Here is a 144,179-nt window from a genome sequence, read left to right on the forward strand (position 1 = left end):
ATAAAAAATAATTCAAATTCTTACCTTGAATTTGTCCAGTATTCTTGCCAGCGATAGCTTATTAAAGACGTAGTAGTAGAGCACTCAGTCATGATAGTTCAGAACTAGAATTCAGTAATCTCAATTTGTCAATACCAAGATTCATTGGAGGGAAAAAACTCACAAAGTGTAAAATCATTTCAAGATTAGATAAATGGTTAGGAGACATCAGAAAAAGAAACAGAAAAAAAAATGCAATACATATTTCAAATCTCTAGGTATCTCAAACAAAGTCACTACTATATTTACATTTCCAAAATATTTATTAATTTATCAACACAACCCTGTGATTTCTCAGAAACACATGCCTATATTCTGTTACAAAAATGTTAAAAATATATAAACAAAAATACTTTAATGCATGGCTGCAAACAGTTTTTAAATGACCTGGTTTTGCTTCTTTTTAGATTGCTGCTGTGACTGTTCATTGTGGTTCCCAAGCTCAGAGAACATGGGCTTGGTGGTTAAGTGGAGAGGTTTTGTAATTTGGTGTGAAAAACTGCCGTTACATTTTTTTTGTGTTTCTATAGTCAAACCAAAACCTACTTGAATTCCTTTAATGTGAGTGGAAATGTCCTTCAGTCAATCATTTTCCATAATTACGAGAAACCAACTGAACGTGGTTGATAGATAAATTTATGACAAGGATGATTCCTTCAAGTGTTTAGCAAAATCCAAGGGTTTGTGAACAACAGTCTCACTAATGTGTTGTTGAAGCCGTTTGTTTAGTTCTTCATCTATAAATGAATCCGTTGGTGAGAAAGTATCCTGAAAATTACAAAATATTAGGTGCATTACTAAACAAGGCCAGTATGTGTTTTCCATGCAAAGCTTCAATTAGCAGCCTGGTTTCTCTCCCATGTCCCTAGGCATCTAGACCAGACCTATGGATCTGGCAGCTCACATACATCTGGCGTGCCAGGAAGCTTCACTTGGCCAGCAGCAAAGCAATGTGCAGGGCAGCCTTGCATAAGTTCATGGTTTTGGTGAGGATTTTTTTTGTTTTGTTTTAAACTGGGCATTAGAAGAACACCTGCTACACACAGCCCCAGCTTCCAGCTCTGAAGGAGCTTACGCACTGTTTCCTGTTCAACACACCTTATCAACATAAATAAACTATCAGATCAAAAAGCTAGCGAGAGCAATAATGCCAGCAGTGGAGGCTGTCAGTCGGAGAGACATGTCCTGACCCTGTTTGACGAGATCCCTTGTGGCTGCAGCCAGTTCTGGAGGCCTCCGCTCCTTCCTGGTGCTCAGATGAGAAAGCGCATGCATGTGATCTATACCCCCCTGATAAAACTTTAACACTCATATAGTGCAGTACTTTCTGCACTCCAAGACAAACAAGATCCTCTCTTTAGTGGTACACAGGGAAAGAAAACAATTCAGAGCTTCTGTCAAGAGGGGAAGGTACTGACAGACAATGGCAGCATGGCACACAGAGAAAAACATGCACAACAGACAGACTAAAACTTAGATACTGCCAAAATTTGTTAAAGTGAGCCAAACAACCAGGGAGAAGGCAAGACTCCAAGGTAATTTTCCCAGTTACATCCATCACAACCAGATATGGACAGTTCTCTCTGTTCCTTTCCTCTTCCTTTGTTTTTGCTACCTTAAAGAGCTTATGCACTTCTTTATTCAAGCACTACACAATCTCTCTCCTATCTGCTGTTCCTAGCCCTGTTCTGTCAGAGCTGCTTATCTAACACCCTGGTAGGACAGACACATCAAGAAGTCATTGTAAAAGGACAGAGTAAGTAAGTACATTTTCAGAAGCTGCTTCTCTAAAATGAAAAAAATTGTGCTCTCAAAGATTTAACTGACATTACTAAGTTACAAATTAGAGGCACTAACAAGCTTAATAAGATATGATGTTTTCATTAGGAAGAATAAAAATTAATTATCACCTTTTAAAGGACACACCACTCACTGGACATTCAACAGAGGTTAGCATCTGGAACACATCCACTGCTGAAGATCTAAAAAGCTTTTACCCATTCCTTCTCTTTATACATTAGCTCTTCTTTCCCTTCAAATTTATACTTTATAAATTGACACCAACAGGGATCAGTGTCTTCTACATATTGAATCAAAGGCTCTAGAAATCAAGTTGTCCTGCCAACTACCTACACTGAGGAAAGAGACCTGGCTTTTTGTTACTGCTTTTTGAACAGACATTAGTTCATAATTACAGAAAAGGGCCATGAACTCTGCACTGAACCACTGCAAAGTGCAAAAGATAAGTAAAATAATAACTACCACATTCATCTGGCTACATTAACTGGCTATGGGAGATGGAACTATTCATATAGCCTTTTTTCCTTCTTTATAGTCAGTGCTATCTTACGTCAGTTAAAAAAAAATATTTGACATAGAAAGGACAGAAACCAAAAAGCCCGACTAAGTCTGCTAATGCCTGGGCACTGCATAGTGAGCCAGGAGATACAGGTTATGTTGGTATGTCATGTGGTTAAAAAAGGACAGAGAGAGATGGACAGTACCTTTCTTCTGGGTGTTACTGATGCAACAGGAGGATTAAAGGTCATTTCTCTCATACTGTATGCTTCAAAAAGTTCTGTAGCATGCCTATAGCAAAAACCACATTGAAAGAAAGATGGCATTAGCTACAGCTTTTCCCACACGCATGCCATTCACACCCACCACCATGCTTTAAGAGAACTCCTCAGAGTAATGAGTATCACCTGGAAAACACTGTAAGCCAACAGCTGGGGAACAACGCAAGTAAAAGCAAGTAAAATGTGTCTAGATACTCAGGGGACAGAAGAAGAAATGGGAGACATGAAAACTGTTCTATTGGCTTGCCAACGCTCTAAACAGTCACTGTCTGTTTGCCCTGTACATGGTAAAAGTAAAAAAAAAGCGGCTAAAGTGTACCTGGCTTATACAATCTGCCTGAATTTCCAACAGTTCCTTAGCAAACGGTGTTAGGAAAACTAAGCAGCCATGGGAGAGCAGGGAAGACCATTACATGGGAAAAGAACTGGTTAAAGGGCAGGAAACGGGGGATGGAAGTTAGTTTTTGCAAGAAGAAACTATGGACTTTCACATGGTCTGAGCCAGGAGTTGTGCTTTTCAACACACTCAAAGATGAGCTGGAGGGTACCAAGTTATTTGCGGTAGTAAGAATGAGCTGCCTGTGAAGAACTGCTGTATGAGATGGTCAGTAAAACAGCAAATTAAATTTAGTGGGGGAAAAAAAAGCAAAACTAACATAGAGAAAAGCAATCTCAGCATCACATAAAAACAACAGGCTCTGAGCTGACCACTATGACTTATGGAAAAAAATGCTGTTGTTATGACAGATACTTTCATGGGATTGTGACCTTAATGCTGTTCTGACTTGGAAAGAAACAGAGAACAGAATAGAAAAATAGTTACATCAGTGTATAAATCCACGGATCACCTACATCTCAAATACTGCATCTGAGTCTCCAATTATCTCATCTTGAAATACATGAAATGGTTAAAGTTCAGGAACATGCAACAAAGATAATGCAAAGTACAGAGCAGCTCCTGTTTGGACCAGAACCCTTCATTGACAACAGGTGGCAGACAGAGGGACAACATGATAGAGGTTCCCCTAAGTCATGTGAGCCACAGAAAGAATGTATTAGAGCACAGTGTTCATTTCACCTCCCAGAGCAAGAACCAGGACTGTTAAATGATCCATGCTAACACCAGGTTCAAAACAAAAGAAGCTATGTCTTAATGAGCTGTGGACTCATGGAATCCTTACCAAAAAATGCTGTATTTGCAAAATGCATACTTTGGTTCAAGTCACAATGAACAGTTTTGAAAATAATTCTATGAAGAGGTACAAAACAGAAAATGGTACCGGGTTCAGGAAACCAGCTGGCTGAAACCAGCTGGAGGCCAGCACACAGCCTGGAGCTTGCCCTGGTTTCACTTTTGCTGCAGCACCTGCTACCAGCTGCTGACAAAGACAGGATGCTGTATTAGATCTATAGTGTGAACCAGGATGGTCATCCTAACATTTTAACGTGCTACAGACCTTATGTTGCAAGTTGGTTTCCAGTTTGTACACAGTCACGGCCCAGTGGTCCTGATCCATATTAAGATCAGGGCTGCTACTGAGGAAACACAGATATTTTGCTCTCATGGGAAGAAAGCACACTGCACTGTGAGATTTTTACCCTTGTCATAGCCTGGCAACAAGCCTCAAAAGGAAAAAAAAAGGCAGCCAACATTCTGTACTGGCAGAAGAACAAAGAAAGTGAGTTTGAAGACGAGAATCTTTTAATTTTACGGATAATTATTTTTAAGGATTCCTTTAAAGTATGAGTAACTGCTACTTTTCAGAGCAGTATTTTTAAAAACATAACTCCTTGATAACTCACCTTTGGCTCAAATCAAGTGAAAGAGCCCCTGAGCCTTCAGTTGGAGCTCCAACAATAAGGTGAGCTGCAAATTTCTGCACTATTGGATGATAGTGTCTCTAAAAGAAAAAAAAGAAGGCATTTGGCTGAATCTATGGATACTTGCACTTACTTCTATTTCAATAAGATGGAAGGTTCTGCTTTGGTTTTAGATAGAGAAATTGAGCACCCCAAAATCAGTCAGTTTCTGGGGTTAAGTTAATGAGAACACCCAGTCATATGTTTATTCACTAGTATGTCATGCTGTGAACATAACTCTACACAGTTAATCTACCTCCTGTTCCCAGAAGGCAGAAGAAAGGGCAGAGGAAGCCCTCCCCAAGCCCCAGACTCTAAACCCTGGCAGGAATGACAGATCAGCGTGTCAGTTGCTCCCCAAAGAAGGGCTGGACTACACAGGAACTTAACAGATGGAAAAAGCCACCGAAGGGTCTTATTAGGCAACCTGCGGTAAGATCCAGTGTGGCACTATCATAAGGGATATGTAACGTCCCCTTTTGAACTCATTCCTTCCATTTACCACTGTGCTGCTTCTCCTCTTTGTATGGAATAGGTCTATCACATGGGTCAAATTTGATTAATAAACCTGAAGACCTCTGTTCTCTATTCTTCTGAAGCATATAAACATCTAGCAGCTATTTACTGCTGACTTTTACTTCTCTAACCACTCAGCTACTCACTAACCTGCAGTAAATGCAGCTCCCACAGAGCTGTGTTCTGAGCATTGCAATGCTCTGGTTCCTCTAGTTCTGGGAGATAAACTCCACTGCCTTGAGATTCGTTGTCTAGTAGGAGGTCCATCTTTGGGAATATCTACAACACAAAAAAAAAAAAAAAAGAATGAGTTGCTTGTATTACACACTCAATTACAACATGGTTAAGTTCAGGATTCATTCCATGTTCTTCAGTCTCAGCAGCATTTAAGGATAGTCTGTTTTCATCACTCTTGCTTAAGATGCTTCAATGTATTTTGCATAAAGTTAATTTGTCAAAAACTTCAAAAACCTTTAACTAGTAAGCTAAACATTCCAACAAGTAGAACTTACTTGCATTAATACCCTGTTAGTTGCCAAGATCCCAACACTGGAGTTTGGAAGGACATGAAGAGTAAGCGTGGAAAGTCGCTTTAGGAAAGCAAGAGCTCGTTGCTGGGAAACTTGCTTTCTCCGTTTGGCAAACATGACATCCAGGCACTGGAGCACAATCCCCATATCATCATTGGTACGACCTCAAAAACAGAATTTCATACAAAGAGTAAATAACCATTCAGAGGAACATACAGCTAAATACTCTGGTACTGACTGTACACTGGAACCTGAGAAACAGCATGAAAGCTAAGGGGTTCAGACACAGCACTAATGTGACACAGACACAAGCATCCATCCTTTTTTGGTAAAAATAGTCCAGCTTTGAACAGAAAAAAATGTATCATTGTTTCTGTGCTCCTATCTAAGAAAATATTTGTTCCGTCAAAAATGTCTAAACATTAGAAGCAGTTAGTGTTTTAACCCTAAGTGCATTCATTACGTCATCTTTTGTAAATTGTTCGGTGGTGCAAAGATTTAATCTTTTAGCCAATCAGAACTGCAGACCTGTAGACTGTTTTTTTTTCTCAATCTCTTCTCCTTAGTGAACACAAATTTATGAAGTTCATTAAAATTACATTAATTTCAAACTTTATAAGTATATTTATTTTCATAAACTATTCAACTTCTCAGAATTATTAGAAAATTTATATTAGAAAATTAGAACATCAGCATTACAAAAATCAGAAATATAAACCAGAAGAGTCTAGAAAACAGAATTTAAATTGAAATACTTTTAAAAATTATATTAGAAAAAATAGACATTTTTCCCTAGAAGAGGAAGAATTGGAGAAAAAATAGAGAATTTTTGAATTGCCACTGAAAGAAACTATTTTAAGGAAGTAAAAAAACTTCAACTAAGGACAAGATAAATGCTTATCCAAGGTCACATACTCAGCATTCCCTAATGAACTGATCTGATTAGAACCTATTACCATGTATTGCAATAATTCTAGTATTTGTACTAGAGTAGTGCAGCATGTAAATTGAGAAAAAAGTAGATCAAAACAAACAGTACTCTTTTCAGAACTCAGATATCTTAAACCAACAGAGGTTTATTAACATTATATTAAGGCTATGACATCAAATAAACAGAACATTATCTCGGTAAATACTGAAAATAAGAATCTGGAGTTACCTGCATGTAGGCTGAACAGTGTCTTGTAAAGATGTGTGTAGAATTTCATTGGATCAATGTTAAGAACATCACCTATTAACATAATCCCAAATAAATATATTTACTCCATTAATTTATCAGACAATGTTAAACAAAAGTATGTTTCTACAGATCTCTTACCTTGGCCAGAGAGTATATGAAAAGCACTGAGAATGCAATGAAGACTCTCACGATAGCTTAAACCCTGGAAATACAAAACCAACTAAGTAGCCAAAAGAATGCAATTTTAACAAAACTGTAATAAAAGTAACTTCGACTTACCCCAGAAGCTATGAGAGAATGAAGAACAATCAATAGGTCATCAAAAAATTCCACATTTATGAGATGAGCAAACCTTGAATCAAAGAGATTTTAATGTTTAAGCTACAGACATCTGCAAACTCAGTTCAAAGTATTCTGAAATGCCAAAATCAACACCTTAAAAGCAGAGCTAAATAAAATGCTGAACATCTGTTATCTTCACACAGGTGGATGATTCAGCCCCCAGCTGCTATCACAGCTTCGCTATAGTACCAGAGACATGCTCTGTGTTCTTCAGGAAGCAAGCAGACAAAATAATGGACTCATGTCACACCCTGCTGGGTTTGCATCGCATCAATTCTGTCATGGGAAATTTCACATCACATCGAAATGTTTTTAGAAGTAGGTGAAAACTTCAACAGAGAAATAAAAGAATTTCAACAAGCTTTTAAGGAACAGCCTTCTCTCACTGCTTATATATCCCTTTCAGAGTCAAAAATCCCTTTAGGGCTTTATGTCTTTTCTAACACAAACAAAAGCAGGTGGACTCAGTTCTTACTTTGCAAGACCTTCTAGCACAGCTGGCAAAAGTGGAGACTTCTGAGCTTTCTTCAAGATTCTAAAGTATGTTACAAATACAATATTCAAGGTCTCTGTGTGCTGAAGGAAAGAAAACAAAATAAAATACTTAATCATGGAAAACAGACCTTTCTACTTCAATTAAACTCAGTTGAAAATGTTCCTCTCCAAGTCTGCACTCAGGCCTTCCAAACCAGTCCTGGCACCATCACCTCTGCTCTTCTTATGCTGAAAAGTTCAAGTCCTGTTCTCCTGCCCCTTACTCTGTTACCTCACCCTCTCCCAGATAAACAGCTTCTCTTCCCCCAGTCCACGCTAACCACACTGCTCTTCTGCCTAAAGGCCACTCTGAGAGGCTGGTAAGAGCCATTACACAGCATCATTGGGAACCGGGCACCTGCAGGACTTACGCCAATGGATTCAAATACTTTTTTTGTGCAGAGAACAGAAGGAAACGGGAATGCCCATGCTGGCTTTCCTGGGTAAACTGAGAGGGCTTGGTTTACTAAAACCTAGACCTCTGGCACAAGCAAAATACTTGTAAATTGCCAACATTACCTAGAGGTGTGGAAGGCTGAGAGGTTGGGATGGAAGGGAAAACCTTGTTACAAAAGTGTTCAGAGCTGCTACTTTGCAAAAATAGGAAAATAATCTCTAAACTACTCACCAGCTTCAGTTTTTTTTCTTTGCTTTCTGATGCTTCTGCTTCCAAGAGCTCTCGTTCCAGTTTCTCTTCTGCTTTCTTCCACTGAAAATATACAGTTGATTTTAAAACAACAGATAAAATGTTTCCAACCAGACTGGACAACTGGTTGCAAAGACACACAACAAATTTTCCATGCTTGGTGAGCTGCTTAAGTCACCCTGTGATGCTACAAGGTAACCAACCTGGATATATTCCTTCCTATTAGAAACAACCAATCAAAGGCATCATCAACACCAGAAAGACAAAAAAAAAATAGGAAAATGACAGGAAGATAATACGCTGTAGAATCACATAAATGTTCAAGTACAACACAAATACTAATCACCAACGCTCAAGAGTTAACAATGGCAACAGAAGTGCAATCATTGGTACTAACAGAACAAATTGATACATAAATTCACTGATGTAGAGCACGAGAAAGCCCACCTCATACCTTTCTTTGCATTCTTGAAAGATTTTTTCTTTTCTCTTTGTAAGTCATGAACTTTTTCTTTGGTGCAATGTCTTCGGAATCTTTTTGTAATTCTACTTCCTTAATTCTTAAGTGAAGAAATACTTTTAACACCTATAGCAAAATAAAACAAATACAATGAAACGTGACCCACAACAGAGGAATAGAGGCTAAGAAATTCTGAATCCCATTCCAACTAGCAGGCTTTGCTGGACAAAGGTTCTGTTCCTTCATAGCTGTGTCTCCCACCTCTTCTCCCAGCTCCTCCCCCAGCACTGCCCCTTTCTACGGCAGCCCCCATTTGCCCCTCTCACTTCAAGTCTCCCTGCCTGACTTAACCCATGTCTCTGTCAGAGTCTGATCTCCTCCTCCCAGTCTCCTTCCCTCGCCCCATATCCCTCTTTCTAACCATCTGGCTCAGCCCACACATAAGTTGCCCATGTTCTGACAGAGCAAGGAAATTCTGCTTCTCTGTAACCAGCAGCTGCACTAACATTAACCTTCAGATTTTTTTTAAAAACCACTGACAGAAGAAAATTGTGTAGTAGAACAGAAAGACTCTTACCTCTGGTCTGACATCATAATTTCTACCTCTTACAAGGCCAGAAATGACCTTAACTACACCAAGTGAAGCATAGCCCAACTTGTCTTGTTTGAAGAGCTTCTTAACTGCCTCAACGCACAGTTGAGAAATCTGAAAAGTGAATTTAAACAAATTCTTCTGTAAAGCCAGCTCCACGACAACAGATAACTGATAATACTGGTGGTATCTACTAATTAGAAAGTGGACACAGCCTGCACAACAGCAAAAAGATATGGCCACAAGATCTGGATATTGTGGAATAAAGCTCAGAAATAGATTATTTTTCATGCAAAACAAGAACTCTTTCCTCTAATCAGAAAATCACTTACCATTTTTGATGCATCATTCATGAGGGGAACAATGAGAACAATAATGTTGTTGTGGAAGTTGAAGTGGGGTAGGGCCACAAGCAGCTCACACAGGCACTTCACTGCAATCTCCGCTAGACCTTTATACGCTTTTAATGAGATGACATTGCTTTTTTTCAACTTCCTTTGTTTCCAATCTGCACAAAATATAATTTTTGGTGATTACAGATCAGAAGGTATGGGAGCTTCTAAATATTTACATTTTTAGTTATTGCAGGCATTCTCCCACATACTTCATGCAGGTACTATTTCAAAGACGGCAAGTACCATTCAATCTGAGGAAGTAAATTGTGATGCCGTAAACAATTTTGCATTTACTACAAAAAATGGGAAGTGTTAATAGTACCTTTAATTGTTTGTTCCAGATTTTCCAAGTAAAATTTATACTGGCTCACAAGGCCTTCTTCAAATTCTCTCAGTTTCTGAGTTTCTTTTTTAACCTGTAATAACAATAATACAAATGAAATTTTATCTGGAGAGCTAAATCCTGAAACTAGCCAGTGGTGGGAGAAAAAAAAAAAGTTTTAAAACAAATATCAGATATCTAAGTAGATGTTTCTTCTAGACAGACATTCCTAGAAATGTATGAAAAGTAAAATATTTCTACATATTTCTATACATGTTCTCGTGCTCAAAGGGCCATTTCCAACTAGGCCTATTTCATTTACAGGGACTGAAATGTCACTTGTAGCTAGATGTTATTTTAAAGCCATGACTCTAAACTGCATTACCTATATTAAACCATCTAAAGAATTGGTTAAAAACAAGCTTCAGAAAGCAAGTTACTTTGCATTTGTTCAGTAAATTATTGAATGCATTTCAAAGAAATCTGTGCCAGTTAGGTGACAATGACATATAACTGGCTTTCTAGTTGTCTTCAGTGTGACACAAAACATCGTCTTATTGCAAGGTTTATGATGAAAGTCACCCAGGTTTAGTATATTACTTTCATACGCTATATTTTCCCTCCATTACCAACAGCATGTCACCTGCTTATTGAAGGAAGCACATAAGAATTAAAGGTTAAAAACAAAGACCTCTGCCCCTGAAAGTGTCGCAGTGTCAGAACTTCCAGAAGTACTCATGTATTTGTCACCTTTTGCTCACAACTATAAATTCATACCAAACAAATCAGTATTAGTATTTGGCATAACTTAAAAAAAAATCTGAACAACTCACAATACTCTATAAAGAAACTTGTTATTTCACCTTGGTAGCTTTTTCTGCTTCAGTCAGAGGCCGGATTTTGTAAGAAGGTACAATATCTTTGAATATCTCCATCAAAGAAACCATGACCAGCTTCCGAACAATCACAGCCACATTAGGATCCTGTTCCATCAGCATGGCACGCAACTCCTTCAACTTTTTAATCTGATTAAGAGGCAGACAAAGTCAGCTGAAGATCATCCCTAAACTAATTTACAAACACAAGATACATTTTAGCAAAAGTTTGCCACAAGAAACATGTCTCATTTTTAAATATTAGAAAGAGAAAGCAACTAATTCAGTGGTTATTCAGCCTCTGCTTAGCACTGCATAAAGAGCCAAGGAATGCTAAATATCCTAAGAAAATTTTTATCTTGGGAATGTTCAAACTACCCTGCTATTACAAAGTTGCAAAGAATTAAAGAAAATTATTAGCATATCCTGAAACACTGAGAACTATCAGATACAAACCTGAAATCAGAGCTTAAATAAGGGTCATGCTTAAGGAACAAGGTAGCTTGGACACAAAATTTCACAGACATTCATAAATCCACAAGTATTCAGAGGGACAAATCACTCCTGAACAGAGCAAACATAGTTACCTGGATCTTCACCTGATTCCAATCGTTTGTACCAACCCATGTCAGTAGTTTCACTGTTTGCCACCCCCAAAAAGTGATATGACACTGACCTTTTTCCTTGTTCAATTCAGGTACTTTTCTGCTTTTGCTATTGTTTGGTCACTTCAGGCCTTTACTGCCTTACTGCACAACACTGGTGCACATACATGCATGTGAAGTAAATGTTACTTACGTTGTTGTCTGGCTCAGAGAGAATGGCCGACGCCAAGGCCGCTATGTGCATCTTCCTCTCCTGCAGCTTTTGTCTCCGTTGAGCAGCCATCTCCTCAGGAGTGAGCACAGGTAGGGGCTCTGCACTGAAGTCTGGCACAAGGTGTGAGAGTTAGAAAGGGGCATCACGAGAGAAGTCGCTTAACAAATACCATATTGCAAACTACAGTTCTAGACACTGCATTTCCAATGGGCACTGTGGCAACACCACGCAAGAGTAACACATGCCCTTCCACAGCAAAAGAAGCTTTAAGAAGGACCTTGCTAGAGCTTAGTTTAACCCAGAGATCCATTTTTCCTCTGCTCCAAAATCCTACGCTTGCAAACAGAAACGGACCAAATGTTTTTGAATCTGCAAATCACATTGCCTAAGTACAGTGGGAACACATAAACTCAACAAACAATCCCAACTGGACCAAGAAACTGCAGTGCTCTGCAATTTGCAGCGAATTATTCACCATTCACTTTTTCTTTTAAAAGCACAGTTGTATTATTTGTGTTTTCTGAGTATTACTTTCCTACAAGTGTGTCCTTCCTCAGCTTCAGATTTTATTTAGACAATAATGACCCAGAAGTGGCAGAGTTACAACTGCAACTGTTATTTGAATATGACTCTTAACTGGATAGCAAACTGCAAATCAAAATCTGAATTTCCTGGTATCCTGATGTTTTAGGTAAAAAATTTCAAAGTCAAAGACAGTCACTCAAAAGCCTATACAAATCTGTATCCTGAACTGCATTTCAAAATGATCTCAGAGTAATCAAACTAGAACCACAGCATGTATTCTTTAAGTAAGATCAAGATTTCCCTTCTCACTAGCAAAGATGACACAACTGATATAAGGAACTTTGTGCAAAGATCAGCTTCAGGTTAAAATCAAAATAATTTTAAATAAATAGATTTTGAAAACAGCTGTTCCTCAGGTCCTGTGATCCTAACAGGTAAGAAAGCAAGCTCCGAATCACTGTTATGCTTTGGGGGCAACAGGGTAATGAGCATATTAAAAAACACCCTAAAGAAAATATATTTAAATTACAATCTTCCTTAGGGAACCCTAAAGTATCCTTCAGATATGTCAGTGATTTGAAAATAGAAAACCACCCAAAAAAAAAAAAAAAAAAAGGCAAACATGATGTTTTATTACCCTCTGCTTCCTCCATTTCTTCTGTATCCTCTTCTTCATCCTGTGCAACATTGGAAACTGCAAAAATAGAGTGTGTCAAGCATGTCACAAACACAGTGGAATTTAAAAAAAATAAATTATATCCATCTTCGCTACTATAGCAGTTCAGAATCTGTGTCTTACCTGGCTTTTCCATAGTTTGGGGAATAATGCCACCCTTGTCTTTGATGGGCAGGAGATGGATGAGTTCTTTTTCTGGCTCAGACCGCATACGTCTTGGCACCTTCTCATATTTGTCAATCACACTTTCGTGTTTTCGTTTTTTGACATGAACGGGTTCACTGAAAAGTGCAAGGCAAGCTAAATGAATTAGCCATCTAATTAGACATGAACCATGTGTGACAGCATACTACCTGGATTAAGTCTCTGCACTCAGAAAAATAAATAATGACTGGTCTTATTAAGTGGAATGTTTTAGTGTGTTTACCTTTGACAGCATCAGTCACCAATCAATCAAACAATGTTAATGTAGCTCTGTACAGGATGTTTGAATTCAGGACAATACAGTGCTTCCCATGAGCAAAGACAAAATGAAATTTAGTTAATCTAACAGGTCAGCCAACTTCATGGATTTTGAAATGTTGGCATATGAGCATAAACACGCATGCAAAAAACTTGCATTGATTTTCAATTTACAAAAGAAATTAACTAAATGGTATAATTGCTTATAGTACAGGCACACTATGAAATATGTTATCTGTTCATCTTATAAAAAAATAAAAGCCAGGATAAAGAATCACATTGTTGAAGCCACGTTGCTGTTGTTCTTGTAAAGGGCAGAGTTTCAACTGTGGATATCTGAAGGACTCTGAAAGCCCTTGGCTCATAGATTGCCAGGATTCAGAAAGGGAAATCACTTGTATGAGATGTACTTTTATATCCCAAAGTATACCCAGATTCACTGCACACACAACATAGTCACCCTACACAGGTATTGTAAGGACAGTGCACCAGCCTCAGCCCTGCTGAGGATCAAACCTTTCCTATGTACTTAAATCCTACTCAACAAGCACAGAATCCTACATATCTAGGATTGCTCTGTTGAGCCTGAAGAAAATACAGCTGCTGTGAAAACACAGGAAACTCTGGGTCATACCAAACATCTGGAGACCCTAGTATTGGTTGATGGGTTTTGAGGTGGCACTGTTCCCATTCATGTAGCACTAAGGGAACTCAGGGATCCTTCAAAGTAAGGTAACAGTGAACAAATCAGATGAAGCTCGTAAAGGCAAACATCCTTCAGAAACATGACTTCCCCCAAAAAATATTAAAATCTTTTGAAAAACATAAATGAAATTAAAATGTGCAAAATATAAACTATTAAGATCTCAGCACAGCCTGTCTCTCACATAGACCAGAGCACCATTTTACCTACCCCCCTCCCCACTGTGCTCCCCCACTGCATGTGCAGGTGTCCTGGCACGGATGAGGCTCACTAAAAATGTAACCCTGAGCAGCTCTGCCATGAAGGACTCCATGAGCAAGCAAGCAGGACTAGGACCCTCTCACTGGACAGAGTCTAGGGTCTTCCTTAAGGTGTCCCACAGCCTTACTCTCCCCTACCTTGCCTTCACTACTCAGGTGATGCTTAACCAGCATGTAAAAATGAGTGCAGCAGTGCACATTTTTATTTATCCCTACTCCATGTTACCTTTTACCACTACTCCTATCACTTTTCTACTCTGGTTACTGAGAAAGCCTGTGTCACAGCTCACTCTTCAAGGATAACAGAAATAATGCAGTGTGGTGTACTACCCTTCCGCAGGATATGTTCCTAACCTGCACATAAGTATGTAAGAATATAAATATTTATTCTGTGCTAATATGCACATGTAATTTATAAGTGAGGCAGTATTTGACAAGTTCCTAAGAATGATTATGGCTGGTCAGAATAAAGCAGATGAAAAAGACAATTCTCCAGTTTAAGGGGACACTATAAAAGAAGCTAAAATCTAGTAACAGTAAAACAGATAAAAGAGCAACTATCCTTCTGTGTATCTCATTGTGAACTCTAGCCTAACACCTTGCTCCAGAAAACTAGTAACAAATTTTCTGTACGAATATTTTGGTGTTGCATGTGTTTACAGACATGGCTTCCAGAACCTCCTTTTTTTTTGTTACAGCAATTTGCAATGCAATATGAAAGTATAGTGGCCCAAAGTCCAGGGAATGTCCTGAATACTCTATACGGAAAAGGACTGTATAAAGATTAACGCATTTCTTACAGCCAGGGACTACACAGGAAGGAATACTGTGCAGAAACAGTACCCTGAAGATCAGGCAGAGCAGGTGAATGTACCGATACACATCAATACATTAATACTGAATGTACTGACAGACTAAGGAAACTAAACTAGAACTGCAAAGAAACACCAGACTGAAAGTGACCTCCTGATATACATATTACATTACATATTAATTACATATTAACCACACATAACTGAGTACAAAAAGTAGACATCACAACAATACTCACTTGGAAGAAAGATCTCTGGTTAAAAAGGATGCTTTTTGAGCCAAATCTTCCATTAATTTTAAGTCGTCTTCATCCATCATGTCCAGTGGAAGAGCATCTTCTTCCTCTTCTTCCCGTTTTTCAGCTGATTTAGAAGATGATATGTACAGATTAAGATCCTGCACATAAATTAAAACTTGAAAACCTAACCCTGCCTACACTTGCAAGACCATTTTACTCGTTACTTCAACCCTGAGCTCATTAGCCTTCATGCACTTTGTGTCATCCCAGAAAACTGCCCCTTTATTGTGACATCCAATAATGATTAGAGCAAACACATTTCTGCCATCTTACATCACATCTTGCTGCCAGAATGGTTACATTTTATATTTTTCATAACCCTCCCTTTCTTTCCTTTAAACAAGAAAAGCAATTATTTGTACACAGAAAATGAAATGTTGTTTTCTTGAAACATAATTTTGAAACATGAAGCAGCAGGATATTTAGTAACCCTCATACCTTTTCACTTACAAAAATAACTGAGCAAACACTTACCAATTTGCTTTTTCTTGTATACTTCCAATGGAAAAGGTTTGCTAGCGATAGCATCTCTGACAGCCTCCCTTAGCTTCTTTTGTTCTTTTCGATACTTCTTAGCAGCACTCTTCTGCTTGAACTGCTTATTCTTTAATTTGTTGTCAAGTTTTATCTGACTAGTTCTCAGTAACTTTCGAAAGCTTGGAACTCGTTTTGTGTTTTTTCTCTGGGAAACAAACAGAAACCTACAAGTAACTGACATGTCCATAGTCTCTGTGAAATCTATTTCACTGTTTCAGATCTCACTAAGTTAGTATTTCTATGAGGTATCATAAGTTAGTTCCCAATTTACCCAACCATGTTAAGTTTTTAAGAGAGACCTGTGAAGAAAGTTTTACAAAAATATTCGTTGACAATTTTTTTATTAAACCCTACATTCATGACACATGACACACAAACACTCGAAGTATGGTAAACGTGTTATTGGGGCCCACTTCTTTGCCCTGCATGCTCCAATGTTCTCTGTCTCCTCTCTTTACTGTGCCCTTATTCCCCAGCACATGATAAGGTTCAGAGAGTCTGGTCCATGGCCACAGACTCAAGCAAATATCTTCCTGCAAAACCACTACCCATGCTGAGCTTTGTCTCTCTCCTGCCCTAAACTCCCAGTGACTGGCAGCTGCGTGGCAGTAACAAGGCTGCGGGCTGCAGGGCTCGGGACAGCATGAGGCACAGCTGTGTACCTGTCACAGCTGCCAACGCTCAGGGGGTCCCAGTGGCTATGCCAAAGAGGGCTCAGGGAAAGCCCAGAGGCACACATCAACACAAGCACACTGTCCCAAAACGGCAAAAGGCTCCCAGAAGCGTTCAAGACGGAAATAGATGCAGCACAGCGTCTGTACTGGGGGGCTTGGGAAGGCAGGGGCTACAGAGGGAAAATGGGGCTGATGGTGGTAGAGGTGTCCCTCTGGTAAGGGAACAAGTGGTTGGAGTACCGTGGGGCTCTTCGAACCTGCAATTTTTTTGCCAGTTCACGTTTATGGGTTTGTTGTTATTTGTTTTTCAGATTTCCCCACGAGGACAGAAGCAACGCTGCCGCCTGTCCCTACGCCATCCCCACCGCGCTGGAGCAGCCGCGGGCAGCGCTGCCCCCGCCCGGGAGCCGGCTCGGGCTCTGCCCGGGCCCCGCCCCGCGCCTCAGAGCACCGCACAACGGCGGCTCGCTTCTCCGCGCCCCAGTTTTGGCAAAACCACCCTCGAGGGTGAGGGCCGAAGGGCTGCTCTGCCCGGGACCCGCCGCGGAAGGGCAGACCGCTGGCCGCCTCGCCACCACCCGCTCCCCGGCGCTCCGCGTTCTATCGCTTCCTGCAGCCCACTGGGCAGCCCCGAGGGGAGGCGGAGCAGCAGGCCCCAGCCAGGCGCGCCCCGCGGGAGCGCAAGGACCAGCGAGAGCCCCGAGCACCGCTCCCCCATCCCGACCGCCCCGTCCTACCGACTTCATGGCGGCGGCCCGTGCGCGTGCTGTGCCGGGGGAGCGGAAGCGCCGAATCAGGGCGGAGCCCTGCGCGGCCACAGCGCCCCCTGGCGGCGGAGAGCGGCAGCCGCCGGAGGTGGCGGGGGGGGGCAAGCTGCTCCCGTCATGTCCTTTAGTGCTCCGCCCTCTGCCCCGCACCCAAAAAGAAACGAGGTAACGCCGGGGCTGGTGCGCAGTTCAGTCAGTACAATACTGTCCCCACAGCATTCTCCTGCCGCAGGTAGCTGCAGGTTACTGAGGAACGGAGGAGAATCACACCGCACAGCTGCTATAAGTTTTATTTACACAGGAAGTGGTACTAGTGGTTTTAAAGGACAGCTTGATCCTTCTATTTACAGTTATATACAGATTTATAGTTGAAAAGTAAGAAAACTGTACAAGATAACACAAAAATATAAGACAAATTGGATCCAATTAAAGTAGTGAATACATAAGTTAAGAAAAATTTGACATTTAAATTTCAATTTGTAATGTTATGAGTAGTATATATGTAGCTTTTAAACCAGATAGCAATGTAAGTTACACCACACTAAATCTTTACCCCAGTTATGTAGACTCTGCTTTTAAACACCAGACAACTGGAAGCCTCCTGCACTTAAAAATACATAATGGTAAATTTTGACTTGATTTCCACAGAGGGACCAGTTACAAAAACCCACATGTAAGGAATTTATTTACATTAAATATTAGCAAAAATGGACCAAGAAAGTGCAAGTGTTCCTCACCTGCAGTGCTATCCATTTTAAATTTCCATCCCCTACAATCAGAAGTTGTTGTACAGCATCTTTGATAATAGGAAATGTTTGCAAATATCTGCCATGACACATACAATATGACCTCATGTCTCACAGTTAAAAGGTGTTAAAGAATTAAGTTTCACTAAACCAAATGCTTTTTGGATTTCAGTATTGCACACTAAAAGACACTATCAAGAGTGATTCTGTGTCTGCATTATTACGAAGTGTTAAAAGTGGCTGCTCCTTTGACAATGCAAAGTCTGCAGATAACTTTGCCAGTTCCTAGTGTTCACCATTACATAAAAGTATCTCCTAGTTGGAAATGGCTCGGCAAAATGAAACTTCTGGTGGCAAAACCCTTTCACAGAATACCTACTGCATTTCTAACAAGCCTCACAACCAATACACCAAAACTAATGCTTAACACCACTTGCTTTGAAAACTGTACACACTGAAAATACCACTGTTTAAAATTCAGATGATTTTTGCTCTAATAGGTTTGGGCACAATAATTCCACAGTTCCTGAGTTAATTACATTTGCCCAGACTGAAGAATGAAGCTGCAACTTAAAACAAAAACACAAGTGAATAAGACAACACCCATTCCCAAATTTTAACCATCTTGGAACATAAACATATTACACAACCTTATTTGGTCCCCACTACTTTCAAATGATTAATTTTGAAGGTAATATTTGTGCCAAAGCATTTGGTTTGGATAGCAGTTTTGGGGCCGTAAGATTTAGCATTTCCCTCATCCCCCCCAAAAAGTGCCTTTGTGGTATTTGTAAAAAACATTATGCCTCAAAATTTTTTTGAAGTACCAACAGAAGTTATTACAAATGTTTATTGCATTGAGCTGATTTTTTTTAAGTATTAAATACGAACACCCCCACTTCTCAGTTTCATAGGTTTTAGTATTCTATGTGAAAACAAGTCTTCCCACGACAAAAGCTAATACTGGCAAAAGGGTGAAGATTTCATCAGTTCATTACTCCACTGAGAACTGTGCCGGTTTTCCATCTCATTTTCACATTTTCTATAGTGCTTTTCCACATAGAAGTGATGTGAAAACTCTTTTATCATCAAGTGGTTTTCCACATTTTCAATTGACCTCAACATTACGACGATTAGCTTTTCAGTGCTGGGCTATGGTTCTTGTCCCCTTCTTTGTTGTCCTTCATCAGTGAGGCAAACACCTGGAAAAGTAAGTTATTTAATGAATATTTAAAAAGCCAGTCTTACAAAATATATCAATATTAACCACCATAATAATATCACGGAAATCGATTTCTAGAGTAAGATACCAGATAGGAAGTGCCCGTTGCCCAGAAGTCAGACATACAGCACACACAGTCATTAAGAGAAGTGCCCCATAAATTCATGTGCCAACATGTCTGGTTTTATATATATATATATATACACACACTTCCTCCAAGAAACTCACCTGTGCCCATTTTTTGTTACTATTCTGCATCTGAATAGCTGCAATACAACTAAAAAGCTTTTCTGATGTAATGTCTTCCGGAAGTTTTGTTAGAAACTGTGCTATATGAATAAAGTCCATCTGTAGGAGAATATCTTCATATAACCGAAGGATTCCTAACCCCGTCCTAAACAAAAATTCTTCTCCATCTCTACAGAAAACATCCCAGACACGACAGGCCAGATCGAGTGGTAATGACTTGCTGTAGAGTGTAAAAATCCTACAATTGAGAAAAAAAAGGCACAGTTGTAACTTTAACCTATCTCAGAAAGAGCAAAACACAACCTCCTTTAAGTCTCAGTTACATTAGCTGAGAGTTAGCAGATGACAAATTATTTCATACATTCTTATTTTTTTCATTATTTCAAAGATCCACAAGTCTCCAGTTCTTGAAGTCAGAACCCCTACTCTGAAACCCATGTCTTTTCATGCTACAGCGAATCTTGAACTTGAAAGCCATCTCCTTTAGAAAGCTCTGACTAGAGAAATTACAAACACCTTTACACTCAAACAGGGTACAATATATAAATAAGAACTTAACCCTTCCCATTCTTTAAGCCATAGAGTTTAGCAGCTCTGTAATCATTTGTTTTCTAAACTAAATCTAAATCATCTCAATAGGAGGCTACATCCCACTGATGTACTAATGAGAACTCAATAACTACATTTAAAAATTGCCAACATCTAAATACAGTTGCTGTTCTATTCTCACTGGGAAGAGCCCACTTGCACTTCTTATTGCAAAGTTTATTTTTAAAAATTATACTCATTATACATGGGCAGAGAGTTCAGCCTGCTGCATGTACCATATTGGAGAACCCCTCCCATAAATTTGTAGTGGTTGATTTGATACAAAGCATGGCGTTCTCTGTTTCCCCAGCATTCCTGTTGGGAAGTGATTCAGGAACCTCAGAACGCTCCTTACTGCAGACTACCACCACCTCTTCCACTCTGCTTTTACAAGAGGAACTCTTTCTACTTCAAGGCCATCTGTGGAACACGTGCAGGAGTAACAGTGTTCATTTCTCATGGGTAATTGGAAGCAGAATATTCTAGCACTTTGTATAGCGGCACTATTTCTGCAACACATATACCTCTCTCGATCTGCCCAAACTCTCAGGACTGCAGCACACTCCTGACTCAATGCTGCTGTTGTATAACCTGCTCCTGCTGAGACTGATAAGCTGCATCTTACAGTGAAAGTTCTTAATTCTTCAGTACTCAGATGACATGATGGTTTTTATATTATTTAATTCTACTCAATTCAATTTACTCTGTTAGAAACTTCTGACCTCTCTAATAATACTACAATGAAGCACTTTTTATCCACACACAAACACTTATGAATGACATTCTGTACTTCAAGGATGCTGCCTTTTGCTATAGGCACATAACATAGTTTGATACTCTCTGCTTTAGAACATTCATTACTTCAAAATGTTCACTGTATTTCCAACCTTATCCCTCCCCAAACCAGTCCTAAATTTTATCCTCCTTCTGCTTTGCAGTAGCTGATGATGTTCATTTCATCAAGTCACAATCAGTGTAGCAGCCTTCTCTCCCCTACTTATGTTACACATACATGTCTTATCTGCAGCAACAAAAAAATGAGACACAAGACACACAGGACTCTTGTATGCCTCCTTTTCTATCTGAATAGATGTCTTTCCTAATCCCAGTTCATAAAATTTGAATCCTACCAGAGGAACTGCTGTTGCAGAAAACAGTTCACCACAATTTCACAAGACCTAGGATAAGCACCTATTGAATGCTATTTTTTTGTGCTGTACTTCTGTTGCTGAAAAACCTGTATCAAACTGGAAAGTGTTCCAACAGTTATAAGATCAGATTTGCTATGTTCTCTGAACTCACCAGTCTATCAAATATATGTCTGGAGTAAGACTGTATGATTTGAAATGAAGAAACAATTTGGGAAGATTTTCTTCAAAGAATACTTCAAAGGCTGCAAAGTATTTCAGCATCTGTAGAGACAGTAAAGCACCTCATAAGCAATCATCAAAAGAATGTTTAGTTGTAAAATAACAGAAACACTATCAAAAAACTGAGTATGTCAACATAGCACAATGCAACTTCTTAAGATAAGTACGAGTATTAAACAGTAGGATGTGTTCTATGGATTAGTATCTGGTATTCTCAGTTTTGTAACTAGAGGTTAAAGTTCTCCATTATTCAACAGAACAAAAGAAGTCACCAATAAATCAACTATGCTTCAAGTCAAAAGAATGTTATGGTTCAAAACCAGAAAACTCTGCATACCATGCTGTGATCCACACGGAAAAAGGCCAGCTGGCATGGCTTGTTTAGAAGGTTAGCAAAGGCAATGAAAGCATCTGCCTCTTCCAGATTGAGAATGAGCACAGCAGCAATGAAGGACATCCCTTGTACCTTCAAGTGGGAAAAGCATTGGGTAAATCTAGGTGAGTAGGTTCAGTACATCTTATATCTTTGGAAATGCAAATATTTACAGTCTGCAATACATAAAATACCATTGCATAACAGTTCCAGATGAACAGAAATAATACGGATAAATAATGTTTATGCATGCAGACAATTCTATTTCGGCAAGACATAGCGTGTTTCTTCAGATGGCAGTTTTGGGTGACTGATGGAAGTTCTGGGAGGTCTCATGATCACAAGTCATTGGGACTTGGAATGTAAGAAATTAAAAACCACACAGGATGTACACAAAGCTCATAAAAGACAAAATTTTGCCTTAAGTTCATTGTTAAGCTATGGGAAAACCAGACATGGAGAAAAACCTCACATATGGGACAGTTTAGACCCAGACAGATATGTTGGAATTGAGACAAAGCTCTGTTTCAGAACAGTCAATATATAGACTTCCACTTGCCAAACAGTGTTTGTTCACATACACAAAAGCACTTTTAAGTGGTTAGCTACAACGCATGTTTACATTTTTCCACTGTTACTCTCTCAAACACACTTTAGCCTGCAATAAAAGTGAAGAGCATTATTCTTGTAGTTGTTAATTGATGAACTGAATAGTCATTATTACAAGAAATAACAAATACTTATATATTATAAAAATAATTTTGCCCATTTTGACTGCAACGATGTTTCAAATGCAACTTCTGCTGTTTCTAGGCATTTATGCATTAAAAAAAATGCACTTAGTATTTTAACCAACTAGGGATAAAAGTTCCACAGCTTTCCATTTTTACGCAACAGATGGGTGTGGAAATAAGATTAAATTTACTGCCATGTTAACGTTAAAAGAAAAGAAAAAAAATCTATAATCAGCAATATCCAGGCTAGCTGTGTTCCTCATGAAAAAGAGAAGACCTATCCATGAAAAATTACTTCTTTTCCTTTTAAAACTCCACCCTGGGAACTGCAGAGTTTGTAATCTCACTTAAAGAGCGTGGGAGGGTCTCTGAAAATGAGGTCACAGATGACAGTATTCAGGGCTGAAAAACATTTGAACATGAAAAACCAACTAGATGTTGAGGCAGAGTCCCAAGTATGCCTGATTTACAGGAAAACACACCCTGTGTAAAGTAATGTTTTGTTACTTGGATCAGACTTAAAAGTCTTCAAGTTCTTTTTAGCTGAGAATCAATTAGAGCTTGTGAAAGGTATTCCTAGCTACTGCTAGAAAGACAAAAAGAAAAACGCATCTGTTTGTTATTTAACTGCTTCTGTAAGCTGACACCATTCAATGTTAGGTTTAGTTGACTGGTTTGTGGGATTCTTGCCAATTTCTTATGGGTGGGTTTCGTTAGTGGTTTTGTGTTTGTGGTTTGTTTTTTTTTTTTTTTTTTTTTTTACACACAGTAATGTTTGATGTAAACAATCTTATTTTCACTGTACTCAGCTGAAGTGATTAACTTTTGACAACACCAATAAGGATTTTCTGGAGTTTAGGACATGTGGTAGTGAAGCAGAGAATGTGAGTGTGGAAATGGCAGCAGTAGGAGCAACAATAGGACAGAAGAGGCCGAGGTCTCACTGTAAGTCCACTAGCATTTTGGGTTTTTCTGTCTGTACTGTGGGTCTGTCAAAACTACAACGCCTTGTGAACACACCCATTTAAAATTTTCCATGCAAGCCAGATAATATACTCACTCTTGACATTCAGTACATTTTCAGCTATTTCATTGTCTGTAAGAATTACCATCACTGTAACTGCTATGAAATGAAAAAATGCCAAAGTTGACTTTTTTAAGTGCCAGTAGCGTAAAGTTTAGATAACCTACTTATTTAATACATTCTAATACATGACATCCTATGTTTATTTACATGTTATAAACATTTTATAGTAAATACTTACATATCCCACATCTGGTCTGTAACATGTATATGCTCCTAAAACACTATGCAGGAGATCATGATAAGGACCACCCTAATACAAGGAGAGGGAGTAGACAGAAGAGTTTTTTTCAAAATCACCTTATAAATAGAGGAAGGCAACAAGCCACTGCTTTAAAATACAAGTCAGCCAGTAAATTCTTGCTTTGTTCACATCTAGAATAATACTAGGTTTTACTCTATGCATTACCATGTATGGTTTTGAGATGTTAAAGTAACTGACCAATAATCCTATGAAATAATTCATCAGACATCAGTACTTAATGGAAAATGAGGATATCTGGTACACATCCAGGGTTGGTTTTTCTTTTTCAGAAACAGCAGGTGATTTAATTCTTAATAACACAAGTTACTGTATTACAACAGTGAATGCTATTTTATACACACATGTATGCATATAGTCCATCTATATAAAAATCAAAAAGCCTGAAAATGTGTACTAAACCAAGATTTCACTAGAAGCAGTGAGAATATTCTAATTTTGCATGTAATTTCATGAATATTAATAACCACATGCATTTTTTCCAAGAGTTATAATCCATCAAAGTGTCCCTACTTTATTCTCACACAAAAAAAATATTACTATTTGCTGTTGTGTGGTGAAAATAACTAATTCTACTTTTGTTGTTTTATACAAATAGTTTCTAAAAACCATTCCAATATTTAGCCAGCCAGGTTTCTTTTCTTGTTTAACTATTCAGAAGTTTACAGTTGTCATAACTGAAGTTACAGAAATCTCACCTTCTGGAAAATATACAGGGATGGAAATGTGCGTGATATATCCAACTTAATTAGCTCCAGACTGGCCTCACGATCAGCAACAGATGCACCCACATCTGCAAGCAAAAGCCAACACTTATTAAAACTGATAAATTTTACAGACTTCAGAATAAAACTGCCATAGGCACATAAAGACTTTTAGGATCTAAGGAGAAGTTACCTAGTTCAAATTCTTGGAGTGCACTTCTACAGTGCTGCACGTCAAGAGCTGAAGCTGCCCATTGATACCTGGTGTAGGCCATCAGCTCCAGAAAGTGAGGGAAACGATCAGCAACTACTACCTGTCTACTCATTGTTTTGCAAGTCACCTTTACACCATTCAGACTTTAAAATAACAAGTTACCTTTTCCTTCTGTATCACGCTCTGTCCAGGCCCAGACTGGCCCTGCATTCTCTAGCATTTGAACTTTGCCCAGCTCAGTCCTCAAACCCCTGTTTTCTTTCTTATCTTCTACTGTGACTTCAGTTACTGAGTCCATGCAAGGACACAGAGAATACTGCTCTTGATCTAAATGTGAGCCAGTGACATCTCAATTCTCAAATTTTTCATTCCTAATCAGCTCATTTGGTGGCTTATTTCAACCAGCAACATTGAAATATACTCCATATTCTAGAAAAAAATAAAAGGATTAATTACATAATTATCACAAGAAGCTAGCACTTCTTCACCTGCAAAGTCAAGCAGATGACTTGCGAAGTCATGCTTTTCTCACATCTCGCTTTTACTGAAGGTCACTAAAATACACAGAGCAACCTTACTGAAGTTTCCAGAATTGACCACACAGTTATGATCTGCAGGAGTTACATTATTTCTGAGCTCTCATTAGACTCAGACTTTTGTTGCATCCTTAGGGGGAGTGGCATTCCTCAAATGCAAGGAAAAAAGGTGACATTCACTGAAATTCAGCTGGCCCTTGAGTTATCTCTACCCTGCCCTCTACAAAGGGATATGATGCAAATACTAGTGACAGCAAGGAGAAAAATACACATGGCACTTGGCTATTTCAGAGGGCTTAAAGCAGTCAAGGGCCACCTGGGAAGTGAAGACTGCAGAGTCTGATGAACAGGCTAAACAGAACCTGCTTTGCTAAAGCCTGGAAAGCAGTGTTTTTGTCCAGTCCTCCTAAAACTAAGATAGTTACATTCAGGAGTGAGTGGGACTGTTGCAGGTTGCGTTATGGGAATTTCGGAGAAAGAAGGTGATTATTATTACAGAGAAAGAACAATCTAAAATAAAAAGTTCAAGAACTGCTGCTTCCCTCCTTTCTCTCTCAAAAGGAACAGGTATTATACTAGTTAATTTGGGATTATTTCATTTGGGACAGTATCCATTTAGTATATGCTTTAATCTTTATCTGCCAAAAGAGTGTGTTAAAGATATTTGAACAGGAAAAACCTTCAGAATGACTCAATATGTTAAATGAGGCTGAAATAACTGATCTTCCAGATTTTGCTACCAAAGATTAGTAAAAAGCAGAGTGAGCTGGGTTACTTTTCAACCAGAGATGAAAATCCTATTACTCTAAGTTTTCCCTTTATTACTACATTTCCCAGAACATCTGACATAATCAAATTGAACCCTTCCCCTTTTCATTCCCACCCAGAACTACCACCTTTCCAAAATAAACAGATTACCTAAGCCTTCCCCCACACTCAGGCCCCCACAGCCACAACAACAGAAAAAACAATCCGCCACCCCACAAACCAAGGGGGACTGCAAATGTGTTTTCCAAGGATAAGCATATTTACAGTCTCATACACACATGTTTTTTTTAATACAAGTTTCAGATGAGTCACAGAGGTTGCCTAAAGATGACATGAATAATTTACAGTTAAAGTGGCAAATTAATCAGGACAGGCTACAGCAAGTGCAAACAAAAAAGTATGGTTTGCATTACAATGACATTTTCTTTCCCAAAAAATAGACAAGCTCAAAAAAAAATTATATATACATATATATATATATATATAGCAGTTGGTGCTGACAGTATAACATAAGACAGCATTTTAAAAATTAACTGTTAATACCACAAGGAGTTAATGTTTATAACAAGGATATCTCTACCATTAAAAACATAATTGATGTTATTTTGAACAGAGAGAATAGCGACAGGAGACAGCAATATGCCAGTGATAAACCACCATTATACATACAAGCGTGCTAACATCTCCACTTAATTGATCATGGTTGCCCAGATAGCCTTTCCTCCAGGGAAACCCAAGTGGGATCCAAAATGTGTACTATGTTATATATTCTTTACCTTTCAGTTCCACAATCAAAAACCAGAGAATATTATTTTTCTTTTCCAAAATCGTGGAACTGATATCAACATAAGAATTATCTAAGCAGAGTTAAGCAACAACACATACTGTAATTTAATTTTCCATTTCTTCTTTTGTATTTGATCTAAAATTTTCAGAAGAGTTTAGTCCTGGCATTTCAGGAATTCAGAGGAAAACACATTCATGTGAGAGTGAACTAGCACATGCAATATTTAAAGGCATCTTTCATTGATATAGTAAATACTGTTAAGTTTCTCACTCACTGAATTGTTATAAGAAAACAAACATTTAAGTAGGGAATGCCCCAGAGGTCTTTTAACCAGTATTCCTAATGCTGCAATTGCAGCTGAACTTGTGAGACTTTCTGGGTTTGTAACAGTGAATAAGAGGCTGTCAAGCATTCAGGAGATCTCACCTTCTATGTCATTCTCAGAACTTGTCTCACTGAAGCTTTTCCATCGTTCCTTAGCTCTTGACAAAAAGATTTCATAAAGTTCTGCAAGAAAACAAAACCAAAGGAACAGATAAGAAAAGCACCCATCCAAAACAAAAGCACACAAAGTATTCTTGGCTTTGATTTTATTGCTTGGTTTCATCTGAGCCACAGAGGGTAGGGGGAGAATCTATTAGATGGTCACCCCTAACCACTGGAGTGCCACTATGTCCAGTTTTACAGTGTGTACTGTATTTTGCTTTCTTCTATGTCCAGTTTTACAGTGTGTACTGTATTTTGCTTTCTTCTATGGTGAACAGGCAAATTACAAGAGGGAAATCATGTCTTAAATAATTCAGATGTTTATTTTTGTGAATAGGTTTGAACACTTCAAGGTCATCAAAATAATTAGTTATGAAATAAAGCAATTCCCCTTTCCACCTGCTTAAGAAAACAAAGCTACAAATTCTCAATATTAAATATAAAAAATATTTTTGGGGGGGAGCATCACCTTAACTGTTACGAGACTGAAATGTTTTTGTAAGCAGGTTTGGAATAGTTTCCATAACCTACGAGGATATAAGGTCCAATGGTTTAAAAAATAAAAGCCAATACACTCTCATTTATATGTTTTTAACAAAGGTTTAAGTTTTTCTTTTAAAATAGCCAACTTAATTTTGCATTAAGATGTGATCTGTTAATGCATACCAGGAGTGATATTTAATTCGTTTCCCACAGCTAGACTCCAGACCTTGCCACGTACACTTGGGGGTAATCCCTGCCACCACAGCTCTCTAACTCTTCGGGTGGCACGCCTGAAATAGGAAAAACAGCACATTTCATATTGCTCTGTAATGACCTCTCACTATATCACGGCAACAAAAACTGACTTCTTGACAAAAAAAAGAAAGGAAAAGGAAAATAAGGTATGTGGTTCCTTTGTTTCCAAAGGAGAAACACGCCAGCCTTGCCTCATTTACACAACAGAATTTTACTTACATGCCTTCCCAGTTAGGTAGTATTTCATTGACCCAGATCACCATAGCACTAGCGATATTCTCTTCTTGCCTGAAACGCTCTCTCATTATTTTTTTCCTTTTATGTGCTTCTTTAATTTCTGTTAAGCATAACATGTCAATAATTCCGTATTAGTGTATATAAGGTATTGGGTAAATAAGTCAGCTATTATCTAATTATTTAGATGATGCCTGAAAGATATCAAGGGTAAATTACAGTTGTGCAGGAACTAGCTGGTACTATTTTCTGTTGATTGTAGGTGTATTTCACAGGATTTTTTTTTAATTTAAGCCATCTTTAAGTTATTCAAATACACAGCAATTTCAACAAGCAAAAATCTGGCTAGAAAACTCTTGGCACTCTTTTCTGCAGTACACAGAATGACCGAAAAGCAAGCACATCATCAGCACTGTTTTGCCTGCAATTAATTTCACAGCATGTTCTACCAAAACCTTATGTATTAGACTAATCAGGAATTCTTATAGATCAAATTATTATATAGAAGTGCAATTCTATGTCCATTTTAAAAATTATTACAATTTTAATGATTTTTCCACCTAAAAGGATTATATATTTTCTTTTCTGGAAAGAGGACCTGAGTATCTGAGACAAAGCCTCAATGCTGAACAGGAGAAAAGTATTCTGCCTTCTGTTAGAAGAGGATCATTTCTAGATTCCTCTTATTAAAAAGGCTAAAAGAAAGACGGAGCAGTGCTATCTCGACATCACTTAGAACCACTGTGAAATTGCAAGGCATTTTCTATTTATGGATGCATTAAACACGTCAATAGAGTAAACATGCCATCCCTGGTAAACTGATACAGCTGACCAGCTTCATTAAGTTTTTACTGAAGCTTTGTGTGTAGCAATAGTTAATTTAATAAATACCAAGGCACACATACTAAAACACCACACATGGCTGACCCTCCAAAGATGCAGTTAAGAGACCACGGGCCACAAATCACACCTTGTAAGATGCACAACACAAGAGTGAAGTGAGCTGTCAAATGCCTGAAATTCTTATTACATCTTTCAGAGTACGTTACCACAGATCCATAGAGGCTCAATCAATTCAGAAGCTTGTAACTCTGACAACAGCCCAAGTACAACATGCAGCACGGATTCTTAAAATAGCTTATTCCCTGGATACTAGGCACAAGAATACAGAAGTCCCTTCAACAAACTATTCAAAGACCTACACAGTACCAGATGCTATAGGTATGTTTAATTAAAAAAAAAAAAAAAAAATCTATCAGGAGTAGGATGGTTCACACAGGTACAGCTGGTTGGAAACAAAACGAAGTTTTAATCTGTCTTCACACTATAATTTATCTCAAATTCCTGAAAAAAAACCCCAGATCTTTAGGTAGTCAGCTTTATTATACTTGGGCTCTCAGTGGCAACTGCAGCAACATAGCTTGAAAAAGAGTCCAAGTACACAGAAAGTTTCTAGCTGATCGCATTACACAAGTAGTTAAAAAAACATCGTCAAGTTTCTACTTAAAAATTAAAGAAAAGGTTAACCTGACTTCTGAACCTAGTTGTGTTCACTGTGGTGGAATAAGAAAACAATTTGATAACTGAGTTCTGTTGCTGTGTGCACACGTGTACTAGAAAATAACCTAGATATTAAACAAGGTTGTTGTTGATTGTACCTACTAGCCTAGAAGCCAGGAATTACTTTATTTTTGCTGCACATTTAACATACCTCGTTTTTTTGCCTCTGCCACCATCTCATCATATTCTTGTCGGTGACGTAAAGCCTCCTCCACTGATTTGGCAGGAAGATTTCTGAAAACAAGTTGTTCCTGAATTCAATACATACAAATGACATTCTGAACCTTTTCAAAACTGGCTTTAATTTGGCTTCTAAGGTGAACTCTGGGGTTGTCACACTACCAGTGTTTCAGTAACAGCAGTAGAAGACTGACTCATTCAAACCTACCAGATGTTTACTACTTCTGTTTCAGTCCTCCTATAGCTTCCAAAGCAGGGTTATTAGATTGGTTGAAAAGCTGGAACGATGCTCAAATGAAGTTTGCATGAAGTAAGAAAATGGAAATACTGATATTCTATCCAGATATTTATTCCAATGCATTTCTGCACAGGCAAATTTTAATCATTAAATATACCTGCATACTGATACTCCATTTGTCCATCTGAAATCTATGATGATGTATTTTTAATGAAAGGTAAAGGTTTTTATTCATTACAGTTAGCCCTTTAAAGCCTTCCTAAGAGAAGACAGGTCTGCCAAAGGATGAAAGGACAGATCCCCGTTAATGTCAAAGCTAAAGAATCTTACTGCAGAACTACAAGTTCACCAGCTTAAAATGTGTTTGGTTTTTGGCTGCATAGCGATCCCCTAATTGTCAAACACACACTTCTTTTGACCAAGCAGACTAATTCCAAAGCAAATCTAAACACAATGTTTGGTCTCGATCTCTTACCTCATCTCTAGTCTACTTCGGTTCAAAATAAACAGAAGACAGTTTTGTCATTTTAATATGAAAAAAAAAAAAAGCTTTCCATCTCCTCTTGCACAAGCAGGAAAAAAAAAACCCACAACAAAACAAAACACCCAAACTGTATTAATATTTCAAATGGAAGTGAGAACAGTATACATTTTCAAGGATGAGACTGTGGCAATACATTACACACTTGGGATGGCACCCCAATTTGAAACAAGTAGAAGTGTCATTTGTGTTACATTTATGTTAGTTTGTAAATTGTGATATTTTGAAAGTACAGAAAAGCATCAGCAAACCAGTTACTGCATATCTGACTATCCACCCTATAGTAAAAGAAATACTGTATTTTTTCAAAAATAATAATAGCAATCCATACCTTTATTCGATATATTTCCATCTCACCATGGAATGAGCTTATATACCACTACAGAGAGTATCAAAGGAAACACTACATGTTCTATTTCAGATTTCCCAATTCGAACTGCTTATAGCAAGCATTTAACAGTGCTATCACAAGCTTTCTCACAGTAAAATATGAAAGCTTTGGTCCCTTTGCTTTCCTTACAGCACAGCACGCACTCCTAGTCAGCAGGTCCTCCTCATTCCTTCAAGTTGCTAAGACTGTACAGCTAAAAATACTGACCAATTTATTACCCATTTTTCATTACTATTCTTATCTGTACTTAATGCAGTTTTTGTTGCATCTTCTGCTCTTGCCTTGCCTTCAGCTGTAGTTTTAAGGAGCCACAAAAACAACTGAAACAGGGGCAAGGAACAGTTTCAGTGAACACGATCATCTTGCTGCAAACAAAGCCTTTAACTGTAGTTGCCAGATAAAAAACGAGCATTCAGCACTAGTGACAGGAAGGTATTTCTTGTGTTTCAAAGACAGTTCCCACTCCTGCAGCTACCTACCTAATACTTTTTTTTTTTCCTTTTTTAAACAAACTCTTCTGGTAAGGCAAGTCCAGGTTTACTGAAGTGACAACTGCCACTGTCTTCGCACCTGGTCTAGGAAATGAAGTTTCCAGAATGGGGGAAGGAGAGAGAGTGCACATTGAGAGGGCAGTGAAGAAATCCATAAAAGTCTTTGCGAATTTTCCTGATTAAGGATGCCCACAGCACTGTCACAGGCAGCTGTGATATACAGTAGGTAACAGACTGGTGGCCCCACTACAGTGAGAAACAATTCCTCATATAGGCTATAATATACTTAAAGGTTCTCCTGGAGGTTTTTGTTAGTCTGTTATCTGGGACAGAATAATACAATGATACTTTCAGGTAAGACTTGAGAAGCTTAGCTCATCAGAAGCGTATGTAACAAATTCAGTCATCATCAGTTCCACAGCAGATTTGTACTTACGCTGGTCGATCCTCCAGAATCAAAGCAGTAGTTGAGAGTGGTTCAAATTCAATATTTTTACGTCTTGCTGATGGGGGTGGAGGTTTATACATTCTTCCTGTCCGTGCTTCATATTCCTAAATAACATTATTGATAAAAATTCAACCTCAGATTTCAGTCTCACCTCTAGTTACCAAGTATAATATTACTTGTTTAACTTATTAGATAATGTTAAAATATATAATATTCAATAATTTCAGACAGCAAGGAGCTAACAAGTTGTAATTGTTTATAGCAAGACTGCAGGTTTCCAAGACTGCTAAGTAAAGATGAATGAGAAAGCAGTTTCTTGTGTCAACTTAATCTTTGATCTACTCTAGTTCAACATTACTACTGAGCAATCAGTGATCAGTCACAACGAGGAAGTCTACATAATCTTCCCAAACTAATTAGTACACAAGTATATTTAAGTAATCTGAAGTTCACAAAACAAACCAACCACCATACACCTCACACAACAAACACCAAAAACCACTAACCAAGAACACGTGTCTCTCTCAATTTCTTTCCCTTTGATTCTATAATAGCCACCTTAAGATCCAGTGCCCCTCAGGTTTCTGAAGCCTTTAGGAAGACCATCAAACTCACATTATCCAGACCTACCTACACCATACTCAGTGAAAATGTAATAGTATTTATAATTACAAGTCTGTTTCACATAATTTCTTTCTCAGAGGTTAAAACACGCAGTCTCCTTAGAAAAAAATATTTAGAGCCTCCGGTACACAGAACATTCTGAGAAAGAAAGAATCCAATTCCTTTTTCAACAGAGCAACTCAACAAAACAGAAATAGGAGACAGTCTTTAGCAAAAAGGCTAGACAGAGCCAGGTGAAACTTCAAATCTCATGTTCCCTCTCTTTTAGCCTCGGTAAATAAAAATTTAGTGCCAAGTTACTAGGAAACCCATTCTTACAATCCAGCAAAGCTTCAAAGGTTATCTGTGAGAAGACTTTTCACTTATTCCCAACCAAGTGAGCTTGTGGGTTCACACTCTCCTTAGGCATGAAGGCCAATACTAGTTTCTCTGCAAGTCTTCCACATGCTGAATTTCAAACACAGAATACTAAGAGCTGAAAAGTAATCTTTTTAAGAGAAGAAATTAAAGATATTTTAGTAATGTGCCTTCACAGATCACACAGCTCTATTCTTAAGCACAGCCAAGTGAGCTCTAACTTGTCCAAGCTTTTTTTTTTAAATCTAAAGACAGTTTGTTCTCATACATCTGTTGCTTTAATAATCGTGTAAGTTCAGTCTCAGATTAACCACAATATCTTACGTATAAGTCACCAAAAATAACAAGAATTATCATGTATCTTCCCAAACAAACTAGTCTTCTCTAAAAACTGTTCCCAAATGACTCTCACACCTTATATACAGCTTCTGGTGCACAGTAATTCTCCCAGGGAGAAATGGAGGGCTTTACATATTCTGTGTTCATTAGTAGCATCACAGAAACAGAGTTGACAACTCTAAAGCTATTATATAGCTTAAAAGTTCAGTACACAGTAAGTCCATAAAGTTAAATGGGAAAAGACCTCTCAAACATGACAACGCAGCCTCAGATTTCTAGAGAAGGCACAAAGTGTTCGCCCAACACTAAGGTTGCTAAAAGCTTTCTGCTCCACAGACTCCTTACCTTGCCCTTTTCAATGATCTCTAACAAAATTTCTGTTCTTCCACATAGGGCATAACACATTAAGTGATCTGCAAAGCATAATCTCAATGATGCCATGTTAATCTCGTCTCAAGGGGAAGTTATCATAGAAAATCACTGAGGTTAGAAGAGACCTCTGGAGATCACCTAGTCCAGCCTCCCTGCTTGAAGCAAGGTCATACAGCAGGTTGCACAGGGCCTTGTTCAGCACAATTTTGAATATCACCAAGGATGGAGACTGCACTCTTGCTAGGCAGAGGCTGCAGCAACTGGTATGCCCAAGCGGTTTCCCATCCAAGTACTAACCAGACCGAACCTTTTACCTTCAGAGCTCAGGTGCCACTACAACACTAAGGGCATACACATTATATGCCTCTATACATGTTTTCAGGTCCTGAGAAGTTATTTGGATTTCTTGCCCTTTTCTAGTTTGTGGGAATCAGAACAACAGTTTAGCTCATGAGAAAAGGTGACTGCACCTCCACAAAACAAGGCAAAGAATAGTTTTGAAATATTTTCAGTATCTGTTGAAGTGATTTCCACCTCCACCCCAGTTATCCTTCCAGCCATCCACCCCTTTGCTGTATCTTACTCTACCCTGTGGCTGTGTACTAAATATCTCATTTTGTTAGTACTCTGGAAAGTCACACATTCCCACTAAAACCCTAATGCTTTGTAAACACAATGACTTTTAAATTACTAGCCAACAGTTCTTAAACACAACTTAGTTCTAAAATATTTCCAAGTCTAGTCAAGAAAAGTAGTTACAAAAATTTCCTAGAACATATTCCTCTCCTGAAGGGTAATACCAAAGACAACTTTTGATTGAAAATAATATGCATCCAACATAATTTGGCACATTCAAACAAGTATCTTGAACATCTGGACATGTAGGATTGATAGAGTCCTGTTGTAATTCACAAAGGCATGAGAAAAAAACAAATCAGAAACTAACGTTCACTGTATGAATGAATATACACTTTAAGTGTAAAATTATTTCATCCACCGGAAACTATAGAGACATTATAGGCATTTCCGCTATGCTTTATACCTCAGGCTAACCCAGTATATTCTGAAGTTAGGAATGCATCCTCTGGTAGCATCCAGGCTGCAAGTACCACAGCAAGGCCACCCCTCATATTATTGGTACAAGTTCTGATTTACTTTCACACTTTCCAATACTTTGTAATAGAAGCCACAAAATCAAGTTCATTTAGTGGTCAGAGATTAGGAAGCTCAAATGGTACCAACCTCTTCAACATTCCTACATACCTAACTTGTATGCAAGTTAAATTAAAAAAGCATTGCAAGATGGATGTTAAAAATGAAACTACTCTCACTTTTTTATTACAAGCAACACATTTGAAGGATGCTAGTGCTTCTGGCTATTGTACATGCTAGGAACTGATATACTCCTTCCAAGGCAACAAAGAAAGGGATTTTCACAAAAGGCAGAACTCATCACTGTGTTTCTGGAACTACCCTTCATAAACAGTTGTTTTTTGCAAGAAAAGAACACATGCACAGAGAGGGAAAACACTAAGTGTTACTAGAAAGAGTCAAAGCAGAGACCAAAATAGCTTCAAGCTCAAACTGTCATAGCTGCACATTCCTCAGGATGAAATACAGTCCAAAGTATCGGAACTTTCCAATAGAAGATGCTGCTTCTTCAAGCAGCCTGTGCTCTAGGAAGCTTACTTGAAGGTGAGATCCCGGAACCATCAGACATGCACCAAACTCACTCATTTGTGCAAATAAAATATCTTTTTTTTTGTGGAATATTTTGCATTACTAGATGCAAAGAATCCCATAGCCTTAACAATGCTTTTGATACAGAATCTAAAATCCTTCGCACAGGATAAAAAGCTTCTGCTGACATAGAATTTCATTTCAAAAGATGTGAGCTAATATTCTTCTTTGAAAGGTAAAAACACAGTTTAAAGTTAAATGTCCTGTCAAATGTTTAACATGCAAGGTATATGCCAGAGCACAGAATTGTTGAAAACTAAGATTCAAGACTATGTAAGACTTGTTTATGGGGAAGAAAAAAACAAAACAAAAGAGAAGTGTCACACATATGGTTTCAGTAGTTTAAGGAATGATGTTAAAAAAAATGCTATTGCAGCATTAAAAGATACAGAATACAATCCCAAAATAGATAAAGAAAAACAAATCTCAGCTTTAATACAAAGTAAGTATAGTTCTCTCCTTATTAAAGCTGGAACTGCATCGTCTAATCTACTGCCACTAATAAACCTGTTAACAGGTCAAAAGCATGTTTTTCACAAAAACCACAGTGACAATATATTTAAAAGCACTTTAATATATGGAGGGATTTGTATTTCCGGTATTTATTCCTACAGAAATATAGATAAACATATTAACCTTCAGACAAGTAATACATGAATGGGGCTGGGGAAAAAAGTCTTTTGTGACTTATTTTAATAAAGAAATAAAACTGGCATACACACAAACTATTCTGGTGTTTTAAACAAAAGAAAAATAATAAACCTGCACAGGTCTTTATTGCCTGTACCTTTTTGATATCTACATTGAAAACATAAAAAACTGAAGTTTCCTTCATCCTGCTTCAGAAGAACCATATAGGACAGCTAGACCACTCTGGGCTATTTTGGATCTCTCTGAGAAGTACTGGATTACACTGTGTAACATATACCATAATTGTGCATCGCTGCTTCTTCCAGCATCTAAGCAAACTAATTTACAGAAAAGAAAACCAGTTGCATCGCAGCATTCCAAAAGCATTAGTTGACCCCAAGGAGGGCACACTTGTGGGTATAAAGTACGTGTGCACACCATGATTCAGTTTTAGAAGATAAACTTGCATCTACAGTCCCCAAACCACATAGCTTTAAAGCAACAAATACTGACAATGAAATTTTACATGCAACTTGCTGGGATAAATTTTAATCTATCTAGGATCCAACAACGATAGCTGAACTCCTGGAAATGAGTGATAAAAGCCTTGGATTACAAGGATTGTGAGAGTACCCACAGTCCTGAAAGTACCAATAATACAGATTAAGCACCCCAGATCCAATTATGTTTTATGTCTGCTGGAGAAGAAAATGACCCAATAGGCAACACTGAATTAACTTTCACTACCTTAAGGATTGCCTCTATTTCCAGCATGTCAAGGTTTACAAATACTCCTATTAAACAAAGCATACACCCTGTATATTACTGTTTCTCTTCACACACTTTACTCCCCCCAAATTCTAAACCTGATACTGAAACAGGTGTTGTTCAAGGAATCATGACTGCTGTCAAGGAAACAACGGGGAGTGCCGTATAATCTGCAAGTTGTTTTAAATCTCTCTCTACACACATGTGCAACTCTGTAGAGCAGATGGGGCTCTAAAAACATCTATATGATTATTTTCAGAGTGTTGTAGAGCTAACTAGAAATATCATCAGAGAGATCATCTTTCTTCATTTCAAGCAGAGTTGATCATGCCAGAACGGAAACATTAATGTAATTGCTTAGGAAGGTACCCATCTAAATCACTTCAATAAAAAGTAAGAAAATTTATGTAAGAAGGATTTCTGCTAATGCGTAAGGATTCACTCCAGTGTCACCATGTGTCCCCTTCAGGTTAAATGTTAAAATTGCTGAGCTAGAACTGGTTACAAGGTGATTAAAAATGAAGCATTTATAGCAAGTGCCACTGAAAAATTCTGTGAGTCACACACTATACATTTTCCCAGAACTAGGAATGCCAGATGCTATAAGGACAGACAGAACAGTAATTTCTTTCCTAACTTGCCAGCAATACAGGAAGAACCTATAATGAAGGAGGGAAAAATAGCAATCTTCATATAGTACAAGAGAACAACCAAACAGACACTGAAGAGTTTCTAGGTCAACCTTCCAAAGTAACATCATCCATCTTAAGATGTTCATTTACTTTATTTTTTCCTCAAATGGGCATTTAACAAGTTGCATCCAGTTTCATCTTTTGTTTATTACGAAACAGCAATAAAGAAGACCTGAGAGTGGCTGGACCATGTAACATGAACCACGGGCATCACATACAGCCAGCAGTCACATTACTGCTCTACTTCACAAAGCCAGAGTAACAGACCCACAGAACTAAAAAGCAAAACTTGTACTATTCCTGTTCAACACAGGAATATCCTTGTTCAACCTAAAAAGTTTTCCAAGTAACACACATGTGCATTGGGCCAATTTCAGAAGGATACCAGCCACAGCAATTAGAAGACATAACAGCATTTAACAAGTCTCAGTAACTACACATTTCTAGGTTTCCAATTTTACATTGGAAATAGTGACTAAAAGCCTCTGGAGTTCTAACGTGCCACTGTTAATAGCTTGTGTGACTTAGTGACAGGGAAAACAAAGATTCTAGGATATCAGTTTTCAAAGCTAATATAAGGTGTTCAAAAATATTGCAAATTAAGCCTTTTAACAAGTTTCACCGTTAAGCAAGTTGGTACAGCAAACATAGAAAGTAGATTAATGTCAAGCTCTAGCATTACCTATTTCCTGCTATTCAAGAACATGCAACACAAACAATAATACTCTATCACTTTAAATTGTTAGTGAGACTCATGTGTGAGGTTTATTTATTTATTTTACTAATGGTATCTAATGAGTTGATGGTTAGTGCCATAAAATATTCATGCTAATGTGAAAATGTGATGTTTGTTCTATTTTAATGAGTGCTACATAGTCCCATGCATGGCATTGAATACAACTAGAAAAAAATATATATTAAATTTCATACCCCTGTGTTTAATAGACTGAGAGCAGATACTGACGCAACACTGCCAGAACTGTCATCCTAATGAGAAAAACAGAAGTAAAGCCTTAGTGAATATATGACAGAAAAGACCATTACAATACAGCAACACGTAAGCCAAAATTTCAATTAATATGTAGAGTATTTATACTCTGTGTTTGAAGAAACATAGAGGTGTCTGCTCCTCCTTCTCCAGCTCTCAAAACATACAAAAACATATACAAAGACTTCCCCCTTGTGCAAGATGTGTATAGACGTCTATTGGACTATTTTTGTTTTAACTGAAGCTGTGTATTTCCTACAGTCAGCACCTCTGCCCGAAAGGAGATCTTTTACTGTGGCACTTCAAGTGCATGACAGATGGTGTTCCCCGATACACCGTCTCTCCCTAGTCTAGATCACCCATAAAAATTAAACTTACTTAGACAACGGCCTTGGAAGATAAACTGTTAAAAAGAAAAGAACAAAACGTTTTCTATAGGCTGACACAAGAAAACAGAAAATGTTTGCTCTGAAAATTAATCTTGAAGACCTTGCTTGCATTTCTCATGGAAAAGCCAAACAAAGATGGGGAAGGAAAAAAAAAAGCCATTGCTTTTAAGCATTGCATTATAGCACCTGGAAGAAGGAAAATTATCATGCCTTCAACATTATTTCTGAACACATCTACAGTGTTCTTGTACCATGCATAGCCCAGACTAATAAAAAGCATTTTAAAGGCTTTCTTCTCCCTTGCTGTTTTCTCCTTTTCAGCACTAAAGTACCATACCAGTCTCAGAAGGATAAAAGCTACATTAAAACAAAAACAAACAAAACAAACACACACACAAAAAAAAAAAAAAAAATCACCACCACCCACACACAAGAACCCACCCACCACAGGAAACACACACACCAAAAAAAACCCACACACAAACCACAACTTTAAAAAAGTCCACAAAAGACAGCATCTTTACTACACAAATCATTTTGCTAAATCCTACCCTTTTGGAATTTCATACAGCCTACCTAGCTGATGATTTTGCTATCACAGCACCTCAAGCTCAGTAGCATTAAGTCTGCTTAACCTGCAGAAGCTCACTTCTTAAGAGAAGAAAAACCAATTATTTTTATCTGTGTCACCCTCTGCTATCCCTAAGTAAGTACCTGCTTAAGAATCACTCCTGTGAAAAAGCACCTAGCACTGTATTTACCTGCTTCCTTCAGATATTCAGTACCTAGATTTGTTGACAACCATGCCATATTCACTTTGCAAGCACTGTTAAATTGAAACAAAGATTGCAGGGAAGAGTTAATATTGCAAGTTAGGTCTGTGTCTCATGAAAACTGATTCAAAATGCATCTGTTCCTCTGAAGAGAAACCTCCAACAACTCTTGTCCCTGAGAGACCATGGGAGTTCTCCCCATTTAGTGAATGCAATTTTTCCATTAGATCTCAGGCTGGAGATAATAACATCGGAAAAATATGCAAGCGAAGACACTGAGTTTTTTAGCCCTCAAGTACAATTTGGGTTGTTTTTTGTTGTTGGTTTTGTGTTCTGCCCCCACCTCCGATTTCAGAGCCATCCAAAAATATTTTCAGAGGTTAGTTGTAGGACAGTGACCTAGTCATCATAATCAGACTTAGTATTTAATGGAGTGTCTAAAATGAATACCTTCCATTTTGTACACAAGGTGACAGCTTCTGGAAAAGATGGCTACACTTCTGAATAAGCAATCATTTCTAAATCACTGCAGGCTTTTCATGGTGTGTCAGATTTAAATAAAAAGCAAGATTCTCTCCCCCTCATTTAAGGCTGCCGCTGACAGTACTTTGTTAAAAATGCTGATGAAGTGAACCTGATGTTTTACTTTTGTTTATCTTGCAATGTGTATTTCCATTTTTTGAGTTTACCTTAATTCAGGCATATTAGGAAAAAAATGGTCATAATTCTTTAAACAAATCAAAAGTATCAAAAAGTGCTTGAATAAAAACCAAGTGCTAAACTTAATGACTTGATATCCAGAATAATTTTTATCATAGATTTAAAGCTCTTTTCTTTAATCATGAGCAGGAAAAAAATGAAATCAAGCTTGCATTTTTGAACAGAACTTGTATTCCAGTCAATACACACCAAAATGTTACGCATCAGCCCACAAGTCGTTTTCTGCTTTAAATGCTTCTGTATTAAAATATTTCAGCAGTCTAATTTAAAGCAGATCTCTGTACAGACCAAAAAGAATTTACCAGACTGACCATTAACAAACACATACTTCTTATAGTAGCCAGTGTCATTAGTTGCAGTTCATGAAAGAAGGCACACTTCCTAAAACCAAACACATTTTACATTTGCAGTCCTAAGGAGCTCTATATTCCCTTTTTAAAAAACAGCAAAGGAAGGAAGCCCAGAGGAGGGAGATGTCCAGCAAAAGAGTTGGCCTCAATCACATCCTGCCTGGGCAGCTCTAAATCCGCGGAGAGCCAAGCGTGCCAGCAGCTGCAAGCGGGGAGATGCCACTGCCAAGAACTTTCAACCCCTGACCCAGTTCGAGTTGGAGCATCTTGGCCCAGGCGCGCTGCCGGCAGCACGGCTGCAGGGTCCCTGCCGGACCCCACCACCTCCCCAGCCGGGAAAACCATGCCGGCTGCTTTTCGACAAAAACATTTATCATCTTCCACACAGGCTAAGAAACTTGCAAAGAAAGTTATTTACAGTAACTTTCATTAGACAGTCTCCGAAGGCAGAGCTGGCTAGCATCGCTGTCTGAAAAACGTCTGCAACAGCATCCTAAATTAAGTTTCCAGCTTTTCTTGGAAGTTATTCAGGATATTAGAATCACCACCTGAATTCTCTGTAGAAGCATATATAGCAATGTCTAGTTGATAGACAGTGACTGGGAGCCACAAGCATTCATTTAAATGTAATTATCAATTTACTACATCATTCTTACCAAAAAGATAACATGGGAGGCTTCCATCAAACAGGACGGAAATAGGGCACGTGAGCTTTACCACCCTTCCGACTATAAGTAATCTACAACAACGCATTTTTTTTTCTTGTTTTACTAATAGGGAAGTCCTTCAAGTGTCAAAATATTGCCATAAAGCTTTGATATTAAGTATTATCCTTACCCAAAAGACTTCCTCCTCTTATTAATTACAAAGCTTTTCCTGTTGTGAGTTAATTTTTCCTGCAAAAAGACTTTTTAAGATCTCATCCTTCATCTCAAGGATGCTGACTCATTACTGAGTTTCCTTAATCAATGGTTTATTTGCACCCTGCCAAATCTGGCCACTGGCATCAGTAAAGTCACAGAAGTTTGTGTCCAGCCACAGAGAATGCCGTAGTGTCCAGGAATGACAAGATTTGTTGCTAATAATAAACTACCATAAACTCCCTCACATGCAGCTTGCATACAGCTTAAGCCCATTCTGCTTGCATAGTCTTACACCTAGAAGGACATTTTACAAAAGCGCTAAACAGTGAGTAGCCACAGTTCTGACCAGATGGCTAAAAAAATATTGGTGGAAAAAAAAAAAAATGTGAGTTTTGTGCTTCAGATCACACTTGATCCATTTACTTCAATTTAGAAAGACAACATGGAAATTTGTAGACACTCCACATAGGATGTGAAGTATTCAGCCAGAATTACTTGTGAAAAGAACATATTGAGCTTTAATCACATTTCTACCAACTTCTTAAAGGCTTCACAACTGCATGCTTGCCTATATTCTTCTCACATGCCCTGCATAGTGAGGAATTTAGTCTAGGGGCTTCAGCCAGCCATTCAAAAGTGAAGATACTATTTTCTACTGATCCTCAATAACCGAGTGTGCCTATATTCATTCTAACCCGTCATCAGCTTAGCAAATTTGAAGGTTTTTGAGAAAAGAAACCATTGGCTTTTCTTCAAAGGCACATGCACAAGGAGATATACTGTAAATTTTAAACACACATGCAAGAGATCTGACATATGTTACATAAGGAGACATCAGGGTCACCTCTCAATTTAAGAATCAAATTTTCTCAGGTACTGTAGAGCTAACTCTGTGCAGAGTATACCATCAGTCTGGATCCCTCTTTGATATATCTTAGCTCATGATGCTTTAGATAAAGACCACATACGCTTTAGCTAAATTAGAAGCTAAAAATATTAGCTATTACTGACACATTACTCAAGACTATATAAATCAAATAGTGACCCTAATCTGGCAACCATTATAACAGAAACCACGACTAGTGGTCAGGACCAACTCAATCAAGTTTAGAAGATAATACATTGTTTTAATATATTTGCTTTTCTGCCACTACAGAGAGGTCAAAAAAATTGGAACACTACACTGAGGGACAGGAGGATAAGAAAATAAGACTATTTCTGCAGATTATGACTTGGTCTCCAGTACAAACATGTTCATTACTAGAAAACGAGAAGCTGATGACAGGTAGCATTGTACACACTCTGCATTCCTCAGGATGGAAGAGACATCTGTATTTTTACCAGAGTGGTTTCATAGCACAAGGCCAAGACCATTTATTTGCAAGTAGACTAAGCAAGAACACTTCCCCTCTTCTCACCCAAAAAGGGAAACCATTTAAATAAGGAAAATTGTATTTGAAAATGTTGAAAAGCACCCAGTTTACTTGAGAGTAAATAGCACTTTCTGCAATCTCATAATTTTCCTACATTTCATTGTGTTTTGCACTTTAGTTGCTCCCAAAAGGCCCTCTTCACCATGAAGCTCCTTCTAGAACATGGCTCAACACAGCTTCATTCACAGCCACATTTGTACCTACCAAACACATCAGCTTATATGGAATTTGAGCAAGGAGACAAAGAGAAAGCAGCTCTCAAGAGATTAAAGTTACTGTTTGCACCAACACCAGGGGCAATCATACTTCTTAGGTCAACAAATCCTTCAACTTCAGGATCACATGTTAACATTAAGTTAACGATGCATTACCAATTGCTTGTCTTTAAAGACTACGGCATTTTATTATTAGTTTATCTAATTAAACAGAGATAAAATACAAGAACAAATATATGGAAGTAGAACTCAGTCTCAGGGGAAGGAAATCAGGATTACCTTTCTGTGGTAACCTAGTAACTCTAAAACAAGTTCAACCTACAGTACTATTTTGAAACAAAAATACCTTGAGTGAGATTACAAGTGTAGATGAAACAAGATTACACATTTCAGAAAGAACTCTAAGCGATTTGTCACAAGTTACACACATTGTAAGCCTTCCAGGCAAGAACAACTATGGGAAGATGAATTAGGTCACCAAAAAACAAAACCACACACAAAACAGCAACACCAAAACCAGGTTTTTAACACCAGAATGTCCAATAATGTTTTATGAGGATAAATTTTCCTAGATTAATATCTAGTTTGAAGACAAAGAAAAATTGAATATGCAACTATGATATTATTGCACTAAACAGGCAAAAGTAACTCAGAAGTGAATTTCATAAAGAGTCTTCCCAGAGCACTCCACGGTTGTACAGTAACAGCATGGAGATAACAGCAGAGAACTGAAATACTATGCATTAATTTTTACAAGTTTTCTACCTGAAGCTGTGTGATGCTTACTCACCTGCTGAATAATTTTGGAATCTTTTGGAAGGTTTTCCCTGGGTGGAACTTTACCAAACAACTTCCATCCAGGAGCGCTTTGGACAGCAGGTTTGAGTTCCTTTGTCCTTTTAGCAAAGAAGTTTCTGAAAAGAGAGGAGGGTATTTTTTTGTTTATTAACAACATGATATATATACCTACTTACATTTCTTTAAACCAAGCTCACCAATGTAGAGAATTACTTCTCAACAAATGCATAGTGTGCTACCTTAGCTTTTTCTTATATTTTCAAATAATTAACTTGAGCAGCTTTCATTATGGGTGCTTTGATACTAATATTTGTACTTAACACCCTGGTTTATTTCTGAATTCTAAGCTACTTAAGCAATATCAGCCCTCTTCTAGTAATACCAAACAGTTTATTAAATGTAAGTTAGCAGCATGCAACCATTCTTGGACTTTTGTCTGAGGTTTGTTTTATGGAGCTGAAAACAGATGGAAAACACTGTGTGTAACTTAGAGATTTAAGAAGAAATTGTGAAATATTATTTCTAATAACCCTTTCTGCAATCTTCACACCTTCAGCTCTCATAACATGGACTAGAAAACCAGGGACCATGCACACAGAAGATAACCTTTGCCAGTGCCTAAAGCAATTACATTCAAACAAGCAAATAACTGCATTGCTCTATTAGTTCTTAGAAAGCCAACCATTTGACTCTGATCACAAGCTCTCAGAGAGCATGCCATGTGCAAGTGCTTTGAAAGAGAAAGAAGTGTATTTATTCTAAATACTGGAAAGCTACTTTCCAGAAACTTACAAAAAAACACAGAGGGATTAAAAGTTAGGTACCCTGTAAGGTTATTTCTCAGGATGCTTACAAGTTGACCTCTGAGCAAGCAGAATATGGAGCACTTCTATTGGAAGATGTTTTTGAGCAGCACTAACCAGCCAACCTTGTGCTTTTGTGCTCTTCCTCTGGAAAGACATCCCCAGATTTATCCTTCATGTACAACATTTTTGTTGTATTTTAAAATACATTTCCTTCTCAAACTGAATGCATTCACATTTGTGCACAGAAATCAGTCTCTTGGCTTTGCCCAGACAGAAGCAGCATGCTCCAACAACCGCAAACTGTCTAAAAAGTGTATAGTTGCTCTTAAATTCCAGCACTGTCAGGGTCTGACCATGAAGCATAGTTGTACAATTAGGAACTGTCAGTGTTCGAAAGACATTGTATAGCTTTCAAATACAAGCTGTCTTTTCAGCTCGCAGAAGGTTTTTTGTTATTTAGGAAATAAGCAAATGTGTGTCACAAAAATCTCTTCTGTCCAAGTCTGTGTGAATGGAGTCTACAGATACTCCTGTGGTAGCTGAAGATCTAGCCACAAAAAACCAGCAAGCTGGGAAGTAGAAGCAGATGCTGATAAAGTGTGAAAGTCTTCCAAGAACTGTAAACTCAAGACAAGCAGTCCTGTGGAATCCAGGAGAACAGAGAAATTCAGAACACAGACTCTGCTCAGTCTGTCCAAGGCCACCAGCACACACTAGCAACAACAGCTTGTTATAAAAAAAAGGAAGATGACTGCAGTCAAGAAAGCAGCAGCTGCTTCAGGCAGGCAGGGAGTAGGGGATTACATACACAGCTGATGAAAGAGAAAGCGCTTTGAGAGATTTTTTTTTTAATGCCCACAGAGAAGCTGTTGGTGCACCAGCACAGCCCTCCGAGTCTGTGCATGTCTCCCAGCTGTTGTTCCTACCCAGTAAGTGAGTAAGTACGCTTGGAAATAATTGCTTGCACTGCATTAATAGTTACCCGCCATTAAAGAAATCCAGCTGTTGCTATTAATAATAGCTTAATTAGATATTAATAGCTAATTAATAGCTTAATGGCTTAATCAATACAAGGTTTTCTAGTAAGCATTAGTTGTGATCCATGCATCCCACAACTCTGTCCCCACCAGGGAAACTTGAGATATCTTAGTCCATCCCTGTGGAAGCAGAGTAAGCACCCAGAACCCCAAACTAGTGTTTTCTGACACATGACCTGGAAAGAGGGGCTGATGAAAAAGCTGTGGTACCAACATCTTTAAAGTCAATCCCAAGACTGCATACCATTAGTGAAATGAACAGGTCCATCCGTAACAGAAAAATAAGTAAAAAGTGTGCTTATGTAAACAACAATGGCTCATTTCACAAGCACAGGAAACCTTTCACAGTGCTTTACATTGTCTTCAGGAGGGAATGAGAAGTGTTCAAAGAATCATCAAAAAAAACAAGATGAAGTATTCTAAAGACCAACATGACACTAAATACTACACTACAGCCTTGCTCTTAAATCTGCAATTACAGCAGCAGCTATGTATGAAACTTAATTGGGAGAGATATTTTTCCAAAAGCAGGTACACAGGAAGATACATTCTGGAGTACCATTCTTGAAATATGAAATAGCTGATGTGTCCTGACTTCATGGATAGCAGTAACCATCCAGTCTCTGCACATATTACAAAATACTACCAGGATTACCTGGCAGTTCAGCTCCATTGCTTCCAGCACTTGTGGAAATGGAGATGTATGCCTTGAACAGTGATGGCAATCTGTCACTGTATCAAAGCTGGTTTATGATTAACCAGGAAGCTGGCAGATTTTAAAAGGAAAAAATGTGTAAACACACAGGAGGTTTTAGTTAATATATCTGTACAAAAGATTTACGCAGCCTTGTGGCTTTTACGAGATTGGATTTAAAAAAAAAAAAAAAACACAACCAACCAAACAAAACCCAACTATAACATTAAAACAAACTGTCCAGAACATAGTCTCTCCACCAAAACAAATCTTGGTTGTTCCTTTGTTCTTCTTTGGTGTACTGAAATAAGCAAAAGCTTATTTCACTTTTTATGAATCCACAAGTGAAAATATACAATTTTACTTTTATTGAGTAGAAATTCATTGAAGTCTTTTTCTTGTGAAGGCAAAACGCTGGTCAGACATTGTATCATGTCAGAATAAACCTCACATAGGAATTCTAATCCAAGAGAAACTAATGGGAGGTTTACAAATAAGCTTTACTGAAGATGGAAGGGCACTTTAATACAGCATCACATCTGATGTGTTGCTGACAACAGTAAGGCCTTATAAAAGTACCGTTAAGGAACAGCATCTGTGAAAGCTGACCAGTTGCATTCACTGAACTGCAGGAAGTGTACCAGATTTGATGTATTTGTTGCTGCTTAGACTATTCATGAGTTTCACTGATCCCAGGAAAAGTAATCTATTGAGATGGACTGAAGAGTCAGTGGCATTTTGGTACAGAATCTCAAAATCCATCTGAAAACATCACATTTCCTTAAAAAGAAGCCTACACTTTAGAACTGAATAATGCTTTCTGTTGAAAGGACGAGTATTAAATTAGTTCATTGAATTCAGCTTTGGTTTACAAAAGCCCAGTGGAAAACTTGTAAGTTTTTTTTCCCTGCTAGTTTTATATAACTACACTGGAACACACATTAACATTCTCAGTGACACTCCAAAATGTTCCAGTGGGTGCACTGAAGAGCCTGAAAAGTAACTGAAGCAAGACAGACTACAAAGCTGTTACTGGCACATACCAAGACATCTATTCCTGAGATTGTTTGGATTATTCTATACAAAAACCTATGGGCAACCTGAAGTTGCTTTCCTTCCCACTCCAAATTTTAACTCAAAGGAGCCTGCCAGAAGAATCATCTCTGATGATTCAGAGTTCTGATGTTGTTTAGTACAGCATTATTGGAAGCAAGCGACTTTATTTACTCCCCATTTTTTCCTAAAACTCCCATTTGAGTCCAGCATTCTTAGCAATAACACTTGGAAACAGCATCCACAAGCCTGTATCTGTCCTTACTCCTGAGCTTTAAAACAAGATATAGATCCTGACTCATCTCCCCACTCTCCATAAAACTGTAACCTGTAGCCTTCAAAGCCATACATTCAGCAATGCTTGTGAAGTGTTTAGAGGGAAAAAAAAAAAAAAAAACAAAAAAAAAAACCACACCACACAAAACAAACACAGTTTAGAAATCTGTGAAATGCAACAAAGTTGCAAAATGGCAAGCTAAAATGCAGTCCTGGCGGGTATGGCTTACCCTGCATTAATAAAGCAGTTTCAATGTGACTGCCTAGAAAGCTATCCTGTTTAGTCAGCGAATCTAGTAATGCACCTTCAATCAGATTTTTAAAAGGCACAGCAAACTCGAAGGTAATTAGTCAGCCAAAGCAGGAAGGTGTCCTAATAGGGATTTACCTCCTCCGCATCGAAGAAAAATTGCAGCATTGTTCTACTTATTAGGTGTTAAGAGAATCGAATCATTAGAACTCCACCTTCAGACACAAGCTTTGCCTGTTCTGCTGCTTTTAGTTCTCTATATACAAATTTCAAGTGCAGAAGAAGGCTGGATCTTACATGTGAGCTATTTAACATGAGCATCAGTTCTGCACTATGAAAAGTGGCAAAAAATCAAGTGGTATCAACTACTGAAACCAGTATATGGTCTCAGAAGAAAGCATAAAACACAGGATCATCATTACTGTTACACCTGAGCAGCAAGCATGCTTCCTCCTTACAATTCACTTTCATATACAAATACATCTAACTCAAAATGCTGCACCATGTTAGACAACAAACAACTGTGGGCATTCCTGGAAAACAATCCTTGCAAAACTTGAAGCACGGCACCAAACATTTTTTTTCCAAATAAAATATTCAGAATTCAGGGTTGTCTTAGAAATAAATGTGTTTCAATCCTGATGCTGAAAGCTAAAATACTATAATCTATTTCCTTTGCAAAGCAACTTTGACCTTGCTCAAAATGTTTACTCACTAATCTACAAATAAAATAGCTCCTACAAGTGAACTTCCTGTTAAAACATTTTTCTGACTTTTACTTTACACACGTAACAGTCTGGTTTACAGTAATTTTCAATCAACTGTCATTTGTTGTCATTGCATCTACCTGTCTAGATCTCTGATAACAGGGAAGCACTGAGAAAACAAGCTTTGAAAGCCAGAAGAACTGATAAAGGAAATGATGGTTGATTATATTTTCCTTTTTCTTAAGCATCTAGTTCCTGTTGTTACATGCTGCATAAGACAACTGTCTCATGTTAAATCCAGTGAAGCAAGACACAAACAGGAAGGAATCAGCAGCACATCAAGACTATGCTCACTTTATCCTATTTAACTTTTCCTCCCAGAATCACACAGGCTTAGAGGGGGAATCCAGCATGGAATTAATACTGCAAATGAGCGCCAAGCTGGACAAAAAAAAAGTTTCCTGTTTGGTTGTTTTAAATATAATTACAAAAATGGAGTTAAAATACCTGGAAGTTGCATTTCTCTGCAATAACTAAATCACATTAAAAATCCACTGATTCCAAGAAAACCTCCGAATTTGTAAAATGAATATAAAATAATAAAACTCATTAAAAGCTGCATATGTATTATGATACAATTTACTTTGCATCATCACAAATAGAGTTCTGCTTGTGAAAAACACCCTTTTCTTGCTCCATCCCTATGCTAATTTTTAAATAAGCTTCCTAGGCATATAAAACAGGTCTATGGTTGAAATCTGAATGAGTCAAAAGGCAAACTGATAAGGAAACTACTTATGTACCTAATAATCTTTATCCAGAGAGCTGTATCACTGAGGAGTTAGAAGACATATGTCCAGAAATTGTTACAGATGCACTTTTACTGGAATAGCATTAAAATCAGTCATTTAGGCTTAAAGTCATGCCTTCAGAACAGTATGCACAAATTCTGAAGACCCCTGCAAGTCCGTAATTCCATATTCCCTCATGACTGAAACTGAGTACACAGCAAGAATTTTAACATTCACTCTTCTTCATACTCAATTGTCCATTCTGTTAAGGTCTTACATGCAACAATTTGGAAGTAACACCAGAAAAGCATTGCTTGATTATAGACAAGTAGCTCCTCTTAGACAAGACTTTTCAATAATTTACATACCGAAACAAATGTAATTCAACTCTAAGCATAAATAATGAATAATTAAAAGAAAAAAAAAAACTTTCTGGTTAGCCACTTAAAAAGCTCGCAGAGCAACAACAGTAGAATTCTACTTCGAGATTTTAAATTGTTTATATACAGTACACCATTTGTAGGAATTTATGAAAGTGTCGAAAAAAAATACAATGCATGTTCAAAGTGCACACAATTATTTCTTACACCACTGGATAGAGTTATTTTAGATTTGAATTACATGACATTGTCAAGGAGCTATTTGCTCACTTTCACATGCTCAGAAGTGTTTTCTCACATTACTAGTTATGGCTGGAGAAGTGACATGAACATTAAAATATTAAGAGCAAATACCCCTACATTAGAAATACACTTTTCAACTCATCCTTTACTCTCATGTTTCAACCTTAATTTTTACGTTAAGATACAAACATTTTTCAATTTAGTTTAAAATCCATAACATATAGATCTAGAACAAAACACTAATAAATTTAGAATTTATTACTCATTCTATATTTTTATTTTCAATAACTTAGAACAACATCAGCCCATTTTGATTCTATACATTTATACAGTTGCTCTGAGCACAAGTTTCCAAGCTCTGCCCTCTTCCACCACCTTGCTGCAAGGAAAAGCTATACACCAGCTGAAGTCCTGTTCCCCCGGACACAGATCTACATATTACAGGATGTTTCACACTTCAGGACTTTTTAGCAGTACAAAGATCTCTTCTTTCTCTCCACACCAAGGCAACCCAGAGACTATCCCAAACCACCCTTCTTCAAAGGAATTTCAATGTTTGCATCTGTAATACTCTAGAACTTAAGTGCTACACAAGCAAGTTTTCAGTTTTCCTCTCCTCCCCCAAAAAAATTAAAATAAGGAAATTAAAAAAATCCGAACCAGTAGAAGGCCAATCTTCAGCAAGACCAAGCTTGCAGTATTTTTTTTAACGAAACTCTGACATTTCCATTGGTATTACTGGTTAACTAAAGCCTCAACTATAATACGATTAGGTATACCTGAAATCTAATGAACCATCAAGGAGCAGCTACTAAGGATTGAGGGGTAGGCCAGAAGGAGGTTTCTAGCCTCTTAGGAGGGAAAGATTAACAGTTGATACCAGTCCCAAAGTGGCTTTACAAACTCTGCTGCAAAACAGTTCCACTACAGGTACAAAAACACTTGGGAAGTTTTAACAGTTGAAACCATTTAGCAGTATCACAGAACACTCAGTACACAGCACTTACTGGCAAACAGTATATTAACAGTCTAAACAATACTTCTAACAAACATCTGTTGCACAGGTCAACTTTACAAACATGCTCAAGCATTCCAACACATACATGAACAAGCAGACATATGCCAAGGTGACAGACATGGTTAAATTTCAAAATGCTCAAGTAAAGTAAAAGGAAGATAATTGGTGTGGTCTTACCTTTACTTTTCAGAGTGAACTAGCAAAACAGAGCTCTATGTCAAACTATTTTATCATCCTCATATTTAATCTGGTAGTTCAGTAGCTATTTTGATGCTACACCAAATGTGTAATAATAACCAAATGTCACTTGTCCACAGAACCTAAACCAAAATCCTAGATCACAGCTGCAAGAAGTGGAGAATTTCTACCAGTTGACTACAGACGTTCTGCTATTTCTTTCCTGGCCAGGTGTATCTACTCCAGCAAAGCCACAGCTGCTTAACCAGCAATATACTCCAAGCAAAAAACCACTACAGGAGTAAGACCCCTTCCCTCCCACACACACACAATAACGAAGCTATTTCAGCTCCACTAAAGGGGAAGCCCATTTCTCCTCCTTGCAGCAGTCATGTCCTACAGCCCCTTTTTCTGCATCAATTCCCAAAACTCTCTATACCTTGCAAGTCAATTCAGTTCACTAATCCCACAGAAAACCATCCACATTTTTTCACTCCCAAGCTTAACGAGCTATAGCAGCTCATAGAGGATCAAATAAATACCAGAAGCAGGGAAGAGACATTCCCTTTGTTTCCTGACAACAACAAATTCTTCAATCACCTCAACAAGATTTCTCACAAAAGTACAACATACTGAAGCAAACTACCTAAAACTGTTCTAGTAGAAACTTACTTTCAGTTAAGGCAAAAGTCTCACACTTTATCAGGGCAGTCACCTGTATAGTCCGAATGTTGCTATACGAGATACATTTTCAAGACAAAGGTGAAAGATTTTCAGCCTTTGATACAGCCTACAAGTCTGTGAACTGTAAATTCAAACACAGGGCTGAGATTTATTTTTAAGACTGTCCCAAGAGCAGTAATGCTTACTGCTCCAAACAGCCTGGTTAAACCTCATTTACTATTTTTCCCTTCTGCTCCCAGAGTGCCTGTCAACTACTTGATTGTGTAATGTAGTACTACAAAACACTACAGTACTACTTTTGTAGCCACTTAGTGTATCTGGTATATGCTGTGGTTAGCAATTCACAACAAATTTTATGTCACTGCTTCAGTGATAAATTGCAGAAATACTACAAAATTCAATAATTCATTTTTGATGTGTTAAACAGATGACATTAATATGTAAGAGCCTGATTATTTCCAGTTTTGCCTGATGACATTGTGTTTTACAAAGGAAGAAACTCCCCAGTCTATCACTCAGCTGCCCACAGAATTTGAGGAACAGCAAGCAACTTGCGAAATACCTAAAGTTTACAACAACAAGAAGCTAGAATAATAGAATGATTTAGGTTGGAAAAGACCTTTCAGATCAAGTCCAACTGTAAACCTAACACTGCTAAGCCACCACTAAACTACATCCCTAAGCACTACATCTACACGTCTTTTAAACACTTCACGGGATGGCAACTCAACCACAACAGGTGACACAGCCCATTTCAATGCCTGACAGCCCTTCTGGGAAGAAATTTTTCCTAATATCCAATCTAACCTGCCCTGGTACAACTTGAGTCCATTTTCTCTGTCCTATCACTTGTTACCTGTGAAAAAGAGACCCACACCCACCTCACTACAACCTCTTTTCAGGTAGTTGTAGAGAGTGGTAAGGTCTACCCTCAGCCTCCCTTTCTCCAGACTGAACAATGCCAGTTCCCTCAGCCACCCACAACTTTGTGCTCTGGAATCTCCACTGCTTCCCATTCCACAGCTACAAACCCTCCCTAGTGCCTTTGGTAGTTCACAGTTTGTTTGGGTTTTTTTGGCTGGTTGGTTGGGGTTTTTTTTTAAGCATTCTGGCATCCAGCATACAAACAGCTTCATTATTGCCCAGCAGCAAGACAGACAAGATCCTACATTAATGGATGCATCAGGCAACTGAAGCAATACAGACAGGACTGAGCTTTGTGGGGTCTGAGACCTGGCCAGGGCCAACCTTCCTCTGCTACAGAAAGCTGAGGAACTGGCATCAACAACTCTGTTTGCTGTTCTTGAAGCATATATAAGACATACGAAGTACAGTCACCATTGTCCCACAGCATCTTCCTCAGCACATCAAACCAGACCTCAGCGACTGGGGCAGCAGCAGCAGCAAGCCTGGGCTTCATTTGCTACAGCAGAGGCACAAGGGTTAAAGATGTTCTATTGCTTTCCATATCTCTGGTGTCTTTTCTCCTTCTAGACAATCACTTAGTTTGTTTCTACAGCTGGCCTTCAGGACATTTGTTTAGATCAACAGAACTGCCCTAGGCAAGGGAAGCCAACAAGGCAGCTTTTATTATACTGCCTGATCCAGAAAGACTGTTTCACTTCAAGAGTACATTAAATAAAAGTTCCCAATATAACAACAGAAATTGAACACCATTTCTTCTTAATAAAGGAGTACCTTGGAGAAGGATGGAGAAAAACTGCAAAGAGCTTCCTCCCATAGGCTACAGGTGTTATTCTCAGTGGGTAGTAATGGAATTTTCAAGAACACCAGTCTGAGTGTTTGGCTCTCAGAAGTTCTGGAAGAATAAACTCATCTATGACCATCAAAACCAGTTTTCTACTCATTCAGGCCATAAGTTCACCTACAACATCCATCCACCTCTCACACTGCTACCCCCAATGCTGGGCCAGAAGCAATATGCTCTGCAGGTGGTTTGCACAGCTGACTGGTTACTCCAAATACAGAGGCAAATTAGCAGGGTCTCTCTTTTGCAGGCCCTCCTTATGCTCAGCCTTAATTCAAAAACCTGCAGGATTTCTATGTTTGAGTCCTCTCAGTCTCAGAGAAATGTGACTGAACCTGGCTAACAGGCTGCAGTACCCGAGAGATGAGGCAGTAGCTGCCTAAACTGCAGTTCCTTAGAAAGCAGTAATAAAAAGGCTAAGAAGCACAGCACAGTCTGAGGCTGAGAAGCTTAAAGCAGTGCCTACCATCCAGTCTAACAAACCTAGTCGTTTCCCAGCTGAACAACTAACAACATCAAGAAGGGATAAAAAAAAAAGGACAGGCTTTATATCATAAACATCTCAGCAGCTCCCAGGAACTCAAGAGAATAACAATTTTTGCATCCATGTAAATTAAATGTGACCAAAATCCTTAAAATCCTCTTTTATTCTTAAACAATCAAGGCCAAATAGCCTAATGAATAATTGCACAGTCAGAAAAGGAAAGCATAAAAGTATCATTTTCTTAGAGGCCAGCTGTGATTAAAGCAACTTCCTTTGGTTGTTCTTTTCCATGTAAAACATTCTCCTTTTAGTCATAAACTGTTCAGAAGAGAGGTCCCATTCATTTTGTCACACTATGCTCAATATATTGAGTCTGTAAGAAATTCTGTGGCATAAAATAAGCAGAAGAGACCAGGGAATGAAAAAGGCCTTCTCTGAAACTAAGCAGGAAAGAAGATCATTTCAGTTTAAATGCCTCTATAAAACACTCCTTAGCAAAAGAAGCTACAACTCCAACAGTTTTTTGCACACTGAACAGTAATTTCAGTAATTTCAGCTGTTTGGCTTGGGAAAAAACCAAACAAAACAAAACACTAAAAAAACCCACACAACTTCCCACCCCTACCCCCTCACCCCCCCCCCCCCCCCAAAAAAAAAAAAATACAACACAAAGAAACAACAACCAACCTACAGCATTAGTTTAAGGAAAACTCACTTCAATAAAAATCCTATTAGGATCATAAGACTCTCAGTGCAAATATCTGTACCAATGTCTACCAAGGAGAACAGATAAATTTCTAATAATACATTGGGCAGTTGAAGTTGATGAAGATTATACACATGGCTGTAAGGTCTTAGAAATCACATCTATTTAGTTGGGTATGATATTTTGGTTTTTTTCTTGGGAGGAGAGGGCAGGAAATGGGCTGCAGACAGAAGCTGGAGCAACCTGATACCTACCCAGAATTAAATCAGCATATGATTCTTCCGCTTGCACACCTGAAATTTAACTTTGATTTACTAATCAACAGACATCCTAGCCAAAATAACATGGGCACCACAGATGCACAGCATCTTACATACTTATGGTGAAACACCCATTGCTCATGTTTTTCAGAAACACAAAACTCTTTAAAGCCTATACATCAAGAAACTTCCTCAAACAGCCATTTTCAACTCATAGACCTTGAGGACTTGCTCATTTTCATAAGCTGCTTGGAACTGGTTCACTAACAAAAACAAGGCTGCTGTCATATAGATTTAGTTTTCACAAGTGCAGATCCCACTGCAGAAACTTTAGAGGTGCACAGTATTTCCTTGACCTTTTTATGAAGAACAGTTTTCTATAATTTGGATAAAATTTTCCATGTACACAGTTATTAAAAAATTGGGAGCCAAAATAAAAAGTGCTGAGCTTTTATCTTCAAAGTTTGCTACAGTTCGTTTTACTTAAGAGATTACCCTTACTTAAGTTGCCATTATATTTGTTATTCATATGACTGAAAGCCAGAAACTGGCAAACATGTCAATACAACTCCATAAAATCAATCATTCTTAGCAAACAGTGAATGAAGAATCCACAGAGAAGCTTCTCATTTTGATAAAATGAATGCTTTTTCCTATTTATATCAAGTTAATTATGCCTCTGAGAAAAAAGGAATATTGTTTGAAGTTAGTTACAGATTTGGGTCCAAGTGCTCTTGCCGAATTTCTCCAGTCAGCTTTAATTAAAATCAGTCATAGGTATCTGCTTGTTCACTTAAGCTACAAGATTGCTCAGAGAAAGTAAAAATGTAGGTCGGACAAAGACATAAGAGTGAAGGGTGCTCTCAAAACTTCTAGGGGAAGCTTTGTTATATTCCCTTAGCTCTTCTCTCCAATTATCTTTCCAATATATTACCAGTATATTTCCTTGACATGTTAGAAGCACTCTGTAGCTTTTTTTTTTCCTTCTTATCTAGACAGAGGGAAAAAAAACTAACCTCAAAACCAAGCACACGAAGTCTTCCAGGTTGTCAGCAAGAACTGGCCAAGGCACAGGCAATAGAGAAATATAAACGAAGCATTGTGAAGTGCCCCCAATCTGTTCTTTGACCTTTACACAAACAGGAGGTTTAGAATATCTATCAAAACTAGGATGGCTCATACCCCACCTGACTCTCTTTTTTGACCAAAACCCCACAAAACAGATTTATTCTTCACAGAGGCACTGTACATCCCCTGAAATTTCATGCTGATGTATGAAACAGAAGAGCTCTGGGGAAGAAAAACAAAACAAAACAAAAAAAACACAAACAAACAAACAAAACACCAACAACACACGAAAAACCACCACACAACCATGTTGACTCTGCTATTAAACACTGACAAGATGCAACTGTAGACTAGGTATATGCCTATATAGCTCAAAGAGCTGCAACTGTTACTTAGTAAGAAATTTAAACTACAGCTCTACAGACATTACTAGTACACAAGTAACCATACTCACAGAGGTAAACCTCTTCACAACCCTCTGCAGTCTCTGTCAAGGACATTAGTAGGAGCACAAAGATTAGCAGCTCTTGAAGAACTACCTATTTACTGAAATCACAGAACTGTGTTTACAAAGAGTGAAAAAAAGATGCAGACTTCAGAGATTTCACAGTTCTTTGTTCCTACATACACTGACTCCCTTCAACTTCCAATCATTTCCACAAGTGAAGATTTTTCAAAACTTCTGGACAATAAGCACAACCACTCTGACTGAGGAAGGAAAGATGAGACTAAAGACAGTTTTTGTAAGCATATGTGTGCCAACTACCATCTATGTGTCCAACACCTTACACCTACAGGTCTTTCGGATGTGCTGTGATCTACTCTAAGTGGTGGTTATGAATTAAGCTCTTTGCTATTTTATCAGTAAAACTTGTTAGGTGAATTCTGGAAAACAAGTACTTGGTAAAATGGTGCTTTACTACAACAGTGTAAGTATCACTGCTCTTGCCACCAGTAAGCTTTGAATCCAAGAATGAGAAACTTTGCCAACTACAAGATATGTACATTTATTTGGTAAATACACAATCCAGAAAGGAACAACACCTTCATAAGTTTGGTACATATGTGTAGGACTATGAAATATAATCTATCTTTATAAGACGTTCAGAATCACCATGGCTTTATCTCAGTCCCACAATACTCACTGCTGCTTGGCCTTTTTGGTTTACTGTTCCGCTCTACATGTTCTGCTTTGGGGGATAAAGTACACCGCAATCAAGGTAATAATCACGGTTTTAACTCAACCGTCCGCACAACATTCCTGCTCACTGAACCGTTCTGTACACCATAACAACCCACTGGGGCTACCCAAAAGTGATCCAATAACCCAAGAACAGAGCATTACCCTTGTAAGCTGCTACATAAGACCATAAACCACAAGAACAGTGCCTATATATGACCATATTACGAATCATACACAGGAGTACAAAGCAGTGACAGGTGACTTTCAAGAAGCCACTTAATGTTCTGACCATAACAGTAGCACAGTGGAGACAAGTGACCATAGTCATGCAATTTTCCTTGCCACAGCACTCTACTCCACATACCTCTGATTTACGTGAGACATCCCACTTCACATGCTGAGAGAAACAAAGAGAGCACAGCAAAAATGATTATTTTTCAGTTTAAAGTTGTTAGTATTGATTTGACAGGTTTATTAATTTGGCACAAACACAACCTAAGAGCCCAGGGCCAAATATTACATCTAATACTTACCTAAAGAAAAAAGCTTTGATCACTGATGTAAACATTCCCATGGCCTTAAAATAATTATTACTGGCAATCTCAAGGGCACAGCAACTCTCCCTGTTACAGAGCTCAGGTAAGATGCCACTGTTGACAGCTGCTCACTTTTTCCCTTACCTCACAGTTTTCTCCTCTGGTTCAGTGAAATTAACACAGACAATTAACATGGATGATTTCAAGGAACTGCAAAACAGGCCAGGCTGAAAACTGAAGGGATGGAAATAAGCAGCTGGAAACAGCAGCCTCCTAACCCAGATCTGCCACAACCGAACAGTTTGACTGACTGGGCAATGACAACAACGAAGCTCTCACACTGAAGGCAGTAACACTTCCCCATTGGCTCCTCTCAGACTTTAAACAACAGCAAGAAATGTCCACCTTGTAAAGAATTTCCATGTGATTATGACTACTAGAAAAAACAATGGCAGCTACCAAATTTTAGAGTTTGTAACCTAGACCAAGAGCATTACAAGTGCAAAACAGCCTATAAGATGCTCCAGACTGCTGAACTACCTGTACAATGTGGGAGTAGATACACGTGCCAACAAAACACAAACAAGTAGTTCTATCTTAGCAAGTAGTTTGATAGGACACAGTCACCCAGTACAAATAAAGTTTTGGGAAGTAACATCATTTATGGCTCTGTGCTCATTCAAAAATACAACCAATCATCTGCTGAGAGGTTTCACAAGGGGGTATAGTTGTTATCAACATTCAATCACAAGACAGTTTTTAACAATTTAAGTCCTCATTCCTGAGAGCCAAGGTATTTCTCTTTCTAAGAACTGGAAGAAAGTCCACTCACGGTGGCAAATGTCAGTTTGGAATGATAAGAACTAACTACTCCAAAGAATTCATGACAAGCAGGTTTTATTACTACTTCTCTGAGCAACGGAGACTACAAACTCTAGTGTTATTGTATCTAGAGACAAATCTATCAAGGAAGGTAAGTCTGGGTTTGGTTTTGTGTTTTTATGTTTGTTTGGGTTTGTTTGTTGTGGGTTTTTTTCCTCTCTCTAATCAGTAAAAGTGTTTTTTATTAATAAATCTCATTTTGGCTGCTCAGACGAATTCAGCTGTAACTAAGACACTTTTAGGAACATACAGGCAGAGCTGAAGGTAAAGTCACTGAAGACAATATTGCTCACCAGGACAAACATGCTAGAGGCACAGACAGCTGGGCCAGTCAAGGGCTATGAAACTGGCTCTCTGTCAAGTTCTTTTTTTCACTGAGGCATCGGCACTATACCTCTTGTCAGGATAGAAACAATTATATTTTTCCATGCATTATCCAAGCCTTCACTAGAAACAGCGAACATGAGTATATACTGACAACAACTTCTACTGCACACCAAGTTCAGTCTTTTCTATTAAGAAAACTCTACAGAATTTCATTAAGCTTCTGTTCCAGGGCAATAACCAGCAAGCACCAATGTCAAAGTGTTCAAGTAATGAGGCAAAGAGAAAGTAATCTACTGTAGTCCACATAACATGGGGGGGAACAAAAAAAACCCAACAAAACACAGGTGTGAGGAAAAAGAACACTAATAGGAAATAGTGGGAACAGAGTGACATCTCTCAATCCATCCTTGAAACAAAGTGGAGGCATCAAACTTACCTGCAACTGCCAGTATCCCCAGGCAGGAATCCATGTCTCCCTTTCCTGAGGGCTGGCAGAAAGAGCCTATTTCTCAGTTTTGGATCCTGCCTCAAGATCAAATCTCCCCTCTTCTATATCAATTCTTCAGTTAATAGATGTAATCTTATTCTGTCTCCTCTAAACACTTAGAGACCCATCATGCTATTAGAGCAACTGTCACACAGTAACTATAATCCTGGGGTTTTGGAGAGCAAAAACTGCTAGGAATTTGGGAAATCCCCTCTCCAAACATAACAAAAGTAACAGAGTATGCTATAAACTATTATAGTCAAGATGCACCTCCTGTGTAGTACGTTAAAGCGCAAGTGATTCTACAGAGTCCCCAGGTAATGAAGCTGGATGCCCTAGAGTTTTTGAGTTTGTGCTAGAAACTTAACAGAGGCCCAATTAATTTGACCACAAAGCCTAGCCCTTGAAGCACACCACAGCACACTTTGGAATAAACAAGTACACAGTATCTACATTGTCAGCAAGCAGCAAAGGTTTTATGAGCCTTTGTTACTTTCACACTAAAATAGCTTCCAATACCAACAATTTTCACCTCATTCCTCAAAAAGTTTAATCAGTACCACTGTGTTCATTCAGACAGCAAAATGCTCTGGTACAGAAAGCAGATTCCAGTTTGAAGTCCAGATAGTTTGTAGCAGCACAAGTGACTTTATCACCTTACACTCGCTTCCAACCCAAAGCCTCTTTCTTGCTGCAGCAATATTTACCTGGTGGCAAAAGCCCGGCGGGGCTGGACTGGCTCATCACCTGACCAGCAGTAAGACACTGCTGGCGCCGAGACACGTCGCTTCAGACAACCCCAGCGCCCCACGAGCCGATCCGGCAGACCTTCACCCCTGTCGCCGGCGCACCCGGCCCGCCGCGCCCCGCGGGGCAATCCCCGCCCCAGGCTCAAGGACGGGCACTGCCGGTACCGGCCCCGCCGCCGCCCGCCTTTACCTGGTGAAGAACTCGGCAAAGCTGCTGCCGGCGCTGGCGATGCCCGCCCGCCGGGACCTCTCCGCCGGCTCCTGCTGCGGCGGCGGGGCCGCGGGCGCCGTCCCTCCGTGGGGCAGGTGCTCCGGGGCGCTGCGGCGGCGGCTCACCTCGTAGGTGTTGCGGGAGTTCAGGTTCACGTCCGTGAAGCCGAGGGGCGCCGGGGCCACGGCAGCGGGCTCCGTCCGGCCTCGGGAGGTCCGCACAGTGGGGGCGGCCTGTGCCCGGCTGCCGACATCGTCCCCCGGGACGAGGGGCGGCGGGGAGCTGCCGGTCGCCGTCCCCCCGCGCTGCTCCGCCTCGCTCCGCAACCGGCAGCTCCTCAGCGGCTCTTCCAAGGCGGTTCCCGCGGGGACGCCGCCGCCCCCCGGGCCGGGCGGGCAGGGGACGAAGCCCCCGTTCTGCAGTTTCGCTTCCTCCTCCCCCGGCTCCGGCTCATCCCGCCCCGGCTCGGCCCGTCCTGCCCGAGGGGGGGGCGACGGCGGCGACTCCTCGGGTGGCGGCAGCAGCAGGAAGCCGACGTCCCCGTTGGTCATCCTGCCGCGGGGGCCCACGGCGTAGGCGGCTCCGTTGGCGGGCTTCTCCGGGCAGCGCTTCCCACCCGCCGCGGCGGGGCCGAGCGTCGCCAGGTACCGCTGCAGCAGCCGCTCCTGCCCCGGCCCGCCGCTCCTCCGGCTCAAGCCCCGGCTCCCATCCCGCTCCCCGTCCTCCTCCTCCTCCGCCTCCTCCGCCGCCGCCTCCTGCCGGCCCGCGGGAAGCACGGCTGCGCTGCCCGGAGCTCCGGCATCGTCCGGCCCCACCATTTGCCGCCGCGGAGTCCCGGGGATGCCAGCGGCGCAGGGGCGCGGCCCCCCCGGCGCGGCGGGGGCCCAGGGGGGCGGGGCGCGCGCGTTCCTCCGCACCGGCGGCGCCGCGAGCGCTGGCAGCCGGCGCCGCTCAGCGCCTGGGAGCGCGGCCTCGGCGGGGGGCGGCAGGCCCGGCTCACGCAGGCGCGCGGCGCCGGCGGCGGCCCTTCCCCCCGGAAAGTCACCATAGAGCGGCAGTGCCGGAGCAGCGCGCCCGCCCTCTCCGGCGCAGCCACATCCGGGACCATAGAGTTGCCAACTAGACAGGATCTTCCCCGCCAGAGAGGTGCAGCGGAGGCCGTTCCCCCCGCAGCCCCGCTACCGTATTCCAGCTAAAGGCTCGCCTCGCGCAGTATCTACCGTATTCCGCCGGCTTGCCGCGCCCACTCCGTCACGGGAAAGCACAGCCCAGCTGCCGGCATCTCCTCCCTCCTCTGAACCGAGCTGCCACCCACGCCTGCCCGCTCCTGCTGGGGTTACACAAATCTCCAGGACCCTCCGGCTGCCCCAGCACCCCCCCAGGTTTCGGGCACGCCGCTTCCAGCCGCGCCGGGGGCCGGTAGCCGGACAGACGCGCCGCACAGCAGCGCTCCGCGGTCACCGCCCCCGCTCACCCACGGACACGCCAGCAACCTGCCCGCAACAGGGAGATAGAAACGGCATGAGCGCTTTGAAATCACGGCGTGAATCCTCTCCAGAGCAGCGATGGGATGTCAAAACTCCTTAGGCTGACACTGGGAGGTGGGTGGAGGGCGTGTGGGAAGGCAGGTGCCAGCACACGTTTGTTTCCTCCTGTACCTCTCAGAGGAAAACAAAGTCATTACAGCCTCCTCGGTGTAGTGAGGAAGCAAGACCAAAAGTTATAAACAAAAGAAATAGCAAAGGAGCAGCAGTAACAACACAGGCCCTATGCAAGGTCTAGCAGGCTGCCACTCATCCTGGGCAAGCACCAAAGGTAGCACCTCAAACCAACAGGTGACTTTGGGATTCCTACCATAAATACTCACAGCTGGTAACAAGGGAGGTACCGTTCTCTTGGAAATCCTTGGCCAGAAAAGTCCTCCATTTGGTCATTCCACCTTCAAAGGTCCTGCCACATTGTGGAGGTCCTTGCTTTTAAAGGCAGGCAAGTGAGGCATGCCCAGAGAGAGAGGCCTCACCCACCACCTGGAAATGGAGATGAAACAGCCATCTTCGTTTCACGTTTCGCCTTTTTTTTTTCTTCCTAAAAATTGTGGCCATTTTAGAAAGAAAGTTTTAAACTGAGGATCTTCAAATAAAAAGTTGATGAATTTCATTGTGTTATGGCTTCTTGTTAGGATTTTGCAATATAAAGCCTTCTGGGTTTTGCTTTAGTAAGAAATAAAAATATGAAATTTGTGAATTTTTTTCCCTTCTTGTAATCAGATGTACATCACTGGATGTTTTACATGTAACAAGCAAGGCTGATCTCACCCCTTTTTACTTGAGTAGAATCTTAGAATCATTTAGGTTGGAAAAGACCTTTAAGACTACCAAGTTCAACCGTAAGCCTAGTACTGCCAAGTCCACCTCTAAACCACATCCCTAAGCACCATGTCTACGCACCTTTTAAGTATCTCCAGGGATGGTGACTGAACCACTTCCCAGGGTAAGCATACAGCATATTGCAGGTAAATACAAGAATCTGACAAAAATGTCTGGCTTGGATCTCAGATGCTGGAGAAGAAACAAATCTTGATTTGGGGTTTTTTTGCCTTGCGTATCTTGATAGCAGGCATGCAGCCCCACCCAGCTACAGCTATTCCAGATAAAGGACCATTGGCCTCAGCCCCTCACAAAAATGCCCCATAAATGTTGCCAGGATTGCCTATCATTTGGATATGCCAGCTGGAGCACTTTGTAGGCTACTTTGTCCAAAACAAATTACTAGCAAAGATGATCTAATTAAGCTTTTTTATTAACTAAGGCTTTTTAATTAAGCTTTTTGCTGTAACTAAGGTGGTGGATTTTCTGTTCACTGTGGTCCGTGTTATGTCAAACACATGGGATCTAGTCACCATGCCTGCTGAGTGAACATACATGCAGCGTGTTATGGAGACTATGCAACTCCTGTGCAACATATGCTGTGGATACTCTTTGAGACTAGAGGTCTGCGCAGGTGGCTTATCCATTCGCCTTGCACTTCTGTTGGATTTTAGTTAAACTGATGCAGCAAGCAGAATTAATAATAATAATAATAATCATCATCATCATCATCATCATCATCATGTTCTAACCATCTTGAATTGGTGACTTCATACACTGTAAGAAGGGATCAACAGTGATTTCACTTAATATCTACATAGTCATTGTTACATGAGGTGAATTGTTGTGTAAACACAGCACCACTCTATGCCTTGTAAGGAAGGGGTGGATGCAGTGTGAATCCATTAAGTATAAATTATCTGGGAGCTCATTCTGCACCAGGGCAAAATGAGAGATATGTCTGCTTTTACTGGTGAGGATTTTAGGTTTGAAGAAACACTCAGAAATCCATGGAGTGTTTGTGCTCATTTTCAACAGCGTTCACTGTTTACCTGGGATGCTGTGTGGCCGTGTCACTCTTGAATATACTCCTGGGATTTAATTTAATGCCGAACCTGCAAAACAGTATCAAATGTTAAACAAGCTAAGCAAAATGAAGATTGGCACTGAGATTGTAACACAAGATTGGCTTATGGTGAACTTATTTCACTCGTTGTGGCTAGGATAGTTGGTAATAATGCCAGGGATTCCAAAGAATAGTAGGTGTCTTGCACAAAATAAAACCACTTGGTTCACTGCATTTGCATTCATTTCCACCTCTAGGGCTTCCTAGACAGGCAGATTAATCTTATATACCTACTTTAAACCCACAGATTTCCAAATAATAGTTTGAATTTTAAGTCACTCCTGTAGGATTGAGTTTAGAGCTGAATGAGGATTTTGAAGCTCTGTATTGTGTTTTCCAGAAATGCTCAATCCTGAGGAATACCTCAATGAACTAAAGAATTAAAGATGTAATTGTCAGGGATATGCATTATACAGTTTGCATGTAGCTGATAATGAAACAGCTTTGAGCCAAGTATCTGAAAGTCAAGGCAATAATTCACATCAAAGCACATGCTCCCATGTTAGAAGATAATTCTGATTTGGATGAGCAGGTAATCTGGAGTTTGTAGAGCATTGTCAGCAACCCACAGGGAAGAAGCGGGGACTAAACAGCGAACAGGTGGTTATAAAGTCCAGGAATATTAAGAGCAGGGTTGCTGAAAGGACTACGTGTGCAGGAACTTATTTTGAGCCTTGTGAGGGCACTGTCCCATGTTAGAATTATTACAGCATATCCGTGAAATCATTTGCTTCAGAAAAATCAAAATCCCACATCATTTGATGGATTCATTTTAGGGCAAGCCCCGAAAAAAAATTGAATCATCACAAAGGAGAGTTAAACTGTGTCTGGAGGTTGGGAATGACTGGCCAGAGTGGGAATCTCTTCACCTTGACATTGAAGAAATTACAACATGGGATTCTACCCTAACCACACTGTATAGCAACTGTGCTCTTGCCTGATAGTGTGAAAAATTACATTTTTTATTATTTACACTATAGTTCTGATCTGGTAGTGAGATCCTTAGTATCCAAAGGTTTCGACATAATAGCATGAGAAATAGTATAATTTATTAGTGAAAATAGCTGCTTAGTTGAATATTGTGAATAACTTATCAGGCAGTGATTTTTGTATTGTCTTCAAACTGGTTACAGCAATCTGCATATATTAAGATCCTTTGTGCTTCTAGCTCTCTGAGGTGACCCTTATGACAGAGGCAACTTTACCAAATAAGATTCTGTGGAGAAAGAGTGAGTCATGTTACATAAACATGAAGCTGAGTTCTTTTTCTTTTGCTAAAAACTTTTCTGCAGTAACAAAGCCTCTAGCTCCATTTATAAAATATCTCAGCTATGGAGAAGATACTCCAGGCATTTTGGATGTCAGAAAGAAGAAAGCAGCATCTTTTCTACCTTACAAGTCTGCCAGCTCTGAGTGCTATGCCAGTTTTGGGGCGGTATCAAGAGAATACGTATGAAACGAGCTAAGTGAAAGGAATCTGGCTAATTTGTTCTCACTGTTAGTCACTGGAAGAGAAAGGAATCAATCTTCACTAGATTAATTATTTTATATTACAAACAGCACATACAACTTTCATCTAAACAAGTCCTCACTGAGGCAGTGTACAAATAAATAACACATGTAGATTTTGTTCCAAAGAATTTACAATTAAAATATCATGTAAGGAAGAGGTCAGTCTTCTCAATACTTCTTACTTCAGATTTGCATGAACTGCAACCCTGCCTCTTGTTCCGGAGATGTATAGTGTGCTGCAGTGACCCAGAGTTGATGCCTGAGAGAAGTAGCCTTCTTGGCTGCAAAATACGCTGGCAACAGAGAACTAGACCCATCTGCATCCTTGACTGTTTTTGACAACTGACCTTTCAATACCGTCCCTCATTAGGACTAGCCCCTGTCTATATCTGCACCCTTTCAAAGGTCTGAATGCTTAGGAAATGTCACACATCTCTCATATAATTAACACAATTCTAGGTCATTAGTTTTAGCACTGGTTTCCATTTTGATCTGCATTGCCTCATCTAGTTATGGGTTTTACTGATACAGATAATTTTTTACTACAAAGTTTAAAGCATAAGGAATATCGTGCAACACCATAAGCCAGGCAATTGTTTTCAAGGAGGCTGTGAACACAGGCAAAGGTTCTAATCTTGCAAACACTTATGACGAGGTATACTGTGAGCTCTGCATACTGTGGTGTGTGGTCCTTGTTGAGCTGGACTTACACAACGCTGCTGGCAGTACTGAGAAAGCCTTGAGGCATTCCTTGAGGAACATGAACCAGTTGCTGAAATGCACAACGTAGTGATCTGATCTCCCCACCCTCTGGTTTAGGGGCAGGATACTGGCTTAAACAGATACTTAATCTGATGGGAATTACCTTTCTTATGTCATGCAAGTTCCTGTGCCCATCCCTGATGCCCGTTTGCAGCTCACAAATCAGACATTCTCTGTAGGTCTGGAAATTATGAACAAGGAAACTGTCAATTTATAATGTGCTCCCAAGTGCTGAGAAACAAAGCTATTCTGACTACTCTGCTACTCTGTAAAAAACAAAAACAACAAACAAACAAAACCAACACCAAACTGTACAAAAAATAAGCCAATGTCCATCACTAGTTTCTCCATTTCAAAAGAACAACTAGCAAGGTTGCAGATACTAGTTTACCTCTTTTGCCAACCAATGCTGATAACTGAATACACATTTAATAGATACACACACCACCAATATGTAGCTTTTGTTTTCCCTATGCTGTTTTATTACTTCTGTAATTAAAATACAGAGTGATTTCTTCAAATCAATATATAGGAAGAACTGTACCCTAGGGTTCCCAAGACCTCAGATGTTCTTCTATTTGGAATATAGTTGCGCTCTTTGGCAGTTCACTCCAGAGGCTCTTGTTTCTTTAGAAATGCTACTTTGGCAAGAACATCTTTGCACCCCATTGATAGCAGTTTGCACTTTTAATACAAAGCTTTCTGGACAAGATCTCATCACAAAGTACAACTAACAATTAATTAAGATGTTCAGAGACATGATGTTTGGCAGACTCCTGCACACTGCAAACTTCTCCTGTGCACACTCCCATTTGTGTTGCAGTCCTGGAATTAAACTACACTGCTTGTGCATCAAACATGCTGTATACCTGTATTAAGATAATTCAGCCCGTGATGCTTTGCTTGTGCATGCTTATACCTGCTGTGGTTCAAACAGAGCCAAAACCTCCCTGGGCACTGCAGTGGGATAAGCTATAATTGCCGTTGCTCTGCTAGGGACTAGAAGGCTTTCAAAATTATTGACAGTCACTGGAAGACTCTCCTTCCATGTAACCTCCATGTTTCTCACTGCCAGACCGGTCTATGTAGATGACATACCTGTGTAGAGACTTCTGTTGCCCTCTGGATATCACCATCAAGATACTGAAAATCTAAAGACTGCTTACGTATCCCAATATTCCTGGTTTAAATGTCACTAAACTCATAGGGACGGAGAGTTTTCGAGAAATCAACCTTATCTGAAACCAGATTGAGACAGGAAAAAACAGAAGTATTTATTACCACATCCAAGCCAGAAATGTAACTACACTTATTTTTAATAGAAGAGAGAAGTGAAAACAAACCAAAACTGCTTCTGCTGTGATCCAAAAGGCTTTTACTTTCCTCTTTCTATTCAGATAATTGATTAGACACCTAATCCACAGGCTCTGTGGATGCTGGAAACCTCAGGTTGTGTTCACAAAGACTGCGAGTTTTCTCTTTCTTTTTTGATCAAATTCACCCTTTGGGACCCATTAAAGGAGTAGATGCAAGCTGGCAGAGAGCAGACACAAAGCAGGAGAAAAGGAAGAGATGAGGGTAAATAGGCAACACAGAATCTCACATTTCTCAGCCTGAGATCCTCACTTGCTCAGGCAGTGGCCCCATGTTAGTGGAGGCTTATTTGGGTAATGAAATGAAAGGGGAATCACTGTAATGAAGCAGAAATCTGAGCTGTTTTCTTGGTTCCCCGTGAATATTTTGGCTAGTTATTCTCCACAAAAACCTATTGGTTTGGAGTTTTTTTAGGAGCAACAATAGTTCTTACTTCACTTATTTCATCCACTAATTAGACCCATTTTTAATCAGTTACTTTCAGCCACAACCCTTTCCTGTTTTCAGGCAGGATATGGTCCTTAGCCTACTGCAGTAAATATTTTTGTGGGAACTCATTCAATTGCATGGAATATACTTTGCACTTTTCATACCAACATTTGTTACATGCAATGAGAGTGTTTTATAAGTTTTTTGTTTACTTTTCTGAAATTAATATGTAGTTAATAAAGATCTGTTAGTCCTCCCTCATCATAGCATCATAGTTACAACCTTATCACAAATTCCTGTCTCAGCCTTGTGCTCTGTTTGCTCACTGTGTCACTATTAAAAATCACTTCTATGGCTGATAAAATATAAGCAGGAAAAAAAAGGGAGAAGGATTACTGGGATTTTTCCTTTCCTCCTCCCCCCAGTCATATTGGATTTGTATTCCTAAATTTAAAAAAAAAAAAAAAAGAAAAGTGTTGTAATGCCCATTGGGGGCTATGAGAACAGGACTCTGTCTTTGCACTCTACAAACATTCTCTTTGCTTCACAAGCTAAGTTCATATTAAATATTTAGGACTAATCTAATTGGTTTGATTTTATGCTGCCCTGAACCTACAGGTTCTATGTATATATATACAGCATGACTGTAAAATGTTGCCGACTGAGCATCAGGTCCTGGGCACTCTGGAATTCTGTCCACTAAATTTAGCATCAAGAGAAGTCCACCAAGAAAAACAGATGGAACTTGAAAGTCTTTCTTCCTGAATTCAGTGAGAACTGAATTTGGCGTAGGACTACTTGCAGATTAAATATTTTAATTGATTTTTCTTAAAAAGTTTTTTTTTGAGATATGACCAGCATAGAAGCTTTCAAACCTTTCACAGAAAGTTAAAGAAATTGTCACAGGGTATATAAGAGCACAAGGTATGAAAGGTAAAGAAGTTTTCAGTGACAATGTTGGTGTAAACAGACTTTCCTCTGTCCCAACTCCGGTCGTGCATTCACCTTCCTAATCCTGCCTGCTGTCACGCCATCTCAGCTCTTTGTGTGGCAATGCAATGAATCAGACTGAGAAAGTAATATGAATGAAAAATAACTTTTTTTTTTGCTATGTTACTCTGCAGCCATAGCAGTTATGTGAAGGTAACATGCAGCTGAGTGATGCAGACACATGCGGGAGCTGCCTACCTCAGTTTACAAAGCGCTGCTTGTGAATGCTGAACCTGGTCCCAAATAGTAGTACACAAGAGTTTATCCTGGAAAGAACAGGTCTCCCTTATCTTGGGCAAACAGGAGAACAGGGAGTGGTTGGAAAGGGTAAGGTTCAATTTACTGCTCTGTGTTTAAGCTGCGCTGAGCTGGGAGACCGTCCCTTAGGAAATGGTGCAGCCAGGCACAGCCAGTACGACTGGAGCTAATCACAGGTGGTGCAACAGGGGAGAAACTTCTTATGTGTATTATTATTAAGGACATTTGTTAAGTATACTTACTAAGAAATGTTTGTCTATTTGTAAAAACCAACATGGAACATTTGGCACCATGGATGGAGAGGAATGGGAAAAATGAGAAAAAAATATATGAGGCGTATATTTACTATGAAGAAATATAAACTTCTATTTATACAGTGTTGCATCCTACACATATCCTAAGCTATTTTCCAGACAGTGCTGAAAGCTTGTGTTGCTGAGTTATTCCATACAGATTTTATGCAATTCTCATCACTGCATTGTCCCAGTCCAGCACTGTAATAACTGTAAGTGTAGGCATTAGATAATGGCTATATCTGAATTGTGGGACTATAGAACACTTCTCATTTCTCAGTTCCAGGGGTATAACCAATTTTATCCTGACTTGATGTTAAGAGCTAATCATAACATCATACATCATGCCTCCACTTTTTCATGCAATGGTTTCCACAGATGAAAAGCCAAGGAAAGACTGAAAGGGCCCTGGTTGTAGCATCTCATGGGAAGCACTTGTCAATGCAGTCAAGACATAGCCAGTGCAACTAATATTTGTCATGTTCAATCACAGGGAAAGAAGCACATGCTACAAACAAAGTTTTTTGTTTATTTGTTTCATATTCAAACACAAATTTGCTCAGCTGCTGCTGAAAAAGAGGTGTGGAGCACTAGGTGGCAAGGTGTGTGAGCTGCTGGAACTTCTGGGGTGAAGACTGCAAGTAAGCAGCTCTTGCAGGATGGATTTTTTTCTGAACAGGGACAGTTGCCAAGTAGTTATTAACCATGATCTTTACTGTGACATTTTATATGGCCTTTACCAGCATGAAGTCTGGGAAAGCCTTGAAGATAAAGAACTTGAATCTGAATCAACTTCCAAGGTAGCCAGTGTAGGCTGTGGAGACCTTATCTGTTGTGCCTGTGTATCTGTAAGTGTCCTTGAACATCAATGCTCCATTACTTTAAATGCTGCAGTCCAGCCACGAGCTTGCAGTGAGTAAATTAGGCTGGCTATTGCTTGACAGGATAGGCTAATAACCTAGCTTAGATAATAGAAAGTTTGAGAGGAATTCAAAGATTGTTCTAAAATACAGGTTAGATAGACTGTAGGAATGTGGAATCTGCAAAAAAATCAGACTGAATATAGCATTGTGAAGCCTTCAAAAGCCTTTTGTCTGCCTCCTGGCATCACTTCTGCCTTGCTTACATTCTGTTGTTGTTCCTCAAAGCCAGGTTAGCCAAGCACCAAGCCTTGCTGGTGGCGGTGGCATGTCCACCTCTTCAGGACAGAAACAATTGCTCATCATCTCTGTGTTGTCTGACCATGTAGTGGAAGCAGTTCTGATAGTGGCTGCATCTAGACTTCTAACAAGAATAGATGAAATGGTCCTTGTGTAACACTAAATTCAGTGGCTATCATGTATCCCCTCTGTTGGGTACTAGAAAGCTTTCCAGCTTGCTGACAGGTTCTGTTTTACCAAATCTATAAAATAGCACAAAACAAAACAAAGAGCAATGCCGTTGTTGTCTGAAATTCTTTAAAGTAAAATCATTTTGAATAGAGATTGAATTGCAGTTCTTAATGCTGAGTGCCAAGCACTGTCCCATATAAACAGAAAATTCATTTGCAGTCTACTCTTTGAAAATATCACACATCTCAAAAACCTATTTACACATTGTGGGGACATGGACAAAAAGTAAGGAAAATTCACACTGATTTTCTTAATAATTAAAAGTTGTGTATTCTGAAGCAAACCAAAAGAGATACATTCCCAGTTTAGCAGATGATAACTTTTTGTCAGAAGTGGAGCACAAATTATTAACAATAATTCCTATAGGAATCTGAATATTATTTGGTAATAGTTCTGCCACATCACTTAGTAAAAGAGGATTTCAAAAATTTTTCATTCTGCAAAGTGCTGTGTGTGCCCTCTATTGGAAACATATGATGGATTGCATTTTTTATTCTTAATTTTAAAGCCTGTTTTATAAAAGCAAGGACAGTCAATTTCAATTCAATGAAGCATTTATATCTTCAATGAAATTCAATTTCAGTGAAGTATTTATATCCTAAAGTATACAGAGGTAGCATTTTGGAATAGTGTACACTTTATTATAGACTGGTTTTCACATTATTATTCTCTTGATTACTTTAATCTAGATTAAACACTGATTAAAATAAAATAGATGCTGATTAATACCACAATGTAATGCATTTTGCATTTGTTTTAAAAGTAAAATCACAAAGCTCTTTACTGTGCCCCACCTCTCTGGAAAAAAAGGCAGCCACTCATAAAATACCCGAGCAGCTGAACATGCAGCTTTGTTCAACAGAGAAAGTGTTGGCTTTTGTGCTGCACAACTCAAAAATGCAGCTCATGTGTAAGAGGGCAAAGATTGCATTAAAACCACCTCACATTTCTGCCTCCTAAACTATGGGCTGTGTCAGAAGGCAACTCAACCCCGACATTACTCCAACCAGCCTGTGTGCTGCTTTGCCTTACAGGGGTGCTTCATGGCTGCCCATGGATGGTGCTCACCATCAGAATAGTCAGGAACACTGTCCCAGGGCTGCCTGGAGATTAAAGCTTCTGGTTTTACCTTCTGTATTTTCAGCTGTACCTAAATGTCACACTGGGCATTCCATCTCTGCCCGAGCTGGAAGGGTACCCCCTCAAAGGTATTTGCCTTTGACGATGCTGAATGAAAAACACTGGTGTTCAGTCACTAGCACCCTCTCACCCAGGAAGGTCCAAACCAGTGGCCCAGGGGTGATAAATTGCCAGCCCTGGTCTCTGGGCTGCTTTGGTGGAAGCAAGTAACTAGAAATGTGCTGGGGAGGGATGAGCCAAAGGAGCTGATAAAAGCTAAGCCACTGAGAACGCCAAATTGGGAGAAAGCAAGACACTAAATTATGCTGGTTCTGAAGAATAATGTAAGGAATAATATCCTGATAAAATAAAACAATAGGATGACCTTATCAGTGTGATATCAACACAGAATTTCCCTGGAGAACAGGCTAGATTACTGAAGTTGATCAGAAAAGTGTTATCACCAAAGGTAACCTATTGAAAACTTGCAAAGCAGGATGCTCAAAACATAAATTTTACCTTTAAACTGAGCCTTACCCAGCAGACTAAAATAAAGGATCAAGACCCCTTTTAGCATTATCTGTGGTGAACTGAGAGCATGATTTTTGTGTTTAGTAATAAGTATTCACTTGCTTCTTGGCACAATACTGAACTCATTTCTTTGACTTTTTGAAGGAAAACGTCTAGAAGTGTTAAATCTCTTTGTGTATACTTATCATTAACAGAAAATACTAAATAAAAGTTGAAATCGTTTATCTCAGGTTAAATGCAGTTATGAAATGTTGCTTTGCAAAGCAAACCCTTTCAAATTAGTTGTTTTCTTTCATGCTGTTCACAGTGAAGTTGCAATTCAAATGACACTTGATTGCACCTCCCATGTTTATTTTTATAGTTAAAAAAAATAAAAAAAATCAATTTTTAAATAGCTCAGTTTACTACCTAAGTAGAATTTGTACCCTTTCGTTATTTACAGTACTATAGAGTAATCATATGCTAATCACTTTAATTATATGTGAAATGGTAGACTTCCATAAAGTGACTAATAAAAATGCTCCCAAAAGAGAATAGTGAAGGAGGGAGAATCCTTATATCAGCACTAGCTATTACTTAAGGAAACCACAAAGATGTTCTAGCAGATGCGTACGTCTGCCTATGAGGAAAGCAATGTGCCAAAAGCCCAATGTGGCTGAATGATGAATGTCCACTATTAGCGAAGCCAAAGTGCAGCCCTTTACAACTCTGGGGTCCAGCTCCAAATCTAGCAACTAAAAGCAGCCTCAGGAACACTAAACTACATCAGATAGAGGATAAGAAAGGAATGAGGAAGGTTGCTGTGGCCCTAAATGGGTCTGTGCATTTCCCGTATCAACAGAGGTTAAAGGGAATAATCAAAGAAGATTTAGGAAGCCCTAGAAAGGACAATGTTGTTTTCTCTACCTTAGTTCTAAACTGGAGAACACAAGGAGAAGACAGCTACCCTTTACCTAATATTTTCTAGTAGTGAAAATAAGGCATTGTCTTAGACTGAAGACTAGCTATAAGATAAATTGGAGCAACCCTATAATTTCAAAAGCATAAAGTCATCATGTCCAGGTGGCATACCCAAGAACCCTGAAAACACAGGTGAAGTGGTTTGGCTGTTAGCAAAAATATGCAGCTTTTGTGTGAGACCCAAAGGGTCAAAACAATGCACATGGATTTAAATTATAACTACAGTGCTGTCTCCAGAGTCTCAAACAAATGCCTTGGCATCTGATAAAGCCAGTGTCAGGCACCTATCCAACACTCATGATTTCTGCACTGAGGAAACTCTGAAAACTTCTGAACTTTTTGGTCCAGATATTCTTGTGTGTACTGCCTAGATATGGCCTGACACAGCCACAGCGAGAGACTCCAGTGTGTGCTAACCTTGTCACTCCCTGGGCACACTGGCCTCCAGGGGAAGGAAACTCAGGTACAACAGCAAGAAGGGAGCCAGGACATGCTCTTGTGGAGTTCCCAGTCTGGATGAGGATGTTGGATCATGCTGCACTACACACCTATAGCTCCAATTTAGGCAAAGCCTGAATGGTCCACTTACTAGAAGAAGACAGAACCACTCTGTTTAGATTACATAAAACAGATACACAGATAATGCAGAGATCCTGCATCTAGTCAATTTATCAACCACGCTGCAATAAAATACCTTGTTGATTATGGAATGAAAAAATCTGATCAGCAAAGTTTCTACAAAGAGAGATCTCTTGCTAACCTGGTATAAAATACTGTCTTGATTTTGTCAAAATAGCAACAAAGGAGAATTGATGGCATTCATTCTTTGACATTTAAAATTCCTTAAATATTATTCTTCATGAAAGATTGCTAAAAAATTAAGAAACTTCTCCTTATCTCTCAAGGAAATCTGTTTAGCCACTTAGTTGTCCGAACTCACAAGAGATAGCATCTTTACTGCTGAGTACCCATTGCGCTGTGATACCAGCAAGTGTTGTGGAAAAGCCATTTACCTGTAGTCATTGTTCTCCTAGCACCCTGACACAGGAAATCCCAATTGTGGATAGGGACCATCTTCCAGATTAGATCACATGAAAGCATCACAGCATCCCCACAGACTGGTATTCATAGCTATCATACAGTGGTGCTTGGAGGGCCTTTCTGAAAAGTGGATTTGTCTGTCATCTGGCCTTTATATCTGTGAGAGAAGCCAGGCAGCTTTCCCAGAAGAGTTATTTAGTTAGATATTACATCACTTTTAGTCTTCCTTACATAACTTTAAAGGTATTCCAAACTCAAGAACCAATTTACTAAACAACTCATAGTGAAATCACTTTAAGAACCATATTAACTTTGAATGATGTGAAGAGCTACAGTGGACTCTAGATTGGACATCATGAATTCAAATTATTTCTGTTAAGTCTGAACAGGCTAAACACGCTTTTGATACTTAGCTGTTGATTCAGTTATTCTTACTTGAACTTGTCTAGACAGTTTCTGAAATGATGAATTATTCAGTGACTTCCAGTTCTATCATACAGCTAATCCATATCTCTGTAATAAAAAGGTCATTTATTTTCAACAGTAAATGCTAATCTATATACATAGATCAGCAGTCTTGTTATATGATCAAGTTCATGAAACTCATATAGCGTTGAAAGCATGAATACAATATTTAAAGCCAAGATGATAAGTATACACACACACACACACATACACATATGTACGAAATGGGATAGATTATGTAGCTGTATAGAGATATATAGATGGATAGATAGGTAGGTGCCTAGACAGATAATAATCTTGATTTCAGATGTAACATTGTTGTCTTCAATTACATTTTCCTCCAAGATATATAAAGTCAGCCACAAAAAGTAGCCATAAAGGTAATCACAAATCCTAGTTTAGTCTAATTCACATTACTACCAATGGTTTTTCAGACTGCAAGGAAGACGGCTTATTCAGAGCATCATTTTAGCAGTACCTTGATACATATTTATACAGTGTGTGATCACATTCCATTAAATGATACTAGTACATGAAGTTGGTTATAATAGTGCTCCCCCGTTTGGAAAAGATCTCAAAATTAAATGAACTATTTAATTGACCACTGTTGGTATTACATTCTTTTGACAAAGCAGTAATGATTGGCACTGAATAATCATGGGTGAAGTCTACAGTCACTGTCTTTATGATACCATGCAACGTCAGTGAGTTCTGGCATTATTCTGCATGCAGGGTGCCAGGGCAGTGCGGACCCTGCTGTTAATGGGGTGAAGGCTCATTGTCCCCAGCTGACTGCAGCGTGACAGCACAGGACATGAGAACTGTGATGCCCTTCCAGGAGGCACCTTGAGGCTTGGGTTGAAATATCACAGCCCCTTGAGTACTGATTTTAACCTGTTTCAGCTGTCCAGCCAATGCATTAGGGACTCAGAGAGCGGTATGAGTTCCAAATGCAATTCTAGTAAACCATTAAAGGCTTAAGTTTAAGTTCTGAGTCAGATCTCCTCTTAATCATAATGTGTTATAAACATGTGGGCACTGAGTCTAGGATGAGATAGTTCTACAAAGGAAAAGACAGACAAGTGGAAGGAAAGAGGGAGGAGAAGGAAACTGATTTTGGTTTGTTATACAAGTCTGCCTGACCAGGCTTCCTTCTTTTCTTTGAGGGAAAGAGATTTTGAATACAGTGACTACATTTAAAAACATACAATATAGAGACATTCTAAACATTGACGTATGCTTTATGTATAATCTCTAGGCAAGTGCTTGGTGGCTTTTTTTTTTCTCAGTTGGAATGAGATTGCACATTTTCTAGAGTCACAACAGACCATTTTACCTAAACCACCACTATTTTTTATATTATTTTGCCCAGACCCTTCCTATTCTATCCTCTGTAAGATTAATTCAAGAAATAGCTACAGGCCTTAAAATCAAAGTTCACTGCATTTTCAATTCACTGCACACACTGATTTTCATACACCATTGTGTTTCCCCCCATGTCTCTCTTTCCTCCCTCTCTGATAAGCTTACACTTCACTCCACCATGCCCAATATAGGAATAAGAGCAGGGCAATGTTTCTATTCCTGTCTTTGCCACTGACTCACTGTAGAGTTTCTTAAGCATTTGCATCTTGCACTTGGATCCTCTGGTATCTAAGAAGATGAATGTGTCTGTTGATGTTTTCTTTAAGATAAGAGCATTCATAATGTCTCCCTCTGTGCGGATTCTCTTGTATTTAGTGAGTGTTGAGTCTGCAATGCAGCCTTCCTACCCAGATGCCTACTTAATTAAAACTGTAGAAAATTAATTTTTCAAGACATCTGCCTCAGTCAGATCTGACTTCAGCCAACAACCTCCGAATTTTGAGGCAGGGCACTTACATAAAAACATATGCACACAAACCAGCATGATCACATACACCTCCCTTTATAATACATGCTAAAAAGGAGCTAGAGATATTTGTAGAGCATAATGAGATCCTGGAAACTGAAGAGATACAGAGACATTGAAAACAGTTCTTTTTATAAGGAAAATGCTAGCTACCTTCCACTACAGAGCCCTGTAGCATTATCGTCTGCTGAATATGCAAAAGCATTGCTCTTTCTTTTTCAATGCTATATTGCCTTCATTCCATCTACTGTCCCATGTACAGTTCTTCACAGTTATATACTGTTCCTTTTATTGATCGTTAAATAAGAGTAAATGTATTGAGTCAAATTAGCAAGTGCGTAGAGAATTCTTACGAAGATTTAGTCCTTAGTATTGGAATGAAAATTGGAGACCTACTGCGGTTTGCAGATGTTCACAAAATCCATGTACATGGAACTACAGATGGTTACAAATAAGACAAGGTGTGGAGCTGGCTCTTACCTTACAGATTATGATATTTTGACAGCTACTACTGTTTTAACAAAATATATATTTTATCAGAGAAGATAAATTGCCTGAATTATGAACTAGTCTTATAGACAAAGACATCAAGAAACGTATTCCAATTTTCAGTGTCAGAGAAGGAGTAACAGTGGGCTGTTTTATGAAGATTGTGGTCTCCAAGGCACAAAGCAACCAGAATCTTAAAAAACATGACCAAATGCTAACAATCTGTTGTGAACTGGTACAATCCTGCTAGTGTATCTCAAATGTACTGATTTTTACAGGCTAAGCTGCCAGCTTTGCTGTTCAAAATTTGTTTAAAGAATTTCCAGTCTCTTTTCTAATTACCAAAAATGTCATAACAGTACAGTGGAAATCAGATACTTACTGGCTTGAAAATTATTTGGCACTAGTGAATGAAGTAGTTTTAAGTATAATAGGAGGCAAAAAGAAAATATAAAATACCTTATCTAAAATAAATACCTGTTTGCCATGTTAATTACATGAGTTGATATTTTCTATTCAGATCCCGATCTCTTTTTTCTCATAACAGGATTACTGTATAAATTCTTTCAAAATAAAGGATTATACCCTATTTCAATTAGGATACTTCATTGAAAGCAGGCTGTAAATATATGCAAGGAATTTATATGACAACATGTATACACAATTACCACAGCAAACGGAAAACTATTGAAATACATCTGAAAACACCTTTGGCTGAAAAACACAGAGACATGTTTTGGGTGTTTGTGGAAATACATGAACAAGCTTCTGCCAAAATGCAACAAATCCAAACTAGAGATGTCTTAGGTTTCTATGCTTTTGGTTTCCTTACAAGGGATTTAAATTCAAAACAAAAAACAAATAGCACAATACTATTTTGCTGAAAACGCAGCTTCTAATAACCCAATTTGATAGCATTCTCAGTGTGAACAGATGTGAAGTGCTATCCTGCTCTTTAAGAAACCTGAAATTTGACCGTGGTCTCCCAAAGAAGGAGATACCTGGAAAGCGCCAGATCCTCGTCCCTGACACGCAAGTACAAATTGCAGTCTGCAAAAAGACTCTTCCCAGGGCGATGCTGTGGGGAAATCTCCCTCCGTGGAGTTACGAAGGTCGCTTGACCCTGGGGACTTTCCACGCCGTTCCCCACCGGCAGCAAGCTCCATCTGAGCGTGGGCTCGCCCTCCCGCTGTGGCGCAGCCTACTCAAAGTTGCTGCTCGCCCCTCGCAGCGCTCCGTGCAGGAGCCGCGGGTGTCCCCCGGCACGGCGCAGCTCCGCCGCCGCGGGGCTGCCAGCGCCGCCCGCTCCGCACTCGCACCGGGTGATCCCTTTCCGAGACGGAGCCGCGGCGAGGCGAAAGGCGGCGGCCCCAAGCAGCCGGTGCGGTGAGTATAACCGAGACGGCCCGTCCCGCCGAGGGGGAAACTGAGGCAGGCGGCGGGGGCGGCGGACGGAGATGCCCCTGCGAGCGGCCGCTCTCCCTGCGGCGGGCGGCGCCGGCTGCCAGGGGGCCCGCGACCCCGTCCTGGGGCGTCCCGCCGGCAGGAGTGGCCGGACCGGGCCCTTTCTCCAGGCGGAGCCGCGGCGGCCGGGGTTGTGCTGCTGATGGGGAACGCGGTGGCAGGCGACGGCCCGCGGGCGCTGCGGGCCCTCACGGGGTGCCTGCTGGCCGCCCTGGTGCTGAGCACGCTGGTGGGCAACGCACTAGTGTGTCTGGCCGTCCTCCGCTTCCACCACCTGCGCGCCAAGGTCACCAACTGGTTCGTGCTGTCACTGGCCATCTCGGACCTCTGTGTGGCCCTCCTCGTGATGCCCTGGAGGGCAGTCACTGAGGTGGCCGGTGGCATCTGGATCTTCGGCAGCCGCTTTTGTGACACCTGGGTGGCCTTCGACATCATGTGCTCCACTGCCTCCATCCTCCACCTCTGCATCATCAGCTTGGACCGATACTGGGCCATTGCCAGCCCCTTTCGCTATGAGCGCAGGATGACGCAGCGCCTTGCTTGCACCATGATAGCTGTGGCCTGGGCGCTCTCCATACTCATCTCTTTCGTCCCAGTGCAGCTGCACTGGCATAAAGCCAAGGATATGAGATACCCAGGCTCCTGGCTGCCTGGGACACCCCGCTGTGATGTCAGCCTGAACCGCACTTATGCCATCACCTCCTCCCTTATTAGCTTCTACATCCCTGTAGCCATCATGATCATCACCTATACCAGGATCTACCGAATTGCCCAGGCCCAGATCCGCCGCATCTCCACCCTCGAGAGGGCAGGGGGGCAGTGGCCAGCTCACAGCAAGGAGCCTACCTCCTCTTTGCGGAGTTCCCTGCGCAAGGAAACCAAGGTGCTGCAGACCCTCTCTATCATAATGGGAGTCTTTGTTTGCTGCTGGCTGCCTTTCTTCCTACTCAACTGTCTGCTGCCTTTCTGCCAGCCTGAGCTGGAGAGCAACTATGAAGGACAGTCACCCTGCATTGGCCAAACCACCTTCAACATCTTTGTGTGGTTTGGCTGGGCCAACTCCTCAGTGAATCCAGTTATCTATGCCTTCAATGCAGATTTCAGGCGGGCTTTCAGCAACCTGCTGGGCTGCAAATGCTTCTGCTGTGGCACACCCAGATCCAGTGTGGAGAGGGTCAACTTCAGCAATGAGCTCGTTTCCTATCACCATGACACCACCTGCCAGAAGGAAGGGGCTGCCTCATCATCTGCACCCTGCCCTGCCATCACTGGCTGGGTGCAGCCCATACCCCACACCATAAACCTGCAGGGAGAGGACAGCAGTGAGGAGATGTCTATGGAGAAGAGACCTGTCACTTGTCAGACACAGGCTGCCCCTGGTAGCAGCCCCAAGAGCCATCAGGCACCAGCCATTTTGCAGTTTGATTGCAAGGCAGAAACTACTAGCCCCTGTACAGGGCTTGGTCAGTATGTGGAACCCGATCACCGTGTTCCAGAGGTATAAGTGTTTGTGCATTTCTCACACACACAGCCATCCCACGTGGGGAGTTCACTCTGCTTGCACATGAGATACACCTGTCCCCCAGCAAAGAAAGTCCCATCCCAGAGGGATGGGGACCTGCAGCTCTCACCCCAGAGGGGTGATGGGTGTATGAAGTCCACCCCAAAAGCATACAGCAACCATATATTAACCTCTTTCCACAGCCATCTTCACTTCTTACTCTCAGGGTCAGCAGACATTTCCCACGCATTTGTACACCTCCACACAATCAAATTTGTGATATTTATTAAGAATATATCAAAATAAAAACAACATATAGTTTGCAACTCTGTAATATAATCTTACATTGGTAAGTTAATCTTAGATTTAGCTTAATTGCTAAAACCCGGTTGCCAACCCCTCCTGGTTTCACATCATACATGTGCATAATTCTGGTCTTAAAGGTTGTGTTTGGTTTTACTTCTGTGTTTATTTCAAAGCTGCCTATCTGAATTTACATGTCTGAATCTGTGTTTAGGCTCTTAAAAATTGCTCTATTAAAACATCACTATCTTATGTTCAGTCAAAAGACCACTCAGAACTCTGGAAAATTATATTGCTTTTATGTAGGATGCCAAACAATTTCAGGTGCCAAATTTTGGTATCCAGGTTTAATGATACTGAGCTAGGATCTTCCTCATCCTCAAATGTTAGAAAATGTAGCATTGTATTGAGCTGAAGTTACAGCAGGGTGGTGTTTGAGAACTAATGCTACAACTCCTGTGAGATTTAAGCTGCTATCAGCTGAAGCAGCTGCAATCCTTCATTCTCCTAGTTCAGACAAGCGATCCTTCCAGAAAGCAAGTTGGTCCATAAAATAAAAAGTGGTCAGATCATCTTTCTGAACCCGTTTCAGTCCTTGTAAGCATAAACAACAGCAAAAGGCAGAGCAAATGGGTGTTGGATGGCTTGCAGGAGAGAAAATACCATGTGTAACTAATTTGCTCTTCATAGCCAAGACTGGCAGGACCAGAGGTCATGTACTTAACTGTAAGAAAGACCAAGGCAAGACCCCAGAAAAACTTTCTGAGAATAAGTATAATGAAGCACTGGAGTAGATTGCCTAGGGACGTTATGACATCTCTCAGTAAAAGTCTTGAAGATGAGATTGCTAAATGTCGGTCTGAAATCACACTCACATCGTTAACCCTGTCTTAGGGCAGAGGCATAGTGGAATGGCCTCTTGAGAGCTTTTCTAGTCCTGCTTCACTACGACAACAGGACTCCTTAAGAATTCAGCTTAAGATGTTTGATTTTTTTTGATCATGAGAAATTTTCTTGAAGGCAAAAAAGTATACCATTAAGAACTTTGAGACACCACACTCCCTTATCTTAGTGATTTGCCATTTTAATTAGCACTTAAAAACTATCATTCAGCATACCTGGTGCCTCATCTAGAGAGAAAACCTGAAATAAACCTAGTATTTCCTTAAAAGATATACAAAATCTGTGGGTTTTGTTTCAGTTTCCTTTAATTATTTTCTAGGTCATTGTACGTGAACTGTATGTAGATTCAGATGCTAAAGGGTCAATCAGTTTCTGAGAGAATTTTCCTTGCTACATCTCTTACTTCCTACATAAACCGGAAACACCTGTTGTAAGAGTATCAGCATCTTTTATCTCATCCAAAAAAAATGGTATTATATCTTAGAGTTCTAAGAGACTTCTCATCTCACCCGCTCCACACTAAAACTCGTCCTGGGGATATTACTGACACACCTGATAAGATGCTATGCTGAAGTGTGACTCCCTCACTGCCTGTTACGCTTCTGTTTCTGTTGCAATAGCTTCAGCTGATTCCATCCCTCAGAGCGTTAACTCTCACTGCCCACACACATCGTCCTTCTCTTGGGCAGACTGTCTTCTGGCAGTCAAGGCCACACATTAAATTATTATGCACAGGAGGTTTGTGTTTGGTGGGGTTTTTGTTTCTTTGGTTTTTTTTGGTGTGTGTGGACAGTCTCATTATTAGTCATAAAAGCTGAAAATTAATGTATGGTAAAGATTTACATTCGCACCAGGTTTCCTCTGCCTGTGGGAGCCATCTCACCCAGATAGTACTCTGGACTTAATACACAGAGTGATAAAAACAGTGTATGATAGAGTAGGTGGCAGAAGTTAAGCCATGAATATATTTGAATAATGTTTTATCTTAAGAATAATCAGAAATGCATGGTAACTTTGATTTATGGAACTGCTTGGGTTAAGAATGCAAAAACCTATTTGTGTCAGTGCTTGTGGCTGTAGTTTAAATTTAATAGGTCAGATTGTACCTGAAAATAAATGGATATTTACCTGAAGACAAAAACCTTTGTTTGTACCTAATTGATAATGGTCACTAACGATGTACAGATGGTACACATTACGATACTCTACAGCTGTAAGGTCCACTGTAGTTAAGTGCAGTGTAGTGTTCAAGGCTGCAACAAATTTCACAAATTTCACTCATTTTAAGTGGCATATTACTGATAATACTTCGTATGAAAGCTACACTGCATCACCTTTCAGACTATGTGTTCTGCTGTTGCCAATTTAATAACACAAATATTGATGCTGTGTGTGTTTTTGTTTTCCTAGACTGGGAAGGCTCCTGAATGTTAAGCATTCTGCAGGTCACACAGTTCTGTGAACAGTAAATGAGCAAGACTTACTTTCCAAATATTTTTTTTCCAGTGATTAAATGTGATCTCTAATTGGCATTTTTCTTATGTCAGGGTAAGCAGCTGTGTTAGATTAGAAAGAATTCAATTAGAATTGTTAGGTTTGAGTCTGGTGAGATAATTAAAATGATTACAAAAAAATTGTTAGAAATTGCCAAAGGTTTACTTCAGCAGAAATTAAGAGGCAAAATTATTTGCTATTTACACATTTGCAGTGACCCAAAAGAAACACCTTCCAAAGCAGAATCTTGGCAGTACTTTGTTATCCATTTCTGGGTCAGAACTTTCTTGACTTGGCAGGACAAAGTGAATCATAAATGATTACGGTATTATTTCAGAGACATCTATGGCTATTCCTCAAGCACACTTCTTGTAACTCAGATGATCAAATCTACATACTACTTTATGTATTCACCACAACGTACGTCAGATACTTTACTGACTAAAAGCAGTTCACTTCCATGCCTAGTGGTTCCACATTTACAATGGCCTAAAAAATATTTTTTAAATAGTCTTGGTGTCAAAACAGTCCAACCACACAAATACCTTTTCTAAACACTCTTATTAGCCAATGCCTGAACATGCAAATCAAAACATGTCCCAGTTCAGCAAAATAGAGGTTTACAATGTACACCAAATGCCTTCTCTGTTAAGTTAAATAATGCCCATTTCCTTGTGTCAGTCTATGAAGTTCTCAACCAGCTACACCTCCCAAGAGCTCTTATTTCTATTAAACAACTGAAATGAATACAAACTTTTTGTGGTCAATTAAAAACTTAGTAGCCTAGCCAACAATGCAGCCCTTCTCACTATTACATTGCACATGAGAAACAGGGATAATGTCTCTGTAGCCTCCTTGGCTGGATGTAGAGATGCTTATCCAGCTGGGAGCTTTTCCCTCCTGTCCACTTTCTCTGAAATTGTTCATTGAGTTTAAAAGTTAAACATGAGGGTAAACAGAGACAGATATGTGGATGCACATGTACATACATTCATAGACAACTGTGCTAAAAGATGATCAGCATTCTTCAAGGAAAAGGAGATACAAACTTCAAGGGAGAGCTCTCTGGAGCTGAAGATATGGCAGGGTGAGGACAAGAACTCCCTCCTCGTGAAAGACCAAGGCTGATTCCCGCAACCATGTGTGGCAGAGATGCCAAGTCACATTTCCATAACCAGCCATCACAGTGTTAGTTTTAAGACCAAGTGTGGTGCCACCAGCTACAGCACCTTTGTAGCAGGATGGAACAGTCAGACAGCAAAAATGTATTTGAACATTGCATTGATGCAAAGTTTCAGCTTGTTTCCTAAGCAATATTTTTAAAATATTAACTACAACACACATGCATCCTTGACATTATGCTTACGTTATTATATTCTGATATTTATTGCTTATTGTTTGCCTGTCATTTATGTATTTATTTTGCATTACACGTAGACTTTCAGGAGATCACTGTTGACTTTAGGAAGCTTGTTACAGCTACAGCACTGCCTCTATTCATATCAGTTTCAGGAATGAGAAGGGACTGAAAAAAGCACGTGTCACTTGGCATGAGAAAGCAAAGCCCTGGGACAATTCTACTGTTAAAACCATAATAACAGAAAAACACATTCTCAAAGGAACTTCCCATTAGCAAAATCTAAATAAGCAAAACCTAAAAATTTGGATTTCCTCCCAGTCTCCTCCTCCCCTCAGATTAAAAAGGTACCCATATATCCAGTCTCCAGGGAGTCTTCCATCTTCCTTCTCCTTCACAAATGCACACAGGCATGCAGATACTGCAGAGGGAAAGGGTTTCTTTCCCCTCTTCCAGGTCTAACTTGTCCCCTGCTTCCCACAAGCCGTTGCCCTTTCTTTGAATAATAAGCAAAGCAGGAAAAAAGAAAATCAGAAGGAAACCACCACCACAATGACAAATTACTCCACTTTCCAAAGTCTAAGCAGCCACTTATCATGACAAAAACCAGTACAGTCATATGGGTATTCAGCTTTGTATTTGCACAAGCTTTTGAATTCCTCCACTTGGATGTTTTCAGGAAAGACACTTCATAAAAGGCCATGAAAGTTATTTTAGCCTTTATATATCACAAAATATATTACCAAGGCATCAAAGGAGATTATATTTTTCCAACATTAGTCCTCCCTCCTCATCATTTTATTTCTCCCTAAATTGTATTTTATTTTGCTGAGCTAAATATGGACTAAGTATCATTGTGTTTGTCCTTAGAAAGTCCAAATATATGTACAGATGGAAAATTAATTAAATATTTCTAAAGATTTAGCAACTATTATATAAAGCTACTATGATAAAGCTAAAAATATTAGATTTCATCTACAAGTTTATAGTTGGATGTAACTTTAACAAATGCTAAATTCAGTGGAAACACCAATGTAAAGGAAGCCTCAATTGTATGTAACTTTTTCTTACTCTTCTAATAATAAGAAGATGCCTTAACATTTTGGTAAACTTTAATTTCAGTGAGAAACAGCTGACCTAGGTAGCAAAAAGAGAAATCTATTATAAAACCCAGTTGCCATAAACATCTGTTGTTTTGCTTCTGCCAAAATCGTGCCTCTTGTGTTGGATTTCAGATGATGCACCTACACACATCATATTAAGTCTATTTCCATCAGTTGAATATTTCTCAGTAAAAACTCTTTTGTGAAAAATTCTAATCTTCATAAACTGGTATTTTCCTCACCTGGGGGGCTGAAGTGGCTTTCTGGATGTTAAGCACTATGAGTCCAGTCCCTCTGTACTCTGATGTACTTAAGTGGTTTCATCACCATGGTTACAGACTCCCACCACATAATACTTAACTTTATTTATCTCATTGTTATAATTTAGCTCACTTTCCTGAATCCTTTCCTACTACAAAGAGACACACAGCAGGATGCACTCCCAGGCATGGGCGTAAAGGTGTTAGAGTAATGAATTTTCCTAGCATATTTGGCTTTGAAAACAAAACCAAAACCAAACAACAACAACAACAACAACTCAAACAAACAAAACAACAACAACCAAAAAAACCCACACACCCCTCCCCAAAAAAACAAACAAAACAAAAAAACCCAAACCAACTCAAACCAAACCAAACAAAAAACCCAAATCAACTCAAACCAAACAAACAAAAACACAAAAAACCCCACCCCAAACCCAAACAGACAAACAAAAAACCCCACACTTATGGAACTTACAGTAATCATGTTCTTGGCTTGTTGTCCCTCACCAGTCCCTACTTGTGTCTAATCATGCAAGACATTTTAGAAAACCCCGGTTTTATGCGTGCATTTCACATTTTTCTATGCTAAATAGTGACACGATGCCTAAAAAATGCCTACACTACTGACAGCACTAAGTGAAGTGTGGACATGTATGCAGAATCTTCACATGCGCACAGCATGAAATGAATGAGGATGCTGGGGAAAATGCAGGTTTATCTTCAACTGGAGGAACACAATTTTGTCTTGAGCCTGCTTTTGGTTTAGATAGCAAGAAGACACTTCCATTTGTAAAATCTGCGGAAACCGTTGCTAGGTTCTCCTTTTTCTTCAAAGATTATTTTCATAGTTTTCTGCAGTTTAACATTTAAAAATATTTTTAACTAGTGAAATTCATCTTTGTACCCACCCTTAGTAAGAGCACATCACTTCATTTTACTCTTTTAATACTGAGTTCTGAACTGGCTGAATGGAGTTTATACACACTATTTCATGGGCTTAAATCCTGTGACGACTTTTACATCAAAGGTAACTTAACTACATGTGAGCAAGGTGTCAGGGCTTCTATTACAGTCAGTGGAGATCCCAAACAGTCAGATGTGTCTGGAAAGATTTACAGGACCATGTGAAAATACCTACTTTAGGATGAGAGGAAAAACTCCCTAGCCTATGACTGGCTGGAGGAAAAACAAAACAAAAAACCAAAAACCACAACCAACACACAACACCAAAAATAAACCACAAAAAAACCCAAAACCAAAACAACCCACAAAACCACCCCTCCTTCCCACCCCCCCTGCAAAAGCCCAAACCAAAACCAGAACACACACACACACACAGGCAAACAAAAAAAACCCCACACCGAAACAAAACACCACAACACTGATGCAGGATAGTAACAGACAGGAGATAAGAGGATCAAGTGTGCAAACTAGTTTCATTTTTGGTATTAGTAACGAGGATGAATCAGAGATCACACTAAAAACTTGACAAGAGGTAATGATATTTAATATGTACAAAGAACTAGATTTGATCTTTTGTTTGATGACCAGTCTGAAAAGTGTAACACCTCATTTAGATTTCAGGAAATTAAAATATATAAACCAAAGTGATAAAAACTGTCAATTTTCCAAAGTAGCTTAAATAAATGAATGCATAAAATAACACAGAGCATGAAGTGTTTACTAATGCCTAAATCAATAACAGAGTCAGAGGCAGCACCATGGCAAATGTTCTTGGTGTGCATTTGTTAACAGAGGGAAATATATAACAGCTGAGTTTCAAGACATCAAACTGGTAATTAGACATTTTGTCTCTTATGTTTTGGACTATAGCAGAATATTAGTGCTGACAAACTACATTGTGACAAATTAATCAATAGTGGTAGTTAATAATCATAATTTTTTGTCAGCAACATGGACAGTGGGCTTAAGTGCACCCTTAGCAAGTTTGCTGATGACATGAAGTGGTCAACATGCCAGAGGGAAGCGATGCCATCCAATGGAACCTGGACAGACTTGAGAGGTGGGCCTGTGTGAACATCATGAAGTTCAACAAGGCCAGTCGCAAGGTTCTGCACATGGGTCAGAGCAATCCCAAGCGCAAATAAAGGCTGGGAGGAGACTGGATTGAGACGAGCCCTGAGGAGGAGGACTTTGGGGTGTTGGTTAACGAGAAGTTCAACATGACCCGGCAATATGTGGTTGCAACTCAGAAAGCCAACCGTATCCTGGTCTGCATCAAAAGAAGTATGACCAGCAGGTCAAGGGAAACAGTTCTCCCCCTCTTGCAAGATGCCAGCTGGAGTACTGTGATCAGCTCTGGGGCTCCCTACACAAGAAGGACATGGACCTGTCGGAGCAAGTCCAAAGGAGGGCCACAAAGATGACCAGAAGGCTATGTAGTATCTTTTGTGCTGCTCCAGTAACTGACCCAAGACTGACAATACAAATCAACTCTGATTTCATTTGAAGCACAGGTCACTTCACTCACTGCTACAACCACTTTTACATCCAGATAATGCACAATAGCTGCTTATCTGAATATGCATTACCTTTATTTTATTTTTAAATATAGTAACATCATTTTATTTCACTTCTGAATAATCCTCTTAGTGAATTTAAGCCTAACTTTCAGAGACAGGCAAAACCCATGAATTGTAAATGTGTTGTTGAGCTTCGGTTGTTTTTTAGTATGTCTTATTTTATAAAGCTGAAGTGTGTAATTTTGGAGTAGCACAAGCTGAGTTGAAACAATGCCTCAAGTCATGTGCTTCCAAATATAGTTTCTTTTCTCCCCATGTGTTGCTGCAACATGCTTGCTTCCCCTACAGTCCAGTCAAAAGAGTCATTCTTCAGTAAAACACTAACAGAACATGAAGGAAATCTATACAGAATTTAAAAAATAAAATAAACTTAAAGGCAAAACAGTAGTACAGGGGAAATTTTTCATCCAGTTTAATACCACCCAGTTTAATACCACTGAGTATTGACACTAACATTACTTAGAAAAAACAATTATTTCAATTTAGAAAATGCTCATCACTGTCAGCCTCAACTCTACTGTAGCTTCAATGAAACAGGCATTTTCTCATATTACCGTTATATTCTGACTTAGTCTACAGGATTTTAGAGGCAGAAAACACATTACCCTTGATGAAGGTATCATGTGGTAAAAAAAAGAAAAATTAAAATGTAGATCCCAAAGAATGATCCTCTCCAGGCTTAAAAAGTCCTGGGTCCTGCTTGGAGGCTCAGTGGTCACCAACCATTGTAGTCCACCACAGTAGCTGAGGGACAGTGGGCTGCAGCACAAGGACAGCAGAAGCGTGTCAGGGCAAGACTTCATTTATGTGATTTTTCTCCTTTGGAGAAATACAGCCAGAGCCAGCCCACATCTCCAGTGGGACAGGCTTGTCCAGCTGTCTGTCAGGGTACTAGTTTTTTTTGACATTCCTGATTTAGGGATGAGAATATGTATTCTACCCGCATTTGAGTTTTACTGCATGTACCACAAAATTAATTCCTATTTCCTTCCTTGTAGAGCAAAGGGGCATGAATCAACTAATTTATCTACAACTCTTTGGAGCTCACAAGAATAAAATACCATACTTTCTAACACAGAGAAGAAAATGCCGTTAAAATAACAGCTTGAAAAAACTGTGCTTGCAGCAAAGGCTTGGTAACTGGATGCACATTTGTATCAAACCAGAAAACATCCTTTTGGAAACTTGGTGGCCTGTGTATTGTCAATGCAAACAAACACCAACAAGCACATGATGCTCATCTGCTTTTCTTAATATTAAGTTCTGAGTTGTTTTAATCAAGTGTCTTTCCTTGATATTTGCTGCAGTGTTTTTATATTTGGTGCTTAATGCTGTAGTGCTACTCAAAAAAAAAAAAAAAAAAAATCAAACTGGTTTTAATTTTGTAATACAAGAGCCATGAATCATATGTTGTCATAATACACACAAGCCTGTGTATTTCTACTCCATAAAAATAATCCATTTATAGGCCAGGGCTAAGTTCATTTTTACCTAGCGTATAACACACCAACATTCTCCTTACCTCAGATCTCTAGATAAAACCACAGTATGAACAAAAATAAACACAATTCTAAACAACCATTAAGTTGAGGGGTTTTGGGGAAAAAGATATCCACCTTTTAGGTAAGTGACATATATCATAATTATCTCTTAAGAGTTACTCTTCCTTGTAGTAGTCTACATATCAGCTCACATCATGGAAAAACAAGATCCAGCCTTCAGTTTGTGAGTAGTTTGGTAAAAGCTCTAAAATAAACAATGTCTGAACAAGCTGAATGTTAGAACTTGCTCCAGTTTCAGGTGAGGTACTTTATTGTGATGATACACAGAAAGCACAATCAGTGTTATATTTTTTCCTTGGAAAAAATATACTATTTCTATTATGTTTTATTAAATGAAAGTAAGCCTACTAGGCCAGTTTATTGTATGCTTAATACATTTGCCATTTAAGTTTCCTGGAATTTTAAGTGGAACATTGTAGATCAGACCTTTCGTTACAGAAATTATTATTTTCTAAAACTTGTATAATAGTATATGGGTGTGAATTTTTCCATTCAAACAAGACTTTTAATCTATTTTAAAGGACACCACCTTCTGTTTACAACTTGGTTGTCAAATAATTAGAATGTTTGTTTCCTTTTGGAAGGGCTCTGCAGCTACATTTTGTTAATGAAGCCCTCACAATTTATATTTTCAGAATGTGAAATTTCCTCATGTTTCACAAAAAGAAGAAAACTAAGAAGCAATCCCACCCTTGAGTTTTCTGTGATCCGTACAACTCGTGGCCTCCCACACGTGGCGAATGAGGAGATCGTGCTGCAGTACCAGGTTTTACATTGCCAGCTGACTGCCTCCTCACGCTATCCCTGCTGCTCCTTGAGTAGAAATGCTCTCTCACACCATCTGATACGAGCATTCTCTGGTAACAATTTAATAACTGATTTCCTGCATCATTTTAGCTTTTTCCTCCCTTTCTACTCTTTAGCTACTTTTCTCAAATAATGAAATAAGACTTTTGGAGCATGTGGGGCATCTCCACCACATTGTGAAAGACTGCAAAGAAATGGTCTGAAGATGCATTTGTTGAATTAATTTTAACACTTCATATTTCTAGGAACATTCAGATTAAATATTAGGTTTCCCCCCTCCCCTCCTTCTGTCTATGTCTAAAACAAGTGGCCAAGATCAATTTAAAAGGCAACTCATTTTCATTCTACAAAACTTGTTGTTTTTTAAACTGCCTAGTGTAGGTCTGTATGCATGTTGCAACAAAGAGGAATATATACTCTGCTTCTTTAAATCAACTGTAGGATGACCAGATGTAAATTCTATGAAAGGAAATGGTCTTTTTTTTTTGGTATTCTAATGAAGTCCTCTATTTAGTAGTACTTTAAATCAATTCTGTCTCCAATTTCCTTCACTATTATAGGGCAGAGGCTGATTTATTTTGAACCAGCTTAAATAATAGCAAAGGCAAAACTGAAGGTCAGCCTTTCACAAGACTTGAAGTTTTGATCAGCTGATAGAAAAGCACGGGGTGGTAGGGGTGTTTTTGCAACTCCCATACCAAGCTCAACAAGGGGCATTGTCAATGTTGAGGTCAGTACTTTAATTATACAGTGAGGAATGAAGGTAGGAAATAGCGGTCATGTGGGTTCTCTGTGAAAGGAGACAACAATGACTCTTTGACAAACATTTGAGAAATATAAATGAGAAAGCTTCATATGTTTGCTTATGAAGGTAAAGAACAAGCGAGGTAACCTTTACATGACTAATAAAGAAGTGTCCTCACAGTGAAAGACAGATTATAGAAGGAAACATTCAATAGGCAGCATTTAAAATAATAAAAACACACTCGTAGAAAAATTAGCATGTAATTACGTATCTCTAATCAGAAATACAACAGTCTGAGTTGAGAATATACAAATCAAAGCAAGAAAGGAATATACACGTGGTGCAAGGAACAATGCAGTTCCTATGGGGCAATGGAACCACTACCAGAAACTCGTATCACTAAAATTTCCTGAGCTCCAGTGTGGAGAAAAAACAATAAAACAAACAAACCAACCCCACAAAAAAAAAAAAAAAAAAAAAAAAACCAAACCAAAACAAAACCCAATCCAATAAGAATAAAAAAATAAAATAAAATAAAAAACCCACACAAAACACAAACCAAAAACCAGCATTGGAGAACACAAGGTGAATGACTCAGAGCAGCTTGAGAAAAAACCTGCAGGGAATGCGAGACAGAAAAGATGGTGGAAACATGTGTGGAACATTTTTTGTTAAAGCAAACGAACTGAGGAGTAGCGGTATTCTGGGATGACTCTGAGGCGCCCTGCGATGGCCTGACTTCCAAGAGAGCATTCAGCAACAGCATGATCTGTTGACTGAAAGACGGGCATATGGATGATTTTAAGCAGATTCTGCAGCACAAGAAATTGACTTGTAAATCTTCTAGTCTCTAGTCGATACTATGCATTTTCTTTAACTTTTCTGCCATTTTGGAAAAAAAAAAAAAAAGCCATCTTTTGAATGAAAGGTTAGGTTGAAATTCATTGGAACTTTATTGGCAGCAAAGGAAAGAACTAGCACACAAACACACCAAAAACCTTAGGAAAGTCACTGTCTGACCCTCGAGAAGTGTTTAAATAAGATCGAAAAGAGACTTAAAAGGAAAACATGAGCAAGGAAATTCTTGTTTCACTTTGTTCCTTCTATGCTCTCATACAGGACACAAACCCCAGAATTCTAGCTATCTACAGGTTAAAGGCATTAATGATGTATTAACTGGTAAATAATCTTACAAAAATCTTTTCAGTTGCCATGTTTATTTGCCAGCTTATGACGGAAGGAGGAAAGATGATGAAAAATGCTTCACGACTTTGCCTTGCAATGCTCTAGCTCAGAGTGAGGGGCCATGGAACTGTCTTTATTCAGAAGATCCTCTAGCACAACTGAACACGAAGTGTTAGACAGCTCCACCAGTAAAGCCAATAAATACATGATACCTTTTAGGGACTGGACTTCCGAGGTGCCCAGCACAGACAAATGGGACTGCAGGGCACCCTGCCAGTGTAAGGTAATAGTTTACTCTGCTCTGTGACCAAATGGAGAAATCTGTCTCTGCATGGCTCTTCAGCCATCAGTTTTTGTCTTTTACATCATGCAGAGCTTGGCTTGCCCTGAACAAAACCAGGTAATAGAGAAGGTCAGTCCATCTTATCTTCCTGTAGATGATGCCTATTATGACATTAAATATGATTTGATTTTCTTGAGCCAGTAACAACAAATCAGAAAACTGGTCACTCAAACAAGTAGGTTAAACACAGCTATGCTCATGTTGTGTATTTATAACAGAACAATTAAAGTTTTTGAATCAGTGTTCTTTATACAACCCACTTCCCTGAAAAGGAACTTAAAACAAAGGGCTGAAGACTGCAGCTATTTTCCACTTGTAATACAGAAGTATTCTGCAATCATTATCAATTGTTGCTGCAATCCTGGGAGCTAAAAATAATAGGAATAGGTTTGATTTTTCATAGTGACTGGAGCTTTGATTTAGAAAGAAAGAAAAAGATTAACTCAAGTGGACTTTCAAAACTCAGAACCCTGAAGTCAAAGACTTAACCCAGTTCCTTGGACAGTATCTTCAATGAGGGTGAAATAGCCTATAAATGGAATACAGGCTTTTCAGTTCATAGTTAAAATTTAACAAGGTAATTTATTCATTGGTCAAAAATACATATATATGTATATTAAAGCTATGGTCTGAACTTCTGAAATGGAAAGATGCATATAAGCAGTGAATTAACTTTCACTATTGCCATATTTGCTGCCTTAGTTCTTTTCTTCTCTAGGTTAACAAGCCCTTGGCTCAAATAATTTCATCATAAATCAAATTCTCTATGTCTGTGATACTCTGATATTCGCATTTCTCTTCTGCATACTCAGTCCAGTTATCTTGACTTTTCTTGAAAAGCAATGCTTAAAACCAGATACAATGCTCAAGTCAAAGCCTGGCTTCAGTCTATGCATTACTTATTGTGCCTTACAGGTGACATCCTTGCTTATGTGCCTGCCTTTTTGCAGTTACATGAAAAATGTTGTCTCACATCCAGCTTTTGATTCATTGTAGGCTTATATGCATTTCTACCAATGTGGTGTTTACTCAGCATCCCTCAGCCTGGATTTGTGCAGGTGTTTCAGGCTGGTATCTTACACTTCTATCCACTGAGCTGAACCCCATGTTTTAGACTGTTCCTGAGAGTGTTCATGTTCACTTTGAATTTGGGTTAGAATCTGGATCAGAGTCCAAACTGCAGTCTAGCCTGGGACATCTGTAATTCCTTTCAGTCTCCTTGCAGCAGTCACATAGTAAGCATTCTCTTTATTTCATTTACTTAGATGGACAGGCCACTTACCTCCCCAGAGATTTGTTTCAGGCTCTCTGCAGATACAAGGCAAGCAGCTCTTCCGTGGTGCACACTTTGATCACATTTTCAAAGCTGAGTTCTAGAACTATAAAGTTTATGTTCTAAGGTGAGGGGAATGGCGGAGAAAGAATTCAAACCCCAGTTACAGTAGCAAAACAGACTAACTAGATTATTTTAGCTGCAAATGCAGAACAAAAGGATACAGTGATTTTGGTAATGTAAGAATCTTCCCCCCCCACCCCACCGCCCCCCATCCCCATCAAAACCAAGAGATAAAATTGTAGCATGTGCAGGAAAAATAATATAGAATTAATGAGTAAGATCTGCTTTTCTGTAAAAGATTAGTTGCAATCATGGAGGAAAATGTGTGTGTAAATATAGGTACTAGGAGAACATGGCAAAGAAAAATACAGGGGATAAAATTACTGTATGGGGACTTTAGGCAAGTTTCATTCTGTTTCACTTTCTTTCCTTAGCTCACGAACAGTAATAACTTGCATGAAATTTAAACTGTCCAAAAAGTGTAATAGCAAAACATTCATTAAAACAATTATATATCCCTCCAAACCTGATATGCTTAAGATAACCTGCTATACAAATGATCTCAAACATATTAGAGAATTTCATTTCATTTTGCATAAATGCCAATAAGAATGTGAAAAATGGACAAGGATCTCTGTCTAATAGCACATAGCAACTACAGGTGATCAGAACTTAATCTGAAAGCAACTCCAAGGTTTGGTGGATTAATAAGCTAATGCACATGATGTGCCTTATGCTCACTGGAGTCACAGAGGGTCTTAAAAGTCACAATGCAGTTCTTTATGATGCCTGATGGTACCCACAGCCCAAAGTTAGATGCCAAGATTCCTCCTACAGCCCATGGGAAGTCCTCAGCACCCCTGAAAGGTATTTCTACAATCCATCACGGTGAGCAAGGAGCCATGCACAGCTAACAGTCAGCTACGCCTTGTTCTTCAGAGGTAGTTAGGTATGTAACTCTGCAACAGGAGATGCCAGCTTCCACTTCAAATTTCTGGCTGTAAGCCTTCTCCTAGAGTTTGTTGCCTAAGTCATTGCATTTCTCTCCCCTGCTGTTTCAGCTCCCACCTCAAACAACCAACTAAGGAAAGCAATGTCTCCACGCTCTAAGTATGAAATGCAGCGGGGAAATGAGAGCTCTCTGAAAATCTCCCTCTCTCCCTCAGTTAGAGAAAGCACTCTGCATCCCACATCTCCTCCAGCAATCGTTTTCTCAGCCTCTATTGAAGTCTTTCCTTTTCAGGACTTAGTGTACAGAAATATAAATGAGTTAATATCAGCCTGTCTCCCCCCACCAAGTTCTACTGAATAGTATTTGTTCAAAATAGAACAACTCCATGAGGAAAGATTAGAGGGGTATGGTACGCCCAAGCACTCAGGAACAAATAAAGGCACTCTTTTGGGATGCTTTGCCAAAACCACTGCTCCAAATAACTTCCTTGCTCTGACCAACCAGGGCAGCTGCCCAGCAAAATAAAGTGTTCTTAGATCCAGCTCATGCCACAACTAGTCAAGAGCTGGTGCCTCACAAAGACATGGGCAGCAATGGCTGGCCTAGGGAAGACAGGGAGGGAGCCATACCTAGCTGCGGAGAGTCTCTGGCTGTGTGCTGTGAACAAGCCAGGGCTTGATGCGGCTGTGTTACACGAAAGGATTTCCCTGAGACACCAGAGACAAAAGGAAAGTAAACAGAAGCTGCTCTGCCCTCGACCCAGGCTGCAGGAGGGGCGTTGCCGCTGCGCATGAACAGTCTGTGAACAGTGCCCTGCAGCCAATCACCATAGTGGGGGGGGATGAGTGACTGTGAGTGTAACCAATTGTAGCCTGCACTTGCCGCATGGCCTTTTGGTATAGAGTATATAAGGCTTGGAAAAACGTGGTCTCGGGGACATTGATATTCGGTGTTGTTTAGGAGTTCGTTAAAGAGTACGGATGGTAAATTCACATTGAATTAGACTCCTTACTCTCGCCCGACCCGCCCGTTCGATCAAAGAGCTTATGCCGGCGTCTGGATTCGTCGAATTTACTACCGCTACATATGGTAGCAGAGGATGGTTCGTTAGCAAAGCATAACGCTCCGGATCTACACCTAGCCTAAGATGTTGATCAAACCGCATCCTCAGAAATGCGTATGAAAGCCAGTGTCTAAATGTCTGTGTGCATGTGACTCCAGAAACACTCCTAGGCACACTTTTTCCTCTGTGGCCACAGTCGCAAACACCTGCCACGCATACCTTGATATAAGCACAGGAGATCTTCCAAGAAGTCACTATAAATGAGGGATGACACAAGAAGAAAGCCCAGAGGTGTCACTCTGCCACTCAGTATTCATTACAACAACATTGACCTCGTTGTGCCAAGAACGCTACGTTTTAGCTTTGCTCTCCCACCCCTCTGTCGCCGTGTCCCGGTCGGGCACCAGGCGGCTCCGCGCACGGGACCGGGGCGGCAGCAGGAGCGGCCTCGGCCGCTCCCGCGGTTCTGCCCGCCTGGGGGCGGCCGCGGTTCGGCTACAGCGTTACACCGACAGCACGGCGGTCTGCGTAGTGTGCGCACATATTGAGGGGCATAGGCGAGCATCTGCATCTATAGCTCAGCAGTAATCTTTCCAAAAGCCTGTGACAGCTCAGGGGACAGCCCGGACTTCCCCTGCAAGGGCCGCAGGTGAGGAGTGTCTCTGCTGTGCAGTGCCGGGCCCGGCGTGCTGAGCAGGGACACGCTCTTTCGCTGATCCGCTGCTGCGGAGACAGTGGGGAGCTGCTGGGGAACTCGAGGGCTCGTTGACTTCGATGTTCATAAAAAGGTCAGAGTGCTAACAAAGATTTTGGAACAGAAGTGAAAAGTACAGCATCATCCATGAAACTGAAGCACACACGGATCCTGAGCGTCTAATTCTGCTCAGAGATTTCCGAAACTGCAGTAACAAAGATCACGTCTGCATTCTCTTGAAACTTCTGGTATTTTTTTAAAAAACACATCCTCCGTATATAGAAGCTTGTATACACATGAACAAAAAAATTACCGGCCTAGAACAATCTACACTGGTATTTTACTTTCGAAATGAAAATCCCTTTTTGTGATCTAACTCCCATCAATTGCAAGGGAAAAGAAAGAGATCGATTCTCATCCACCAGCATCCTGAAGGCAGCTCTCCGCACAGCCGCTGCTGCCCGACTCGGCACCCAGACCATGCTCTCTCGGGCAGGGCACCTACCAAGTGCACTGCGGCCCCGGGATGGTTTTGCGATACTGGCGTGAGATTTCCTCGAACGAAAGCGGGGGGGAAGGAGAGGAGGCAGGGAACTTCTCGCGAGTTGGGGGCACAGAGCTCCCCGCGTGTCTCCCCGCGGGCGGCGGGCCGGGGAGGGGCGTCAGCGGGGGCAGCCCCCGACCATTGATAACCCCCCGCCCGGCCCCGCCGCCGCAGAGCGCCGCGCACGCCTGTCCCTGGGCACCTCCACCAACCCCACAGCGCACCGTGAGTGCCTTCGGGACAGAGCGGTGGGGGGAAACAGGGTTCGGGGTGCAACGACGGGTTTTTAGGGGAGCGGTTTGCCCTTAGCCAGCTCTGGCTGCCGAGCGGCGGCCGCTCACTGCTCTGATACTGCAATCTGGCGGGTGCGGGCTCACGATGCTGCCCCGGGGTTACGGCTTCACGGCTGGGGTGGTCCCAGAGCCCTGCCGCCATCAGCAGTCCCTCAGCGGAGCCAGAGGGCGAGGGGGAAGAAAACAAGCTAAAAGCCCCGGGGGTTACGATTCTGAAGGGACAAGCCCCTCTGCCGAAACAAATGCCACCCGGCTCAGCCTGGCGCGACCCCAGGGGCTGCGCTCCCGCCGGGGTGGGCAGCGGGTGGGAGCAGCGGGGGCACCCGCCCGCCAGTGTCCGTGTCTACGCAGGGCGCGGAGGATGCGGGGGTTCGGCGGGCCTCGTGCCGGAACGCTCCGTCGCTGAGGCACCGGAGAAGGCTCCCACGACGCCGAGGAGATGGGGCTGCTCCCGGTCTTGCTGGCCCTGGCTGCTCTAGGGGCTGCCGCCGCCGCGAGGGGGCGGGAGGCCGAGGAGGCTGTGCAGGCGGGGCGCTTCTCCACGCCGGAGCAGCACCGATGCAGCTGGGAGCTGCGCTCGGAGGCGGGAGCCAGTGAGCTTCGGCTGAGCTGCCGGCCGCCGGCGGGCGGTGGGGCGGGGCGGAGCTGCGTGTACCGCGGAGAGCCGCGGCGCTGCCCCGCGTACGACGCCCGCAGCCGCCAGTACTGGCGGCAGATCCTGGGCAAGCTGCGGCGGCGGCGCCACCCCTGCGCCCAGGGCGGCCCGCTCAGCGCCCGCCTGTGCGGCCCTGGCCGGGCGCCGCCCGAGGCGCACCTCCGCCTGCTGCCCGCCCCCGGGTCCTCCCCGACGGCCGCCGCCCCGGAGCCCACGGGAGACCCCGCGGAGACCTACTGCGCCGAGCGCTGGCACTCGCTGTGCAGCTTCTTCGTCGGCTTCTTCGAGGGCTGAGCCGCCGGGAAGGAGCGCGGCTGCCTGTCCCCGGGCCAAGGCTTGCTCTGCCCGGCTGGCGGCCACGGTCCACCCTCCCAGCCTTGCCCGTCCTCACCTGCCTGCCACCGGTGTCCCTCGACTTTGTCAGCTTTCCTCTTTCCTCTCCAATAAAGTGCCAACTATTTTACGACAAGTAGTGGACATAACTCTTTTCTCATCAAAGCCCTGCAATGCCTGCAGCACTGTTACACTGCTGAACAACGCGTGTGACGTGTCAGCTAACGAAGGAGATGAGAGCATCTAGAGGCAGTTCATGTGTTTCAGTACATTAAAGTTTTTCAAAGGACATAAACAAGACAGCTATTCCTTCCTCCAAATCTATTTCTATAAGCCTAAAGGTTAAAGTTGCACTGAAATTGCTCAACTAGAAAAACAGACATTTATACCAAAAGAAGGAACAACTGAGACTTCAGTAAACAGTAAGTCCTAGAAAAAAAAAAAACAACTTTATTGCTTACAAAAACTTCACAAGCTAAACAAACCAGTCCAGTCCTGTTTCTGCAGAGCAGATGATCGCTGACTGACTTTGAACAGGAACATGAACAGAGTTGGGTGAGAAACCAGCTATGAAAAGATTGAGAAACTCAGAAGCAGCTAGGTAAAGAGACAGTATTTTGGAGATGGTGTTTCATGTAGCCAGTGAGCTAAGGTCAAAGCAAGTCACTTTTAGAGGGACCATAACGTTCAAGTACACAAGTTGTCTTACCAAGGGGGAAGAGGAATTTGAGATGTTAAATACTTTATCTGCTCACTGAAGCATGATTTTGTGATACACTTTGACAAGGAAAGCTCAGGCTTCCCTCAGTCTTCATTTCTCTCCTTTAGACACATCCTACTCAAATTCTTAAAAAAAGGGGATTGTAATTTCTACAGCACATACCCAGCTGCATGCCAACAACTTCTCTGCCCCGCTGCCCAGGGCAGCTGTACAGAAAGTCAAGGTGGCACTTGAGGTGTGTGAAAGACCTTGTGCCTTCATACATAGAAAAGAAGCTCCTAAGGAGTGACTTGTGCAGAAACTGGAACAATACCTGTCTGCAGAGAGATGTGTGTTCAAGGATTAAATTGATTTAATTATTCTGCAGAGATATCTTGACATTACCCCTGCAGTCAGTCAGATGGCTGCTTCTCATACATTATTCCTGAACCAGATCAAGCACAGAGGAGCGGTATCAGAGCAGCAGTGAAGCACCTATCATAGTCACCTCACACACAACAGGACCAGCAATTAAACATCAAATCCTTGACAGGTACAGTAAAACAACTACAGAAACCATGGATAAATCAGATAGGGCAATGTCAAAAATAAACCCCAGTCTTCCTGATGTAATTGTTCCTCTGAACCCTCTTATTTGAGGAAGCACCAGGTGTATTTTCTTTTTAACCTGAAGAATCGTTTGGGGAAGCAGATGGACTACAAGAGGAAATTGTCACTATTTTTGAAAGGCTAGTGGTCACTGTGTAACCAGCTCTCTGCCTTAGCAAAATACCTCTCTCTCAAAACTCTAGCATTCTCATAAATGAGTGTTTAGCCATGTTATATGTATTCTTATGGCAGCATTATTTACCTTGCTGGTTTACAGAATTTAATCGTTTCATACAAGGGAAATGGTAACAATGTGTTATAGAAATTTGAATTTCACGGTTAAATTGTTGGCAAACATGTTATGACAAAGTATTATTCAGCCTCACAGGTAAGCACAGAAGCCTACAGATATGATGTGACTGAGCTAAACCAGAATATTGTCTCTTTGGAATGGAACTTAACTCAGGCAAGAGAGAAACTGTTGCTGACTTACAGCCCTTGCAACTTTGATGCTCAAAATGTGGCAAGATAACAAGTAGTGTTCACTTTCCTTAATGTAAGTTCGTAACATTATTGTTCAGAGAGAGTTTCAGGTTGGTAAAATACTGCCCAGAGACAAATTCAGTGCTGGTTTTGAAATTATCTTTTAAAAGCTGAACTACAGTGTTCAAAAAGTTTATGCAATGTGAGCTGCTAGTTCCTAGTCCTAAACATGGCCCCTTCCACAACCTCTAAATGCTTTCAACCCACAACTCAACATGCTTGAAGAACTCCACATGAAAAGGGAAAAAGCCAACAAAAGCTCCAAACCAGAACCATTGCTTAGGTAGCTCTGTAAAGACATGTGTGCCTTCTCAATCTTCTCTAGCCCTCCTTTTGCACCATTAATCTCTATATCTGACAGTGAGGGAGTACTCGAGTTGAAGCCCTTGCTTGCAATCCCCAGACCTGATTCATATACCAAGTGCCACAGATACACCTGAGTACTGTCACAGTGCGTGTGAGGGGTGGTAGGAGGGCAGCCACCAGCATGCCCCAGTCTGCAAACCAGCCCTCCTCGGGTACCCCCAGACTGGTGCATTTAGGTGCCTGTGGTCCTACATAGCCCCAGGTGCCTGCCCATGACTGGGAGCACTTGCAGACTCTTTCTATATGGATGGCTGTGAGGAGACCACCTAGATGCAATAAGAATTTGCCCAGTGGCTCTCTCAAGAGGATCCGGACTGCTCTATACAGCTCTTAGTGCCAAGGGGTTTTTCTTTACTGCCAGTAGCTTGGATAATGCTCAGCAGCACTCTGCAAAAGCTTGATCATCAATGTATGTGACTTACACAACTTTTTTTAACTGACAGCTCAATTTTCTTTCATACATATGTCATACAAACAGCCATACAGCAAACTGCTGGCTATAGCATTGCATAACATCTTGCAATAACATGCAGCTTTGTTTTACATCCATGACACTGGCACAGCAGTTTTGTGCAGTGCTGTTAGAGCTTACATGTCACACCATCAGATGCAAAAGTGGAACACCATGGCAACTGATCTGATTACCCACATTGCCCTGTGTTTAGAAACCCAATTAGAAACTCTGAACAAATTCATTGTTTTACTCAAGAGAGAGAAGAAAGAATAGGATCCCTTGTTCCAAGTTTTACCACATTATTCCCCCGACACTCCAAAAGATCTCAAAGTCTTTTCTATAGCACCACCAAGTAATGAAACACAACAACACAAGAGACTTTATTAACTGCATTTGCTGTGCTTAAAAACACTAAGGGCTAGAGCTGAATGGCAACAAAACAACCCAGTTTTTGTACTTCGGGTATTGCAGGTCCCAAAGGCTAGAAAATCACAGTCAGATCCCCAGATTTATTTCTAAGGGGGAAGACTGTGACTTTCTGCTTCCTACCTCAACATTTTCATCCTCTCCTGTGGTTAGGTGGCAGATGACACCACCAGCTAAGCCAACCAAACACAGAGAAGCTTTGAGGCCAAGATCTTCACCTCCAATAGGATCTGTTCCTTTCCAACCCTGTGACAGCTCTACCACAACACAACCTTGTCAACCCTCCAGATTTAGTTCAGCCACCCAAATCTGCCCCTGACTGTGTCCCCCACAGGCCTGATAAGCTCTTCCATCCCAGAAGCAGGTGGTCCTGGGCATAATTAATGGGAGGGCACCTTCTCCACATGCAGTTGCAAGGTTGGGTTGTCATCATGCATGTGCTGCTTCCTAAATGTATTGGGATACTATATCTGTCTTTTGAGGAAAACCATGAACTACCTTTTAAAAAAATAGACTATCAATTGGCTTTTTAGTTTCTGGATTTTGTATTCTGGGAGCTCTAATCCTTCAAGGATAAAAAAATAAAAATAAAATCAGCTTTGTGCTATATTGCACACAATTAGCATTGTTTTCTTTCCTTTGGCTGCTCGTTAGAAATGGTAGCCAGTTTGAATTCACAGTTCTTCATGTATTCATGCAACCATACTAACAAATATCTCGGTGTCTCATAATCTCAAGAGCTGGCAATATCATTCATTGATTTTCCTTTGGAGAAAAGACAGTGATGCTGAATCTGGGTATGTTTTTAGTGCAGCTGGCTTTAATTACTGTCTTTACACCTAGAAATTCTTAGGTCTTATTAAATAGCAAACTAATAATCTCTTTCACCACTTTCTGATTTTGAAGGCACAGTTACAAGATATTACTCTAATTCGTGAGGTTAAAGCAGACAGTAAGCTGTTTTGTTGTTTGCAACAATCCCATCCTATAAAGTGACATCACAAAAATCAATACAATAAATAAATCTTTCTTCAATAACTGAACAGAGCTGAATGAAGAACAGGAATCTCCAAAGGTTCAGCACAGGAGTGGTGCTCACAGTGATGACACCTTCAGACAGACATGGCTGCATCTTACTTGAAAGCATTTCAATTTCTGTAAGTCAATTTGACACCTGTGAGTTATACTGGAGTGAAGTAGGAGAAAAGTCCAGCATTCACAAAAGCAAAGACAGCACATGAGCTCTGCCTTATCTGGACAATGAGACTAGCTCTTGTTCCGATGGACCACCCACCCATTTATTCTTGGTTTGTAAAGGCAAACTGAAACCAGAGTAAGCCAATTCATGCCAATGTACTACAACATATAGTATACATATTACAATTTAAGATGCCACAGTGTTACTCAATTGTTGTAGGCATATTTTAAATACTTGGAGTTTTGATTTAGCAGGCACTGGCTGTTGTATGTCCTTAGTGGATTAGTTACTGCAGCAGAGCACATGAGTACTCTCAGACACTTCTACATCACTAATATTGACTCTGCAAATTATTGTCTCTGATAGGTTATATACTCAGGACCTGCACAAACAGTGCTGAGCTCTCCTCTGGTTCCTGCTCACCTCTTTCCAGCCCATTCCAGGAAACTCAGTTAGATGCTGAGTCTTGAAAGGCAGCAGGTTGTGCTGTCTCAGTGCAGACAAGTAAAGGACGATGTTCTCACAAGTGACACCGGGTTGCTGCCAGCACCAAGCAGCACAGTACTGTGGGAAGCAGCCTATGGAGGTCGATTGAAGAAAAATAACCTTTGAAATGGCTAAGCCGCAGAGAGTTTTGGCACAAACTGAGCTTAATTGTCAGGTGTTTGGCACTGAGATTTAATTCTTCTGAACATTTCACAGGTTCAACAAGTCAAATGTAGTCAGGCAGTCTCAGTTCAGCTGGCAGCTCTGTCAGCTATACCTGCCTGCCTTTGCTTATATAATATTTCCACATCTGATCGTTTGACATTGATGTTTGTTACCTGAGGAGTTTAAGACCAATCTGTTCTGGGGGGCCTACAAAAGAATGCTATGTTTTTTGGAGACTTGTGGTGTAACTTCAGAGTCATCAGGCTGTTAGCAAATAAGAATCAGGTGGAGCCATAAAAAAAAGAAAAAAAAAAATCCAAACCATTCAGTTGGGAACTAGTTGGATAATGGAACCTGAAATCTCTGGGAATTTCTCTTTAAATGCCTCTGACATATTCTAGGCTCTCCCTTGTGCCATGAGCCCTATCGGGACTCACTGTAAATCCAAGCAACACAAGAGGCAAGTGAATGGCAGCCTTTGTCATTTTGTCAAACACCAAACCCCTTCCTTTGTAACAATTTGGATTTTTAAGAATTCCAAGCTCAGTTCATGAAAGCAGTTACATGAAAGAGGCTTTTAACTGTACAGTATTACGGAGTTTAGATTAACTCTCCCAGCCCTCACACTCATTCCTTATGTAGAAGGGATCTGTTAAGTACAAGCATGTATGAAATATCTACGGCTTTAGAAATAATTCGGTGTTTTAGGGCTTAGCCTTGTTTGGTATGTGCTGTGCTTTGTGAAGTGTGTACATTCTGCACAGGCCTCTTAGAAGGCAAATATTTCACCCAATTTATGTCAAGCACTCAGAAGGTTAATGATACTTGTTTCTCTGAGGAGGGAGAGGGGCAGCAAGGCGTGCTCAGCCCTCATTCCTGACGGCTGAATAGCGACATGGCCTGACCACTGTGCTTGGATTTTACTCCAGCCTTCCCACGGGAGAGACCGCTCTGTGTGCCGCGCAGCCCCTGGCTCTTCCGCGCTCCCACGCAGCCCTGGCCGGAAGGGATGCTGAGGGTCTCAGTGCACCAGGAAAACACACGGATGCTTCACTGAGAGCCCCCCAAAATAATTACATTTATATATCTAAATTGTATGTATTTATATATAAAAATTATGCACGTTTATATATAACTTGTATTTTTACATATCTATTTCAGAGCTCAGTCCTTGCTGCTGGCTCTTGCACCCTGGCTGGGTACACGCACTCAGGGACTGTGTGGTCAGCATGTGTCCCAGGCACTGGGTTCAGCTGCTGCCGGGGTTGTGCCCCAGTCACTCAGCACCGCAGCCACGCCAGCACCTGTGCCATGCAACTCACTCACCCCTTTTACACCCACTGTAGAGCTGTTGGGTCAGCTGCAGAAATTTTATGTTAATCCTTCAGAGGAAATCTAGCAATAATTGTTCCTTGTATAATAACACTTCTTAGGATTAAGTTGTAGTTAATTTCAGGCTCTAACATGACATAGTTTTTTATTTCAACTGTCATAAAATGAGAAAATGTTTGATGAACGGGTCATGGTGAACAGAGAATTAAATGGTTTCTTATTACACATTCATGAACTACTAAAGCTAAAATATATATTTAACAAAGGGAATACATAGAACAAAATCTGGTGCAATAAAAGAGGTCAAGATCTTAAAATGTAAAATTGCATGTAATATCTGTTTCGACACACATTGTTAATGTAATAAAAAAAACTTTCAAAGCATTTTATTCTGCAAATTATATCCAGAGCCGCTATTTAGTCTGACTACTGGATTCAGCAGATTTTCTTGCATGAGTTAGTGAAGGTCTTAGGTCCCAAAATGTCTACAGGGTTTGAAACCTTGGTTGAAAAAGAGCAAAAAATCCTATAGTACTTTTTTTTTTCCAGACTGCACTTGCAACTAGAAAATACATGAGAACAATCATCGTCAGAGTTAGTTTAGTGAAAAGCAGAAGAAAACCTCGTGGCTGACTTCTTAAAGCTGGGCTTCTTCTCAACTAAACAAAAGTACTGTGCGCTTCCCAAAGTCACCATCATTAGCAGCAGCATGATTTGCACTAACAGGAGTAAATATAGCCTCAACCTCGGGTGTTTTCTTCTTCTCTCGATTTTGAGAGCAAAACCTTTCAAAATTATGAATTAATTTATCACTAGTATTCTTTTGATGGGAAGAGAGTAACAAGACAGTCACACAAGAGAGTATTATTTCATGTTAGTCGAGACAAGATGTTGAGGATTTAGAGCTGATCTTTTGTCTCTGCGCAAAGACAAATGGTATAAAATTTATATGCATGCTTCTGTCCTGACAGCAAAGGGCTTTGGCGCGACTCTCGCTGAGAGCTAACAGCTCTTGGGGATGCTGCTCTCTAAAGTCCCTCGGCATGAAATGGTCCCTTGCGATTCATCTCCCGTTAATAGTGGCTCCAAGACTATAGTGTCTCTCTTTTTGTTTTTGCGCCTTTTTTTTTTTTTTTTTTTAGTTCTTTTATCCGCAGCTGAAGCTGCCTGTGTTCTCATTGGATCCCAGAGGGTGCAGCGTGAAGGTTTTCTCCCCTTGGCTCTATTCTCTCGCAACCCTCAGCAGACGTCGGGGCAAGCTGGAGGCCCTATGGAAAGCAGGGCCTGATGTCATCCCACCCAGCGCGGGGCCAATGATCATCCTCCTCGCCTGGCTCCGCCACACACGTACACATCAGCGGCATCTTAATAGCTTCTGGGGGCTTTTTAAGCTTTATTAGTCTACAGTAAATAGCAGTGGTAATGTGACAGTTCATTTCAATGGATGTCCCTGAGCAAGGAGCTTTACGGTGCCGTAGTCATGTAGGAAAACAGCACCAGGAAACAACAGTTTGGTTTAAGGAGTTATTATAGGTCTAAGAGCGATAAAGGCTACTATTTTCATTTCTGGAAGACAAGGCAGACCTGGGGCTAGGGCCAGCCGTGTGTAGGTGGCACCTATGGGGACAACACATCAGTGGGTCACCAAGAGGCTCTGGCTGACCCTTTCTGTGAGTGCCAGGATGGAGGGGAGAGCCTGAGCTTCTTCCTTTTAATGTGTCCACACAGCAAATACAGCTTAGGAAAAAAAGAACATAATGAAATTAGGAGTATACAGCCAATGCCACCAGAAAATAATCTGTCACAGCTTGCTCTGCCTTTTATGTGGTTCCTCATCTGCCGTGGTCATGCAGGTTTCATTGCTTTCTCCATGCCCTTTGCTGCTGCAGGATTAGACTCCATTTATGTTTCTGCCTCTGTAGTTTCTTTGCTCACAATGTAACAGTGTAGTGGGACTCTTTGAGATGCTAAATCTGTTCAAGTTATTTAAACTAGGATGCCAGAGAAGAGTAGATTTCTTGTTGGGAGTTTGGAGCTAACTCCTGAGGTTAATTACAGTATTTCCACCACACATCACCTGCAGCAAAAGTAATTGACTCTAGAGAGAAGGTACCAGCTAACTTTAAGTCAGAGCGGCAGTGAGTGTAAAAAATGGAAGTAAGGAAATCAGAAGACAAGGCTGGAAAAGTCATTATGTCCTGAAGAAGAGCTTGTTTATTTTATACTATTCTGCAGGCTAAGAACTAAGTACATATAAGTACCCTTTAAAAATTTGAAATAGTGATTTGTTGGATACCCTCTCTTTTCTATACACCTTGGAAGTCCCATCACCGTGTGCGTGCAGTTTATCTGATTATCTCACACCGGCACCTCAAGGCTGGAGAACATTGTTTACGCCATCAACTGCAGCCAGCAGAGACCGGCCTTGCAGCTGGAAGAGGCAGCCTTGTCCTTCTTTTTTTTTGCTATTGCCCATCTTTCTATGTCAGTGCAAGTGTTTATGCTCCCATATCACAAACGAGATCAGAGAACCAGTCGGTGTTGAAGCATTCTGGGGCAGGAAAGTTTTGGCTGGGTCAGAACCCTGAGATGGTCCTATCCACATCAGGGAAGGTGTGGCACAGGAGCTGAAGTGAGTGTCCAAACGCAGGCGAGTCTGGCTTTTTCAGTGACAGGGCTGGAGAATTCTCATTTTAAATGGCTCTAAGTCTACAGCATAAGCTGTTCATTTCTTGCAACTAAATGCAATTAGGGGTCTACGAAGATCCGTTTCTTTATGCTTTCCTATACCTGGTCTGAAGAAAGGGTGATTTTAAACTAACAAACAGCAATGTTTCACTTAAGGTAATGTATGCTAAATTACACAGCAGAGTTAAGGTGATCCAGTGTAACTACCAAACTCCCCACACACATTCACTAGAGCATCTAGAGGGTGTCAAGCTGTCCCAGTGGCAGCACAGAAGGGCTATGGATCTCTGGCCCTAAAGATCAACAAAACCCTGATACCTATGTGGTAACCCAGAATTAACTGCAGTTCTGTTTGCCTTCTACCTGTAAATGCTCCACGTTGCGTTTTCTGGGCTTGGGCTGGCCACTTGCTGTCATTTCCAAGCCCCAGAGGCAGTGAGCCTTCCAGCGTCCTGCCACCGTGTCTCGCTTACACTGCATACTTCTATCTGGAAAACAAAACTGGAGGGTAGAAAAAAAGAGCTGCTTAAAGGAGTTGATAGCTCAGAGAAGTTCAACCAGTTAGACCACTGAAGAGAATAGGATATTTTTTTTGTGGTGACAAACATCATAGCCTCACTGACACGAGCTAATATCTTCCCTGCTAGTATCTTTATCCAAAGCGGAACGAAACACAGTCTTTGGTTTTGCATTTAATGGGGTTACAATGGTGCATATAAGCTGCATTTTATAATATATCCCCCACTATCACTCCTACCCACACCTGAAGGCAAAGAGCCACCCTAGAGTCTTGAAGCGATGGCCACTGTCTGTGGTGTGTGCTCTCATATGGCATCTTCTAGCACCGGCCATGCTCTTGCACCAGCAGCCCTGGCCTGCTCTGCCATCCTGTGGGGGCCCCACAAGTCCCCTCTCCTACCCCAGCTGTCAGCCTTGCCCCGGTGCTGACCAGGGCTCAGCGTCTCCAGCCCAGACCCTTCTGTGTCCCCAAGAAAGGGGCTTCGTCCTGTGCCACCACCCAAGCAGGCCAGGAGCTGCTGAGGGGTGTACAGCCATCACATTCAGTGCGCACGCAGCAACCTGAAACTCTCCCCACTCTGGTGACAAGCACGGGCTATATTTTAGCAACACTAGATGACAGCATTGCGAAAAATACGTGAAGTGAGTCTTGTGGGTACTTGGGAGGAGGGGTAAAGGGAAAGGAACAGACATTTAATGCTAACAGTGCTTTTAGTTACGTTTTTACTGCCGAAATTAAGCTTTTCAAGAACTTAATAATTGTTTGAGGCTGTAGAAAGTTAGCTTGGGTCAGAGTTTCTCTCTTTAGGGACTTCATGTGTGATCTCATGCCTAGTGAAGAGCATCCTGCCCTGAGTGAAAGATCTTATTACAACTACTGCTGCTCTTGATTTGCATTGAGATTGTAACTGGAAGAAGTCAGAGCAAGAAGTATGATTTCTGGTAGGTCTGTTAAACCAACACAGCTGCATCACTGTCAATAGCAACTAAACCCAGTAGGATGTAAAGGGAGAAAGCCCCCCACAAAAATCTATTAAAATGAGCCACAAGCACAATACTAATGTGGTAAGTCAGGGCAATATGCAAATGGCTGCATGTCCCAGAAACCCTAATCCTATCAAGAATGCAGAAGATGTTAATTTGACCATCTTTCACAGCTCATAAATCTATCTGTAGCAAAGCCAGGCTGCCAGATGTCATCCAGCAGCACTTCTTTGAGGCTGGCAGTCTCAGCATAGACGCCTGATCATGCCTCAGTAAAGACCAATAAAGAGCATTGTTTGTGTGGCCTGAGAGCAGCTTCTCACATTTTGCTACAATAGAAGAAAACAGTGGGAAACGTGAATGACTGATTGGCAGAACTGGTGGTCTTCGCTTGTGCTGCTTTCCACATATGGAGCTATACATTTCACATACATTTTACATTGTTAGTATGCAGATTAATCTATCTTGTTCTTAACAATCAGTGCTGTATGTTCATCAACTTAATTTCTTAAATTGTAAACAATAAACACAAGCTGGACATGGTTCCTTTTCTCTCAGGCTGATAAATGCTTACTTACTTGAGAAACTACTAAAAATGGCAATCATCTTTTAGTATGATGTAATCTTACTCTTCTGATTTAACATTGAGAATAGAAATACCCTATTTAAAAGCAAGCAAAGTTCTCAAATTGAAGATCTCTAGCAATACATACACATTTTATCCTTCTCAAATACAAGATTTAAAATTACCAGTTGCAATTTAAGTTCTCTAATATCAACCTAAATTAATCTAATTTGCTTTTACAGGGGCTAAAGAGCCACAGCAGATATTTTTACTTGAAGTTACAGGGATAAATCTCACTTTTATCTGAACTGAAATCCCTTTCAGCTTCTCAGTAGACATTATGACTATTACAAAACCCTGGGTTGAATCTCCTTATTACAGAGTTGGGCTGAAAAAGAAAGCAGGCAAAATTATAGAGAATGCTGTTGAGAAACAGGAATGTCCAGCAATAAAACTGACACTGGGCTGTCTGCTGTCTATAGGTATGGAGATCCTTATGGACATTGCTATTTATTTAGAATGTGTACATTCCTGTCACATGCCATCCACACCATCACTCACGCATTTTAGATCATGAAGCTCCAGCCACACAGAACAGACTCCTGGCGCTTCTTCAGAGCAGGTGGAGAGCTTACAGCAGGGCAGACTCGGAACCAAGAAGCTGAGGTCCTTAATGCCAGCAAGTCCCTGTGGGCTGTAACAAGGGAGAAGGTGCCAGAGGTCACCCGCGAGGGTCAGTCTTTCAGGTGAACACAGGTTGCAGCTCTGTTAGTGACACCTCTGGCAGTGGGGTCTCTGAAGCCACCTATAGCAGTGATAGTGGGGGGAACGTGATAGGGACCCCTTGGTACCCCTCCGGGAAGATCACCCACCCACCTGAACCCTCCTCACCTCCCCGTAACCCCATTCTGGTGTGAACAAGCAAGAGTTTAGCTCAGGAAATAAAATGGGTATACAGCCTTTCCCTTTAGTGTTACATGTCAAACCCCATTCTGATCTCGGTGAAAGGGAGAGCTGGTGACAGCGAAGTGAGGCTTTTTTTTAGGCAGCCACAGTTAAATAAAGTAATTCCACTGGGTCAGAAGAGACAAAATGCTATAAAAAAGAAGAAACTAGAATAAAGTACGTTTTAAAACTGAAGGACACACTTCACGGATTTTCCTGGGAAATCCTAGTTACATCTTACCTCCAGAATTAGATACAACAGGGGCAAATGAATTGTGTTCGAGTTTGAGAAACTGTCACAAGCCAACTGTTTCAGTTAATAACCTTAAAATACCTGTACTGCTAAATCAGGGTATATAAATATAGTTCTGATTATTTTTTTCCTGGGAATAACAGAATTCTGAGGCAAATACATAGAATTTTGTGTTTACAGAGATGAGAAAATTCATTATGCTAAAACTAGGTCAGCGAATCAAATCCACTATTTAAATAGTAATTCAAGTACGTTAAAGATGCTGAGCCACAAACTCCCTGAAATCCGTATGGTAAAATCAGTTCAGTGAAGAAGACATATCAAACATTATTTTAAAAAGTTTTTTTCCTTCTTTTTTTAAAAGGAAAATGTTATTTATTGATATTGCAATAAACCATCTGTAATACATAACAATGCACCCAATTACACAATTAATATAATAATATTTAAGCTATTAATTGTACAACATGGCATCGTTACTCTTTCTTCTTTTCAAAAAAATAAACACAACCAAAACTTGATACATGAAATATTTAACTCACACATTTTGTTCAACTCTTTTTACTGAAAAGCTGGCATTTTCCAGGAATGGGGAGGGAACTCTCAGAAAACAGAAAGCAGGCATGCCTAAATTTGTAACTATTCATTTATGGACCAGTTTGTACATATCCTTGGCTATTAAAAGTTGCCACACGTAAATTATTGTCATGATTTCAGTATTTCTGCTGGATTATTTCCTTACAGCAGACACATGGTAATTATATATAAAAACCAGTCCAAAACTGGTTTTAATGCATGTCGCTGAATAAATATTCCAATTTACAGTAGGTGTGAAATATTCCTTTTAATTGGTCCAGATCTGAAATTACTATTATTTCTTTCTTATATTTTACAAACAGCGGTTCTTTTAATTAGGTGTTTCAAAAATTATAATTAATTAAGTACACTTTTAATAGCAGGTGATATTTCAGAAGTGCCTTGGAATGTGATCTAATACCCGATTACCTAAAAAGAGTAGGTTTCCACGTTTATTTTTGTCCAATCCTATCTAGGACTGGTTATTCCCATTAGAACTACCCCCCCTGGGACCAGTCTGCTCTGTGCTACTCTTGAGGATTGCTTGAAATTCAGCAATCCAACTTACTCTTCACCACAGTTAAGAGCAGCCCTTTTCTCTATTTTTGTCTCCTAATCAAGACACTTAGTGCCTTTCAATCTGATTTTGTGTAGGCTATTTCAGGTCTTCGGGCGTACCACTGACCCGGTTTTCTGTTAACCTATCTGCCAGCACTCTGAGACACTCAGTCATTCCCCATGTACCCCTGCCTTTGTTTTAACCCCATTTTTTTCTTTAAGGTCTGTTCTGCACCTTTAGAAATCCACCTTACCAGTAATGCGCTGACTTGTGCTCCATTCATAGAGCTCTAGTCCACACAAGATGTTTTCTGCTCTTAAAACCTACGTTTTTGCAGCTTCTAGTGCATTTTCACGTTCCTAATCCTTTGAAATAAGCTTTAGCATTAGTCCCCTTATTGTCCCTTTATTTTGAAGTCATATTTATTTTGTCTGAGTACTGGTTTTAGAATCTTTGTATTAAATAAAACCTTCTATACTATGTGCTTCAGAGGCCTCGTGTTATTGCTGGGATTACACTATCTGTGAAACTGGCCTTACTTATATAGTTTTTCAGTTATTTATAAATCTTCTTACCCCAAAGTAGCTCCTTCCCAAAATTCTGAATTAGACTGCTTTATGAAAACAGGTGCTCTAATGAATATATATCATTAGAAATGAATCCATTTAATACTAAACCAAATCTAATTTATACTATTGCATGTTTGCAATGCTTCAGTAAAATACTTCCAAACAGGGAACCACTATCTATCAGGCTATTTGTCATCCTATAAAGATTTATTTATTTAAAGATGGTACTTTTGGTCTGCTTGGTAGTTTGTTCTTTCATTAATTAAAACAATAATTAATGTAACTGCTGTCAGCTTCCACTTTGACTACTTCAATAATTAGGAACTATTAGATACAATATCCTCAGTTGGGTCATTAATATTATATACACTAATTGATTTACTGTTACTAATTTTTGCAACAAAATCAATTTTTTCATTTGTTCATGTAATTTCAGTTCTATTTATATGGCATTCCTACTTACTTATTTACCTGCTCAATTTATTTACCTGCTTCTTTATCAGGCTAGTAAGAAGTTCTCCTTCTATACACATCTGTTGATCTACGATGCCCACTGCCTCACAAATTTGAATAAATTTCTTGTTGTGAAATAAGCTTCCAAATCTATTACTGGAAAATATTACCTTTCGGAAGAGCAGCTACACAACATAGAACCGCACACCGCTAGCCCAGAAATAAGCGACCACTTTCAAGTCAGTTTCTCAGGCTATTTCTATTAGCTTCACCATTCAGTATTAATCTTTTCCCACATATACCAACCTGGATCTGTAAACATCATTATCACCAGACATAAAGCTCCTTTCCCAACTATAAAAAGCCTCAGTCATACATTCCTAGGCACTAGTGCATATTCTTGCGCTCCTTAAACAATTTAAGTCTGTTTTAAATATTAAGCTTTGCAAACACTACTACGATCTTCTGAAAACTCTGGAATGTCTTAACTTAAAAACTTTGCACGTAAATGTTCCCCTAGCTGTGCTGCTGCACACTCGCTGTGCAATGGTACTGCATACCGTATCTTGTACCAAGACACCACCCCAGTCCCTGTCTCTGCTACCTGTGAAGATCCCAGCTGAAACATACTTGAGTTGCAAAGGAATAAATTTAGCAGTTATCAAGATTACAGATGGAGCGATGGATCTGACCTCCACCTCCTCCTTTGAATTCCCTAGCTGCATTAAAATTCCAAACCCCACACCCTCCATATATATCCTGCCACTAGACAGAATACAGGTAGATAATTTGATGTGACATACTTTACTCATATGCTATCTGCTGTCATTTTTCAGCTTGTCTCTGATAATTGATTCTTCAAAACCAATGTTTTTAAGAGCTATTGTATAGCACATTTGCCTTCAGTTTTTCAATTGTTTCTTTTTCTTGCACACATTATTTCACAGGTCTAATGTTGATGTTTTGAATTGGCTGCAAATTTCTCCTCTGAAACACCATGTTCCTCTCAAGAGGAAATATTCTGAAATCCCTATAATGTCTACACATCAGCACTGGCTTGCTGTTTTAACTCAAACATAATTTGGGAAGTTGATGTATGATTATTTTGGCCGCTCCTAATAATTACATTACTTATTCCTACCGTAATTTCTTGGTGTCTGTAAAACTTGCCTTCATTTCTTTACAGGTTATTCTTAGTTCTATTATTATCTCTCCCTTCCTGTCTGTCTTCTCTCAGTTACGAACATTGTCCCTTTTTAGGGCAGAACATGTTAACTTCAAACCAGTGATCTACATGCTTTTTCCTTTTTCTTGCATTCTGTTCTGGCTGCCTGCAGCTTTTTCTGATCTAGTGAGCCACAGGCAGGGGGAAGAAAGCCCTTGATACTCTCAGAAGTACCATTGCTTATGCTTGCTGCAGAGGGGCAAAAAGGGGCACACGCCTCCCTCCACACCCTCGTCTCTTGCTGACACCATCTCCACTTCCAACTGCATCTTCAGTGCGTGCACAAGCCCAGCTCCAAGAACCCCTGAGGGACAGACCTCAGGGGACCTGTGTTCCAGTTCACAGTCTTTGCTGTGTTGTTGCACTAGATGGGTACAAATAAAGCCTTTATATTTTTTTGACTGTCAGGCAGAAGGCAAGCTGCTCACGGGATTCTATTGTTTCCAGCAAAAAACTGTTCTACTACATTAAGTCCAGGAGATGGGTAGAAGAAGGGGAAATGGCTGCAGCACCCTCACTGACAGTGCTGACATGCTGGAGAAATCACTTTTTAAACTTTTTCTCAGCTTCTTGGTGAAGTGAGAGAATGAGCAAGTGTGTGTGTGTACTCATATAGACATGCATATGCGTACACACACAGAGCATTGTGTTTAATGAGCAAATTCAGGGAGAAAAGACAGTGGGAACTCCTTTTATACGGAGTTATTTCTGTTCAAAATTTGTGCCAATGTACCTCTTGAACATACATTGTGGGGATAATCTGAAGTGTTTCAGTTATATATGACAGAAGAGTCTGGCTAAATTATTTTTTAATTTCTAAGAAATAAGGTCTAAGTTATGAGTGAAGTTTTCAAGAAAAAATCCTAACATTTTCAATTTGCTTTGTTTTTATACTAATTACTTAGTTTAAAAAAACTAATGCAGAATGGAAAGTTAATTTTACTTTTTTACAGCCTAGACAGGTGGAATTTTCAGAAGCATTTTTATCAGAAGTTGTACGCCTAGAATACTTCAAAGATTTTCTCTACCCTTGATCTTACTAAACATTTGGTTTCCTGCCCTCTAGTGCTCATTTCTATTCAAATCTTCTACACAAGGCTGGCTTTGGAAACCTCCTACCACGTAAGAGCCTACTGAAATAAAATTACTTACATATTGCAATACTACAAGTGATCTAGGCAGTACTTGTGCTGCTGGTCATGTACATGTCATACTGCTTCCTCTGCAGTCACCTGAAAGATAAGACTTTCCAGCTTACTTTTCATTTTACAAAACTAATGCAAGTCAGTCTTCTTTCTCAGTTTCAGACCGTAAAATGGAGTTTTAAATGCACAAATTGAAGCTTACTTTTAGATTTATTATTAAAACGTTTTCAACAGCAGCTAAAGATGTTAGTTAGCCATATACCAAACTACAAGTTTCCACATTATTTACAGTTTTTTATCCACATTAAAAGCTTTGCTATTTAATGCAATTATTTTTGCCTCTAATTATGTAGTTTGTCATAGTACTGTACACACATTTAAAACAATGAGTTGACATACTATAATTACTCCCATGCTACCAAGAAAACAGTGAATGAAATTTATTTAGTGTTAAATGGATATGGAATGTTATACAGTACATGTAAAGACACTTCAAAATGAGTAAAGCAGAACTAACTGCACAAGAGATTAAAGGTACACCTCAACAGTCAGTATTATCAAATCATTACAGCTTCCATCTTCAGAGTGCAAGGTATGTCATGCAAAAAAAGAAGTTTAAAAAATCCCCAAACAGACAAAACCAACATTGTGGTACCCCTTAAAATGCTATTATACCACAATATTTTACAAGACATTAAGTGATCATTCAAAGAGAATGAAGCATTTTAGCAGTAACAAAAAAAAGTTTTAAACATACTTAACAGATTTTGCATGAACACCAATTCCAGCATTACTATACCTAAGGAACAGGCAGCATGCTGGGAGAAAGTACCTAAAAATCAAAGCCTTTTTTATTCATAGCCAATATCACTTTCTGCAAGAATTACACAATCTTATTATTCAGATTCCCCACATACCTGGGTAATGTTCGATACATTTTTACATAGAGCATAATCACATAACCACCACATCAGCAAGACAATTTCATTATCTTGACCAGTTACTACATTTAAAACCATGGTATGATAACATGCCCTGCAAACAAATTGTCTTCTGGGACAGTGTCATGTATGCAGTAATATAAAACAACTAAAATACTCTCCTAACCACTTTAACCCCAAATTAACTATAATTTGTATTTACATATTTTTGAAATATGTAGGTAAAAACTGCAGATGGAAGCGAAGGAGAATACATGAGAGAGCTACGATAGAGCTGACTGAACTGGTCGGTGCATTCAGTGACCTCAACTGAGACTTGAACAGGGGATTGTCCCTTTTGGACTCTTCCTCCGCCCAAGTGGTCTCACCAGAGCTGCCAAATGCAGCTGCTGCCATGGAAGAGTCGCTCATCCCGCCTACAGCCTCCCTGCCAGCCAGCCGAGCGCCGGGAGCAGAACCCTGCATCAACCGGTACCACTTGGCCAGAAGCACTGCAGACAAACACGGCTGTGCACCTGCTTCAACTACAGCTTGAACGTTAACATGGAAGAAACACAGGAGATGACAGGATGGTTTTTAACATTTCCACCTCGCAATACTTGTATCCTGAGGGCAGCAACAGGCAGATTAATTTACCAAAATAAGCATACAAAAAAGACCAAGATGTTTGCCCTCATATTAGGAATAAGCTATTTAACTTCCTGGCTTAAATGTAAGCAAGAGGAACTCAAGAAAGACCTCCTTGAGGTTAATTTGCCAACTACATTCAAAGAAAATAATTTACTAAAACTGTAACTTGCATGGTCTACTAGCCTTCAAGTGAGGATATAGGTCAACTATACCTAAATAAAAAACTTCAGAAGACATTTTTCAGAAATAAAATACGCAACTCAAAGAAGGAGGTGGAAAAGCACTTCAGTATTCAGCTGGAACACTATTTTCATAGCCCATCATTCTCAGGAATGTATATTTCATGAATAAAAATACAGAACAAAAATTCGCATATTCAATCTAAAGTTGGATATTTCTAAACATCTTCAGATAAAATTTGCTGTCTCCCTCAAAAAAAGTGATAAACCCTGAAAAAAATTGGCATTTCCTATCTATTGTGCATGAGAAAACACAGATGAATAAACTAGTATCTGGAAAAAACATTTTGTACAAGGTTGTAGTTCTAAAACACTTATATTACAAAGCAATGTAAATAAATACCAGGCTAGTACAAAAGCTCTTATTTACAGTTTTACAAATGAAAATGTTTTCAGTGTAAATGCAGTGTTTTAAAGAACACAATATAGTAAAATGATTTCCTGTATAGAGCATTACAGTTTCTGCTAAATTTCAATGCAGTATTGTATAAAACCATTGTTTCAAGTTATTTATTTATTTTTTTTTTTAATAATTTAGTATAGCCAAACCCCAGTTTATGCCTGGAATGGTATCTGTTAAAGTGCTGAAAAAGAGGACATCTCTGAAATTTTAGAAAAACATACTGTACATTATTAAAGCTTTATCAAGTCAAAAATGGTATATTTTGTTCACATTTGCTACCGCACCACCTGTGGATGAAAGTTTTCCAACAACTCATTGTAATTAACAGGAGAACAGCCATTGGTATCTTTGCATCCAAAGTCTGATGGTTTCCCACATATAATCTGTCTTAAGCTTCAGTGGTGGCTTCAGGTTTCATAATCTGGTAGGTAATCAAGTATTCTGGATAAGCCTGAAAGAGTGACACGCACATTCTTTATTATTATTTCATTTTCTGGACAAATTCAGTATGTTTGCTAGAGAGGGGGGAAAAAAGTATTTATGCCAAAGAACAAAAGGCAAAACGTCAAAGGTAAAACACCTGGAGTATTCAGGAAGCACAGTTCCTTTCATCTGCAACCACATCTGGAGTTTGTTTTAAGACAAAAGCAAGTCCTAGCCCTTCGAAAGTAAGAAAACACCCCAACACATTATATGCCTTAAAAAAAACAAAACAAAACAAAACAACAAAACAAAACCAAAACCCAACAGCCTGAAAAAGCAAACCAAAAAGCTGTTTACCTGCTCCCCTCTGTAAATGACATATTCTGCCAATGCCAATCCATTTACACTGGGTCGTCCAGTAACTGAGTGATGTCCTGGGGGAGAATGAGCCATTTTCATAGCACTGAACTGCAGGAAAGACTTGCCCAGTGTTACACGGCAAAACAGCAATTGCCTGTGTTAAAAGGGAAAAAGAACCATGAATACAAAACGTTTGTGAAACTCCAGAAAGACTATCTTAATAATTTGAATCTTTTACTTGAGAACAGTGGAACTTGAAAGCCACTTTAGTCACTCATTGTACGATAATTCACAAAATTCTGAAGGCAAAACCAGATTCTTTTGAAGGACTTACCTGTGGCAAACATAACAAGACCGGTCTTTGTGTATTGGACATCCAGTGCCACCTCCAATTCCATACACATATTGATTGCTTTTGGAAGAATTTTCAGCAAAATAAATCCCAGCTCCAAACATGCCGCCTATATACGCGTGTCTCTCATCAAACCCTTTGTGAATGATCGCGTTTACAAACGGCGAGCCTGAGAGGAAGGAAGTAAAATATTGGAAATACAGTACATAGAGACTTTTGTCACAATTCAGTTGTCTATTTCCAACGTTTTTTTGGGTACAGTTCTTCTACACATACAAGGAAATCTGTCTCCAGAAATTCTGACCTCAGATTTACACAGCCAATTTGCTAGAGGTATTATACAAAGGGCAGTAGCAAACAAATGTATATTTTTAACAAAGATCTACAAAGGATACTATTTGAGACAATTGCTTTTCATCTTCTGCAAGTGGTATACATGGTTTAAGACATACATCAATGCTTAAAAAAAATTATATAAACAAAAGACTAAAAAAAAACCAAAACAAAACCAACCCAGAACGCTCATAAAACATTAATTGCTTTGTTCCAGGGATAATTTTGTTATGATCTAACTTTGTTATGACCTCATTTAAGACTTTCCTTTAAAGACAGGTCTTTCCATTAAGAGGCCATTTCCTCTTACAGGGTTACAGACCACAGTGAAAAGACAGGATTTAGATATCTACAAGTTCGGGCAAGCAGTTAATTATTGTGTTATTGTTGCTTCCAACAGTAATGTACTATGTTGGGAACTACGTTGCTTTCATTGTAAGGATGTACTGTGAACTTACTTAAGTTGCTCATCAGGATAAACTACATATTTGTGTACAGGAGAGCTTTCCATTGGCTTTAATTTGCCAATTACAAGCTCTCTTTTCTGGAATGATGAACAAGAACTAAATTATCAAACTATAAAGACAAGAAAACAAAAATTCCCATCCCAAACCCCAAAACAACCCATAGCAGAATAAAGTTTGACACTTAATCATTTTGGTCATACAGCTGATAAAACAGAATTAGTAACTTAACCAAGAAGAAGGCATGCTCCTCAGCCTCCACTCATAATTGCTAAAATGTTTTCACTTAGATCTTTGAAGCCCCCTTTGGGGAGAGACAAGGAGACGCTTATTTCAGAAAGATGCAGTGCATGACATGTCCCCATCGTGATTCACACAAACACTTGCTCGTTTACAACTCAGGCAACATCTAGAACCTATTTTCACTGAGAAAATTTACTTTGCATGAGCCAGTAGAAAACCTCTAACAAAAAAACCTCTTGACAATAATGAATTCATAAGGTGTATTTCAATATCTCACCATGAAACAGCATCCTTTCATTAGCATGGTTATGATTCTCTTCAGAGACCTCTTTCCTTCTGTGGGTATATCTTTCCCATAGTTTTTTGTTGCACACTTTCTGAATCTGAAACAGTCAAAGTATAAGTTCCTCCCTGAAACTGAAAAATTCTGTTTGCTTTGACAGATATTTAATCTATAGCAGCTACACCACAGTACACAACGCTGCCACTTAAAGAAGAATATTTTCCTTACAACTCAATGAAACACAAACTCTCTAATCTATCCTGCAGAAGTCGACTGTTGTAGTATAACTTAAGTAAATGATAATTATACATTTAATTAAGAATCAACTAATTTTAAATATCTGTTGAGCAATACTCCTTAATTTAAATTTAGCAGGCTTAATCACAAGTCCACTTGAGCATAACTCCAAACACAGCTTGATGCCAAACCACTAGTAAAAATATCATCTAGTAACTTTAAGAAGTGTCTTCCATGAAGACCTCTAAAACACTTCTAAAAGAAAGTAAATAATGCACCCTTCTGCAGAGGTATGCTGGACATTGGCAAAGCCTTATGTGTGTAGATACAACATTCGACTAGGTAAACTGTAACATCAGTTCAGAGTAAAACTTAGTACTACTTACCAGCAAATCAAAATCTTTGCCATTTTAGTGAAAATGACAGTTTCTTCAGAGGAAAAAACTATGAATACAAACACGAATTCCCTTAAATTATTTAAATAAAGATTGTCTACTGCCTGGTGTCGAATCAAACCAGGTACTCCTTACTTCCATGCTTCAGAAGTTTTGCTTTTGCTTCTTGCTGTTTTTTCACCTGCCATTCCCTCAACAGAAACCTTCTTTTGTTTCCTATAAAACCTTCTGTCTCTTTCTTCAAACATTCTGCAGTTTTCTGTGAGTACCTTGTATGTCAATTTCTCACAAAATTTCTTAAAGACTATTAACCCATAAGCAGTTTTTCTTACTCTTTGAATTTCCCTGGAAGATGATATTTCTCCTGTTTATGTTTTAGAACAAGACATCTTATCACATTATGGAACTCAACAAACAAATCTTAGAAGAGTTCATGGACATTTTACTTTCAACCAAAACTCTAAAGTTGTAATCATAGACCACAAAAATGCAACAGCTACCTTTAAGATGTTGTATCTGTTGAAGACTCCGCCAGCATGTCCTCCATCTCTGTGCTCTCGGACAGTACTCTGCATCTGAAGAATGAGAATTTTAAGAAAGATCACTTTGTTTTAGAACACATTCAAAACACATATCCTTCAAACAGTCCATCAAAAGAATTATATCTTGCAAAAATATAAAAATCATACAGGAAATTTTTAGGCAACGATATGTTAAGTAATGTCAGATTTTGTGGATGCACATGAACAGGTTTAATGTTTGGGTTTTTTAAAAAAAAATATCTTGAATAGTCTATGGTCTAGTTTTCAAATTGAAAAAGATTGTCACTAATCTATACAGAATATTGCTGCTTCAGAATTTTGTCCTGTGTGATTATGACACTTTGGAAGGAAGTGACTTAGAACTGTGTATAACAGACAGGCAATCAGTAGCATAGAGTTTTTGTGTTACATCAAAGTGCTTTTCTGTATAGTAGAGGTTTTAAAAACACTACAAGCAGTAATAACATAAGAAAAAAGTTACAGACGTAATGAGCACAGATTATAAAGAGTGCAGTCAAAGCTGAAAATTCAAAGTATCCTTATGCAAGTTTTCCTTAACTTAGCAATGCTTACTGCACTGCTAAAGGTATTACTAGACAACTTATCTACATCTTTAGTAAAAATAACAAAAATACCAAGATACTACAAAGAAAGGCATACCTCTTCCTCTACTGATTGAAATTCCTTATCTTCAGTGGAAAGATCTATGAGAATAGTTCCGCTACCAGAAGTATTTAGAGTCAGGTATGGATTAAGTCCTGTGAATATAACAAAACACAATAGTATCAGAAACTGCTTTAAGACCGCCAATTTGGAATGATAACCAGCAAGAGGTTTTTGTTTTTAAAGGAAACGTTTTCTCAAAACTCAGTTTACAAGATGAAGAGCTACATACATTTTTGCTAACGTCAAAGCACAATCCCTCAAACCCTTCCACTAGTTTCAAACAAACTTTTACAGCATTTCTGTTTATAATCTCTATATATATTACCATGCATACACCACAAATGCCATGAGAAGCACAGCACTTGAAGTGTTAATTCGGTAGGAATAATCTTCCCATGGATCGTGCAGAAAGAGCTGAGGAAAGAACTAAGATACTCTGTGAACATAAAAGGCCCAAGCCTGATACTGAATGCTTAAAGGAAGCTTATCATTCCAAATACAGGAAAACAAAAACAAAAAAAGGAGTTTTATGCAGAATCCAGAATCCATTCTCGATTTAAATACAGACTTCAATCATAACTGGCAAGCAGTGAGAATGCAATTACTGCGCATAAGAACACAGAACGTATTAGGTGTCTTTCTGCCCATGGTCTTCCCGGACAACTAGCAGGTGACCAGAGTTAGATGCTGGGTCTGTCATAACCTCTGTAGAAATAAATAACGTGCGGAAAAGGGAAATTACAGATTCATGCACAGCCAGGAGCCTCATGTTGGCAGTGTGGAACCGGAACAGTGTATTCAGGGGCCACAAACTCTGGCAAGAAAGAAATGAAAAAAAGCTCCTCCACGAAAGCCCTACCCAACCGAGAATAATGGCTATACTGTCTCCAGGAAGAGATGGCAAAACACCAGGGCAAACATACTTGAGTGCAAGAGCCCAAGGGCAAGATAAACTGACGGAACAACTGAATAACAATAATCCTCCCCACTCTAAAAAGACAGCACAGAAAAACAAAAAAATATCAAGAGCTGTTGAAATATTCAGTTGAAGTACTTGTGCCTGTGGTTAATGTTACAAAGGAAAATGTCAGTCCTTTTATGGCAAGACAGCAAGACCCTAGAAAGAACAGGGGCGGGAGTGGTGAAGGATTTAGGTGTTTGACATTCTGTTTATGTACAGACAAATTAAAATATGTACAAATATATTTATGTTAAAAAAATAAATCAGATATACTGGTTTTGCTTTCCAAGTAGACAAGTCTTTGGTTTTGTAAATTTAGAACTCAAACAGGACAAGAGGCTGAAATGACACCTTAAAAGTAACTTCTATCCAAAAGACTCAATAAGTCTGTCAAAAACAACTGACAACTGAGAGGAAAACTATGAAGATTTCCATTACCAGGAAAAAGGATTATCTTAAGGGTTGGTTAACACTGTTTTAAGAAGTGCACAGAATGCGAATTTGTAGATCGTATCTCAATAAAGGAAAAGTTCCTACTAATTTCAACTAATTTATTCAATTTCTTTGAAACACAGCAAACCAACAGTAAGTGATGTTTCAGTGAGACAAGCAGGAAAAAAAGGTTTGTGTGTTTTGTTGTTTTGTTTTTCTCTCTCTTATGCAGCCATAGTTAAAAGAAGCATGTTATTCCCAAGATTGTCTTGGTATCAACAGTGCTGCACAAATAAAGAGGCTTTAGCGAAAACTTCAGTACAAGCTGAAGCTGTTAAACAAAGCAATAATGTTAAATTTGGTTCACTGGAAGCACACTGACTGTATTTTTAAAGAAAAGTATATATAAGAATTTCAGCTGACTTTATGAGAGAATAAACACAATATTATTCTGCAGAACCCAATGGAAAAGTATGTAACCGGCCCTAACCCATCAATAGAGAATGTCCTCTGCTGTCCAGAGAGTGCTCTGATGAAGATAAATAGACCCTACATCTCAAAAAGGCTACAATCATTTTGAACTAGGTGTAAATTTACCTAAGCAAACACAAAACAGTGATCATGAAGAAAAAAAAATAAAGAACTGAAAGGTAAGATTCACAGTAATTCACAGCACAAATAAAAGCACTCATGTTTCAAGTCAGAACACATTCTTATAATTTGAAGTTCCATTTGCTAGGACAAGTTTTACTATCAATTCTTTGTAAGGAGATACAATTTGGAATAATCTAAAGAATTTATAAAAATGGGTTCTGTAAAGACAGTGTTACATAATAATTTGAAACAAGTATATACCTTGCTGTCCAGAAATGAGTCTTTCAACTCCTTTAATGATTTTATGCCTATGACCATAAGCATTAATTCCAATTTCCTTCAATTCTTTGTGTCCCATTTCCACCAAGACATCCAGTGTTATCTATAATGAAAGCAACACCACTTTTTAGTACAACACAATAAACAGACTAGAACAGCTGCCAGTGACAGTGAAAATGTACCTCACAATAGCAGAGATAAAAAGCAAGCGTGAAAAGAACATGAACACTGGAGACTTCAGTGTATTTATTTTACTCAACTGTTTTCTCCAAACTTCTGTATTTAAATAAATAAGCTACAAACTACAATTATGTAACTCTTATTTCTAGCAAGGATCATGTTTCTGATTGAGAAATACATTTTTCTAGATGTATTCAACTTAATAGAAACAAAACCAGAAATTACTAATCAACACTGACTACTTACATCATTTATACCACATGAAAGAAAACATGCCTACACTCTTGAACTGATACAGATATTATTGCCCCCAGATTTTTATATATACATATATTTTAATATATATATTATGTAGCAATTTTAAAACCCCATAGTTGCACTCCTTTCCTTCATTCCACTCACTTTGACATTCTCTTATTTTAAGTCTGTCTCATTACATTATTCTAAACAGCCAGTATTTATTCCCTTGCTTTCTAGCTGAGTATCTGGAAATAAATATAGCTACTCACCTGTTCTCTCTCAAATATGTCAATCAGATGTTCAAGGCCAAGGTTCCGCACAAACTGATTTATGCTAAAATCTACACCCGAAACTGCATTAAAAAGAAAAACTCACAATGAACATTCATACATGTATTGCAAAATATACACATCTCACACTGTCTCTGGCAACAATGAGAGAGACAGAAATTCCCAGTCTTCTGAAGATGGGGAATAAATATCTGTATCATTAACCAGTGGCAACTATTTATCAACCCTAGTACTCTAAGATTTCTGTCCCCTCTCCCCCAAGAGCTGTATTTGTGCTTCCACAAAATAAGCAACTAACCAGCTACCAGAAATGCATATTCAAACAGAACATGTTTTGAGAACCAAAACGTAATAGAAATAGAAACCTATAGAAATAGCCTCTTTGAAACTAGGTAAATTTGTAGTAAAATACTGCTTGGTATGAAGCCAAATTTCATTTGACTTCTCTTTTAGAACACAACTCTGTACAGCAAAAAGGGAACATTTTAAAGATTCTGCAGGGGGAAGGTACTAAAATCTTATACTACAAGACTAGGACACTTGTTCCTCATTAATGACATCCTAAGAAATAGGGATACTGCATATGTCATAGTAACTGTGTGAATGTGTAGGAAACTTTACACTTGTGTACTCTTTTTACCATACGGTAGAAAATGTTATTAATTCCTAACTGAGAAAGTCTCACCTTCTTTTTTCTCCAGCACAGTAGCTCCCTCTGCACTGTTTGTACCAACAACAGAAGGAAGTTCAGAAAAACTACCAGACAAGTTGTCAAGACTACTTGCAGCAGACAGACTGGATGGACTGGATGGAACAGACGACAGAGAATCAGCTGTAGAGGCCGCAGTCTGAGACACGCTTATAACCTGAGGTTTGTAGCAAGTCGGTAAGGCAGAAGGAGGCATTGCCGCTGTCAATAATGCACTGACATCATCTGCCTAAATAGCAGAAAACAACTTATTAAAACAGATGAACACTTTTACACAACATTTTTGCCTAGAATGCATTATCATTATTCCAGACTTCTTAAGTATACTGCAAAATAAATAAATGCATATTGGAAAAATATGCAGTTAACAATGCAGTTTACAAATGGCCTTTTGTGCCAACTGCATACATGAAACTGTGAAATGCTTATCAACAAAAACTGTAATAAAGTAAAAAGTAAAGACTTCAATATTTTTTAAAAACTTAAAGGACAGTTAAACAGAATTCATTTGCTAGGAAAAATGAACACAGGCTTCTATTGGGAAGCAGAATTTATGAAACAAAACACTTCTCAGTGTAGCTTTGAATTGTATTATATTACTTAGAAAAAAAAAAACCCACCCAAAAACTTAGCAGACTTTCTTCAATTTATGTTGCTACAAAGTCTGCTTACATTTTATTTCTGCAATACTAGTCAAACTATAGGTACTGAATTAAAAACATCAAATTATAAGCATGAACTCCTTTTGTTGGTGCCTTTTTTCTTTTTTTACTCATCTTGAAATAGAAGTCTTGAGCAAGAAAGTATTTAAAGAAGGTTTATAAAGGCTCTACTACTTTCCTTACAGGCACATATAAACACCAGAGAAACCACAGTATTCTGAATTTTGCATTAGTTGCTATATTACTATTCTTTTTAAAAAGGATAGTTTTTAGATGAGCTGCCACAAAGAGCAGTACAGATTTTCCAAGAGAAGCCCCATCACTTACAGTGACAAGGTCCAACGGTGTTTGTCCTTCTTGGTTTTTCAGAGTAGGATCAGCCCCATGTGCCAGTAACAAGGCACAAAGCTGTGTCCTTCCTTTCTGCGCTGCTTCATGCAGGGGTGTGAAAGCCCATTTGTCTGTAGCATTCACACATGCATTATACTTTATAAGTAAAGCTGCTACATCAACATGCTGCAAAATAAAAACACCCATTGAATTCCAAGGTACCACAGTATATTAAACTATTACTGGTACTTCTCTGTAATTCTCATTCTGAATTTTCTTAGAATACATTTACTTCTACATTGTGATTTTAAAAAGGTATTAAAACATGGTGTTTTCTTCCTCACCTATAACGTACCAATAAAAAGTCAAGATTTCTTCTCTTGTGAAAAAAGGACAGACTACAACAGAATCTCAAATCCAGGGGCATCTAAAGGAAAAAAGCCTGAATTTGAACTTCCAGTTTGTAAAGTACTCCAACTGTTCAGATTAAAGATTTGATCTAAGCACAGAGATCCAGGAAGACCACAAATACAATTAATGTCTCAATACCAGCAAAATAAGTGAAAATGAGATCTTGCTGATAAAATTTGCCTGGCACAAGTAAGGAAATGCATTTTAGGGAAAACCATTCAGGTTGCTGGCATTCTAAGCATTCATGTTCAGAAAAATCAATTCTGTAAACTCCAATCATGATTTTACAAACTTAAGAGTCTTCACCTATTAAATGAGCTGACAACAATAGATCTTTGCATGTGTGTGTTTCACAAATAAGATTATATTACAACTCGAAGGCAAAGGTGTTCTGGGGAGTACTGGCTCACAGTGCTGATAATTAAATCTATCACTTTACTTACTTATTTTAAAAATAAATAAAGCCTCAGAAAGTTTGAGATATTTACCCCATAAGATGCTGCATTATGCAGAGGAATCAAACCTCCTTTATCCTGTGCATTCACATCTGCTCCATGTTGTAGCAGGTATTCTGCAACCTCCAAATTGTTGTAACCAGCTGGAAGGTTGCAAAAAGACAGAATAAATAGAACTTACTAAAAAAAAAAATCCTCAAACAAACTGTAGAGAAGTAATAATTCACTTCAATTACTTGAAAGTTAAGACGTTAATCCCAGTGAAGACAGTGTGTTATCTCTTAGTGAAGACAGCTTTACCCTTTGTAAAAGTATTTGGTTTTAAAACCTCTGTTGATAAACAATAAAAGATCCTCTTTGGCTAGTGAGAATAGGAAATTAAAGTAATTAAATAGTTTAGAAGAGGAACATAAAATGAATATGTGTAAAATACTTTTTTTTTAAAAAAGAAAAAATACAGAATCCTCTAACTTGAGGCTACACTTCACAGTTGCTTAGACACAAAGTTCGGCCACAGTAACTAATAACTCTGATCAAAACAGTTAATGAAAACACTGACCTGCTAAATGTAGTGGTGTTGAATGACGTCCTTGTGTGTCCCGACAGTTGACATTGTCAGGTGAACACAGCTTTTTTACTCGGGCCAAACAACCTTTCTTTGCAGCATCTAGCAGAGCTGCATCTCCTCTCAGTAGGTCTTGAATATCAGTATCACCATCTTTAACAAGGTCTAGAGGAGTATTTCCATCTCTGTTTTTCTTTGTAGGGTCAGCTCCATGCTGTGCACACCAAAAACAGGTGTTAAGTACATAAGCAGAAAAAACATGTTGCATCTTTGGCATCTTACATCTTATTGAGCAAATATTCTGACACATATTTGAATCCTTCAGACAGACCTTTCCATCTACTGTGTGAGAAAGGATAACATAGTTGCTAACAGTATCCCATGTACTGAAAAGATACATTTAACTACAAGTTAGAAACCAGAAAACACAAATCAATTTCTCAGAGAAGTCAAATCATATTTCAGACTGAACAAGAAAAGGAATTTCTCTCCAGTATATGTGATACCTGTAACAGGAGTTTGCAAATCTCGTATTTTCCTTTTGCTGCAGCTTCATGTAAGGGAGTGAATTTCCACAAGTCAGCTACATTGACGACTGCACCATGTTTAACGAGCAATTCTGCAACTTCATAGTGACCATATGAGCAAGCATTATGTAAAGGAACAAGACCTCTGGAAACAATTAAAGAAAAAAAACATATTTTGAAATAGGGTATTTTTTTTACAAAATGATACAAACTTAAAACATAATGCACCTTCAATAATAGTCTAATGTAGTAGGAATATCTACTGTCAAAATGGTAAAAATGCCATCAGCAGTGGCACTTAAGAGAACAAAAAATACAGGGCAAGAGAAATTCTTGATGGTCTAGTCTCAAGTACTGCAAATGCTTTTGTAGATATTCTGAACATCTTCATTCTAACAGAACTTGCCATGAAAACAAAAAAATGAATGTCTGAATAAAGATGGGATGGTTATCAGCTAGAAATATTCAAGAGCCTGACAGGTACCAGCAACTACAATTGCCATGAAAATGTACGTTTGAGTATTTACCCCTTATCTTTCGCATGCACATCAGCTCCATGCTGGAGAAGATATTCAACAACAGATACCCTATTATATCCAGCTGCAAAATGAAGTGGTGTAGACTGACGTCCTTCAATATCTCTGCAGTTCACGCTTTGAACTGTACAAAGTTTCTGTGAAATCCCCAAAACAAAACATACATCACTATATAGAGTGTTGGTACAGTTTCAGTTTAGTCATAAAATGTTGTTACACACCTAATTTTGAAAAGCTGCTTTCATTTAAAAGAGGGTTTATTTCTTCATTTATTTTTACATAAAACCTTTACTTTTCACAGATTGTGTCCCCCCAAAAAAATTAAATACTCCTTCCTCCCAAATCCACACCTTTGACTTCTTATTTACTCTTTTATAAAAGACAGGTTTCTGGAGGGAGTGAACATGAATTACATTTTGTCATCTATAATATTTGTGCAAAACAAAGGTTTTAGGACACAGATCACAACTCTAAAGCAGACAGTGAAGGGCTGCGTGATTGCTTGTTTTAAGAAATTACAGTTTGGGGTATAATTCCCTCTCACTTTTAGGACAGGTTTAAACTTACTTTTACAGTATCCACATCTCCAGCCTTTGCAGCCTCCAGCAACTGTCGATCTGCATCAGAATTACCTAATGGGATACCTTCTGCAAAACAAAGGAGGTCACATGAGAGGTAGGTGTATGTAGTTGAAGGCATTTGTTAAGACAGGAAATAATTCAGTTATTTCAAGGATTTCCCTTTTAAAAAAAAAAAAGTTAACCAGTCACAAACAAGTTTTGCCTTTTCTTACTATCTACAGCTGTAGCTATTTGCTCTAACAGTATTTGCAAAGTTGCCTTCAGCAATGTGCTTCCTATCCATTTTGAAGTAGTGCAGTACGCACTAAACATTCTTATCTCAGTTTCAGAATTAAGACTATATCAAGAAGCTTATCTATCTGTATGGTGGCCAAACGTTACTCTTGAAAATCCATGTACCCTGTTGCCGCTGCTCATGAATACAAAGCAGCCATTTGTTTATCTTTTGAAACTCATTTTCTACTTACACGATTCCTCCCTCCCTACATCAGGATTTTTCCCAAATCACCCCAGGTGGCTATACCATGAAATATTCTGAGGATTTCTGACAAACTATGTAGCTGAATACTAGAGAGTAAATTATATTGTTAACCCCATCTGAGCAGGCACCCTCCCTGTGTGTGTGGTTATGGAGTAAGAACTGCACAACCCAGTAATGTCTTTTACAGAAAGTACTTTTTTTGTGTTCACTATTATTTCTTGACTTGAAATGGTAAGTAAAATGAAGCACCACATTACTTCAGAAGTGCATCCTGAATAAATCTTGGAGTACCTTGGAGTAGCTGTTGCACACTTTCAGTCCCCATTTGCAAGGCTGTAAAGCCCTGCAGAGACACAATGGAAGGATCACATCCAGAACTCAACAGCAACCTGCAGGTCTGAAGATGACCACAATATGCTGCTCTATGAAGAGAGGTCTGGCCAAGATTATCTAATGCATTAACCTAAAAATAACACAGACAAGAAATATGACCATCAAAACTTAATATTAAAGCTGTTTTCATTACTGACTGGGAGAGTTTTACAAGTATTCTTCTTACTTTAATTAAAATAACATATTCAGTGTATTTCCAAAGGTCATGACGTTTAGAAAGATAAAACTGAAACAAAAGCAGTTCATAAAGTTATAACTACTAATACATTTATTGACAAAGAACAGCTCCCTTTTAGAGCCATGTGAATAATCCAGTAGAAACACTTACAGCAGTTTTACCACATACAGAAGTAGGCCATTATTTTGCTCATGGCAACACAAATCCTCAGTGCTAACTTGTACAATAGCTTCTACCTGCATTGGCTTAGTGAGGTCTTTCAAATTGAGGACTTCCTATGTGTTTCAGTCAAGGTGTATTTAACAACTTAAAACTCTGCACCCAAACGTTACTTCTATGTTCTACTGTTCCTTCGGTTTTGATCACTGCTTCGGAAACTTGACAGCAGTCAGGCTGTACTGATGGACTGATGGCCTATGCCTTCAGTGTATAGATCTACAACCTTCCAAAATGAATTATTTCAGAAAAGTCTGTCTACTCAGCTGTCCATTCTCGTGCCATGAAAATCTATACAGTAGGCAAACCTCACCACAAAAAAAGTATGAATAATAACTCATACCTTAGCTTCATGTTTCACAACCACTTCAACAACATCATTATGAGCCTTTTCTGATGCCACATGCAGAGGAGTCAAGAAGCTTTAAAACAGACAAAAAAAGAATAATTCAGAATATATTTTTCAAAATTTTCTAAACGAATACTTAGCAGTATTCATTTGGAAACACTTACTCTTTTGTTTTTTCATTGATGTTGGCTCCTTTCCTCAGCAGCAATTCGCATACTTGTTTTCTCTTAGGGTATGGAGATGCAGCAGCACAGTGCTGAGAACATTGAAAATTGTAGCATTAACACCTAGCTAGCAACATACAGGTTTTACTGCTTACTGATCAGCTGGCAGTTAAGAGCTGGTTTTGTGCAAAGACAACAGAAAAAAACCCCAAGCATGTAAAAGCTTATTAATTTGGGAGATTCCACATGGGCTTTTGGATTTACTCTGGTATTTTCCAGAGCTCCATCTCTACTAACTGCTGGAAACCTTCAAGCTTTACAAACTAAGCTAATGTATGTAGCTTGTTGTTGCTTAAAACTAGACTATTGTACAGAAAAAGAGTAATTTAGACAACCTAAAATAAATGGGAAATTTGGATCAGTCTTAACATTAAGAACAAAATATTAATCAATGTTACCTGTTTAAGTAGACACTGGATATTCCAGGTTGGTCTGAATTACACTGTTTAATGCTGAAATTTTTAGTCCTAAGCTATCACCTAGTATGTTTAGGTCAGCCACAACACATGCAGAATAATTAAGAAATCTTGTGGTATTACCAGTGCTGTCTCATGTGTTTGAGGATGTTTGAAGTTCACTGTCTCCAAAGAAAGATGTTTCTTTATACGAGCTACATCTGATTCTCTTGCAGCCTGTAGCAGTGAGTGACCTTTGAATTCATCTTTAGAAGAAACAAAAACACACCAGAAGGTTACACTCTTAACTCAAGAAGGATCAAGATGATTGTTTCTTTCAGATAAAAATGCTCATTTTATTCAGCAGACCATGGTACAGGTATTTCCAACTCAGACTTAAGCTTTTACATGACTAGACAGAACTTGCTAGCTAATTCAAAACACTACAGGAATTCGTTTTGTTTCTAAACCAAAGCCAGAGACATCCAAACTGGCTGAACAAGATCTGTTTCACTCACCACTGTTCTAGGTTCCACTCTTCGCACACATAAATCCCTACTCCTGACCTGTTTTTGCAAAAACATTTCTAGATTCTATATGAAGTCTAATGTAGTATTTACTGATAATTTTTCTATGTATCCCAGAAAATTGTTGTTTGATCGCTCAAGGACAGAATTCGAGGGCATCCTTTTCAACTCCCTAAGTTTGCTGGACAAAAATCAATGCCTTCCATAAATTTCTTTGATCTTTCAGCAATTGTGGCATACTCAAACACATTCACCATTCTGAACTGCTATGTTTTCCTTTCTTCAAACAAAAGACAGTGGAAAAAAACTATACTATTTCAACAGCATTGATGCAATGACAGGAGCAAGCATGGAAAATGAAAGTGTGAAAGTGCACTGGCAAGGTTGTGAGGGAAAGCATATATTCAGGAAAGAAAAGCCACAAACCCCACCACAACCACATGACTATAAAACTGACAATAAAATTATTTTAAATGCCTACATTTGGAAAATCTAGCAATCTCAATTTATAAACAGTGAAATGTACTGTCCAGCATTGTAAAACTGCTTGGAAAGTGTAAACATCTTCCAAATCTGACTTCTGGCAGGTCACTGGATAGGGAACCTAAGTATACATTACAATCTGTAACTGTAAAACTGATCTCACTTTATACTCACATGCTAATCGTTCTTTTAACTGAGGTGTTGGAGCCAAATCAATGGTGCTCTTGTTGTGACAGTTCAACAGTGTTGGGTCAGCACCGTAACTTAACAAAAGAGAACATACTTCCACTCTGTTCTTAGAAGCTGCTTCATGCAGAGGGGTGAACTGCCACAGATCCATCGCATTGACACATGCTCCATGCTTGAAAGGAAAAGGAGTATAAAAGACACAATATCAGTAACAGATCATTAGAAAGACTTCTGTCATTAGTTTCAATCCAGTAGACTGTTAAAATAAGAATCAATGCTTGTATGCAGACTGTATCCATTCTCCAGACATTAATTTTCAGTATAACACAACATTTCAGCATATTGCGGTTTTTAATTCTTTATTGTCTCACAGGTTCATCCAAAGAAGCTAAAGGCAGACTAGCCTTTCCAGACTTTTTCCAGCGTCTCTAAAAGGAGAGTAGCTCTGCTACAGGTCAAATCTGAGAAAGAGCCTAAAATTCATATACTCCAAATCATCTTTGAACAAGCATTTCTTACTGCTCTAGAAAAAGTGTAGAGTGAACAGCTGCACTAAAAATAAATACATGTTTTGTGAATAATCCCCAAGACATGAATGCCAAGGAGACAGGTAAAACTGAGTTCAATTCAAAACTTTTAAGTACAAAGTTATGCAAATAATACTCTCGGATGTTTGATATTTGTGTAATTCTTCTCCAATAACACTCTGTGTGCCCCTTGAATCCTGTCTGCAAGCAAGTCTGATAGGATATGCTCTTTCCCATCCCTCCTGTTAAAGCTGTAGCGTGTTGCAAAAAATAAGTCAAAACTCACTGGAACAGAAATCCACCAGGGAATACAACTCCAGCTTAACAGTTAAGATATACAGTGGTGTCTAGGCAAAAGGTTTTTCTTTGTCTAGTACCAAACTGTACAGATTCACTTTGCAATTGGCCTCTGAAGCGGGACAAAAAAAAAAAAAAAAAAAGAAAAATCTGGACTATTTATACTTACTATATGCTTATTTCAATATTTTTTACGTATTTTTTGCTAAGTTAATAGAAAGACACATGGAATTAGTGGCGACTGAGACACATAGGACAGAGTAGAAACAGCTATTCCCTGAGCATCCAAACATCTAGAGCATTCCCAGCTGTTACAATGACCACAATTTGGTGCAGCAGCTGAGCATGGGCACAGTTGGGTGGACAATACTCACAGATTTTTGCAGGCCACATCTTTGAGCCACTAGTTTGACAAGCATCATACTTTATCTTCAAGACTAACATAATCCAGATAAGTCACTTCAGTTCTGACAGAAAAAGTGACACATTTTTCTTTCTTTGGGGTGAAGGCTACAATTCAGGGCCAGATCTGATGTAAAGTTCATTCCCTCAAGAGACTAATTACTGTCTAATGTTAAAACATGATTTTTACCATTCAAACACCTCTTAATACTTTGCCTTCTGAAACAGTCTTCTATTGTCAAACTCGTAATATTGCTCAGGTTTTGTGAGGTTTTTTTTGTGGGTTTTTTGGGTGAGGGTGGGAAGGTTGAGATAAGAATTACTTACTTGGTGGTACAAAACCATTCAACTTTTGAGCAGAGAGAGTTACAAGCAGAAAGCACACTTATAAGGAAAAAGCTTCCTTGCAAGCAGAAGATTCTGTAGCTCCAGGTTTATAATCACTAATATGTAGAGCAAAAGCAATCTATCACTCTTTAAGTTTTGTAAATATAAGTACAAAATAAAAATATACACAACTTGCACTTGTCTATTATAAATAGTTCTTATCTAATAATATGCAATTTAAGCTCTTCAAAGACCAACCTTTACTAGAAGCTCTGTTACTTCATAATGACCATAGGAACAGGCATTGTGAAGTGGCACCAAATCTCTATATAGGAGAGAATGGGGAAGGATTATTATCTTAGTGTGCATATTTCAATTCCAAATGCATCTGTAACATTAGAGATTATGGCACTATGTTATACCTTGATAATTTTACAAAAATAGTATCAGAAATGTTCAAATGAAGTCAAGGGGAAATAAGTAACTGGAGAAGAATCCAGAAAATCCCATCAGCATTTTTCAGAACAACAAACTTTTAAAATAATCTGAAGATGAGAAATTAATTGCACTGTCTTACTGCAAAAGAAATTGTTCTGCTCAGTCAGAACCCGAGGCAGGAAGAACTATCCGCAGGGGGTTTTCAGGAGAGACAGTAATAATTTCCTTTTCCACAACAATATTGCTGCAAGATTATCTTCTCCCTTGGAAACTAAAGAAGTTTTACTGGCTGATGTTTAAGTAACTGTACATATTCTACACTAACAGCAGAGTCAGAGGTTTTAAAGCCAGCCCTCTCAAACCTAGTGGTTTTAAGAGCAAATGAGAAATTGCCCAAAGCAAATACTTGCACTGTGGGCTAGTAAGGGAGAAATGACAAAAGAGAATTCCAAGCCCAAAGGGACAATTAAAGCTGTCTGATCAGGCAGCTCTTTTTGTAGCTGTGAAGTAATCCTAGGAAAAAAGGAGGAATAAGAGTTTGCTTTCCATGATCTTTAATGTACATAAATACACAATTTAAAAATAGGGTTTTTGTTATATTTTATGTAACTACATTAACTTAGCATGTCTATATTTCACTACTTTTCCTAACATAATAACCAAACACTTGAAAATGTAGTCCAAATAAAACCTCTGGGCAACTGATCTTATATTTTATCACATTATTTGCAAAAAGAAGTGTAGAAACTTAAAGTAGAAAGAAAATTAGGATTGATTAAGTCATCAAAATATTTGCTGACTTCATAGGGGTGTATGAATGTATTTCATTAAACAAAAGATCACCATTTGGCTAATGATACCTAAAAGGCAGAATGATGTATGGTCAGCTTAATTTGGATTCTACTGATTCACAACACTTAACCCTATACACCTTGTGTTTTTCTCATAACATAAAGGTTAAAGATTGCATACCGGTCTCAAGCTAGAAATTCTTTATGTTTAAAATAGTATTACTGGTTTTTACATCATCTCAACTTCTAACAAATTCTGTTTATTCTGAACACAGGAAAAATGAACCTACCCTTTATCCTTAGCATGTACGTCAGCCCCATGTTGCAGTAAGAGCTGTACTATTTTTACACGGTTATACCCAGCTGCTAAATGTAAAGGAGTAGACTGCAACGACAGAATGTAGAAGCAATCAGTAACACAAAATCAAGGGTTCATTTTATATTTATTTTTTTCAAAACTTGTTAACATTGCTAATTACTGAAGTCGCAAAAATACCTGCAACATAGGAAAAAGGAAAAAAAAAAAAAGTGCTTGAAATCAGACATTTGATAACTGTGTTAATTGTTTACTGACTTCTCTTAGAGTCATCATGAACACAAATCCTGATTAAGTTTAGACATTATCAACAGAGATTCTTGTTAACGTCAGTGAGTGTAGTATGTTCATGGGGTGCAGGGAAAACTTAGTCTTCTCCTGTAAATTCTCACTCTCCACAGAGCAGTCACATAACTGCTCTGTGATCTTCCCTAGCAAACCCATTCTAGCATATCCATCAGCAGCACCAAGGGCAAAGCTACAAATTAGTGAAATCTTATCCTCTTCATTTACAAACTGGGTTTGTACAGTTCCTAGAAGAGGAGTCTTATAACTAGAAGATGTGAAAATAGAGATGCAAAGGCATTTTGGAGATCCCAACATCTTACCACAAAGTCTTAAATAGGAAAATTCATTCAAGCAAAACCTAAACGAATGAGTACACACAGTTAATGAAAATGAGGATGCCAAAAATTGATTCTCAGTGATCTAAAGCTCTGTAGGCTAAGGGCTGAACCCAGGAGACTACAATGATTTTTTTTAATGGAGATTTTGAACATTTTTCATGTAGTTCTTTACCAATACTTATATCTATGAACAGCTCGTTCCCAAAAGAGCAGTGACAACCTGCCTAGGGTGTATGGCAAATAAGGGGCCTGTGTGTCTCTAGGAAAGTGACAAGAATCTATGAGAAGGCTTCTCTATTACTGCAGACATGAAGGTCAAACAGAAGTTCCAATTGAAAAGATATTTGTTTATTGCTCATAGATGGAAATACCTACATTGTCCTTTTAAGGCTGAACAAACAAAAAGAATCAGCTAGCTGCTAGAGAGGTACAATCTTATTTTCCCACATATATTAAAGAAAATAACTGGGAAACACATAAGAGTGAACTAATTCTACAACAGGTTTAAACAAAAATACCTTTCTGCCATCACTTGCATGACAGTTAACGTTTAACGGTGTAAGAAGAGACATCATCTTTTCTTCATTTCCAGTCCTGGAAAACAAGATATGAAATGGACAGAATCCTTTTTTTTCCAGTTTTTAGTAGCTTATTATGTTTTTATATTTTTGCTTGCTATAATGTTCAGCAGATCTGTTCAGAAGTCATACATTACTTCTATACTGTCAGCACTAAAGGAAAGGCAAAAGGCATTTACAGTATTATTTTCGTGGCTTTATTCACAGATAACAGGCCAAGTTCAGCATCTAGATGGAATGCCAGCTGAAAAGTTATACATATATATACATATATATACACACACACACACATTAATTACATACAAACCCCAGACAATTCTGAAAATATAACAAAATTCCTGATATCTTCCAAACATGCATACCTGGCGCTTTCTAAGAGTTCATCTTTCTTGTATTCACCTGGAAGACAAAGGTGAGATTCTTTAGTTGTTAAATAAATTATCTATACTTGTGAAATTCACTACTTATCCTCCTCTTTCAAATTTTAGAGAACATAAGTGCTAAAAATCTGACAGTTGATGACTGAGCTAGCACAATAAACTGTTTATGCAGAACACATTCCATGACTGAGATGATGAAGGCCATATGGGAACTTCTATTTAGAATTACAAAACAGTGAGAAGTACCATCAGAAAGAAAAAAAAAAACTAAAATACTGTATTACATTAATTTGACTGTTATTAGTCATAATGTAATCTAAAGATTATCACTTACCAGTCAGCACTGCTTTCGCAGACGGATCTGCTAAATCCAAAGCTGTTCTTCCATCTGTGTTCCGGATGGTTGGTTCAGCACCATGCTGCAGCAGTACTACAAAATGCCAAAGTTTTCCATGACAAAACAATTCTACAAGACAAGGCTTATGAGATGTATCATTACTGTAAGCAATAAGCAACAAAAGAAAGATCCAGTTACTGATTCTAACTTCCCCTTGCAAATTTTTGATGATAGAATTCCTTAACATCAGCTGTGAACAGTTTAACTAGTGAAACATGCCTGTATACATTTTATGAGAAAAGAGCAGAGCAGAAGTGGGACAAGTACAGATTGGCAGGAGGCAATCTCAGCTGAAAGACACTGATTGAGGTACCACACAAAGCAGTAGCTACATTTTATCAGCTCCAGAGCACTCTGCCTCAAATCCACAAGTGCTTGTGCCTGCCCTACACTGTATGCAGCCATAGCAGGCCATGCATCTTGCACTGATATTGGGGACAAACAGGCAATGTTATATATGCAAGTCTCCATATGTTCTCCTTAATAAAGTAAATCGGAGCAAACCACACAATCACAAAACTAGTTTATTGACCTCATACATAACTTTCTACCTCTTCCTAACTCTTAAGAACTGTGTAGGAAAAACAAGTGGTCAATAATTGAAGCTTAGCTCCTACCCTTAACTAATTTAATATGGTTGCTACATACAGAGACAGAATGAATCCACTATTAAAACAAGTTTTGTTCTGTCGACTGCACTGCAAGCAGCAGCAGAAGACAGCATAAGAGTCTGGGCTGGAGTAGAAGAGACTCTAGCTCCATAATGTCACTCTAAAGCTCTTTTCCCATTATGTCAATGTGAACCTTTATACTCAGGTGATTATAAAAAACAGATCTAAAAACTTGTTTCTTATAAAACTGGCATATAAATTTAGGTTTATAAAATATCTTTAGTTTTGATCCTTATACCAGCCACAGCTTCAAAGAGTAAAAATGGTCTTCAAAAGGTTCTTGATTTTTCACAGTGAAAAGAAATGAGTCAGTCACAGGAAGAGTAGGAGAATATTACCAATGCAGACATCTGTCTTGCCCTTAATGGCAGCTTCATGAAGGGGAGTGTAATTCCAATTATCCCGAGCATTAGGATCTGCACCGTGCCGCAAAAGAAGATTGACAACTTCGGCATGACCAAAAGAGCAAGCATTGTGAAGAGGAATAAGGCCTCCATCATCTCGTGCGTGGACATTGGCACCACTTTGAAGTAAATATTCAACTACATCCTTCCGACCAAAACCTGGAAGACATAAAGGGAAGAAAGGTATCAGCGTGGGTTAAAAGAGTTCCTTGTCTCACACACAGAGGTTAAACCAACTAACAGTAACCACTCTAAAAAACAATTGCAACTGGCATTCTTTAGTAAAAGAACATTTACACACTAAGGCTATTTTTGAAAACCCTAAAAATTACATTAAAACCAGCAGAAAAGTAACATTCAAGATTACTGGAACAATTAATATCTTGAAAGGGCTCCCATGAGTCAACAGCTTATTGCAAACATAACAAAAAGAACAAAAAAAACCGACAACAAAACCTCTTTTTAAGTAATTTTATATGGCTATTAAGCCAAACTACATTTTGCATGATACTCTGCCCACTCAAAGCCAGTTTGTGGAAGGATCAATACTGAGCCCAGGGAGCAGTAAGGATGAGACTGGCTACAAGCCAATGCACATACAATTCATATTCTAAGCTTTTAAAAAAAGGTTCCTTTAATATGACAAGTATTTTACAGAAACATGTTGCTTGTTGTGGTTTTTTTTTTTTTGGTTGGTTGTTTTTTTCAAGCACATAAGCAGCACTGCTCTCAGGTTAAAACTAGAAGTATGAATGGCTATTTGCTTTCTAAGGAATAATTAAGATAATGTGCACACAGCTTCCATCTTTGAAACAATCACTTAAGAAAACCCCTATGGACATATAAAGCTTATCTGAGACCATTCTCTATTGAAGAAATTTATCATGAGAGTATGCGTAACCATAATTTAAAGATATTCATAATGTCTATTTTCAGCGATGCCTAAAATGATTATAAATATTTGATCATGACTGAAGCACAGAAATAGTCTTACACATTCTGAGGCACTTTTTTACAATCCTGCGATTCAATTTAGTAGACAGCAAAAAAATATGTCCACTTGCACATTTGGGGTTAGAAACATACCATAAATAAGGTAATTACTCTTATAAGTGCATTCTATAGTTACTATTGCTTAATTTCAGCTGTATTTTGCACATTTATATAACAGCAAATAAACCAGGACATCAAACTTACCAACTGCATCCATGTTTTCTCCAGTATCTTCACAAGAGGACAGAATAACTTAAGACTTCTGCCTGTAGTCATTACACCCATCTGGTCACATTCCAAAGGCCACTGCCTACAGAAATCCCCCAAAGGTTTCACACAGGTCTGTCTGGGTCTCAGGATTATTAGGGCAGGTAAGAGCCATGTTTTGTATGTATCAGACTTGTGCCAAGTACCTTCTGGGAAATAACCTGCATCTGCAGGACTTGGCATTCCTTGCTTTAAATATGAGTTGCAAACTGTTTTCCTGAAGAGGTGCAGAACTGGGTGGGGACGAAGTCTTGGGCTTTTCCCTAAGCCTGAATCATGACACAGTTGCCAACATCAGTGATACGCAGACTGTAGCAAATTTGGACTGTGTAACAACTCATCCATGGAACATCAATAGGTAGGTATTGAGTTCATGCAATCATAACCTAGAAATTTCAGTGACATTTCAGTGACAAAGTTACAGAAATGTATGAGAAGTGCCAGCACCTTAGTTACAACTGAATGTCTTTGTTTAGTTGCAACTCAGCTTTTTCATAGCGCATTAACTAAACCTGACTATTCAGTAAATCCTTCTCCCAGACGGACAGCAACCGGAATTTTTAAGCAAAAAGCACTTTTGCTACTCAGAGTTCGAGAAACAAACACTGCCATTATTAAGCAATTTCTGGATCCTGCTTGCTGAGTGATCTTGTATACAAGCTGTATAAGCAAAAACCAAAAAGGCTAGAAAAGGTATTCAGAAAAGCCTTTATTAAATTCTATTTTTCCCCCTCTTCCCTCAGAAGTCTGGTAAGAAAACCCATTTCCCACAGATTCCTGATTATTATAAAAATAAGTTTATGTGCAACTTTTTAACCCCAGAATGAACTCCAAGGTATTTTCAAGTAACAGCCACAAGACTAGACTGACAATGTGCTTCAATATTTTAAAATACATTACTAATAATACAAATCTTGGTTTGCTAGCACCTTGACTTCAATAGAACCACAAACTGCACAGCAAATTCACTTCTGAGTCTCAACATTACAGTTACCCGTCTCATAACTAACAGAAGGCACCCTGCCTGTCCTAACAGCAAACAGGAGCTCTGCACACTTCAGATGAGAACTGGATCAGACCCATGGTTCATGCAAAAACAATCTACCCGCACAAGAAGTCATGTTCAATGCACAGGCATGCTGCCAAAAAAAATCAGTACCTATTAACATATACCCATGCAGCCATATTGTCTATAAATTACATCCAGCATATTTCTAATTATTAAATATATTTAGCTTTTATAACTAGATATAATAAATATTGTTGCCTTACATGTGTCCTCGTGAATTCTCATCTTCAAAATTTCAATAAATTGTTTCTAGTCTGAATGTATTCTCTAAATTTGCTAAATTCTTCAATGATCTACTCAGATGAGACTTTTTACAAGCCCTACAAAGGCACCAAAGCTGTTACTTTACGACAGACTGTCTGGTATCATCTTCTTCTTCCTGTACCAAAAAAGGTTTTCCAGAACTGCTTTAGTTATGTTAGAAAAGCCTCTGATCAAATTCTCTGTCCAGAAGCTACACTTCTGGTAGCTAAACATCGCTCTTTATTGTGGTTTAACCTGGCAGGCAGCTAAGCACCACTGACAACCATTCGCTCACTGCTCCCCCACCAGAGGGATGAGGGAGAGAATCAGAAAAAAGGTAAACCTCATGCATTAAGATAAAGACAGTTTAATAGAACAGGAAGGGAAAATACTATTAGTAATAATAATAGAATATATAAAACAAGTGATGCACAATGGAATTGCTCACAACCTGTTGACAGCTACCTAGCCAGTTACTGAGCAGCAGACGCAGCCCCCTGGACAGCTCCCCAGGTTTATACACTGAGCATGATGTCATTTGTTATGACACATCCCTTTGGTCAGCCTGGGTCAGCTGTCCTGGCTGTGTCACCTCCCTGTTTCTTGTTCACCTGCAGTCTTCTGGCTGAAAAGTCCTTGACTTGGTATAAAACCTGCTTAGCAACAACCAAAACATCAGTGTATTACCAACATTCTTCTCATACTAAATCAAAACCACCAGTATACCAGCTACTAGGAAGAATATTAACTCTATCCCAACCAAAACTAGGGCATTTGTACAGAAGAGATTCCTGACTCTCAAAGCTTTGAGGTATAGCCATGTTTTTTGAATGGAAAATACCAACCTTAGCAGGAATCAATATCATAATTGAAAATCAGCTGTAGTGAACCTCATGATAGGTGTAGATAATTCCCCTGAATGTCCTCTATTTAGTATATAGGTTCAATCAGATACAGTTCATGAGCAACCCATAGCTTCTCTCAGTGCAGATCCTGCAACCATTCAAAAATAACCTAAGTAGTATAGCAACACCCCTAAATTACTTAAAATTATTTTAAGGTTGAGACAGGCTCATTTACATCATATCAATTTTTGCAACTTGTCTTCAGCACTGACTGCACAGCAGGGATTCCTTACTTCCGTGTGGAAGCATCTGTACGAGAGGGCACCATATATGGAAAGAGAAGTACCTCCTCATTATTTTCTAAAGGATGTATATGTACAGAGGAAGTGGCCAAACTCTGTATGATGGTCTCCTTCCTCTCTCTTGTGTTCACTGAGAATGGAAAGAGAGGACAGACTTTGCTGACATAGGGAAGGGAGCCACTACCTACTGTAACAGTTCCTCTTTGCTATTAGTCCACTTCTGCAAAAAACA

At 39.5% G+C, this 144,179-nt stretch overlaps 5 protein-coding genes across 5 annotated transcripts in view; 2 read left to right on the forward strand and 3 right to left on the reverse strand.

Moving 5' to 3' along the window:
- Window positions 1-283: 283 nt before the first annotated feature.
- On the reverse strand, window positions 284-17,457 carry NOC3L (NOC3 like DNA replication regulator). The gene is made up of 21 exons (XM_065842875.2): window positions 17,375-17,457; window positions 15,901-16,108; window positions 15,367-15,490; window positions 13,014-13,171; window positions 12,852-12,908; window positions 11,669-11,799; window positions 10,859-11,020; window positions 9,996-10,089; window positions 9,611-9,786; window positions 9,264-9,392; window positions 8,681-8,812; window positions 8,209-8,289; window positions 7,522-7,622; window positions 6,984-7,056; window positions 6,843-6,906; window positions 6,684-6,755; window positions 5,507-5,688; window positions 5,145-5,273; window positions 4,422-4,519; window positions 2,544-2,628; window positions 284-807 (listed from the first exon to the last, which is right to left on the reverse strand). The coding sequence occupies exons 1-21, from the start codon at window positions 17,381-17,383 to the stop codon at window positions 676-678; spliced, it is 2,397 nt and encodes a 798-aa protein (XP_065698947.1). The 5' UTR covers window positions 17,384-17,457; the 3' UTR covers window positions 284-675.
- Window positions 17,458-17,678: 221 nt separating this feature from the next.
- On the reverse strand, window positions 17,679-62,299 carry TBC1D12 (TBC1 domain family member 12). Its single transcript, XM_065843337.2, is given in 16 exon segments — window positions 17,679-19,352; window positions 19,601-19,859; window positions 21,512-21,621; window positions 21,917-22,045; window positions 23,952-24,023; window positions 24,731-24,825; window positions 27,468-27,548; window positions 28,194-28,300; window positions 28,485-28,602; window positions 30,211-30,293; window positions 32,337-32,452; window positions 38,801-38,857; window positions 44,392-44,515; window positions 61,156-62,031; window positions 62,033-62,103; window positions 62,105-62,299. Coding segments are annotated over 16 exon segments (2,547 nt in total). The 5' UTR covers window positions 62,285-62,299; the 3' UTR covers window positions 17,679-19,283.
- A 17,453-nt stretch (window positions 62,300-79,752) lies between these two features.
- LOC136104605 (D(1)-like dopamine receptor) lies at window positions 79,753-83,425 on the forward strand. The gene has a single exon (XM_065843705.2). The coding sequence runs from the start codon at window positions 79,780-79,782 to the stop codon at window positions 81,139-81,141; it is 1,362 nt and encodes a 453-aa protein (XP_065699777.1). The 5' UTR covers window positions 79,753-79,779; the 3' UTR covers window positions 81,142-83,425.
- Window positions 83,426-98,476: 15,051 nt separating this feature from the next.
- On the forward strand, window positions 98,477-99,752 carry FGFBP3 (fibroblast growth factor binding protein 3). Its single transcript, XM_065843591.2, has 2 exons — window positions 98,477-98,560; window positions 98,980-99,752. Exon 2 carries the CDS (start codon window positions 99,068-99,070, stop codon window positions 99,575-99,577), a length of 510 nt encoding a protein of 169 aa, XP_065699663.1. The 5' UTR covers window positions 98,477-98,560; window positions 98,980-99,067; the 3' UTR covers window positions 99,578-99,752.
- A 16,815-nt stretch (window positions 99,753-116,567) lies between these two features.
- TNKS2 (tankyrase 2) overlaps window positions 116,568-144,179 on the reverse strand; it is a 30,436-nt gene continuing 2,824 nt past the window's right edge. Inside the window, exons 2-27 of the mRNA XM_065843001.2 lie at window positions 140,163-140,387; window positions 139,091-139,186; window positions 138,739-138,775; window positions 138,317-138,392; window positions 137,147-137,241; window positions 135,886-135,952; window positions 134,060-134,246; window positions 133,020-133,141; window positions 132,421-132,512; window positions 132,251-132,329; window positions 131,412-131,583; window positions 130,626-130,705; window positions 130,050-130,195; window positions 129,502-129,667; window positions 128,990-129,209; window positions 128,464-128,573; window positions 127,562-127,750; window positions 126,549-126,801; window positions 125,843-125,925; window positions 125,136-125,256; window positions 122,882-122,979; window positions 122,180-122,254; window positions 121,042-121,147; window positions 119,707-119,893; window positions 119,370-119,526; window positions 116,568-119,040 (exon numbers count right to left, since the gene is read on the reverse strand). Of these exons, the coding sequence (XP_065699073.1) occupies window positions 118,978-119,040; window positions 119,370-119,526; window positions 119,707-119,893; window positions 121,042-121,147; window positions 122,180-122,254; window positions 122,882-122,979; window positions 125,136-125,256; window positions 125,843-125,925; window positions 126,549-126,801; window positions 127,562-127,750; window positions 128,464-128,573; window positions 128,990-129,209; window positions 129,502-129,667; window positions 130,050-130,195; window positions 130,626-130,705; window positions 131,412-131,583; window positions 132,251-132,329; window positions 132,421-132,512; window positions 133,020-133,141; window positions 134,060-134,246; window positions 135,886-135,952; window positions 137,147-137,241; window positions 138,317-138,392; window positions 138,739-138,775; window positions 139,091-139,186; window positions 140,163-140,387 (3,302 nt within the window). The 3' untranslated portion in view covers window positions 116,568-118,977. The remainder of the gene's footprint in view (window positions 119,041-119,369; window positions 119,527-119,706; window positions 119,894-121,041; window positions 121,148-122,179; window positions 122,255-122,881; window positions 122,980-125,135; window positions 125,257-125,842; window positions 125,926-126,548; window positions 126,802-127,561; window positions 127,751-128,463; window positions 128,574-128,989; window positions 129,210-129,501; window positions 129,668-130,049; window positions 130,196-130,625; window positions 130,706-131,411; window positions 131,584-132,250; window positions 132,330-132,420; window positions 132,513-133,019; window positions 133,142-134,059; window positions 134,247-135,885; window positions 135,953-137,146; window positions 137,242-138,316; window positions 138,393-138,738; window positions 138,776-139,090; window positions 139,187-140,162; window positions 140,388-144,179) is intronic.

The sequence above is a fragment of the Patagioenas fasciata genome, chromosome 8 (assembly GCF_037038585.1).
Source record: "Patagioenas fasciata isolate bPatFas1 chromosome 8, bPatFas1.hap1, whole genome shotgun sequence".
Lineage (NCBI taxonomy): Eukaryota > Metazoa > Chordata > Aves > Columbiformes > Columbidae > Patagioenas > Patagioenas fasciata.

Excerpts from the sequence above, each read along its gene's own strand:
- NOC3L (XM_065842875.2), bottom strand. Across the intron at positions 15,491-15,900 it reads ATACAAGAAAAAGCAAATTG|CTGAAAAACGGGAAGAAGAG; the intron begins GTAAGTGTTTGC and ends CTTCTAAATCAG. Across the intron at positions 6,756-6,842 it reads TCATATACTCTCTGGCCAAG|GTGATGTTCTTAACATTGAT; the intron begins GTAAGAGATCTG and ends TTATGTTAATAG.
- LOC136104605 (XM_065843705.2), top strand. The coding sequence starts at position 79,780 with ATGGGGAACGCGGTGGCAGGCGACGGCCCGCGGGCGCTGCGGGCCCTC.
- FGFBP3 (XM_065843591.2), top strand. The coding sequence starts at position 99,068 with ATGGGGCTGCTCCCGGTCTTGCTGGCCCTGGCTGCTCTAGGGGCTGCC.